Below are 131,194 nucleotides of genomic sequence, written 5' to 3'. Positions count from 1 at the left end.
CCTCACTGTTTTTAATTTGCATTTTCCTAGTGGCTAATACGCTTGCCACTTTTTCAAGTGATTATTTGACATCCACATATCTTGTGAGGCATTTATTTATTGGGCTGTTTGTTCTCATACTGTTGAGTTTTGAAGAGTTCTTTATATATTCTAGATATAAGCTCTTTGTTAGATGTGTGACTTATAAATATATTTTGCTTAATCCAGTTTGTCTTTTTCATTATCTTAACAATCTTTTGTAGAGCAAAGGTATTTAATTTTCATATACTCCCATTTTATCAGTTTACCTTATGGATAGTGCATTTGGTATTTTATCTGAGAACTCTTTGTGTAACCCAAGGTCATGAAGATTTTTTTTCCTGTATTCCCTTCTCGGAGTTTTATACTTCAACATTTTGTGTCTATGATTCATTTTGAAATAATTTTTGTGTAATATGCAAGGTTATAGGTCGAGGTTCATTTTTTTGCATTTGGATGTCCAATTTTTCCAACACCACTTGCTGCAAAGGTTATCCTTTCTTTATTGAATTGCCTTTGAACTTTTGCCAAAAATGAATCTTCCACCTCCTGATAAACATCATTATGCCTATTACTGGTCTAAGGAAGATTAGATGTATCAGAAAAAAATGATGAATAATGATTGAGACCATTCAATAAGTTCTGATTCATTTATAACCAAACTGTATCAATTCCTGTTTCCTTCTTTGATTATATATTTTGGACTTCATGGGCTCCATAGTGTTTATGTTGTACAGGCAGTAGGAGTAAATCCAACATACTCACAGCCCCAGCCTCCACCCAGACCCTCCCCTACCATGATGACCACTCACACCATCATCTGAATTTTTATGTCTCCATTTATCTTTTCCATTTTGCTACTATGTAGTACTCATTTTGATGGATTTCAGTTGTTTCCTTTCTGTGTAAACTATGCAACCTCCAAAAATATGCTTATAGATACTGATATTTGGTATTATCCAAAGAAATGATGGTACAAAACACAACTCTACCATAATTTGAAGCACATACAGTTTTAAGTCAGCTGTTTTAGTGACGTTTTTCCATGTTTTTTTTTAATTGAGGCATAATTGACATAACATTTTCAGGTATACAACATAATGATTCAACATTTGTATATACACTATAAAATGATCACCATAATGTCGGGTTTCCTCCTATCATCATATAAAGTTACACGTATCATAAATATTGTTGACTATAGCCACCATGCTGTACATTATATCCCCATGACTTATTTATTTAATGACTAGAAGTTGTTATATCTTGACTTCCTTCACCCATTTCATCCACCCCCGTTCTGGCAAGCACAAATTTGTTCTCTGCATCTATGAGTTTTGTTTTTTTTCTACATTCCACATATAAGTGAAATCATACGGTATTTGTTTTTTCCTGACTTATTTAACATAATACCCTCAAGATCTATCCATGTTGTTGTAAATGGCAAGATTTTATTATTTTTTATGGCTGAATAGTATTCCATTGTATATAAATTCTTTATCCATTCATCCATTGATTGTTTCCATAATAATACTGCAATGAATGTAGGGGTGCATATATCTTTTTGAATTAGTGATTTCATTGTCTTTGGATAAATACCTAGAAATGGAAATGCTGGATTGTATGGTAGTTATATTTTTCATTTTTCACCAACAGTGCATAAGGATTCCCTTTTCTCCACATTCTCATTGACATTTGTTAATTCTTGTCTTTTTGCTAATAGCCATTCTGACAGGTGTGAGGTGATATCTCATTGTGGTTTTGATTTGCATTTTCCTGATGATTGGTAATAAGCATCTTTTCATATGCCTGTTGACCATCTATATGTCTTTTTTGGAAAAATCTCTGTTCAGATCTTCTGCCCATTTTTTAATTGGATTGTTTTTTGCTACCAAGTTGTATGATTCCTTTATATATTTTGGATATTAACCCCTTATCAAATGTATCATTTGCAAACATCTCCCATTTAGTAGCTTGCCTTTTTATATTGTTGATTTCTTTCATTGTGCAGAAGCATTTTAATTTGATCTAGTCCCATTTGTTTACTTTTGCTGCCATTGCCTCTGGAGTCAGATCCAAAAAATATCTCCAAGAGCAGCATCAAGGAGCTTACTGCCTGTTTTCTTCTAGGAGTTTTATGGTTTCTCATCTTTTATTCAAGTCTTTAATCCATTGTGAGTTAAAGTTTGTAAATGGTGTAAGATAGTGGTATAGTTTCATTCTTTTGCATGTGGCTATCTGGTTTTCCCAGCACCATTTATTGAAGAGACTGTCCTTTCCCAATTGTATATTCTTGGCTCCTTTCTCATAAATTTAACTGACTACATATGCATGGATTTATTTATGGGCTCTCTATTCCATTGTGTAGGTCTGTGAGTCTGCTTTATGCCAATACCATACTGTTTTGATTACTGTAGCCTTATAATATAGTTTGAAATCAAGAAGTATGATGCCTCCAGCTTTGTTCTTCTTTCTCAAAATTGCTTTGGTTATATAGTACAAATTTAGTCGTTCCATACAAATTTTAAGATTGTTCTAGTTCTGTGAAAAATGCCATTGGGATTTTGATAGGGATTGCACTGAACCCATAGATTGCTTGGGGTAATATGGACATTTTAACAATATTATTTCTTCCAATCCATAAGCATGAAATATCTTTAGATTTATTTGTCTTCTTTGATTTCTTTTATCAATGTCTTTAAATTTTCAGTGTAAGGGTCTTTCACCTTGATTAAATTTATTCCTAGTTGTTTTATTCTTTTTGATGTAATTGTAAATGGGATTGTTTTTTTTCTTTTTTTTTTTAAAGATTTTATTTATTTATTTATTTGACAGAGAGAGACCAGCAAGAGAGGGAACACAAGCAGGGGGAGTGGGAGAGGGAGAAGCAGGCTTCCTACTGATCAGGTAGCCCAACATGGGGCCCGATCCCAGGACCCTGGGATCATGACCTGAGTGTAGGCAGATGCTTAACGACTGAGCCACCCAGGCACCTCTGGGATTGTTTTAATTTCTTCTTTCTGATTGTTAGTATATAGAAACACGACTGGTTTTGTATACTGATTTTGTATCCTGCAACTTTACTGAATTTGTTTATCAATTCTAATAGTTTTTTGGTGGAATGTTTAGGGTTTTCTGTATATAAAATCTTACTGTCCACAGATAGTGATAGTTTTATTTCTTCCTTTCCAATTTGGGTGCCTTCTATTTCTGTTCCTTGCCTAATTGCTCTGGCTAAGACTTGCAATACTATATTGAATAAAAGTGGAGAGAGTGGGCATCTTTGTCTTGTTCCTGATCATGGAGGAAAAGCTTTCAGCTTTTCACTGTTGAGTATGTTTGCTGTGGGCTTGTCATAAATGGCCTCTATTGTGTTGAGAAATAGTCACACTATACCCGCTTTGTTGAAAGTTTTTATCATAAATTGATGTTGAATTTTGTCACATGCTTTTCCTATAACGTTGAGATGATCATATGATTTTGATTCGTCACTTTGTTAATGTAGTTTATCACATTGATTGATTTGTGGATGTTGAACCGTACTTTCACGCCTGGAATAAATCCCACTTAATCACAGTGTATGTTCTTTTTAATGGATGATTTTATTTGGATTGCTAATATTTTGTTGAGGATTTTTATATCTATGTCCATCAGGGATATGGGCCTACAATTTTCTTTTTCTGTGGTGCTCTTGTCTGGTTTTGTTATTAGGGTAACACTGGCCTTCTTAAATAAGTCTGGAAGGATTTCCTCCTCTTCAGTTTTTTTTTTTTTTTTTTTGGAAGAGTTTGAGAAATGTTTCTTTGTCTGAATACCTGGTCACACGTTCTACCTCCCCAGAAGTATCAACCAGTGTGAATTTGGTATGTATCCACTTTATAGAAATTTCGCTTATATTTTTATCTTTGCTCAATCCTTTCATGTGAGTTTAAACTCATATAAAGCTTCATACTTAATTTTTCTGCAATGTCATATAGATGTAATGGCATGTAAGACCTTTATGCTTTTTAAAGAAGTCTCCTTATGGGCTCATTTTTATGTGTTCAGTGTATTTTAATCCATAATGGTCTGGATTCTCTTTTATTGCTCAAATTTTAACAGGCCAGAGATGTAGCTCACTTATGTCATCTCTGGACAGGACTATATTAATTTTATAACTTTTTATTATTAAAATTTCCAAATACAGTTTGTTTTTATTAATAGAAACAGACTAGCATACCCAGAATACCTGAAGGTGGGGCTGAGATAAATACCATTTCCTTGCTTGGGCAGGGGCTTACCTGGTTTGAATCTTGCAAAAGAAGAGACCACTAGGGCTTTCTTATCAGCTTGCCCAGATGTGAGACACAAGAGGAAGAAAAGCCTTTTACCTTAAACAAAAATGAACTTAAAATAGATCACAGACTGAAACAAAATGTAAAAGTACAAAATATTTAGAAGGAAATATAAGAGGAAATTGTCAGGATTGAAGGCTAAGTGAACTATAAGGAAACATTAAACAAACAAAAGTATTGAGAAAAGGATCTGTTTCCACATTTAAAAAACAAGAAAAGAAGAAGCATCTGGCTGGTTCAGTCAGTAGAGCATGTGACTCTTGACTCGGTTGTAAGTTCAAGCCCCATGCTGCGTGTTAAGTTTACTTTAAATAAATCTTAAAAATAAAGTAAAATGAAAACTAGGAAAAGAAAAGCAAAAAAACTGCAAAATAATAAAAATCTAAATGGAAATCAGTGAAGTAAACAGACTATAAAGTCAGTAAAACCAAAAGCCTTATGAATAATAAAATAGATAAGCCTCTAGCTAAGATTTATCACATTAAAAAAGAAAACACACCAATTACCAATATCAGGAATTAGAAAGAAGACATCACTACAGATTATACAAATATTGAAAGGGAATAAGGGAAAATTATGAACCTATCTATACCAATAAATGGACAACTTAAATGAAATGGACAAATTCCTTTAAAGGCATAAATGACTGAAGTTTACATAATAAAAAATAGGTAATCTGGGTAGCCCTATATCTATTAAGTTAAATTTGGAATTAGAAACCTTTGCATAAAGTTATTTACATCTTGCATCTCTATGATGGATATAGAATACAATGGTGTACTACTAAACACAGTTTCCCAACTTCCCATTCAGGGACAGCATTCATAGCTTGAAAATGGCTGCATGGTAAACACTATAGCTCAAAGCTTGACTTATTGTTTTATTAGCTGTGAAGATTTAAGAAAGTAGACATCACGTTAATAATTCAAAGTGTATTGTGTCTATAGTTTTCCATTGGGAACAACATAAAATTTTGAGGAAATATTTTCAGTATTCAAATTTATTACCCCATTAAGTAAATAAGTTACAACATCATTGATAAATGACTGAAGTTCCAACAAAGTTCTTTGCTGTTTCATTGTATTCTTGTTAATGAAAATAGAAATATTAACCAACATTTATTTCAAAAGAAGGCAAAAGATATGAAAGGACATTTTACCAAAGATATGTGGGTGGTAAATAACATTTTAAAAATGCTCAAGGTCATGAGTCATTAGATAAATGCAAGGTAAAGCCACGTGAGGATCTACTACTACCTATCTGTTAAAATGACAAACATTAAAAACATTGATCATAGCAATTGTTGGCTAGTATACGGAAGAACTGGAACTCATTCACTGCTGGGGGAAAGTAACATGGTATAAGTACTTTAGAACACAATTTGTCTGTTTCCAAAAATTTAAATATTTCTCTGCCCTGTGACAAAGATACTGTACTCCTAGATATTATCACAAGGGAAATGAAAGCATAGACCCATATGAAGACCTGTATATTCATGGTCATAGCTTAATTTGTAATAGCTAAAAACCCATGCCATTTAACATATTAAAAGGTTAAAAAATTATAGTGCATTTGAATAAGGATTCTGGGAAGGTAGTAGATAGGAAGCACTAGAAAGTAATCTCCCTACCCTGACAACAATTGTACTGGCAGAATGTGTCTACTGTAATTATTTTGGAACTCTGGGGTCCATTCAAAGGCTTACAACTTCCAGTGGAAGGCTTAAACAGTAGTAAATTACAGTTAATTTGGGTTAGTGTCAGTCCTTAGCACTGTAGCCGTTCCCATCCCTTATCCCCTTGCCCTGTGGTAGGCAGCTATGTGTTTGTCCCTGGAGCAGCATGCATGCAATTTTTGGGAGCCTGGGTAGGACCCCACTCCAAATATTGAGGATCTGTGCTCTAACCTGATTGCAGAGGTGAAATCACAGTAGCGGGCAGCCATTTGTGCAACCCTTATCCAATTGTTGCAAGCCCCTCCCTCTCTGGCAGAGTGACTTTCAGGGAATTTAGGTACCAGCACATTTTTTTCCCCTTCATTTTTCTTTCTCTCCTTTTGGGAGCCAAATATTTAGGATTAAGACATTCCAAAGCAATCATATATACAGGAGAATTTTAAAATTCAAGGCACAGGCTCAGAAAAGACCTGAGATACACCATAGGCTGTTCCCCAGCAGAGACAATCTATGACAATTAAATTTTAAAAATTAAAAATGGCAAACCCTGGGGAAAGATGAAGAATCTGATTTTCAGAGTTAACACATTATTAAATTTAAATTGTCCAGTGTTAAAAAAAAAAAGAAAGAAATCACAAGGCATATAAGGAAATGGGAAAGTATGGCCCATTCAGAGGAAAAAAAAAATCAGAAATCTTAAAAAGACCTGATGGCAGCTCTACTAGACAAAGACTTTAAAACTATCTTACAGATGATCAAATAACTAAAGTAAGATGTGGAGAAGGCAAGAAAATAATGTATGAACAAAATGGAAATGTCACACAAGACATAGGAAACATAAAAAGAAAAAAAAAATTCTGTTGCTAAAATTACCATAACTGAAATGAAAAATTTGCTAGAGGGATTTAAAAGCAGATGTGAGAATACAGACGAATCAGTGAACTTCAAGACAGGAAAATCAAAAGAAAAAAGATTGAAGAAGTCAACAGAATATAAAGCACCTCTGGAACACCTTCAAGAGGAACAATACACATGTGTGAATCCCAGGAGATGAGAGAAAGGAGAAGAGAGATAACTTGAAGAATTAACTACCCCAATTTGATGAAATACATGAATATAAGCATCCAAGAAGCTCAATGAACTCCTAGAAGGATAAATTCAAAGAGGCCCAAATCAAGACAAATTACAATCTGTCGAAAGACAAAGAGAAATTTGAAAGGAACAAGAGAGGTGACTTGTTGCATACAAAGGATACTCAATAAGATTATCCACAGATTCTTCATCAGAATCCTTAGAAGCCAGAAGGCAATGGGCTGGTATGTTAAAAGTACTGAAAGAAAAGAAAATGGTAACCAAGCATTGTATACCTGGCAAAACTGTCTTTCAAAAGTAAGGGAGAAATTAATTCCCAGATAAACAAAATCCAAGGAAGTTTGTTACCACTAGACCTGCCCAGCAAGAAATGCTAAAGGGAGTCCTTCCACTTGAAATCAAAGGGCATTGGACTAATTCTAAGCCATATGAAGGAATAAAGATCACTTGTAAAGATAAATACATGGACAATTTTAAAAACTACTATTATTGTAACTTTGGTTTATAACTCCATTTTAAAATTTCTACATGATTTAAAAAGCTCGTGTTTTCTTAAAAAGCTTGTACATCTTTAAGAACAATTATTAGCCTATGTTTTGGACATAAAATGTATAAAAATGTAATTGTGATATCAGTAACTGAAAGAGTTGGGAATGGAATTACATAGGAGCAGAGTTTTTGTATGGTATTGAAGTTAGGTTGATATAAATTCAAATTAGAGTGTTAATAATTTTTGAATGTTCAACATAATCTCTATGGTAACCACAAAGAAAATAGCTATAGAATATACACAAAAGGAAATGAGAAGGGAATTAAAGCATTTTACATTAAAAAAAAGTAATATAGGAAATGGATGACAGAAAAGCCATATAGAAAACAAATAGCAAAATCACAGAAGTAAATCCTTCATCAGTAATTACTTCAAATGTAAATGGATTAAACTCTCCAATCAAAAGAGAGACTGACAGAATGGATGTTTAAAATATTATCCCACTATATGCTGTCCACAGAGACTAACTTTACAGCCAAAGACACAAGAAGGTTGAAAGTGAAGATGGAAAAACATTTCATGCAAATAAGTTTCCATACGAAAAAAGTTACAACACAAATTTGGACATTTTTATATCACAATAAAAGGTTTTATACAGCAAGAAGGTGTAACAATTGTAAACATTTGTGAAACTAATAACAGACCAAGAAAATATATGATTCAAAAATTGACAGGAAGAAAGAATTTTACAATAGTTGGAGACTTCAATACCCTGCTCTCAATAATGGAAAAAAGTCATTAAGGAAATAAAGGTCTTGAACAATACAATAAACCAATCAGAACTAACAGAAATGTACACAATACTCTAACCACCACCAACAGAAAACATTGTTCTCAGGTGCACATAGGACATTTCTATGATAGACCACATTAGGTCACAGATTAAGGCTTAACAGGTTTTAAAAGATATTATGCAAACTATTTTCTCTAATCTCAACAGGATGAAGTTAGAAATTGATGAAAGGCAAATTGGAAAATTCACAAATTTGTGGAAATTAAATAACACATGCTTAAACAATCAATGAAACAAAGGAGAAATCACAAGGAATATTAGAAAATACCCAAGATGAAAGAAAACAAAAACACAGGGCACCTGGGTGTCTCAGTCAATTAAGTGACCGACTCTTGATTTTGGCTCGTCATGATCTCAGAATCATGAGATCAATCCCCAGGTCAAGCTTTATGCTCAAAGCAGAGTCTGCTTAAGATTCTCCCCCTCTCCCTCTGGGCCTCCCCCTCCTGCTCACATGGGCGCATGCATGCTCTCTCTCAAAAAAAAAAAAAAAAAAAAGGAAGAAGAAAGGAAGGAAGGAGGGAGGGAGAGAGGAAAGAAGGAAGGAAGAAAGGAAGTAAAGATAGAAAGAAAAGAAAGGAAGGAAGGAAGAAAACAAAAACAACATACCAAAATTTATGAGATGTAGCAAAAGCTGTATGGAGGAAGCTTATATTAAAAAAGACAGATGTTAAATCAACAACCTTACTTTGCAACTTAAAGAACTAGAAAGAGAACTAAACCAAGAGCTAGAAAAAGTTAAGAAATACTAAAGATGGGGTGCCTGGGTGGCTCAGTTGTTAAGCGTCTGCCTTCGGCTCAGGTCATGATCTCAGGGTCCTGGGATCGAGCCCTGCATCGGGCTCCGTGCTCCACAGGAAGCCTGCTTCTCCCTCTCCTACTCCCTCTGCTTGTGTTCCCTCTCTCACACCGTGTCTCTTTCTGTCAAATAAATAAAATCTTTAAAAAATATATACTAAAGACTAGAGATTTAAAAAATAGAGAATAGAAAAACAGGAGAAAAATCAACAAATCCAGAAGATGGTTCTTCAAAAAGTTGAACAAAATTGACCAACCTTTAGCTAGAGTGACTAAAAGAAGAAAGAAGACTCAAATTACTGGAATCAGAAATATAAGTGGGGGCATTACTACCAATTCTACAGAAATAAAAAGGATTACAAGAGTACTATGAAGAACTGTACACACAAAAAATGGAACCTAGATGAAATAGACTAATCCTTAGAAACACAAATCCTATCAAGACTGAATCATGAAGAGAATATCTGAATAAACTTATAATTAGTAAGTATAATGAATAAACAACCAAAAACCTCCTCACAACAAAGCTCTGGACCCAGTGACTTTATTGGTGAATTCTACACATTAAAGAAATAGCACTAATCTTTGTTAAGATTTTCCAAAAACTTGAAGAGAACAATTCCTAATTCATTTGCCCTGATACCAAAGCCAGAAAATGATAGTATAAGAAAAGGGCAGACCAATATCACATATGAACATGGGTGCAAATATCTTTAACAAAATACTAGCAAACAGAATTTAGCAGCACACTGAAAGGATTATACACCATGTTTAAGTGGGATTTATTCTTGGAATGCAAGGAAGTTTCAACATATGAAAATCAATCAGTATAATACACCACATTAACAGAAGGAAAAAACATAGGACCCTATCAATGTATGGGGAAAAAAAAGCATTCGACAAAATCCAACACCCTTTCATGATAAAAACACTCAACAAGGTAGGATGGAAGGAAACCACTTCATATATATCAGGATAGATACTATTAAAACATCTTTTAGATTTTTTAAAAAGATAAAACAAGTGTTGGTGAGGGATGTGGAAAAATCAGAACCCATGTATACTGTTGGTAGGAATATAAAGTGATAGAGCAACTGTGGAAAACAGTATGGAGGTTCCTCAAAAAATTAAAAATATAATTACCATATGAGCCAGTAATTCCACTTCCAGATATATCTATAAAGAAAGCAAGGGGGCACCTGGGTGTCTCAGTTGGTTAGCTGTCTGCCTTCAGCTCAGGTCATGATCCCAGAGTCCCAGGATTGAGCCCCACATCGGGCTCCCTGCTCAGCAGGGAGTCGGCTTCTCCCTCTGCCCCTCAGCCTACTCATGCTCTCTCTTGCTTGCTCTCTCTCAAATAAAATCTTAAAAAAAAAAAAAGAATAGAAAGCAAGGTCTCAAGGAGATATTTGTATACCCATGTTCATAGCTGCATGGTTCACAATAGCTAAAAGGTGGAAGTAAACCAAATATCCATTGACAGATGAATGAATAAGCAAAATATGGCATAAAAATACAATGGCATATTATTCAGCCATAAAAAGAAATTCTGACACATGGCATAAAACATGGATGAACCTTGAGGATATTATGCTAAGTGAAATAAACGACTCACAAAAAGACAAATACTAGATGACTCAATGCATATGAGGTACCTGAAGTAGTCAAATTCAGAGAGACAGAAAATAGAAGGGCAGTTTCCAGGGGCTTGGTGGGGGGGGTGCTTTGAAATTATTGTTTAATGGGTACAGACTTTTTGTTTTGCAAAATGAAAAGAGCTCGGGATGTGAATGGTGGTGATGGCTGTACAATATGAATGTACTTAATACCCCTGAACTATGCACTTAAAGATGGTTAAGACGGTAAATTTTATGTTATGTGTATTTTACCAGAGACTTTTTAATTTAAAAAATAAAGCATAAAAAATTGTGATGGATTCACTCAAGAGAGCACTAATCAACAGCAAAAGGAATGAACTGTTCATACATACAGCATGGATAATTCTCAAGATAATTACACTGTAAAAGAAAATAGACCAAAAATAGGGTGTAAATACTTTATGATTCCAGTTGTATAAAATTCTAAGAAAGGCAAACAAATCTGTAGTAAAAAGAAAAGAAAAAAGAAAAAAGGTAAATCATGGTTTTCTGGGAAGGCATGAGGGATAGTAAAGGGCACGAGGTAGCTTTGTGGGGGATGGATAGGTCCATTGTTATTGTCATGGTTCTGGTGTTGGTTCCCTGAGTGTATACATAACTGAAAAACTTCTCAAATTGTACACATCAAATATGTACAACTGTTGCATGACAATTATATCTCAACAAAGCATTTAAATAAATTGTTGCACATAAAAATCTGATCTCCGATTCATTTTAGAAAATTAGATTTGGCAACCCTACATTGACTCTCTTCTCTGTCTTGGCAGCAAAAATGGCTGGCTATGTGACAAATGCTACATCCCTGGAGTACAGGATCTACCTTCTCTCAGCCCCCATTCTCCTGCCAATGCAGCAATGGCTGTGGCACGAATAGTGCAGAGAGACTTAGTACCCACAAAACCTTTAGATTTTTGCTTTGTCAGTGACCTGAGTCATAGGACAGAGGTCTGGAGGTCCTGAGAATTTCTGCAAAGCCTGAATTCTGCACAGTCACATTCAAAGGAACATTTGTGGATGCACTTTTAGAACAGGTACATTCCCTTTAGTTTCCTGCAGACTCGTCTACTTCATTATCACCTCCAGTGTTTCCATACAAATTATGGTCTCAATTGGGCCCAGTAAGTCTTACAGTTAGGACACCTGTATACCAGATGCTAAACTTCAAGGCATATGGCTCCTTGGCAGGTACCAGGTAAACAGTGTCTGCTTAACAGTGCTGGATAACATGAGGCATCCCGTGGAAATGGGGCCCTATTCATGCTGCTCCCAGACACAGAGGAGGTTGTCACAATGCCCCGTCCTTAGGGTAATCTGTGGCTCACAAAAATTCATGCCATTCAGATCACGTTAGGCCCACAAAGTCCTACCATCTTCCCCAGGAAGCCTTGAGTAGCAACACAAAGGAGGCCAAATCTGGACTGAGAGCTATTCTCCACTATCCTGCTCTTTCTGAGGCAATACATTTGGAGACCCTTTTAGTTCGGTAGACCTTAACTGTGTTCTCAACCCACTTCACAGTGATCAGAACACATGGGATTAAAGGTGGCTTTATCAAGAAGGCAATGTAAAGTAGGTAGTTGTTGGGATGGGTAATGTAGAGTCTGGATAAATCCATCATGAGCATCATATGAGATCTTCCCTTGAAAGAAGGGAAACCTTCTCCAAAAGCCGCCAGGAGAACCCAGCTCAGCTCTTTACGGTCAAAGATGGGTCGTATCTACAGCTACATTGGTCACAGAAGGAGGGAAGGACATCTTCCTTTGGCCTCAGGCTACTCAGGATTCCCTCTTGGCAAAAGAGAAGAGGTCTGAACACAGGGACTGGCTGACACGTGCTCCTGGAGACCTGCCAGAGCTCAATGGCTTCTACCACAAACACAGTGACAAAGGTCTGGTAGAGTCCACGGTGAGAAAATGTTACTTTGTTCCAGAGACCTTCCAACATAACTAGCATTCATAGGGAATCTGCCCAGTGTGGACACTGGGATGAAGGAGGTTCAACCTCTGGCTGATGGCCCCCTTGTAAAGACTGTTCTCAGAGCTTATTTCCACTGCACATCGTTGTGCTGGAGGAGGGTGCACATTCTCTGCACTCCTTTCCCTAGTGTGAATTTTCTGGTGCCGGACGAGGGTAGGCCTCTGGCTAAAGGCTTTTCCACATTCGCCACACTTATATGGCCTGTCTGGTTTGTGAACCTTCTGGTGTTGCCTCAGATTAGACCTTTGTCTGAAGGTTTTCCCACATTCGAGGCACTCATAAGGCCGCTCACCGGTGTGAAGTCTCCGATGGTTATTGAGGCTGGAGCTTTGGTTAAAGAACTTCCCACATTCGGGGCACTGATAAGGCCGTTCACCAGTGTGAAGTCTCCGATGGCTATTGAGGCTGGAGCTCTGGCTAAACAATTTCCCACATTCGATGCACTCATAAGGCCGTTCCCCAGTGTGGACTCTCTGATGCTTCATGAGGTCGGAGCTCCGGCTGAAGGCTTTCCCACATTCGCTGCACCCGTAAGGCCGTTCACCAGTGTGGACTATCTGATGTTGGATGAGACTGGCGATGTGGCTGAAGAATTTCCCACATTCGTTGCACTTATAAGGTCTTTCTCCAGTGTGAACCCTCCAGTGCTTTATGAGGCTGGAGTTGCAGTTGAAAGACTTCCCACACTCACTGCACTCGTGAGCGCTTTTGCCCGTATGAACCCTCTTATGATGAATGAGGTTGGAGCGCTGGCTGAAGAACTTCCCACATTCGCTGCACTCGTAAGGCTTCTCTCCTGTGTGCACCCTCTTATGCTGAATGAGGTTGGAGCTTCGGCTAAAGAATTTCCCACAGTCACTGCACACGTGAGGGCTTTCCCCAGTGTGAACTCTCTGATGTTTAACGAGACTAGAGTGTTGGCTAAAGAACTTCCCACATTCGCAGCACTCATAAGGCTTTCCTCTATTGTGATCTCTCTGGTGCTGATAGAGGCCGGAAGCGTGGCTAAAGAATATCCCACATTTGTTGCACTCATAAGGCCTTTCTCCAGTGTGGGTTCTCTGGTGCTGAACAGGTGTGGGCTTGTCACTGAAAGCGTTCCCAAATTCACTGCACTTGTTATGGCTCTGCATGCCAGTGCTCCGGGGTGGCTCCTCCACTCTGTGAGCGACCTGATGCCACAGAAAGCAGGATGTGGCCGTCCCACCCACAAAGTCCTTCCCATCCTCCCTGACTGTGAAAGGTTCCTTTGATGTGTCATCTCTGCAGCTCTTCACAGGTGAGGCCCTGTCCTCATCCCTTCTGACAGGCTTGTCTATATTCTGCTGCATCTGATGCTGGTAAAGGTTTGCATTGGACTTGATCCCTCTCCCAGCCACCTCACACACGTCTGGTTTCTGCCTGGCATGTGTTGCCTGGTGTTCAGTCAGGTGCAAAATGTCTTTCAAGTGCAGGCCACACGTGTCACAGGAGTAGTCCTTCTGGTTGGACAGAGCCGCCTTGAGTTTCCTGTCCTGTGACACTCCTTCTGCAGACACTCTACGCTCACCCTCCATTCCACAGCAAAACCCTGAAAGCAGAGAAGTGCTGGTGAAGTTCCTAGGAACTCAGATGGAAGGAAGCAGCCCCGTGACAAATCATGCCTGACCCTGGCATGAGTCCTCAGGACTGCTGGCAAGAAGAGGAGCCTGAGGTCAGGGTAAGGATGTCTGCTCTGCACTACTGTGCCTGGCAAGGTCACAAACCAGGGAGGCCTTGCCAGGACCCAGGACACAAGGATGGGGCAGAGTCTTAGGCCGGAAGGCGGGGTTTCCAACTCATTTCTTTCTAAAGGCTTTCCAGCAGGGCCTTGGCCACTGCTAACACACGGGACCCTGTGCAGAACGGTGTGTCCAGGCCCAGGACAATCTGATTGCAACTGAGTGGCCGCTGTTTAAGGACTATGAAAGGGAATATGCACCTATAGTGCCATAGTAAGTGTAGGTCCACATTGGAGACAGTCACAGAGGGAGCTGTGGAAAGAGTGAGCCAGGGGCCGCAAGTCAGAGCAGAAATGACAAGTCGGCGATGTGTCAAGAATAGGAAAGGAAAGGTAGAAGAGAGATGTGGCCGTTGGCTTCGGCACCAAAACAATGATGAACATGAGAAAAACTGCAGGTGTGATTTGAAGACAGCAGTGATGTCACCTGTCCCTGCATCGCCTACTCACCAGAGATAGGTCCGCTGTACGCCCCTCTTGCCATGGCTGACGTCATATCCACCCTGTCAGGCACCCATGGCTCTGCCCCCATCTGCAGCTGGGCGACTATGTGAGACCTAAAGGAGGTAAGTCCTGAGGGAAAGACAGGGCAGGTAAGTGGCCAGCACCTGGCCAGGTGAACCACCTGATGACAGACCAGAGGAAAGAAAGTGAAATATTACAACAGGAACACACAGGGAGGTATAGCAGGAACATCCCAGTGGTCACAGCAAGTGGTAACCACATCAGGGCCAGGATTCCCAGCAGTCAGGCCCTAGGAAACGTTAGCTAAAGGACATGATCACCCAGGCAGAGAGTGGCCAAGCCAGCCGGGATCCACTGGGCTACCTGCAAGACTCCTCACTGCCGGCCCCTTCCCCACAATGCTTTGGGGCTGCTCAGGAAGAGGATGGGACATGCACTTGGCATGGGCCTGGAATGTGCAGCACATATCCTGGGAGAGTGGGGCAGGAAGCGGTGCCCATAGGTCTGGCCATGGGAAGGAAAAGGGGACAGGCAGAAACGGGCTCAGGAAACCCAGTGGGTGTGAAGGCCTTACCCAGCGAGGCTATAAGTGCAAAGTTCTCCAGCATCACGTCGCAATACAGGAGCCTCTGAGCCTCATCAAGGAGCCCCCACTCCTCCTGGGAGAAGTAAATGGTCACGTCCTCAAAGGTCACACAGCCCTGCCATGATGGGGACAGTTCATTTCAGGATCAGCTTCTCTCCTCAGGCCTCCCCATCTGTCCCCTGCTCCCCCTTCTCCCCAGCTTCCCAACTCAGAGGAGATCCCAGGCCCTGGCTTCACTGGTGTTTGCTCCGTTCTGTGCCTCACCTGACCTCTGTGTCAGTCCACAGCATCAACGGGCAGGTGGGCAGAGGGACACCACGGCCCAACCCCCTCCTCTGTGGGCCCCCTCCCATGTCACCAACATCATGCTTCCCACACACAGACATGGACTCAATCTTCTCCCTTAAGTGCCAGTACCAAGGCCCTGGGGCCAACAGCTCACACTCACTCCTATATGCATATCACTTCTTGGACTGCACCTTCCTCAGACTCTGGACCTCACCACTGCACCCCATTGTCACTGTACTCTCTCTCCATCCCAGCTCACATCATAGCCATTGCCACGGACCCTCACATGTCACTCTGCACACAACCTGCACAAAGTTCTTAGCAAATCCAACCATGATCCCATCCAGATCCTTGGATGGCTCCCACTGTCAAGGGCAACACCCGCCAGTGATCTGAAGGTCTCCCCGCCCAGCTCTTTCCTGGCTTCAATCTAAGCCACACAGAACCACAGAGATATCAGACACCCTTGGGCCTCTTCCTCTTCTATGTTGCACATGGGTTCTCCTATGCCCACCCACTCAGGGTCACCCACTCCCAGCTGACCCCATTTGCCCCGGAGCTAATTCCTCAGCCCAACTGAAAACCCCCGGCCTCATTAAGGGGCACCACAGACGCCTGCCGAGGATGCAGAGGGGTGAATAAGCACCAGTCCAGGGCTCGCTGTAATACTACCTCCATTACTACTGAGCCTCCCCATCCTTCCCATACCTACACCACCTGCTAGACCCCCTTCCCCACACAGCAACACCATCACCACCACAACCACTGCTCCTCCATCTCTGTCTTGATGATGCCAAACAAGCCAACCACGGTGTCCCACCAAGAGACCCCGTTCTCAGTTCCCAGGCCCTGCCTTCCTCTTTCTCTCTAACACCATTGCCGCCTTGACCTGAAGGTTCACCTTCTTGAACTGGACACACAACCACACCCTTGTCCACACACCAGATGCCACATTTTAGATGTTTTAACTGTGGAAAGACTAACCAAGTAAGAAAAACAAAGGCTATTTATACTGAGCTTGCAACAGCAAGGGAGGGAGCCTCTGTCGCTTATGCTTTGGCAGACTCAAAGCTTTATAGCAGAAAAGGGAAGGCTTCAGATGTGCCCTGACTGGGGGCTGCTGGCCCAGAGAAGCTGCAGGCAGGCTAACTAGAAGCGGGGCATCCTATGTGATCGGTTAGGGGTACATATTTGCTTTTCTCTGCCTGGGCCAAAGGTGGAAGTAGGAACAAATATTAGGGAAGCTGTGAGTTATTAATCCACCTCTGGTCATCTGGGGCCGCTTGTTACAGAAGTTACTGTTCCCGGATTGTCACTAGAGATAGCAATCTGGCTTCCTGTGAGTCTAATTTAAGCAGGCTAGCTTCCTGGGTTGTTTATTGTAGATAAAGAGGTTGGTTTCCTGGGCAGGTCCCTGCAGGTTGTGGGTAAGAATTCTATTTTTATATATGGTTTGGCCTTTGTCCCTTTGTGCATTTGGTCTCTCATAACCTTAACTATACCACCCCCAAACACCATAACCAGTGGCTAGCTGCCCACTCAACTCCATTCAGGGGTCTCTGGAACATCAGAGCTTAGCAGGGCCAAAACCTCACTTCTGCTTTTATACTGAAAATTCCTTAATACAACCAACTTCTCCAGCTCTGTCCCGCATCCATCCTTCCAGCTGCTGAAGCCAAAAACCATCCCTTCTCTTTCTCACCTTCCACATCAGAAAATCTGGTCAGCCTGACTTAAAAGCTGAATCCAGAATCCAATCACTTCTACTTCCAGCCACCTGCAGTACTCCCCTGAACTACTGCAATAGCGGACTCCCTGCCCTCCCTGCCTCCACCCTTACCCCAAGTCCGTTTTCCACTCTGTGTCCACGGGGAGCCTGTCAAGACCCGAGTCAGATAATCTTCCTCTTCTACTGGAAACCGTCTATGGCTCCCAACACCCTCAGAATAGAGGCCCAGCTCCTCAGCCCGCCATTCCGGGGCTCTCTGTCTCCCACCTGCTCTCCGAACACTCAGCTCAATCTCACCGCCAAGACTTTGCACACGCCGGTCCCTGTGCCTAGGAAACCCTTCCTCGCCTCCTGCCCCTAGATTTCGGAAATGAGAAGCGCTCTGTTATCATCTCCGGCCTGGATCCAGCACCCCAGGCTGGGCGTAGCTCCGCTCCAGCGCCCCCAGACTCAAAAGCCGAGGAGAGGTGGGAGAGGAGAGAACAGACAAGACCCACCTCCGCGGTCCGGGCGCCACGCACGAGGGCGTGGGGGTCGCGGTGGCTACTTGTGCACTCACCTGTGCCGGGTCCCTGAGTGGTGCCGCCGCCGCCGCCGCCATCGGTGCCCGGGCTCGCAGCGGAGCCGCCGGAGACGGGTCAGCCCCCGGTAACCCCCGGCTTCGCCTGGCCCCGGGCGCGGCGGGCCCTCGGGCCTCGGGCTCCCGGCTGGTGCAAGGGCGCGGGCCGCGGGCCGCGGGGCGGAGCAGGGTCCCAGCCCCCCGGTCTCGGCCCCCTAGCTCCGGAAAGGCCGGGGGACGCGGGCGTGCACACCCGGCCCGGACCGGGACTGGCAGACCTGGAATGCAGGAAGTTCCGGCCCGAAGCGCCGCCGCGCTCCCGGGCTGTCATTGGCCCCGCGACAGGCACGGACTACAGGTTCGGTCTTCCCCGCCGGCGTTTCCCGTCCCGCCCCCGGCCGCGCTGGAGGGCTGTGCTGGGGGCGGTGCTGGGGGGGGATGCCGGGGGGAGGCTGTGCGGGGGGGGGGCGCGGAGGTGGTGCTGGGAGGGTGGTGCTGGGTAGTGGGGTGAAGGGGGCGAGGTGCTGGGTGGGTGGTTCCGGGGGCTGTCGGTGCTGAGTGGGTGGGGGGCCATGCTGGGAGGGCGGTGCTGAGTGGTGGTCGTGGGGACAGTTCTGGGAGGTGGTGCTGGGAGGGCGGTGCCAGGTGGTGGTGCAAGGGGCGGTCATGGGCGGTGGTGCGACTAGGGAGGTGCTGGGAGGGAGTGCTGGGTGGTGGTGCGGGGGGCGGTGCTGGGAGGTGGTCCTGGGAGGGCGGTGCGAGGGCTCGGTGCTGCATTGTTGTGCGGCAGGGGGATGGTGCGAGGGGCGATGCTGGGAGGTGGTGGTGCAGAGGTGGCGGTGCTGGGGAAGTGCTGGTCGTGGTGCGGGGGCGGTCGTGTGGGGACGGCGCTGGTGGGCGGTGCTGGGGGCGGTGCTTGGGAAGTCGCGCAGGGGGCGGGGTGAGGGTGCGAGGGGGCGGTGCGAGGGCGGGGGAGTCGGTGCGAAGGGGCGGTGCAGAGGGGCGGTGCGCGCGCAGGTTTCCTGCTTCTCGCAGGTTCCCGCTGGTTCTCGGTGTTGGGGACACGGGAGCTTTTCCTCTTAACCGGCTGGCCCCAGATTTCTCTGTTTGCCTGGAGCCAAGTCCCAGTCGCCATGAGGGGGCCCTTACGGGAGACCTATTTTTGCGTGCGTGGTTGGAGGCGCGTCCTGCACCTCTCAGACTTTCGGGAGGGCCCAGGTTCACACTGACAAATGAAGGTAAACACCTAATCTGCGGGGCCTGTGTACTAACACTGAATGCAGCTCTAATTCAGTGCATCTCAAACCAGCATCAACATCATCTGGAAATTTGTTAAAAATGCAAGGTCTTGGGCAGCAACCCAAACCTAGGGACTCAGAAATTCTGCGGGTGGGGCCCAGCCTTCTGTGTGTGAACAAGCTCTCCAAGGGATACCAATTTGATAAAAGGGACTTTTGGTAGGTAACAGGGTCCACACGTATTTACTGCTGGATACCTAAGAGCCAGCCGCAGCAGCATCAACCTCATCATCATCACAAGTCCCACTGTGGGAGGGTAAATCAGAGACACCTCTCTACAGGGTAACTTGGAATATTTGTCAAAAGAATGACTCTCTAATTCAGAAAGTAACAGCATAGGTAATGGTGATAATGTTCACGTGAAAGCACACTTTTTTACCATTTGGCTATTTTATTTTATTATTGAAAATACGTAGAAAAAATACGTCATGCCGGAGAGTTTCATAAACAACAGGTAGGCCTATCGTGCAAGGGCCAGATTCTTAGAGGCCGCATGATTCAACATTTGAGAACATCAGGGTTAAATGTCCTCAGGGTTAAATGTCCTTGAGTGGACACAATAGAATGGACATGGTTTCAAGTTCATTACATAAGATGCGATGTCATTACTCATGTCTAATTCTCAGGCATTAAAAAATTATTCAAGTTGCTTGTTGAGGAATGATACCAGGTCCTATTGTGCTAGGTATAGGGACCACTGCAATAGGAGCTTGTAGTGAGACAGAGGGATTGAGATCAACTCTTATAGCCAAGGAACAGGTGGGGGCTAGGGGATGGGTTCTGGCTAAACTGACCTAACAGGATTCTTGTTGAAGGCAGGTTAGGATGATGAGCTGACACCTGGGGGGTGTTGGGGAATGAGGAACCCAATCAGATATCACCAGTGATCAGAGACAGAGGGTAGTTCTGGTCAAACTGACTTTGGGATTCTTGCTGCAATGCAGAGAGGAACATGGAAGTCTGGAAGTCAGGGCCTCGTTTAGAAGAGAATTCAGAAGAGCCTAAGTAGAGATTGATCAAGGAGAACATCTTTGTCACAGGAACCAACACTTGCCCCTCTCCTGACTACCTCGTGGCACTCAGAGCAGCCAAATCCAGGTACAAATATCCCATCACGAGATATCCCAGCTTGATGTCCATCGGCTGGAGGTTACCAGGCCTTGTCCTTGACAAGGCTTAATCAGCCTGCCACCTGAACCTGCAGCCCACCAGGGAGCACTCATTCCAGGAGAGGTGGAAACCGGGGTCCAAGGAGGCAATGGCAGAACGAGGCACAAAATGAAGACATAATGAAGACACAGTTTCACAGTCGCTTCTGTCCGTTTATCATTGCCCTCATCTACGTGGTCCAAATTAAAGGGAAGGGAAGCGGGGTGTACAGAAGGAGATTGGTGAGGGGCGCCTGGGTGGCTCAGTTGGTTAAGTGTCTCACTCTTGATTTCGGCTCAGGTCATGGTCTGAGGGGCCATGAGATCAAGCCCTGTGTCAGGCTGTGCGCTCCAACAGGGAGTCTGCTGGAGATTCTCCCTTTCCCTCCGCCCTTCCTCCACTATCACTCTTACTCTCTCTTGCTCTCTCTCTCTCTCTCTCTCAAATGAATAAATAAATCTTTAAAAAAAAGAGAGAGAGAGATTGATGAGCATATAACCAGTTTCAAGACAATCCATCAATTTGGTAACCAAATCCTTATTTTTGTTTCTGCTGTGTATTCAACACTCATTGCCTCTCTTTTACGTGACAACCTGAAAACCCCCTCCAGTCACTGCCTCAGTCTCAATCTTAGTACTTACGCTCCTAACCTAACCTAATAGCAGGTTGTATAACAAAATAGATTACTTGTCACCTCTCACTCCCACTATAAGTTGTGGTTCAGGGACCTACCAACCTAGATTTCTATACATAGCAAAAGTGTCTCTCAAGAAAAAAAGATATCTGAAATAAGATTATTTCAAGCCCCAAATGAAAATTTTAATGGAAAGTGAACCCACATAAAATGCAATTCTAATGATTATAACTCAACAATGAAAAGTGATTTTCGGGGTGAAATCTTCAGGGTGATAGGGATGAGAATCTGCGAGAGGAGTGTATCAGTGGATTCCTGTAACTGTGCATTCTCTGTATAAGATGTGAACATTATCTGCTGTGGAGTTAGAATGATGGCATTACCATGCATACCATAAAATCATAGTATTCAAAATGGGACGAAGTGATGAATATTCCAAGTTCCCTATATTGTCTAGGAGAAAGGTAAACGTATTTATAACTCTGTGCGCTAATGTGTTAAAATAAGTACTTGTAAATTTTAGCTTAAATAAAAGAAGTAAAATCAAAGAATATACTTTCCAAACTAGAAAAGAAATTGGGGATTATATATGAGTAGAAAGTATTTTTAAAGGATTGGGTAAAGAACCAGTGAGGCAGAGAAAAGCACAAAACCCAAACACATCAAACTTTACATTAAATTACTATCAAATAAACATTCAAGTGAGCATTTAGGGGTTTTTAATGTCTCAAAATGCCCCTGAAGGATTAATTATAATTAATTTTTATATTTATAAGTCTGATTCTGCTTTTTGTTTGTTTATTCATTTGGGTTTTTTTTTTTTTTAGATTCCACATATGAGTGAAATCAAATGGTATTTGTCTTTCTCAATCTGACTTATTTCACTTGGCATAATGCCATCTGGGTCTGTGCATGTTGTCAAAAACAGCATGAGCTCATCCTTTTTTTTTTTTTAAAGATTTTATTTATTTATTAGAGAGAGAATGAGAGAGAGCACGAGATGGGGGAGGGTCAGAGGGAGAAGCAGACTCCCCGCTGAGCAGGGAGTCCGATGCGGGACTCGATCCCGGGACTCCAGGATCATGACCTGAGCCGAAGGCAGACGCTTAACCGACTGAGCCACCCAGGCGCCCTGAGCTCATCCTTTTTATGGCTGCATAATACTCCACCCACATCTTCCTTATCCATTCATCCATCTATAGTTGAACTCCTAGGTTGCTCCCATATGTTACCTATTGTAAATAATGCTGCAACAAACATAGGGGTGCATGTATCTTTTTGAATTAGTGTTTTTGTTTTTTCTTTGGGTAAATACCCAGGAGTGGAATTGTTGGATCATATGGTATTTCTATTATTAATTTTTTGAGGAACCTCCATACTGTTTTCCACAGTGGCTGTACCAATTTACATCCCTACCAGCAGTGTACAGGGTTCCTTTTTCTCCACATCCTTGCCAACACTTGTTATTTCCTGTCTTTTTTTTTTATTTTAGGCAGTCTGGCAGGTGTAAGGCAAAGGATGAAATTTTTCAAATTGATAGACATTATATTTAGAGCAGCTTTAGGTACAGCAAAATTGAGCGGAAAATACAGTGTCCCCATAAGCCTCTTCCCCCACACATGCATTCAGGTCCTCCTTCCTTCAACATCTGTGTAGGGCTGTGCATTTGTTATAATCCATGAACTAATATTGACACATCAGTATTAAACAAAATGAATCCAGGGGCGCCTGGGTGGCTCAGATGGTTAAGCGTCTGCCTTCGGCTCAGTGCATGACCCCAGGGTCCTGGGATCGAGTCCCGCGTCGGGCTCCCTGCTCTTTGGGAGCCTGCCCTCTGCCAATCTCTCTCTCTCTCTGTCTCTCATGAATAAATAAATAAAATCTTTAAAAAAAAAATGAATCCACAGTTTACATTAGAGTTCACTGTATTGTACTTTTGAGAAAGGGAAACTGAAGGAAACCTGTTTTTAAAAAACTGCTTCTGTTCTTGCTAGGACCTGCACCCCCAACCTTACACATGCCTTAATATATGTCGTCCTTGTGAGGGTCCAGGAGTTCGTGATTTCTTTGGAGTCTTCGAGCACAATAGCTAACATCTAAAGGGGTGATCAGGTGAGGTTGTCCTGTACATTTTCCAAGGTCACTGACTCCAGACACCTTGAGGCCAAGACCCCTGGCTCCAGGTTATAAGTGACTTATGGAGGACACCTGAGTACTCATCCTTGTTAGACCAGTTCCTGGATGCCTAAGAGGACACATATACCAGATCAGCATCCTCAAAACTCCAGACCCCAAACAAAGATGAGACTCTCTCTCCTTTCCTTTTGAGTCTTCCAGATGTTCCATCTGTATCTACTCTGTCTACATTTTCAGTAAACTCTGCTCTTACTTCCTGAGGGCTCGTGTTTGATTTCCATCCTGCCCGAAGCCAGGGATGCTCTTGGCTGGTACTGTGGGACCCCCTCTGGGTCCTTGGACCTGGCCTCCTTGCGTCACTTGCTACGGGTTTTGACAAATGTATAATATCCTGTGTGGTGTCTAAACGGGATCTCTCCTGATCAAATGAGGGCCCCCAAATGTGGAGCAACAATTGGGTGGAAGCCGGTGGCATGGGCAGTGAAAGAATTCACCTGAGGCAGAACAAAGGAGATCGATGTTTACTGAATATACCACAAGGAGCCCGGGGCAGGACAGCAGAGGAAAGGCCATCTGCCAGGAGGCAGGGGGTGGGGACCGTTTTTAAAGGGGGAAGATGAAGAGGTATGACAATATATGGAATTCTCCATTTTTGGTAACTGTGCTTGGTTGTAAGTAGCCCATTGGTCAGTTAGGGCCTGTGGATATTTTGAGATGGGTCGCCTGACGTGCCTGTCTGGATTCAGACAGGGGGTCTCTGTGGGCCCTTTCTACATTCCATCACTCAAGCCTGTTTGCCTAAAAGCGACCTCTACATCTTGTAGCCATTATTATACTTTCATACAAAATACTTAACACTGCCCTAAAAAAATCCCCTGTGTTCCATCTATTCATCTATCCGTCCCTCCCGCCGCTGCAAACTCCTCATAACTACCGACCTTTTTACTGCCTCCATAATTTTGCCTTTTCCAGAATGCCATTTGGTTGGAATCATACAACCTTTAGCCTTTTCAGATTGGCTTCTTTCACTTAGTAGTATACATTTAAGTTTCCTCTAAGTCTTTTCATAGTTTGATAGGTCATTTCTTTTTAGCACTGTCTAATATTCCATTGTCTGGATGTACAATGCTTTATATATCTGTTCACCTACTGAAGGGCATCTTGGTTACTTCCAATTTCTGGCAATTATGAATAAAGCTGCTGTAAACATCCATATACAAGTTTTTGTGTGGACATAAGTTTTCGCTTCTTTTAAGTAAATACCACGGAGTGCAGTTGCTGAATTGTGTTAAGAGTCTGCTGAGTTTTGCAAGAAATTGCCAAACTGTCTCCAAAGCAAATGTACCATTTGCATTCCCACCAGCAATGAATGAGAGTTCTTGTTGCTCTGTGTCCTCACCAGCATTTAGTGTTGTCAATGTTGTCAATGTTTTGGATTTTGGCATTCTGATAGTGGTATGATAGTTTGTAGTGGTATGACGTTGTTGTGTTAATTTGCATTTCCCTAATGATATCTGGTGCTGAACATCTTTTCATATGCTTATTTGCCCTCTGTGTGTCTTTGGTGAGCTATCTGTTCAATCTTTTGCCCAGTTTTTGTTGGGTTGTTTACTTTCTCTGTCGAGTTAGAAGCCCTTTGTTTGCTTTAGCTCACAGTCCTTTATTACATACACATTTTGCAAAAAATTTCCTCCCAATCTGAAGATTGGTCTTTTTACTCTATTGACACTGCCTTTCACAGAGCAGAAGTTTTTAATTTGAATGAAGTCCAGTTAATCAATTTTTTTCTTTTATGGATCATCCTTTGGTGCTGCATATAAAAAGTCACAGCCAAACACAAGGTCATTCAGATTTTCTCCTATGTTATCTTCTTCTTCTTCTTCTTTTTTAAAGATTTTATTTATTTATTAGAGTGAGACACAGCGAGAGAGGGAACACAAGCAGGGGGAGTGGGAGAGGGAGAATCAGGCCTCCTGCCGAGCAGAGAGCCCGATGCGGGGCTCGATCCCAGGACTCTGGGATCACGACCTGAATTGAAGGCAGACACTTAACTGACTGAGCCACCCAGGTGCCCCACCTGTGTTATCTTCTAAGAGTTTTGCTGTTTTGTCCTCTAAATTTAGGTCTGTGAACAATTTTGAGTTAATTTTTGTGGGGATGAAAGGTCTGTGTCTAGATGATGATGATGATGATGATGATGATGATGATGATGATGATTTTGGTATGTAGACGTCTCATTGTTCCAGCACCACTTGTTAAAAAGATTACCCTCTCGCCATTGAACTGTTTCTGCTTATTTGTCAAAGATAAGTTGACTAGATTTGGGTCCATTTCTGAACTCTTCAAGACCACCATGCAGTTCTCCTATTCTCAGCAGACACTGACTGGGTGTCCTACAAATCTGACTCAATTCTGACTCTCTCTACCTGAAGTTAGCGTCATATCTTGCAGATTAAAGGCTCAGTCTCACAAGACTGTCCCCTACTTCAGATGCCAGTTCCAAGTCCAGATTGTTACCTATGCTCCTGGCTGACTGACTGACTCTAAATCAGAGGTTCCCACAACCTTCTCTTTGGATTTGATCATTTGTTAGAATGGCTCACAAAGCTCAGGGAAACATTTACCTACACTTACCAGTTTATTATAAAAGATATTATACAGAGTACTGATGATCAGCCAGATGGAGAGGTACATAGGGCCAGGTCTGGAAGAGTGCCAAATGCAGGAGCTTCTGTCCCCATGAAACTGGGGTGCACCACCCTCCAGGCATGTGGATGAATTCACCAAATTGGAAGCTCATCAAATTTTGTTGGTCAAGAGTTTTTATAGAATTTAATCTGTAATGCCCCCCAACTCCCTTACCAGAGGTCAATGGCTGGAGATGAAAGTTTCAACCTCAAATCACTTGATCTCTCTGGTGATCAGCCCCATCCTAAGGCTATCTGGTGGCCACATCCTAAGTCAGCTCATTGGCATAACTCAGGTGTACTCAAAAGGGGTTCCTTATGAATAACAGACACTCCTATCACTCAGGAAATTCCATGGGTTTTAGGAGTTTTGTTCAGGGACCAGAGACAAAGACCAAATATATTTCTTATTACAGCACAGTACCTTTGATATAATGTGGAGGAAATGACACTTTATCTCTGTGATCTTCTTGCCCAAGTTCCATACCCCAGTCTAATTATGAGAAAATCATGAAATAAATTCCCATAGAGGCACATCCTACAGTATACCAGTACTACTCAAAACTCTCAAGGTCATCAAAAACAAGGAAAATCATAGAAACTGTCATGGGCAAGAGAGGCCTACAAAAACATGACAACTGAATGCAATGCAGCATCGTGGATGGGAGTCTGATACATAGAAAGGGCATTAGGTTAAGAACTCAGGAAATTTGAATAAACTATGGGCCTTAATAATAATGTATCAGCAATTGATTCATTCATTGTAGCAAATGTATCACATAATGTAAGATGTTATTCCTTACATTCCTATATACCTCATTGGTATGAGGGTGAGAGAGGTATATAGGAACCCTCTGTACTATCTGTTCATTTTTTTTCCATCAATCTAAAAGTCTTAAAGTATTTTATTAATTTTAAAATTCTGGGCACTCTTAGAGTTCACAAGTGTGATGTGAACAGAGGATATGTCAAGAAAAGTGTGAGGACAAAGGATCAGATCTACAGTGCTGTTGTTTGCAGGTAGGGAAATTGGGACTTGCATATATGAACCCTTCCAATGAAGTTCAAGGTTAATCTTTTGATAGTGTTGTCTCCAGAGAACCAAATCTCCAACTTCTATATGTGGACTAGTTTAGATGGGAAGACAGGAGGGAAAATAGTGTTAACCTGTTGATAAGTAAGGGTATAGTTTAATAAGTCCATTACAATATTGGAAAATGTCGGAATTGACCAAATTGGAATCTTCCTTAGCTCATGTCTGTGTGTGGAATTCTCATAGATGTTCCAGTAATTATGCCACAAAAGAAGAATTGATGCCTCATTGGTAGAGAGCAGAAAATCATCAAAGCCACAGATAAAACCTTCGACCAGGGAAGGCCAAGTTTCTCTGAGAGTTTTGCGATTTTAGATCTAATAATCCATTTGTCCACTCTATCAAGACCGGGCAAAAGGAACAACCCAGATAGAGAAAAGTTGTTCTAACAGAAATTTAGCAACAGCAAGCAGTGGTCCTCTTATATGGGAAAGCTTTGATTCAATGAGGGAACACCTGCATAATGGTAAGGACATGTTCATAACCATAATATATAGGAAATTGAATAAAATGTAATTGCCAGTACGAAAAGGGTCCTGCTGGAGGTGGCTTTCTTCCTTGCGCCACCATTACACTTTTACCAGGATTATGTTTTCAGCAGATAGGGCAAAAGAATACCCATTGTTTCAGGTAAAGAGTAAAATTTTCCCACGAATATGAATGGAGTAGCTGATCTAGTTTTTCTTTCCCATTTTGTGAAAGTCTTAGACTACATTTCAGGCAAGGGATTGAGGAGAGCCCAAACGGCCATCTGGGTGTCTCCAAAATTTATCTGGATGCAAAAGACATCCAGCTTGTTTCCAATTGGCCTTTTAATCTTAGGGACTTTGAACTGAAAGCTTTTCATTTCTTCTATTTGAGGGTCAGATGGAAGGCAGAGTAGATTTAATATTCTGTCTGGTTGTTGTGGAATTGGGACAGATTTATGAGTTGCTGGATTGGCATGTTTGTGAGCTGCTAGCTTTAGCAAGTTCCCCCTTTGCTTTGGGATCTTATTGCCCATATGAGTTTCTATTTTAAATATGCCCACTTCTCTTGGTAATAATAGATCCTCTAAGTGATCAGCCACACATTTCCTATATTTAATTGGTGTTCCAGTGGCAGTCATAAATACCAGTCGTGTACTGTTAACCTTAAAAATAAAAATGTCAATTGTCTTACGAGCAAAATGGGTTTATTCAGAGTAAGAGAGAATTGCAATTCAAGACACGCAAGCTACAGCAAAACCATACGCAAGTCCAAAGAACAAAGGAGAGGAACGCTCTTTTATAGAGAAAAGGGGGAATTTGGGAGGGACTGTTAGCAACAAAAAGTCCGCCGGAGTAAACAGAGTCCAAAGTGTAGTGGCTTTTCATTGGCTAAGTTGTAACAGCCTCTCACTGGCTGGGCTGTTGCTGGGCAAGGAGAAAATCTTCCTTCCCCCTCCTAGGGTAGTAAAGGAGACTTCTTCCTGTTGGAAAATGCCAAGTACGTCTCTTCCTGTTGGCTCCGCAAAGGACTGTGAGGAGTGGTATGGCGTGAGAGTTCCCCCTTCTGGCCTCTGACTCCATTTAATTTTTTTTATTTTTTAAAAGACATTTATTATTATTATTATTATTGTTGTTGTTGTTGTTGTTGTTTTTAATTGGCTCCATGCCTAGTATGGAGCCCAGTGTGGGGCTTGAACTCACGACCCTGAGATCAAGACCTGCACTGAGATCAAGACTTGGACGCTTAACCCACTGAGCCACCCAGGCGCCCCCTGACTCCATTTTAAATGAGATTTTCTTTATTCAGTTTCACATTTACAAGGAATGTAAGGTTTCAAGGGACAAAATACAACTTTGCTGTCCAGGTGCAATATTTAGAACATGATATCTGCCCTGAGAGAAAACCCTTTTCCTTGGGACTATCAAGACCATCTTTAACTACCCTCCACCTGAAACAAAAAGACAACTCTGGGGCTTTCTAGGATTAATTGGATATTGTAGGAAGGGGATTCCTAATTTTTCTAATGTAGCGTCCCCTTTATATGGTATAATTTAGGAAACTACTTGACCTCCTACAATGGGACTCACTTTCCATGATGGCATTCAAATCTTTAAGAACCTTCCTTTCCTCTGCTTCCACCTTGAGACAAGCAAATTATCCTTTGCCTTTTTCCCCAGTCACTCATGAGAGAGAAGGACACACTTTAGGTGCCTTATCTCGGAAGCTTAATGGAAGCTAAAGGCCCACTGAGTATTTCAGCCTCACTCCAGACTGTGTGGCTGAAGCCTTTTCTTGTTTTAGAGCAGTCATGGGAACAGCAAAATTGGTTCAAGTTACAGTGGATCTTGTGTTGGGTCATACCCTGAATTTTATGTATGCCATGATGCCCAGATCCTTCTCCTAACTGAAACACTGTGTGTGTGTGTGTGTGTGTGTGTGTGTGTGTGTGTGTGTGTACCTCTCAGCTTGCCTCTCTTGAGATTTGTTTGCTCTCTCCTTCTCACATTACCATCCCCTGTTGTTCAAAATCTTAACCTTGTGCTCTTCTTCTTTTCCTAACTGGAGGATAACCATGTGATTGCATTGCAGCCACCGAAACTTAACCCTTCCTCATCCTGACCTTTTAGAGGTTCCCCTTACAGACCCAGACCTCACCCTCTTTGTTGATGGATCTTTTCTCCTCACCTCAGAAGGAACGTTCCAGGCAGCATATGCCACTACAGATTTCCAGAACCCCATGAATATGAGTCTCTGCCTGACACAAAATCATCCCAGGTAACAGAATTCATCCCAGATAGCAGACCTTATGATTCTCACAAGGGCCTGCACTTTAGTTAAGACTAGGAGAATTAATATCTGCATAGATAGTAGATAGCTTTTGAGCTAGAACAGTGGAACTGAATAAAAGGGAATGTCATTTAAAATGGAGTCGGGAGGCCAGAAGGGGGAGCTCTCATGCTTTACCACTCCTCACAGCCCTTTGCAGAGACATACTTTGCATTTTCCAACAGGAAGAAGCCTCCTTTACTACCCCCGGAATGGGGAAGGAAGATTTTCTCCTTGCTCAGCAACAGCCCAGCCAATGAAAGAGTCACAACTCAGCCAGTCTTGGACTCCCAGTGGACTTTTTGTTGCTAACAGCCCCTCCCAATTTCCCCCTTTTCTCTATAAAAGAACGTTCCTCTCCTTTGTACTCTGGATTCCCACTTTGTTTTGCTGTAGCTTGCCTGTCCTGAACTGTAATTCTCTACTATTCCCATATAAACCCATTTTGCTGGTAAAATCATTGACAGTTTTATTTTTAAGGTTAACACAAGCCAGAGCTTCTAGTAAGTGTCTAACCATGAGTTACTGAACCCAGTAGAACAAAGAAGGTCCTCCACATATTGACTGAGCACTGAATTATAAGAGAAGCCCAGAGTCTTCAGATATGCACTTAACATTCATGCAAAACAAGTGGGGACTTTGGAAAAACCCTGGAACATGGTGGTCTATGTACACTGTTGAATTTTGCATGCAAGGATGAATAGGGATTGGGGGTTAGATAAAGGGGGTCTGCTGAAGAAAGCAGAGCATAAATCAACCACGATGAAAGAAGTCACGTCAGAGGGTATAGAAGCAGAGATAGTGTTGGGGTTTGGGAAAAACAATATGCATTTTACAATTTTATTTATGGCTCACAATTCTTGGATAAATTGGTAACCCTTTCCATTAGGTTTCTTTACAGGTAGAATAGATGTGCTGCAGGGGCTAGATGTGGAGATAAGAAGCCCTTTGTCAAATAACTATGAGCGATAGGTCTGAGACCACAAATCACCTCATTTTTAGGGTACTGTATTGAGTTAATTTAGGGAGAGACATAGTGAGGTCTATATGCACCTTTAAAGGCTCTGCCTCTCAGAGGTTTCCTACATCTGTCATTCCTTTAGCCTACAGTGAGTCAGGAATGTGAATGAGCATGTCCCAGATGTGGGGCTTATCAAGGACTTGGGGAGCTCTGAGAGGTCAAGAAAACCTGGGGCATCTATCAAAACTGTCAGAGGGCACAATGAATGGGGGAGGAGTCTAGAACTTCACAGGTTATTCTCTTGGGTCATGTTAAATATTAACATTACAATTAGAAATCAAATCTCTGCCTAATAGCTTAAAAGAGGTTGTGGAGCTTAACCAAAAAAGCTGTGTTGGGCACCTTGGGGTCTAAGAGACCAAGAAGGGTTTGTTTGTTTGTTTGTTTAAGATTTTATTTATTCATTTGAGTGGGGGGAGAGCGAGCATGAGCAGGGGAGGGTGCAAGGGAGAGGGAGAAGCAGATTCCTTGATGAACAGGAAGGCTGACATGGGGCTCGATCCCAGGACCCTGGGATCATGACCTGAGCCAAAGGCAGATGCTTAACTGACTGAGCCACCCAGGTGCCCCAAGATTTCATTCTTTTTATGGCTGAATACTCTTCTGTTGTGTATATATAGCACATCTTTATCCATTCATCGATTGATGGGCACTTGGGTTGCTTCCATAACTTGGCTATTGTAAATAGTGTTGCTATAGACAAAGGGGTGCCTGTATACTTTCAAATTAGTGTTTTTGTATTCTATGGGTAAATACCCAGTAGTGGGATTCCTGGATCGTATGGTTAATTCTATTTTTAACTTTTTAAGGAACCTCCATATTTTTTTCCAGAGCGACTGCACCCGTTTGCATTCCCACCAGCAGTGCATGAGGGTTCCTTTTTCTCCACATCCTCACCAACACCTGTTTTTTCTTGTGTTTTTGGCATTCTGACAGGTGTGAGGTGGCATCTCACTGTGGTTTTGATTTTCATTTCCCTGATGATGAGTGATGTTGAGCATCTTTTCATGTCTCTGTTGGCCAGCTCTATGTCTTCTTTGGACAAATGTCTGTTCATGTTTTCTAGTGCCTCTTCATTATTGATTGTTTTCAAAGTATTACTATTTCCTTCTCAGTTATTCTTTCCATTAAAATTCAGAAATCCCCTTTCAAGTAATCAAAAAATAATTCCCTAGCACATTTCATGCAACTTGATGGCCAAGGTGGTTGGGCCTGATGCCTTATTGTCTGTGGTGTGGAAATAGTACCTCTTAGGTTACTTTTAAGATTTCTTTGGGGGTTTATATCTCTTTTAAGGTTTGCTCTTTTTTCAGCCTGTCTTTGTAAATTATAGTTCCAAGATTCATGTTTGTCATTTAAATTTTTAATTAATTAGTGTATTTTTGTACGTCTTTAAGTAAATTTGTTTTAATGCCATCTCAGGAGATGAAGGGCAGTGATATTAACATCTGTGTGTCTAGGCTTAGGCACAAGTTTGATTCCTGGCTCAGCTGCTGTGAACTTTGAGAAGAAAATGTTTATAAAGCCATCAAGTTACAAGTAATCAAGTTGTCCGTTTTATGCTAGGAGTGTTTCTGTTGTTGTTGCTTTCAAAATACACAAGTTCTTGCCAACAACTGCCTCAGATGATGGTGGTATCAGTTCTTGCTCCACACATATGACAGGTACCTGAGACTTGAACCCCAAACTACATGCCAGCATTGCGTGGCTTCTCGCTGTCCTCTCCAAAAGCTTGGCCAAGCCACCCCCTGCTCATCAGGACCACTCTTCAGGGTTCTAGGCACTGAGGATTAAATAGAATCACCACGCTGTTCACCAACATTCTGTATCTTACTCTTCGCTCTCATATAACTCAACTACAGCCCGTACATATCCCCGAGTCAACCAGCTGTTTTCTTATAACCCCTGGATTTTCAAATCTCTGAGATGCCTTTGCCTTAACATGAGACCATGCAAAGTTGGGGATTTGATCTGTATTATAATCCAGCCATCCACAGGATTAGACTTTGGGTTTAGTTTTCAGAAACCTCAACTCAGTGGTGGAGGGAGATAAGGGATTCTTTTAGGACAGTTGTAAAAGCTTTCTATCCCTTACCTTGACTTTGAGCTGAGAATTTGAAGCCCTGAGCTCTTCTTTCTGTACTTCAAAGCAAGCAACCAACCAACCTTTTAAATTTTCACTAAAATGATCTATGGCAGTAACTATATGGTTGGTCATCTAGAACCTTACCTCAGAGACGCTTCAGTACAGGTATCTTGATTACAGGTGTTGTGTTGGTCCCAGCCTGTCGAAGGTAATGTTCTCAGCTAGGAACACCCGAGGCTCTCGCCAGGCCCATATTACTTGTAGGGAGCCCCAGACATTTCCCCCAGGAGGGCCAATGTTGTGGCTGGACTGGATGTTGTTACTTTGATTTCAGGATGCACTTTGGGGAAAACCATCGAGGCATTTTGAAAAACAAGACTAATTACAAGTCTCAGCATGCCAAGGCCACAGAGCAAGGTCACAGACAGAGAGAACACAGACCTGGGGCTCTGCCTTTATTAGGGTCTGAGGATGGGGTCTCTGGGGTTTCATAAGGTCACTCTATAATTTGAAGCGTAACAGTGCAAATCAGGTCACGGGAGACTGGAGGCAGGGTCACTCAAGAAGCATCAGTCATTCTTTTTTTTTTTTAAGATGTATTTATTTTAGAGGGAGAGAGAGAGAGAGCGTGTGCATGGAGTGGGATAGACAGAGGGAGAGAATCTTTAAGCAGACTCTGCACTGGGCAGGGAGCCCAACACAGGGCTCGATCTCACAACCCTGAGATCATGACTTGAGCCAGAACCAAGAGTCAGATGCCCAACCGACTGAGCCACCCAGGCACCCCAAGGAATGCCAGTTTTCATGGCTACCCAGTGTCTGCGGAAAGGAGAACTTCATGGGTGTGGGGGTGCCTAGTTCCTTACCTGCTTATTTTACTAGTAACTGAGTCATACAGCTTTTAATATGTTTATCTGGAGTGGATGTCTTTTGAAATGGAGGCCTTGGCAATCGATGCTTAACATCAGACATTACAACAGGCAATAATAACTTTAGTCACCGGTGTGCCACGGCCCACCACAGACAGCCGTTGTCTCCTCCACCATCAGAAACAGGGGCGTGAATGCAGTTGAACCTGGTCACATCAGAGAACCCGGTCCAGATTCCTATCCTTCAGATTCTGTTCCCTGGAACCACTCACCGTACCAGCACTGTCTATCTGTCTGAATTCAGCCAGGGAAGCAGAACCACTCTGAGGATGCTGGGGTAAGGGACTGCTCATAAGAATCGGAACTTGGGGCACCTGGGTGGGGGGCTCATTCGGTTAAGGGTCAGGCTGTTGATTTCGGCTCAGGTCATGATCTCAGGGTCCTGGGATCGAGCCCCACGTGAGGCTCCGCGCTCAGCGAGGACTCTGCTTGAGGATTCTCTCTCTCCCTCTGCCTTCCCCCTGCTCGCATGCTCTCTTTCCCAAATAAATAAATAAATCTTAAAAAAAAAAAGAAAAAAAAAGAACCGGACCTTCTACAACTGCTTCACTTCCGCCAACCAAATCTCATGCCAAGTGCTTCCCTGGCCAAGTCTAACCCCAAAGCATGCAGGGCGAGGGCTTCTGAGGAAGCTAGCTCTAGTGTAGTGGAATAAACCACCGCAAGATCCATGCAGCGGATTTTTTTTTTAAAGATTTTATTTATTTATTCATAAGAGACAGAGAGAGAGAGAGGCTCCCCACTGAGCAGGGAGCCTGATGCAGGACTTGATCCCAGGACCCTGGGGTCATGACCTGAGCCGAAGGCAGACGCTTAACCATCTGAGCCACCCAGGTGCCCCATGCAGTGGATTTTAAATGAGATGTTTACATGAATGAGTTGGAAAGGAATTAGGAAGATTTTTCAGGGAAATTATGATTAGAATCCTGACACTTACACATGTTCGATTGCTCACAAAGTATTTTAATGGACGTTCTAGAACTTGATCTTCGGCGCTGACCTTCGGAATGATGTCCATTTCCTAGTCGAAGAAACTAAGTGATAGATTAAGAGAGTGGCCTGATGGCACGTGGTTAATAAGGCAGAATTGGTCTGAGGTCTAGCTTACCCGCTTCCAAACGTTTATGCTCTGTTCTGGACACGGCAATAGAGTGCTCCTGGCCCCCCTTCTTGATCGGTGTAGATGAGTCTCTGAGAACCGTGCCCTCATTCTCTCTGATAATCTCATCTCTCCCTCCCATCATTTTACACATGTGTCTTGATATTTCCTCCCTCCGTACTTAGTTTTTCATTCATTCTCCCGCAAAATGTCTACTAACTTATAAAATTCCCCCTTTTCTACAGAACCCCTCACCCCCTCTTGTCACACACCTTGCTGATCTCCTGACATCGTTCCCAAAACTCTCTCTCACAGATCTTCTTCCATGGAAACATGTAACTTTTTGTTACAGAAAAGTCTAAAGATTTGGGTTCTAATTCTGGACTTAACTTTCCCCTAGGCCACAATTTTCCCTCTAGGCTTTAGGCTCCTCATGTCTCAGATGTGGGTTGACTAGGATCCTGTATGTGAGACCACTTTGTAAACTCTAAAGCACTAGAGAAATGCCATTAGTTGTTATCCTTTCTTGTGGGATTCTCAAATGAAAAAGTTGATGCTGAAGGATCCACCGAATACAAAATATTGCTTGAATTTGTTAACAGGAGCAGCAGAGTCCTTGAATGGAATCAGCCTGGAGTGGACCCCGAGGAAGTTGTGCATACCAGAGGGGCAGGTACTGACAGCCGGCTGGGCGGAAAGTGGGTAAAAGGAAAACACTAGGGAATAATTCTCCCTGCCTGCCCTGGTTTGGGTTCCCTGTGTGGGATGGCTTCTATCCAGGCCTGGGTCTCTAGCCCTGGGGCGTATGGATCGTCCAGAGTGAGTCAAGGCCAAGGTTTAATCCGGTATTGGCAAATGCTGAAGAATAAGGGGTTTTGAGTCTCCTAGGTCTGATTTGAATCCATATAAACTGTGAAATGGCCAGGTCACCCAATTTCTCCGTCCCTCAGACTGCTAGCTACAACATAGGGGGGACAGGAAGGTGGAAGGTAATTTACAGCATTTGTGAAAACCTATACTTAGATATAAAAGGTTTTGCTCAAGGGTGCTCAATGAATTCTGCTTGCAGGAAGAAATATTTCATAATATTAGTTCCCTCAGCACAAGGAACATAGCTTACTCATTGACGCAACCCCAGACCTTGCTCAATGCCAAGACACACTATGGCCACAAGAAAAATCTTCCGAATGAATAAATGGACGATACAGTAAATAAAGAGGTCACGAGGCTAAAAGTGATAGCAGGGGGAGCCAAAAGCAAAAATGTCATCTGGCCTTAGGTGTGCAGTTGGTGAGGTTGTGGTGTCCTGCCTTCTCTGAACCATAACTTGTCATGGAAAACAGTGCATGTATGTAGAAGACCATTGGCATTTTCTCTCAAGATGAGGGCACTTGAGTGGGTTTTTTATGTCTAAGAGACCTTAGATTTACCTTTCCTATGAACTATCTCATCATAGTCTTTGCCCATTTTTAAACTAGATTGTTGTTTTTTCTTATTGATTTTGAGGAGTTCTTTATATATGTGGAAAATTAACCCTTTGTTATATGAAGAGCTATTATTTTTAGCATTCTATTTGTGTTTTATTTATGGCTTTATGTTCGTGACATCATACATAGAAAGACCACCCCAAAGCTGAGATTAATCTTTAAAAATACTTTTCCATGCTAACTTATGTATTGCATGGATTCCCATGCCTTATGTTTAGGCCTCTGCATCATTTGGAATGGATCCTGATTTGAGAGGATGGCTCTCTATGTCCTACCCTCCTCTGGAGTGCTGCTTTCTACATACTCCAACATGGCAGCTTGCGTCATCCAAGCGTGCAAGCCAGCAATTGAAAGAGGCTGCTATTAAGACAGAAGTCACAGTCTTTTGTAACCTAATCATGGAAGTGACATCCCTTCACATTTGCCATATTCCATTGGTTAGAAGCAAGACACGAAGTCAGGCCCACACTCAAAAGTAGGAACTTACACAAGGGCGTGCCTCCCATTTTTCTTATTTCTCACAGGAAAACTCACTCAGAGCATGTCCCCATAGAGCAAGGTGCATGGACGTTTCTCCAAGAAGGAGACTGTCTGTAGTCTCTCCCCAGGGTGAGAGGCCACTCGGCTCTGATCGCACTGTCTGCCATCTCCAGGGTGGTTACCTAACTAGCCTTGCTAAATCTTTATTCATAATGTGGGGTGGTAACTCAAGTATGCCTGGCTCCAGAATCTAGAAAACATATTCTTTGGCTCTGGAAACCATGGAAGATGTGAACCCAAAATCCTGGGAAACAGGTCTGTTTTTCTGGGTGTGTGGTGTTTGGTTCTGGTTTACAGAATGCAAATTTAAAACATGTGTGAAGACAAAAGGAAAGGTCAGGGGTTTGAAGGCAACCTTTGTGGGGAAAACAACTTCTATACGATATATACGTGGGTGGATGTGGGTGTGGAGAGGCCAGGCAGAGATACCCAAGTGGCCCCAGCTGCCATTCATCTGCCTTAAAATGTTCTTCTTCTGACGAAACTCAGCCCAGAAATCCGCTGCTGCTCCTGCTGCCCTCTGGATGCTCTAATCAATCAACTGTACCGGCAAGACTTCTCAGATGCAAACGCTGAGGAGCGTTAAGTGGCTTCTGATCTGAGGTCCAGCACTGCCAGAGAAGGAGAGGCCGGAGCTCAAATGAAAGTAAGCCCTTGACTCGGAGGAAATGATTCTTCCTGCCACAGGAAGAGCCAGTACATCCTGAGGAAGCCACGTGTGTTTTGTGGAGTCTGAGCTTCGCCTGGCCCAGCGGGGGAGAGAGTGAATTTGCAATATTCAGGGATGGAGCGTGTGTCTGAGGCTTTTACCTGAATCCAATCCAGGCTCCAGGGGAGAAGATTTATAGGGGTGATGAAGAGAGTTGGTGTTCCTGTCCACAGATAGAGACACACAGGAAAGAAGCCACGTGGCCGGTGTGGAACTGAATACTCCCTTCACTTAGATGCAGGCCCGCATGCTTGGCATGGTCTGTTCTGTGGTCAGTGTGGGCACATGTTTAGGCTGAGAGTGACTGGGGATTCTGCTAAAGAGATGACAGGCAGGCAGTGAGAGGAAGGGTGGTGTTAGTTGTCTACTGCTGTGTAACAAATTACCCCAAGACTTAATGGCTAGAACAACACATGTGTATTATTCCCCCAGGTTCTGTGGGTCAGGAGTCCCGGCATGGCTTAGCTGGGTGCCCTGCTCTGGGTCTCTCCTGCAGCTGCAATGGAGTTGCCAGCCAGGGCTGATGTCTCCTCTCTTGGCTCAACCAGGAAGGAGCCACTTTCTGGTTCATTCTTTTCTCCTGGGCTGTCGGACTAAGAGCTTCAGTTCTTCATTGGCTGTCAGCCGGAGGCTGCCTTTGGGTCCTTCTCTCCAGTGTGGTAGCTGTATCATCAAAGTGTTTAAGCCAAGAAGGCACTTGAGAGAGTCTGCTAGCAAGACAGAAGTTGCAATATCTGTAATCTAATCACGGGAGCGACATCACATCACCTTTGCCATGTTCTGTTCATTAGAAGCCAGTCACAAGGTCACGTCCACCCTCAAGGAAGGTAATTACACCAATGACAGGTGGGGGTGGGCATTGCACGCCCTCTTAGAAGTTGGCCTTCCACAGGAGAGGAAGAATCTGCAGGAAAATACCTATTCTTTTTCTTTTTAAGATTTTATTTATTTGTCAGAGAGAGAGAGAGAGAGAACAGCAGGGGAAGCAACAAGGGAGAGGAAGAAGCAGGCTCCCCGCTGAGCGGCGAGCCCGATGCGGGGCTCCATCCCAGGACCCTGGATCATGACCTGAGCCGAAGGCAGATGCCCAACCGACCGAGCCACCTAGGCACCTGGGAAATACCTATTCTTGAGAACTATTTAAGGAGATAAACTTTTCAATGAATTAAATGGCAAAGAAGAAAAGTTATAAAAATGCCAATCATTCTAAAACACATTAGGGCCGATTTCCTGATAGTTTATAAGCACTGAACTTAATTTCTAATGAGGTGGCCCTGTAAAAATAGTAAATAATGAAAAATAGGTAACTGGCCTGTAATTAATTGAAACCAGATGTTCCTCACCACCACCCCACACCTGGTCAAATTCAGAGTATTGTCCCCAGGGGAGAGCCTGAGAGTGTTCCAGTTACCTATGACCCCATAACAATAAGACAAAGTTTAGTGGCGTAAAACAACCTTTGTATTGCTTACAGATCTGCAGTTTGGACAGGGAGGTTGACTCATGTCGGCTGGAGTTACTCAGTAGGGTTGGCTTATGGCTTATGTCGGCTGCACTCAGCATCAGCTGGGGCAGCCTAAAGACTGGGAGCTGGAACCCTCTCCAGGTTCTCTCATTCACATGTCTGCAATTGATGCTTCCTCCCAGCGGGGGCGCTGTGGCCAGGACACCTACCAGCAGCCCTTTTATGTGGCTGCTAGAGCTTCCTCACAGCATGGTGCCTGGGCTCCAGGGATGAGCATCCTGAGAGGAACTGAGGCAGGGTGTACTGCCTTTTATGACTTAGCCTCAAAAGACTCCTAGTGTCATCCTTACCATAGTCTTGGGCCCTCTGGACTCGGGGAGGGGATGTAGATCCCGCATCTTGATGGAGGAGTGTCTCCATCGTAAGAAGATCATTTTGTAAGAAGGCCACGTAGGATGGGATTCATCTTTGGAAAATACGGTCTGCCACAGAGAGCAAACTAGCCCCCACGCCATCCTTGAGCTTTCATGTCAGTGACACAGAGCTCATAAGGTGAACAGAAGTGTGTAGTCGTGAGAAATAAGAGCAGGTGTAATGCTGATAAATAAATACAATCAGGCACCTGGGTGGTGCAGTTGAGTGTCCGGCTCTTGGTTTTGGCTCTGGTCTGACCTTAGGGTCATGGGATGGAGCACCCCCATGCCGGGCCCCTTGTTGGGCTCCATGCTGAGTGTGGAGTCTGCTTGGGTTTCTCTCTCCCTCTCCCTTTCCCTCTGCCCGTCCTCTCCTCTCTCTCTCTCAAATAAGTAAATAAAATCTTAAAAAAAAAACAACAACAATCCTTTCTCCCTCTTCTCCCATTGAGTGGGAGACTGGGAATAGATCCATGAAAGACATTGTACAGGGCCAATGTGCCAAGCCTGTGGGCTTGAGAGTCTCACTTGGCCTATTACCGTAAAGCCTATAAAACTTCCTGTATTACTTTTCTATTGCTGCATAACAAATTACCACAAATTTACAAGCTTAAACAACACCCATTTATTACTTCGCAGTTTTGTAGGTCAGGAGTCCAGACAGGTTTGCACGCAGGTTATTGCAACGCTGAAATGAAGACGTCAGTGGCCAGGCTCTGGGGAAGAATCTAGAAATACTCTAGACGTTCAATTTATTGGAGGAGGCTTCCAACATCCGTTCTTCTCCGCTGGGTGCGGCTAGGGAGGTTTTGACCACCAGAGGGCGCAAGAACCACGAGCCCTGTCGCCCGAGTTCCAGCTCCCCTCGGCCACCGCGGTCCAGGTACCAGCAGCATCAGCGTCGCTTGGGAGCTTGTTGGGACAGTGGAATCTCAGGCCCCCAAACCAAACCTGCTGAATCAAAATCTGCGTTTTGTCAAGACCCCCAGGCAATGCGTGTGCACATGAAAGTTCGATGGGCTCTACCTCTCGGTGGTTCTCACTCTTGGCTGCATGTTAGAATCACGGGGGGGGGGGGGGGGGGGGGGGGGGGGGGGTGAAACCTCCTGATGCAAGAGCTCCCTTCCTCCCAGAGAGTCTGATTTTAACACCCTGAGGCCAGAGTGTTAAAGGCTCCCCTGAGGATTTTCACGTGCATCCAAGGATGAGATTCTCTACAAGTCTAGCTCATTCCCGACTGTAGAGAACCTTGCGTAGGACCAGAGCTGTGCCGGAAGTGGGGCACATCGCCCGGGTGTAGCCATAGGCCAAGGACGCAAAGCCCCAGCCTCAGGGCTCTCCTGGGATGCAAGACCAGCCCTCTGGGACCCCCCGGGTTATAGTGAAGTCGGGGCCAATGTGACACACTGAGGAAGTGTGCTCTCATATTCGAAGTGCTTCTAAGACCCGATTCAAACAGACAGAAATTCTAGTTCCCCTGCCTCCTTCTTGGTCGGTGCTCCCTGATCATGATGCTGCCTCCTGGTTGCCACCTTGAAAGCAGGAAACGTGTTGATTCTCCCCTGCAGAGTGTCTGCTCAAGGAAGCACCATCCACAAGGCTAGTGACCCGGGCAGCCCCCCTGCTGGTGGTGGACCCGCCACCCCCCTCCCAGCTGATGGTGGAACCTGTGAGGGGGAGTTCAAGAAAGAAGGTACCTGGAGGACAGAGGAACTCAGCCGTGTTAGGAGGGACTTTTTTAAAAAAAATCTTTTTCTTTTTTTTAAAAGATTTTATTTATTTATTTGAGAGAGAGAATGCGATAGAGAGAGAGAGCATGAGAAGGGGGAAGGGCCGAGGGAGAAGCAGACTCCCCACGGAGCAGGGAGCCCGATGCGGGACTAGAACCCGGGACTCCAGCATCATGACCTGAGCCGAAGGCAGTCGCTTAACCAACTGAGCCACCCAGGCGCCCCAAAAATATCTTTTTCTTTGGGAGGCAGAGGAGGGAAGAGAGAGGAGAATCTTCAGCAGGCTCCACGCCCAGCATAGAGCAGGAGGTGGGGCTTGGTCTCAGGACCCTGAGATCATGACCTGAGCTGAAATCAAGGATCGGTTGCCCAACCAACTGAGCCACCCAGGCACCCCTAGGAGGGACTTTTAAAAACCTTCTTCCCCATTTAAGAGGTGTTTTGCAATCCCAATGCCCTTTTAGGTACACTACTTTATTTTCACTGTACCTAGACCCACGCCGCCTGAGCTGAGACTAGGTTAAGGACACAAATGTGGGAAACAGAGTGACAGAGAGGTGAGTGGATAAGCTAAAGTTTGCCAGGATGAGTCAGGCAGAATTAGGACAAGAAATCACTTTATGAAATGTCCTCATTTGCTAAGTGCTATTTCCAGGATGTGGCAATATCTGACTTCTGACTGTTCTTTCTTCACTGTTCCGGAGCATTTCTGGGGACTTCAGTGTTGTCCTTCCTTCTCCATTCTCCTTCCCCAAAATGAGGGTTTATTTTTTCATTCTAGAATTCTCAGTTAATCTCCTATTAAATGTCCACTGACTTCTATGATTTCTCATGTTCAGTAGAAGGTTCACCAAGTGTTCGGTAAATTCTCAATATATGCTAACAATAACGATAACGATTTCATTATAGCTTTCTTGAATGCAAGGAACTGATTTCCTGTTGTATCTCCAGGATTTTAACAAAATATTTGAGGAATGAATGAATCACGAATCAAGTGGAGGGATTTGCCAAGTTAAATGGAGGTGGGGGGAGCAGAGAGAGAAAAACAATCCAGCCTTGGGCGTGCAAGTGCCGTGGTGGGCGCGGGCCAAGCTCTACCCCAGAACCCTGAGGGATGGCATGTGTAGACACACTGTTAACACCATGGAAGAGAGCTGGGTTCGTCTTCTCAAATAATGGCCAATGCTCTGCATCCTACACCCTTTTCCTGTTCCTCTCTATGGTGCAGAAAAAGGAAGTTAAAGTCTGGATGTATTTCCTGCTCACATGAAATGCTGTAAAGTTTTTTTTTTTTTTTAAGATTTTATTTATTTATTTGAGAGAGAGAGAGAGAGGGTGAGCCCAAGCAGAGGGGAAGGGAGAGGGAAAGCGAGAATCTCAAGCAGACTCCTCGCTGAGCATGGAGCCCCATTTGGGGCTCGATCTTGTGACCCTGGGATCGTGACCTGAGCTGAAACCAAGAATCTGATGACGCTCAACCCACTGAGCCACCCAGGCGTCAGTGCTGTGAAGTTCTTTGAAGAGTTCAGGGAACATCCAGATGTTGACTCTATCAGTAGGGCCTTCTAGCTCTTTCTTCTGTCAAGTGCCTTACTCCTTTTGGGTAGAAATCCTTCTCCTTCCTGGGTCCCCAAACAACCCCCCGCCACCCAGATGTTTGAGGAGGGACATGGAACAATGTGCTCTGCCTTCATCCCATGTTTCTGCTCTGAGGCTCCACCTCAGGTCCCTCTCCCTCGACCCACTACACTTGCCCTTCCCCCATTGCTTCCCTCCCACCATCTCCCACATCCCAGTGAAAGGAAAGAGAAGCTTTGTTTCTCTATTCACAGATCGCGGGAGGAAGCTTCCATGAGTGCATGGGTGAAAAGACAGAGTATTATGACCAGAGAAGTTTAAAAATGCATAATAATATTTATGTACATTATTAATAGTTCCATCACATGGATTCTTAGAATTAAAATTATTGGGCTGAACAAATGCAGACCTTTTAAATTTTTATGTTGATCAAAGTTATACATACACATAGTAGAAAAGATAAAATAATTCGGCATGTAGTTGTCTTCTCCACCTCATGCCTTCTCATCCTTGATTCTACTCTCCAGAATCAACCACTCTCTTTTAGTGGACACTTCTGTTTTAATCTTCATGTTTACCAATAGAAAGTTTATGCAGTCTTGATTTTTTTAGCTGTATATATTACCCATTGACTTTTTACTGGATGATGAATTAGCTCTTACACATATAATTACATACTACACACATCCTTTCCCACACACCAATATCCTTCCCTTCCATCCAACCTCCCAGGGTTGTTATTTCATAATCTTTATGAAAACAACATTCAATGATTCTATGATTATGATTGGAAAAATGTTAGTCAGAGCTGAGCTATGTAGTGTGCTGTGATTTACATCTTGTCCCCATGCAAGCTTTTTGTTTTTCTTTATAACTGGAGTTAACATTTGCCTTTTTTCCCCCTTTGAATCATTTAACCTCCAACATCTCTGTTCTTCTGCTCCAATCTGGATTGGCTTCTCTTTCACAGGCTGCAGAATTCTCTCACTGGGACTTCCCCCTTCACCATCTTGCTAGGTTGATTCCTCCATTTTTTCCCTCCGGGTTTATTCCCTTGTTTTTTGGTGGAACTATCTTCTAGAAGCTTCTTGAGAAAGAGTGCTTGGGAGGCAATTTTTTGAGACATCATATGTCTGAAAATGTCTAATCCCATTTCCTACTGATTGATAGTTTGGTGTTCTTCCAACTATAATCCTTCAACTGTATTTTTTTTTTCTTTCTGGAAACTTTTAGAACTCATGTTCTGAAGTATCATTATTGTATTTTAACAGTTGTGCTCCACACTCTGTAGGTCCCTTCCAATTTTCAGTTGTGGGATTTTTCTTGTAATATTTCTTTAATAATTTCTTCACTACTGTGTTTTCTGTTTTCTCTTTTTTTGGAATTTCTGGAATTATCCTTTAATTTTCTTATCTTTTACTATCCATTATGTCTTGTATTCTACTTTCTAGGAGTTTTCCTTTTGGTTTAACACTGACAGTGTATATATCATTCATCAGTTAAAGGAGGTGCTTTTCTATTCCCATATTACTATGAGTTTTTAATCGTGAATCAAGGTAGAATTTTTTGGAATGCTTTTTTTTGCATCTTTTGATCTCTTAATATATTGAATTACATTTATCAATTTTCTTTGTTAAACCATCCTTGCATTCATAGCATAAACCCAACTGCAGGATTCAGTCTGCTCATATTTTGTTTGGGATTTTTTGCATCTATGCTTATGAGTGTAATTTTCCTTTCTCATATGAGATTGCATATTTTAGTATCAAGGTAATGCTAGCCCTATAAAATGAGTTGGGAGAGGGGTGCCTGGGTGGCTCTGTCCTTAAGCGTCTGCCTTCAGCTCAGGTCATGATCCCAGGGTCCTGGGATTGAGCCCCGCATCGGGCTGTCTGCTCAGCAGGAGGCCTGCTTCTCCCTCTCCCACTCCCCCTGCTTGTGTTCCCTCTCTCACTGTCTCTCTCTCTGTCAAATAAATAAATAAATAAATAAATAAAATCTTGAAAAAAATAAATAAAGTGAGTTGGGAGAGCCTCTTCGCTTTTCTTTCTGGAAAATAGTTTGTATAAAATTGGAATTACTTTTTCCTAGTATGTTTGGCAGAACTCACTGTTAAAAACCATTTGGCCTGTGTTTTTGGGTGTGTGGTCTGATGGGAGAGTTCAGGGAGCAGCGCCAGTAATTAAACTTTTTTTTTTAAAGTAAGTTCTTTTTTTTTAAAAGATTTTATTTATTTATTTGAGAGAGTGAGAGAGACAGAGCACAAGCAGGGGGGAGGGGTAGAGGAGAGGGAGAAGCAGACTCCATGCTGAGCAGGAGCCAGATGCGGGACTGGATCCCAGGATCCCGGGATCGTGACCTGAGCCGAAGGCAGACACAACCAACTGAGCCATCCAGATGCCCCTAAACTTATTTTTTTTCAAAGATTTTATTTATTTATTTGACAGAGAGAGAGAGAGAGAGCACAAGTAGGCAGAGAGGCAGGCAGAGAGAGAGGAAGAAGCAGGCTCCACTGAGCAGGGAGCCCAATGCGGGGCTTGATCCCAGGACCCTGGGATCATGACCTGAGCTGAAGGCAGATGTTTAACCGACTGAGCCACCCAGGCGCCCCCCTAAACTTTTTTTTAATTTAAAAATTTTCACCAGTAATTAAATTTATTTCATTTACTTGTTATATGACCATTTATATTTTGTATTTCTTTTTTTTCAAGATTTATTCATTTATCTGGAGGGGGGGATGGGGCAGAGGGAGAGAGAGAGAGAATCTGAAGCAGATTCCGTGCTAAGCATGGAGCCTGACCTGGGGCCCGATCACACAACCCTGAGATCACAACCTGAGCTGAAACCAAGAGTTGGCTGCCTAACTGACCGAGCCACCCAGGCACCGCTATATTTTGTATTTGTTATTGAATTATAGTTTTTTCCTGGAAATTAGTCCATTGCATCTAAGTTATCAAATATGTTGACAAAAAGTTGGCCATAATATACCCTGTCATTTTAATAACTGTAGCATCTGTATCTTTGTTCCTTGTACTAATTTTTAATTTGGAATGTTTGTGCCTTCTCTCTTTGTTTTTTCCCTAATCAATCTTTCCAAAGTTTTGTCATTTTATTTTTTCAAGAACGAACTTGTGACTTTTAATCTTCTCTATTGTATCCTGGTTTTCTATTTTAATTTTCTTCTCTTACCTTTATTATTTCCTTTCTCATATAGTCTCAGGATTTATTTTCCTATCTCTTTTCCATCTTTTAATTTGGTTGCTGACTTCATTAAATAGCATTTAAGGCTATAATTTTCTTTCAGGTTTTTATATGTGGCATTTTCATTATTGTTAGTTCTGTATATTTTCTAATTTCTCTTATGGTTTCTTCTTTGACTAGTGAATTATTTTTTTTAAAGATTTCATTTATTTATTTGACAGAGAGAGAGACAGCGAGAGAGGGAACACAAGCAGGGGGAGTGGGAGAGGGAGAAGCAGGCTTCCTGCGGAGCAGGGAGCCCGACGCGGGGCTCGATCCCAGGACCCTGGGATCCTGACCAGAGCTGAAGGCAGACGGAATTCTGGTGCCCCAGAATAGGTAGTGTTTTGCTCAGCGAACAAAAGAGCTGAGAGTTGCCCCAGGCGGCTTGTCGTGTGGATCTGCGAACCTCATCAGTGGCAGTGGGCCCCTCGGAGAGCCGTGTCCCACCCAGAGCTCTCTGTTCCTCTAGCGGCCTGAGCGTCTGCTTGTGCAGCCGGCTTCCCCCCTTCTGTCCCTCCTCTCCTCAGGTTTGCAGGGGTGAGGACAGTTGTTTCCTATTAAATTAACCATACTTAACTTTAAAAAATATATATTTTTAAATAAAACCCCCCCAAAAGGGTGCGTAATCCCAATACATAAAACAGAAACAAACAAGCAAACGAAAAAACAACCCTACCAAAGCTGCCTTGTTTGGAGGGCCCTCCAAAATGGAGGCGGAGCAAAATGAAATCCTTCCAGTTTCTCCCTTGGCCTCTGCAAGCTTGCATCACCTTCTCATTTTAAGAATTTGCCTAATAAGTGATGTGGAAAAACACTCCGAGCTAAACCCAACCTCCATGGGGACGTGACCAGCATTCTAGAATTCTTACATTGCTCCTTGCCCTATTTCCCTAGCACCTGTTCTCCAGCATCTTGGGAGTGTGGTTGTTGAAATCATGATCCCCAGATGCTCATTCAAATACCACCACCACCACCACCCCGCCCCGGAACATATAATAAAAACTAAAACATCGATTGGGCATTCACTGTGTGCTCGAGCCCAGGCTAAGCATTTCACTTATCAGATATCTTATCATCATCTCTCAAAACCCCTTGAGGTGGGCAATCACGTTTGCCAAACTTCACAGGGGGAGGCTGTAAACTCACGGACTACAGGGATTGTGTCTCTGTCGGCAGCTTGATCCCCATTTTCCAGAAGAGCAGCCGACAATGTGTGTGTCAGTGGGTAGGGGGGACAGCCTAGAACATCACTGCAGTTTATCAGAAGACTCCCCATCATCGCTGCTGAAAGGAAGCCTCCAATCTGGAAGTTTCCTTGAAGAGTTCCCAGTCCCGGGGAAAAACACAGATGGACCTTCCACGGGGTGTTGCTGGTCACTCCCAAAGCAGCTATGAGTCCTACAGAAAATGTTGTACTTGGTCCCGGGAACTCCTTGCAGCAATGAACCCAAATGGTCAGAAAAAATGCGATTTTTCAGGTTTTGAGAAGCAGCACAGGCCACTTTTTCTTAGACTGGGTTTTGGGCCCCTCATTTTGGTTTCTAGAGTGGGAATAAAATATATAAAATTAGAAGGCAAAACAGAAAACTAGGTGCTGGGGAGAAGGAAGAAATCTTTGGGAGTTTCTGATTGACAACATGCAAAATGAAACCAAACCAAACCAGACCAAAACAAAACAAAACAACCCTCTTCCTCCCTCCTGCCCTGTTTTTGTCAAGGTGCCGATCCGCGGGCAACTCAAGGTACGCCAGGCTTCCTCCCCAGAGAGCCCAAGTTTAGGGGCAGGTCATAGTCTTGGGCTGGGTGTCTTTGCTGTGACAGGAACAGCAATGACACTTTCATCCAAGACGCTGAACAAAGCAGAGAAGTTCATGAGAAACGGAGGACCCCCACAGCTCTGACTGGGAGGTAAAGGTGGAGGGTGGCCGGCAGGGAACTGTCCAGCTTGCCTCACGGCAGCTGGTTTTAACCTGGCGCACATCTGTTTTGTAGAAATGGAACTCGGTCTTGCCCAAAGGGAGGACTCTCAGGATGTAGGCAAGGAATGGAAAGTGGGGACATCAGAGAATTCGGGACTTTCCAGGGTGGAGAGTGTGGGAAGGAATTTGCTAAAATCAGACACGCTGGGGAAGAAACCTTACGCACACTGAGGGTGTGGGAGAGATTTGGTAAGAAGTCAAGATTTCCCAGCCCCACGTGGGCACGCTCCGAGAAGAAATCAGAAGTCACAGTTCATTGGAAACAGATAGATACCGTCAGGAAATCTTGAAGTATCTGGGGAATGCAAATATCACACTATTGCTTATTATTTGTCAGAAATACATAAGCCCACACTCTCTTGAGCACCCACGTAGGAGTAGAAAATGGAACAGTCAGCATAGATTCTATCTGTATGCCAAATCTTCAAGTGGAAAAATACTACAGAAAGTACACAAAATCTGGACTCCTCAACCCACCATCACATCCCGGCTGGAAGGAGATGCCAGTGGGCAGTCTCAGGACCCTGCTGCTCCCCTGAATGAAGGGAAGGCAGAAATAATGGACAAGAGGCAGGTGGTTTTCAACCATAGAGCTTTTAGGATGGAGAAACATGGGGTGCTCTTAGGTGGCCTTGCCCCGAGATTTCATTTTCACACACCAGCCCCTCGCATGTTTCCAAGGACATTAGGTTCTGATGAGTTTCCTTCTCTCCACAGCCCCGACACGAACCATGAACCTTAGTCAGAAATCTGTCTGCAAAGGCAGAGATCGGGAAAGGTATAAACAACGCTGACCGCAAGCCCAATTCCCCACGTAGCTCAACCCCCAAGAAAGAATCTTAAGCCAACTGGGGCACCTGGGTGGCTCATTCGGTTAAACGTCTGCCTTCGGCTCAGGTCATGATCGCAGGGTCCTGGGATCGAGCCCTGCATCAGGCTCCCTGCTCCGTGGGAAGCCTGCTTCTCCCTCTCCCACTCCCCCTGCTTGTGTTCCCTCTCTCGCTGTGTCTCTCTCTGTCAAATAAATAAATAATATCTTAAAAAAAAAAAGAATCTTAAGCCAACCTTGATGTTTCTTGAAGACAACAATCCTGTGCAGTGACAAGAATCCTGTGGGTTCTGGGAACAGATGTTCCAGGTGAGGTGAGGGACATCTTGACAGCTAGATGACTTGGGGTGGGTGACCTCCACCAACATGCCTGGGGATGCCCAGGCCAGCCCTGACCTCTGTTTGTCCAGCTGCCTACTGGACCTGTCCATCTGGAGGTTCTGTAGGCTCATCTCCAACCCGTTTTCCTAAGTAGAAACTCTTGATGTATTTCAGCAAAACATTTTATTTAAATCTTCCACTCCCCCTTCAGTATCAAATCATAGGCTGAGCCTCACGCTGGGCCCCACTCCTAAATATGAACTGATAAGCAAGGATCATGCACAGTTGAGGAAAGCATCTAACACAAAAGCCAAGAGACTCTTTTTTAAGATTTTGTTTATTTCTTTGACAGAGAGAGACACAGCGAGAGAAGGAACACAAGTAGGGGGAGTGGGAGAGGGAGAAGCAGGCTTCCCGCCGAGCAGGGAGCCCGATGCAGGGCTCGATCCCAGGACCCTGGGATCATGACCTGAGCCGAAGGCAGAGACTCAACCAACTGAGCCACCCAGGCGCCCCAAAAGCCAAGAGACTCTTAAAGAAGAGCAAGATGGGAGGACTTTCCATCCCAGATACATCAAGACTAATTATAAAGCCATAAATATAATTAGGATAATTAAGTATATATAATTAAGGTAGTGTGGATTTTGCAGAGGGATAGACCAGTAGACCAAGGAAGCTCCGAAACACCCAGGGTTGGATGGATGGATGCTTGATGTCCAACAGAGAGCAATGCAAGGAGACACGTGAACCAATGTTCATTGCAGCACTATTTTTAATAGCCCAAACTGAGAAGCCCTCAAATATCCATCAACATAATTGATAAGTGGTGGTATTTAACCACAATTTATTTTATCAGCACCATATCAATACTATATGATATTAAAAATGAACCAATTTCAGCTGTACACGATAAGGTGAATGACTCACAAACATAATGTTAAATGAAAAAAAGCCAAACATAAAAGACTTCAAAGTGTGTTATTCTACTTGTATAAAGCTCAGAAATAGTCAAAACTAAACTAGGGCTTCAGGGAATATGTGCCTAAGTGGTAAAACTAAAGAAAAGCCAAGGAAGGGATTTTCAGAGAGGTCAGATTTTATTTGTGGGGAGAAGGGGTTTGAGTGAGAAGGCGTTTGTGGCTTCTGGGGGTGCTGGCAACATGCTTTTTCTTGGCCTGGATGGTAGGTCTGTGGGTTTTTCCTTTATAATTATATATTAAGCCATGCATTTATATTTTATTTTTAATTTTATGTTTTAGAGAGACAGCACGTGCACGTGTGCACGAAAGCTGGGGGGGGAGGTGGAGGAAGGGGGTAGAGAGAGAATCTCCAGCAGACTCCCTGCTCAGTGCAGAGCCCGATGCAGGGCTCCATCCCACGACCCTGAGATCATGACCTGAGTCGAAATCAACAGTCGGACGCTTACCCGACGGAGCCACCAGGTGCCCCTTAAGCCATACATTTATATTTTATGCCCTTTCCTGTGTGTATTCTCTGTCACAAAAAGATCTTTTGTAAACATGAAGTACCAAGGGAAAAAATCTAGCAGAAGATATGAAAGTGGGGGAAGGGAGAATTGAAGGAAGGGGTCCAAAGTTATAAAATTCCAGTTATCAGATAACTATGCGCTAGAGATGCAAGGAACAACGTGACAACCATAGTAAATACGCTGTGTGATAGACAGGGAAGTTGTTAAGAGAGTAGATCCTAAGAGTTCTCACCACAAGGAGAAAATTATTTTCCTTTCTTTTCTTCTTCTTTTTTTTTTTAAAGGTTTAATTTATTTATTTGAGAGACAGCAAGAGAGAGAGTGTGAGCAAGGGGACGGAGCGGGGGCGAAGGAGACTCCCCTCTGAGCGCAAAGCATGGAGCCTGATGCAGGGCTGCATGAGGGGCTCGATGTGGGACTCGATCCTGGGATCCTGAGATCATGACCTGAGCCAAAGCCAGACGCTCAACCAACTGAGCCACCCAGGCACCCCTCTTTTCTTTTTACTGTCTCTCCATGAGAAGAAGAACATTAGCCGAACCTAGTGTGGTGATCATTTCACAACAGATATGTCAGACCATCATGTTGTACATCTTAAATTACACAGTGATGTACGTCAGTTACTTCTCAGTAAAACTGGTAAAAAAGATAAGAAAGAACTTTCCAAGAAGCATTATTTCTCGAAAGTATGTAACTCATGGTGGTGATGCCTACACACAACTCTGAGTTTACTTGACACCACTGAGCTTCACACCCAGAAATGGTTCTGATGGTAACTTTTATGTGTATTTTGCCCCAATTAAGAAAAATTCCTCAACACCCAGAGTGACATTAAAACCTCCCTAAATATTGGAGAGTGACCCCATGTGGACATGTCAGAAAACTCAGTGTTGCAAAGATACCCCCCAATTGGTTGGTTATAGTGTAACAATCAAGTTCCCATTGTTGATTTTTTTCCCCCCTTTGGAACTTGACAAGCTGACTCTGGTCCAAGAGGAATGAGACGGGAAGCCTTGCTCACCACACATCAAGACTTCCTTTAACGCTCAAGTCATGAAGGCAACATCTCAGACCCAGGGCTGGATGGAAGATCCGCAGAACCGACCCGAGCGCCCAGAGACACACATGCCCAGGGGAGGCATAGGGGGGCCGGGCCAACAGTGGGACGCTGGCTAACTGGGGAGTTCCCCCCAAAAAACGCACCCGGCAGCTTTAGTCATCGGAGCCGAAAGCCAGAAACAGCCTGCTGTCCATACTGTGGCTGAATCTGAGAAATCGTGTTGAGCGAGGAGAGCAAGTCGCAGATGACACACGGCGTGGTTCCGCTGCATAAAGCTCGAGAGCAAGTAAAACTAAAAAATGTATTGTTTAGGGATGCATACCAGTGGGATTTGAAAAAACGGTTAAAAATGTGAGGGAATGAGGACTGTCAAGTGAGGGGTGATGGGGAATTCTGGAAGGGAAGTGGGGTGGGGCAGGGGAGGGGCCCAAGGTAGTCACAGGGGTACTCACGAGGGATGTGCTGGTTCTCAAACTGGGTGGGGGGGCTATGGGCTCACTTTATTGTTAGGCTTTATAACTCAAGTCTATGACGCAGACACTTTTTAGTATGTATCGATTATCATGTAATAAAAATGGGAAAGGGAAAGAATGGTGCCCAGTCCTAAGCCATGAAGAATACCAGTTTCTACAGACCAGGGAACAGAGAGGGTTGTGCATAAAAAGGTGAGCTGGTGCTGCCAGTGAGGTAGGAGGGGAGCCAGAAACTGGGGCATCCTGGAGGCGGAGAGAACCTCCCAGAAGGACGACGGGTCTCCTGGGTTGTAGCTTCTAAGAGCAGGGTGGGAAGAAGAGGGCTGGAAAACAGCCCAGATTTGGTCCCTTGGGGGTGACCCCTGGGCTTGGGGGAGCGGTTCTGGGGGATTCGTGAGGACGGACAGAAGCTACATCGTGGCCGGCTGCTGACCAACCGGAGAGATGCACCAGCGGAGGCCTAGGGTGGTCGAGAGGGAAAGGCAGGACGGCTGACTTCAGCCTCCGCTGGGTGTGGGTGCCCCACCCCCACTCCAGCTCTTCTCCCAGGAACAGCTGGTCGGAGGGGAACACGACTCCGGCCGGACATACAATTCTGGCCACAAGGTTGTGACTCTTTGGTCCGGCCGGAACTCCTGGGGGGAGGGGAGGGCCTGGTCCCTGGTCCTTGCCCTGGAAGTCCGGCCCTGTAGGGACAGAAGGAGGAGAAAACTGGAAGGTATGGATGTGGGGGTGCCTGGGAAGGGCCCTGGGGCCTGGGCCTGGCCTGTAAGGGTCCGGGTCTCTTCCGCAAGCCACGGGAAACCCTCTCTGGGTCCCCTAGGTCCTCCTTCCCTATGCCCTGGGCAGGCGGGCATCAAGCAGCCCTTTCTGTGTTCTGCTGTGTGGACAGACAGACACCAGTTTGATGTCCCCAGACCCAGGTGGCCTGTCATAACACAGCCACAGTGCAAGAACTGGCCTGGCTTCCTCCCGGCCGGCCACCCTCCGTTTGTTTGCTCTGGGAGGGGTAAGTGCCGAGCAAACAGGGAAGGGAAATCCCGGATTCTGTCTCCTCACCATTTCCTGGGCCCTGAGGCCTCTGGTGGGGGTCTCTGGCTCCCTCCTGGCCTCGCGTGTGTGTGGAAGGGAGCTTAGGGTCGCCGGTGTATAGAAAACCCAGGCCTTGGCCTTGGCGAATGCTCAGACAAAATAAACCCCAAGCCAGGGGCATGGACCCCACATATCAGAGCTCTCTGACGCCACCCAGCCACCAGAGGATGTGGGCATCAGGATTTCCAGTTTCCAGAAGAGGAAACTGAGGCTCAGGGTCACGAAGAGAGGACCCTGACGGAGGTGGGAATCCCACCCAGACCTCTCTGACCCTCAGCTCGGCTGTCCACTTAGGCGAACGGTGGGGGAGTGGTGAGAGGCAGGCTTGAACGGGGGCTTCCCCCTTCACCTCTCTTTTTTCTCCCCCAGAGACTGCGCCATTATCCAAGGCCCCCAACCGGGCAGTCGGAGCCCCCCCTCCCATGGCCGAGCTCCTGCCCCCGCTGCCTTGGCCCCCACTGGCCGAGGGTGGTGCCCAGGATGCATCAGTGCCCCGAGCTGAGTGGCGGAGCCAGCAGCCACAGGGTGGCGGGGCAGAGGGCCCAGCCCCTGAGCCCTGGAGGCTCCTGGAGGTGCCCTCCATTTACATCACACCATCCAGTGATGGAGAATCACCCCCTTGCACCCCGACCCCCCTGCGCCTGCAGCTGCCGAGGACCCCAGACCTGGAGAGTCTATCCCAGGACAGGTCAGCCGGGTGTTGGGACACCAAAGAGGTGCTCTCTCTCTCTCTCTCTCTAGGGATTCATGCTCGAGGGGGGCTGACACTGTCCCTGTGCGGGAGCTGAAGGTCAGCTGGAGTGTGACCTCAGCCCCACATGGGACCTGACTGGAGGTTGTGAAAGAGGCACATAAACAGAAAGAGGCAACTGGGAGCATGTGCTGGGACAAGTGCCTCCGAGCTCTCCACTCTCCGCTGAGCACTGCCTGCTAAGAGGGGAGGAGGATACCCCCTTTGGCACACCCAGTGTTTTTAAAACTGTGGCTCATGACCATTTAAGGGCCATGAAACCAAGGTAGTGTGTTGCGATCAGCGCTTTTTCCAAACAGAAATAGGATAGAATCGAAAATACAGTGTATGAGGTAGTAAGTGTGGTTTCTTGCAAATTTTGTGACCTTACATATATTTCTATATATTATGTATATTTCTTGCATTGAAAACCAGTGTAAAAGGTATGTCTTGCTACAACTCGTGGTGGGGGGCGGTGGAGAAAGAGAGAGAGAAAAGAAATGTAAACAAAACTGCGAAGAAACACCACCTCTGGCACAAGGAGATGGGAACAGAAGGTTCAAGGCTGCCTGGGGAAAGAAGAAAGAACTATACCAGCACTGAACAGAAGTAGCCACTGTGGTTTCTTCTAATAATGGATGCTAGATAAGAGTTAAGGTTTATGAAATAGAGCTCTGTGTATCAGCAGGGAGAAGTCTCAGAAACAGCGATGATGGAGAAAGCAAGTTGCAAAATGATACAGTAGGAGCCTAGTTGTGTATCTTTTAAGAGGCATTGAACAATAGGGTATATTGTTGGTGGATCCATCCTGATATTAAAAAAAGGATGGGAAGGTACACAGAAGGAGCACACACCAGCTTCAGGGCGGTGGGTCCCTTGGGTGCAGGAGCAGAGAAAGGAGGGATGGGGAGTTGGGCCTTTGGCTGTGCCTGTAAAAGTTTATTTCTTTTTAAAAAAGAAAAAAAGATCTGAAACGAAAATGGCAAAATGTCCACATCTATTGGATATGGACCGTGGGGATGGCCATTTTATTTTATTTTTTCCTCTTTGAAATAAATATTCCCTAAATAAAATTTTAGAAGTATTTCAAAAGAAGAAACAGGCAAAGAGAAATACAGTTGACCCTTGAGCGGCGTGGGGGTCAGGAGGCACTGACCCACCATGCAGTCAAAAATCCAAGTGGAACTTTTGACTCCCCCAAAACTTAGCTACTAATAGCCTACTGTTGGCCAGAAAGCTTACCTAGAATAGAAACAATCAATAACACATATTTTGTATGTTATCTGTATTATATACTGTGTTCTTACAATAAAATAAGCTAAAGAAAAGAAAATGTTTCTAAGAAAATCATAAGGAAGGCAAAATACACATACAGTACTGTACTGTAAAAAACCCATCTATAAATGGACCCACACAGTTCAAGCCCATGTTGTTCAAGGGTCATCTGTACAGAGAAAGAGAACAGTGAGACAGAGGGAGATGGTGGAAGGAGGGCCTCTTTAAGACCTGGGAGAACTTCTATGCAGAGGGAACCAGCAAGTGCAAAGGCCCTGGGGCAGGAATGTATCTGGTGAGTTAGAGGAACAGCAGGGAAGCTGGGTGGTCCGAGGGAATGAAAAAAGGGGAAGAAGGAGGAGGCAAAGTCAGAATGGTGACAAGGGCCACACTCGGGCCTTGGGCACCAAGTAGGTGAGGACTTTGCTTTTATCTGGAATGAGGTGGAGCCAAAGGAGGGCTCTGAGCCAGGAGGGCCCTGACCTAACTCAGGGGTTCGTAGGTTCTCTCTGGCTGTAGGTGGGGAGCAGACTATAGGAGGCCAGATAGGAGCAGCCAAGTGGTTGCTGTGGGGTCCAGGACAGGGGCAGCGGAAGCCAAGAGTTTAAATTCTGGAGAGATTTTATGGGGTGGAGTGGACAGGGATGGCTGAGAAATTGGATGTGGCTGTGAGGGAAAGAGAGGGGCCAGGAAAGATGAAGTTTTGGGCCTGCCCGCCACCAAAATGGAGAAGTAGAGTGGGGCTTATGGGGGAGGGGGTGCTGCAAAGGTGAGGAGACGGATGGGAATGGAACTTTTTCAAGACGTAGGAACAGCATGTCATAGGGAGGGGTGGGGAGCAAGTCCCTGTGCTGGGGTGCCTCCGGCCAATAGCTGTGAGGCGGGACTCCCATTTCCGTGTTTTCATGCAGGCAGCCCCTGTCAGAGCAGGGCTGTGTCCAGCTCTGCAGCCTACCCCCGGCGTGACCTGGGCCAAGTGACTGCCCGTCTTTGAGGCCGGGCTTCCCCACCTGTAAAAGGGCTGCTGTCCCCCCGCTCTCTGCAGCCCCCCCCCCCGCCCCATGCTGTCCCGTGGGAAAGCCCCTTACCACCGAGTTGGTGACATCTCCAGGACTGGGCTGACTTGCCCAAGGTCACAGCACAGCTAAGAGCTAGGGAAGCTGGATTCTAACTTGGTCTGGCTAACCGGGACTGGGGCGGAGAGGGGTCCCCAGACCCCGAGGACCTCCTGGGCCAACACTGGGAGGTGTGGAAACGCACGGGAAGACGGAGGCGGCCTCCGGGCTGCACCCCTTCCCGCCAGCCGCGGTTCCCCTGTGCTCGCAGCCCCCACCCCTCCGCTGCCCAGAAATCTCCATCCCACCGCCCACCCCAACCCCTCCAGCTCCGTCCCACCTCTCAGGTTCCCTCCCGGCCAAGGGCAGGAGGGGAGCTGAAGACCCCTTCCGGGTACCAGGGGAGAGGGTCCTGGCCGGTGCCAAAGGCAGCTGCCATGGCGGTGTTTCGTTTGAATCGAGTCTGTTTGTCTTTCTGTCCTTCCTTCTGTGTTCACTTCTCTGCCTCCTTCGATTCTCAGTGTCTGTCTCTCTCTTCCTCTCTCCTGTTTCCGTAGCTTCGGCGTCCCAGCCACCCCTCTCGGTCGCCCGGCTCGCTCGCCCTCCCCCTGCGCCCCCCGTGCCTGCGTCTCTAACTCTCGCTCGCGGCGGCTCCGGGCCGCCCCCCACCCGCCCGCCGCGGGGCCGGTCGGCGCCCCTCCCCCTCCCCCCCGCCCGGGTCCGCGGGCCCTCCCGCTGCGCCGCGCCGCCCCCCTTCCCGCGCGGGCGGGGGCGGCGCTCTGACGCGACGGGGCGGGGGCGGGAAGGGTGAGCTGACGCTGCGGCGGCTCCGGCGGCTCCCGGGCTCCGGCCTTTGTGCGGGCGGCGGGCGGCGCGGTCGGGTAGGGGCGGCGGCCCTGGAAGGCGAGGCAGGTGCCCCGCAGGGACGCCCAGCTCAGCCCAGCCCCGCTCGGCCGGCCCTGCCCTGCGGCCGGGCGTGCCCGCCGCGCCGCATCCATGTTCGAGTAAGGACCGGGGCGGGGGCGCGGCGGGCGGGCGGGCGGGAGGACGGGGCCGGCCGACCCGGTGCTCCGCGCGCGCTCGGCTCGGGGGGTGGCGCGACCGGAGCCGAGGCGGAGGGGCGGGGGGCGGCACCGGGTGGGGGCGGGGAGGGGGGCCGGCGCTGCACTGGGGCCTGGGCGCCGACGGTGGGGGGTGGGGGGCGGAGAACCCAGCTCGTCACCGCCAGGACGAGACGCGCCGGGGTGGCGGAGCTTCGGTGGGAGTCCCGGGCTCGTCCGCGGGGAGCCGGGCCTGCAGGGAGGGCTCCGGCCTAGCTGGCCGCGGTCCGGGAGGCGAGGGGTGGGCACGGGGCTGACCCCGGGCTTTGGGCCTGGGGTGGATGCGGGGCGGACACAAGCCCCGGCTGGCCCGCGCACAGGCCACGGAGCTCGGGGGGCAGGCCCAGGAGCAGCCCCTCTTGGCCTGGGCCCCCTCCCACCGCCTCTGTCTGTGGCGAGCCCCGGCGCTGGGGCTGCTGGTGGGGGCTTCGTGGCTGGGAGGGAGGACGAGGCCGGCCGGCCTCGTCCCTGAAATTCCGGGTCCTGGGCCCGGAATTGACCTTCTCCTTATCTGGGCCCGCTGTGTTTTCGAGTATGAATTGTAGGTGTCTTGGAAGTGTGTGTATGCGTGTCTGTATTCCTACTGTGCATCCTCTCTGGCTGTGTGTGTAATTTATGTCAGACTCCATCTGTGGCTCCATGTGTTACTGTAAATTCCCCGAGTATGTCTGACTGTGACTCTAGTTGTGTGTGTGTGGGGGGGGCTCTGCGTGTGGCTGTGACCTTCTGTGGTGGTATTTGTGTGTAATATATTATCGCATCCCGTCAGACCCGTGTGTGTCTGGTTGTGACTTTGGAGTGTGTGTACATGTGTCTAGGTCTCCTAGTGTGCAGACAGCTGAGAACCTCTCTGGCTGTGTGTGTGGCTGTAGAATTTGCCTCCGATTCCATCTGTAGCTCCAGGTGTCACTGTGAGTTGCCTCTGTGTCCAGTTGTGACTTGGTGGTGTGTGTACGAAGCATTTGCAGCCATCACCCTGGGTCTCTGTCTGTGCCTACATTTACCTCTGAGCACATTAGCTCTTGGTGCAAATGTAAGTGACCTGTGTGTGTCCCTATGTGACATGGTGTGTCCGGGGCCGGGGGTATATGGCTGCAACCCCCTGGGGTTGTGCCTGTAACTTACTTCTGATTACATCTTTGCGTGAAAGTTCCTGTGTGTAGCCGTAATCTGTATGTGACAGTTCTGTACGTGCCTGGGCTTCCGTGTGTGTGCAGTGGAGAGCCTGGGGGCTTTGTGTGTGAGAGAGCACAAACAGAGGTCCCTTGTGGCTCTTAGTGGGCCCGGGACCCTCTTTCCTGAGACCTTGGGTGTACCCTGTTTGGAGCAGTAATGACAGACACTGCACTCCTGTTAGAGTTTATAAACCATGTCCCACGCCTCATTTCCATAGCTGGCCACTGTGTGGTTCAGCTGTGTCCGTGACCCCCTGGGTCCTTCATGGCTGTGTGAGTGGCCGGGTTCTCTGGCAGCAACCACCGCTGATGCCTCCGTCCCCTGCCATGTTAGAGCAGCCCTTCGTTGGGTCTTCCCCACGGGGCGGTGAACACCAGGAGAGCCGAGCTGACCCTCTGGCTTAAATTCACCTACACGGTGCCTGCGTTGGCTGAGTTCTCTGTGACGGCTCCTTTACTTGTCTGGCTCTCCCTGTAGAATGTGATTTGCTTTCACCTCTTCTCGGAGACTTTCTCGTGGCTGTCTGTGTGAGTGTCATTTATCTGGAACTTTCTGTGGTTTCTGTGACCCTCTGCAGCTGCCCGCGTGCATCATAGACAGGCGTGTGCGCGCGCGCGTGTGTGTGTGTGTGTGTAACTTCTGGGACTTTGTGGCTGTAGCTAGAACCCTGAGGCGCTGGGTGCGAGGGTGTCACCCCTGTGAGAGTTGTGCTGTGGGGCGGTGCGGTGGGGCGGCTTCTTGCAACGGTGGGAAAGTACCGTTAGCCTATACGGGCTGCATGTGACCCACCCCGCGTTTCCCTTTTATGCGCACCTGTGTGTGCATCTGCCCCACTTTGACCAGAGGGAGCTCCAGGCCTGTGTAGGCCCAGGAAGTCCGAAGAGAGGTGTCTGCAGTGGCAAAGCCCTGTTTTCTCCCGAGTCCCTGCCCCCCCATAACGGTCCTCCGGCCCCAGTGGGCTCCTCCCTTCCCTCTGCCGCAGCCTGCCTGGTTGGGCAGCCTGAGGGCTGTGCCTGCTCTCGAGCACGAGCACTTCCTCTTCGTCCTAGAAAGAACAAGATCTGGGGGCATAGGCCCTGCCCACTCTGTTTGTTGTCAGGCCTGTCCTTGGGCGCTCTTCTGTAGGCCTGCGGCCTTCGGTTGGTAGGACAGGTAGAGAAGGGGCCTGCATTTCAGGCTAGAGGTGAGATGAGGCAGGGGAGGGAAGCGGTCACCCCCTCCTTCAGAACCCTTCCGTAGCTCACCAGTGCCCTCAGGGGGAAGCCCAAACTCCTGACCTGGGCCAGAGGGGCCTGGGGGGGGGGGGCTGTGCCTGTCTGTCCTCCCCCTCCTGCCCCTGACCCACTGCCCACCTCACTCCTCAGACCCGCCAGGCTCAGTCCTGTCCCTAAAAACGGTGTTCCCCTGCTCTTTGGCCAAGCTGCTCTTCGTCCTCGGGCTCCGCTCAAGTGTGCCCTGCACCCCACCCACCCACCCACTTAGCCCTCCTTTGTGTCCGTGGTCCTCAGACTTGAACATGCTTCCGCGTCACGGGCCCCACCCCCCCGTTCCAGATTCAGGAGGTCTGCCGTGGGTGGCACAAGCCCCAGGCCGCCTGGTGTGGCTCGGCGCCTGAGCTCAGCGTCTCCGTCTGCCACGTGTTCTTGTTGCTCATCCAAACAAATCCCCAACTGGAATGTCAGGTCCCCGCAGGCTGGGATGGTATCTGTTTTGCTCACTTCCACGTCTCCAGCGCCTGGCACAGGGCACGTGCTTGATGCATACTTAGCGAGTGAAGGATGGAGCTTGGGGGTCAGTTTCGGCTCTGCGCCCCAGGCCGAGGTGTTGGTTGGTACCCGTCGGCGTCAGCGTTTGTCTCTTGAGCACAGGTGCGCTGGGGCAGTGGCAGGGCCTTGCCCTCCGTTTTAGTCCGACAGAACCTATTGATCAAACCAAAGTGCCTACCACGTGCTGGGCTTTATGTGCACTTGACATTGAACGACACGGGGTGAGGGGTGCTGACCTGCCGTGCAGTTGAAAATTGGTGTGTACTTCTTGACTCCCTCCAAACTTAGCTCCTAATCGTTTGCTGTTGACCAGAAGCTTTATCGATAACATAAGCAGTCGATGAACACATTTTTTGGTATACTATCTGTATTATATACCGTATTGTTACGATAGAGTAATCTAGAAAAGATGGTATTAAGAAAATCATAAAGCAAATACCTTTACAAGACTGTACTGTATTTATTGAATAAAGTTCCCATATAAGTGGACCCGCACAGTTCAAATCCGTGCTATTCAAGGGTCAACTGTCTATTACCTCACTTTCTCCGCCCCCCCGCCCCGACAACCCTGTGAGGCGGACGCTGTTATTCCCGTCATGGTCAAGAAGAAAATGAGGCACAGGTGCAGACACTTGCCCCAAGGCACTGGGGGAGTGCGTGGCCGGGGGTCGCTGAGGGTGGGGCAAGTCTCACACCTCCTTGGATCCCGGTTCTGGGAGGGGTGGGAGAGGGGCGCTCGTTCATTCCGTGCCCAAGAGCAAATGCTCCGTGCGCCAGCCTCGTTCTAGACCGTGGGGATGCAGCTGGAAACAAAGCCCCTTCGCCTGCGGAGCGCAGAGAGAGACAAGACAGCAGGTCAAGTGCAGGACGTGCTATGGAAAAAGATGAAGAGGGAGCGGGATGGAGAGGTGGGGAGTGTGGTTTAGATAGAGGTGTGAGGAAGCCGACTTGGAGAAGCATCCCCTGAGCAGAGACAGGAAGGAGGTGAGGGAGCCCTCCCGAAATCTGGGAGGAAGGGCATCTGGGCAGAGGGGACAGGCAAGGTAGGAGCTGGGGAAGGGTGAGCAAGGGGTTGATGAGAGGGTCCAGAGGCTCATTTAGCTGGAGTCAGGTGCAGCGGGCCCCGGGGGGGGTCCCCAACCCGACTCAGGCATTCATAGCCCCCCCCCCCCGGCGCTGGCCACAGGTGGGGAGCAGAGTGGGGGATGGGTATCAGGGAGACCTGGGAGAAGGCAGCTGCAGCTGTCCGGGGGGGCTTGGTAGTGGCCCAGATCACCACCTATTTCATTTACTTATTTATTTTATCCCATAAACTCATTGCATGAGTGTGACACCAATGCCCACCCTGGGTCCTGTCCTGAGCTGTACTGGGGACAGAGCAGTGACCAGGACCTTGCCGTCGGGGAGCTCACAGACTTGCAGGGGAGAAATGGGGCTGTCGTCGGGCAAGTGGCTGCCGGGAAGTAGTCAGGGCTGGGATGGGGGATGCAGAGGCAGAGTGGCGGCAGAGTGGTTAGCGACAGGATGGGAGCCCAGGGCAGTCCGCAGTGAGGGAATGGCATGTGCTGAAGCTTGGAGGCAAGAGAGGGAAGTCTGAGCAACCCCGGGTGGTCCAGGGACCCCCCCCCCCCAGGAGATGGAGGCCCCCGAGGTAGAATCAGTCCCTGGCTTCAAGCAGCTGTGCGTCCTGGGACAAGTGGTTGGCTGCTTTGAGTCCCGGCTTCCTGCTCTGGAAAGCAGGGATGGTGCTACCGTCCCATGTCCAGGGTTGCCCGAGGAATAGGTACTCCTACGGAGAGCTTGCCAGAGTCTTGGTACAGCACCAGCAAGCGTCCCTCTGTGGCTCCCGCTCCAGCCAGCGCGCAGAGCACTCCTGCAGTCGCCTATGTTTCTTGAGAGTTCACTCCGTGCTGGGTACAGTTTTGGGTGCCAGGGACACAGTGGTGACTAAGACCTTATTAATTCACAGCCAGAGGCAACAGCAGGCAAAATGACTAGGCCATCCGGCTGAGTTGAGGTGGTGTGAGGTAGGCCTCGGGGGCTGGGTCCCCAGGGGAAGAGGAGCATTCGAGCCCAATAAGACAGAGCCTGTAGGGCTGGGCTGTGGAAGGCCGTTCCAGGCAGAGGGAACAGAAGTGCAGAGGCCCTGATGTGGGAATGCAACGGGCAAGATGGCTGAAGTGGAGGGTGTGAGCCACACCGGGGCCTGGGGTGACAAGGTGAGGACTTGGCCTTTACCTGGAGTGCAATGCAGCCAGGAGAGGCTCTAAGCCAGAAGGGCCCTGACGCGAGTCGGGTTCACAGGCTCCCTCTGGTGTTGGGGAGCTGACAGCAGGGGGCGGGGATGGGGACAGGGAACCCAGGGAACCCTGCTGTGATGTCCAGGCGGGCAAGGATGGAGGCTGGGCCAGGGCGCCGGAGCAGGGGAGATGAGTATAATAGAAGTAATGGAAATAGATTTTGGAGGTAGAGCAGGTAGGATGTGCTAACAGATTAGACATGGAGAGTGAACAAGAAAATATTAAGCACAGGCTTAGGTTTTTAGCTCAAGCAGTTGAGTGGGGAGGGATAAATTCATAATTTATTTAGGAATAAATTAGTTTTAAAAATAGCAGGTATTCTTGAGAGCTCACTCTATGCCAGGCGCTGCTAATATATTGATCCATTGAAGTGGACCAAACAAGCAGACGAGGACATGTATTTATCACTCATGGGCCATAGACGAAGTCACTGAGGTGCAGAGAGTTAGGGAATGAATGGCCCACTCCGTCACGCTGCTGGAAGCGGTCGAATGGGTGGGTGGGGATCAATGGGCTGATGTGTGGGCCTCCTAAAATAGGCCTGCCCCCACACCTCGCCTGTTCCCCGCCCCCAATACCCCTCTTTTTCTTCTCCCCCAGCACCACCCCCCACTCCGGCCGGAGCACACCAAGCAGCTCCCCATCTCTCCGGAAGCGGCTGCAACTCTTGCCCTCTAGCCGACCCCACCCTGAGCCTGAACCAGGCACCATGGTGGAGAAAGGGTCAGACAGCTCCTCAGAGAAGGGGGGGGTGCCTGGGACACCCAGCACCCAGAGCCTGGGCGGCCGGAACTTCATCCGCAATAGCAAGGTCGGGGCAAGCCCAGTGGGGTGGGGAGATGGGGGGAAGGGCAGGGACTTTTGGGGCTCATTCTGACTCTGCTCCTTTCTCTTGCAGAAGATGCAGAGCTGGTACAGTGTAAGTGTTGGGGGGGGCCACCTGGAGGGGAGAGAGGGAGGGGGACAGGTGCCGGGCCAGGAGCCCCAGGCTGCAGCAGTCAAGGAATGGGGTGCTGGGGTTGGTGGACCTAGGGTCACATCCTGTGCTGCGGCTTACTTCCTGCGTGTCCTCGGGTGAGTTGCTTGACTTCTCTGGGCCTGTGTCTGGAGACAGTCCCAACCTTACAAGGCTGAAGGGAGCACTCGCTAAGAGTCAGTGATGCTGGTGGGTACCTGGCACAGTGGAAATCAGTAAATGACTGCTCTCATGATGGTTAGTCTTGTGTGAAGGGTCGGGGAAGACCGGGGTGGGGCGGGGACTTCTGGGCACTTTGTGGGGCAGAAGTATAGGGGTGTGAACCCCAGCTGGGTTCTTACCTCCCCAACTCACCCAGATGCTGAGCCCCACGTACAAACAGCGAAACGAGGACTTCCGGAAACTGTTCAGCAAACTCCCTGAGGCCGAACGCCTCATCGTGGGTGAGTCCTGCCGCGCAGACTCCGTCCCCGGGCCGGGCCCTGCGCCCCCCCCCCCCCGCTCTGCCCACCCGCCTGTCCCGCCTGCGCTGGCCGGCACAGCGTGTGTGACTCGGGTGTCTGCCGTCTCTCCCCTCGGCCACCTCAGATTACTCCTGTGCCTTGCAGCGCGAGATCCTCCTCCAGGGCCGCCTCTACCTCTCCGAGAACTGGATCTGCTTCTACAGCAACATCTTCCGCTGGGAAACCACAGTGAGCCGACTCGGGGACAAAACGAGGAGGGGCTGGGGCGGGCCAGGCCTGGGCCTCTTCTGACCGGCCTCTCGTCTTCAGATTTCCATCCAGTTGAAGGAAGTGACATGTCTGAAGAAGGAAAAAACAGCCAAGCTGATCCCCAATGCCATCCAGATCTGTACTGAGAGCGAGAAGGTGAGCTGGAGGACCTGCTGGGGGCTGGGGGGGGGGGGGGGGGCCGCTTTCTTTCCCCCCCCCCCCCCCCTGGCCTGCCCGGGGCCCCCCCCGTGTCTCCCCGGCCCCCCCCCCCCCCCCCAGCCCCTCGTCTTAGTCCCTGTGGTCTGCCCCCTCACACAGCTGCTCGGGGTAATAGTAGTAGTAGAATTCTTCCCTCCCACATATCTGTCAACTCAGATGTCCCCTCTCCTTGGAAGCCTTCCCTGACGCTCCATTCTAGCCTGATGATTGTTGCCTCGTGGTCTCAAGATGGCTGCCTGACACCAGTGACTCAGGAAGGGAGAAGGGAATGGTGGGGAGACCTCCCAGCAGACTTCCCTTTGTGTTTTATTGGCCAAATGTGGATTAGGTGACCATCCCTCCTGGCCGAAGGAGACTGGGAGAGCGCCCTGGGCTTCCTCCCTCACAGCCCACCCACTCTGGGCTGTGCCTGTCTCCTGCTCAGCACTGTGAGCTCTGGGGGCAGGGCAAGGGGCCGTCTCCTCGTCACGGGGACTCCAGCGTCATCCGGTGCCAGGCTGGGCACAGGATAAACATTCTGTGGAGTGAATGACGGGACGAATGGATGGATACATCAGGATGGAGATCCCGGCACAAAGTGTGGGTGGCGACAGGGCTTCCCCTCCCTCTGGCCATGTCTGTCCCCCACGCCCTCACACCCTTCTCTCTCCTGCAGCATTTCTTCACCTCCTTTGGGGCCCGGGACCGCTGCTTCCTTCTCATCTTCCGCCTCTGGCAGAATGCGCTGCTTGAAAAGGTGGGTCTGGGTGAGAATGGTTGGGGGACTGGGGGGGAATCATAGAGCCAGAACTTGGGAAACTGGAGGGCCCCTTAGCTCTTCTCCACGGGTACAGGCCTGCCCTGCCTGCAGCTTCCTGTGTAGACCCCAGCAGGGGCTACCGCGGGCTCCGGTGCCTGGCCCTGCCCCCACGGACATGTATCCATGTAGCCATGGCCCTTTCTTCACCGCCACAAATCCAAAATGCTCCGAAAATGAGAAGGTACCTTTGTGTGTGCAGTAGCAAAATCTGACCCTGAGCTGACATGGTTATTTCTAGTCTATGTCAGCACTCTCTAATAGAACTTGCCATTACGATGAAAGGATTCTCCATCCGTGCTGTCAAAATATGGCAGCCACTGGCCACATGGGTCTGTTGAACTCTTGAAAAGTGGATAGCGTCGCTGAAGATCTGCATTTTTCATTTCATTTCATTTTGATTCATCTAAACTTCAATGGCGGCACGTGCTTCTTGGATGGCACAGGCCTACGTTTATCTCCGTGTGACCGTTCTTATGTTTCAGGACAAAAAATATTAATGTGTTTGGGGTACATCTTAGATATGCTTGTGATTCAACATTAAGTTATAGTATCTTTCCAATAGTGAATATGCCAGTGATTCTCAAACTCTATAGCTTCCAGAACCCTTTCTACAGTTTAAAATAATTATAAACTCCAGAGAGCTTTTGTTTAAGTGGGTTATATCTACCAATATCTGCTGTATAAGAAGCTGAAACTGGGGAATTCTTTACCACAACAATACCCGAGCACACACTGCATGAGCCCCCAGAAAAAGACAGCATCACGTGTCACATAGCCTCTGGAAAATTCCACCGTATACCAGTGTGAGAATAAAAGCGAAAAAGGAAAGTAGCATCTTATACTACTAGTAACACTTAACCACACTTACAGAAATGATTTTGATGTTATGGACCTCCTGAAAGGGGGGGGACCCCCAGAAATCCTTGGACCACACTTGGAGAACCTTTGGTATATAGTGCACTGGATACTAAATACAATACCATCATCACTATTGGTACCATATTACTACATACAGGATAGGCACTGCATTATCTTTCTCAGGTCCCCAAACTTCTTAATCTTGACTTAGGTCTTGCCCCAGAGGTGTTGAGTAAGGGTTTTTAGACTTGGCCTATTCCGATGGGCTGTCCTCCAGGCTCCCTGGCCATGTTCGCTGTGGTTGCATGAGTTTATGTAGGATACAGCGGCTGCAAGTCACGGAAAACTCAACCACACGTGCTTTAAGCAAACAGATACTGAATTACTTCCTGAGTAATAATAGTAGCTAATATTTGGGGTGCTCCTGGGTACCAGGCACTGCTCTGTGCATTGCATGCATTAATTCACTTTATCTTCACAACCACCCTGGGAGGCAGCTGTTTCACCAGTGAAGCGTGGAGGGATAGCCTTACCCATGGTCACGAGGGATTTTATGTGGCAGAGCTGGGGTTCTGACCCGTGGCAGTTAGGTTCTGTATCATGCTGATGCTCCTCTAACTAGAGGTCTGGAGGCAGGCAGCCCAGGGTGGGTTTGAGGGCTCCCGTCCCCCACCGATGTCATAAGGACCCCAGCTCTTGTTTATTCTTCCACACTGTCTGCCTTCTGCACGTTGATGTTTTGTCCACATGCTTGTTACCTCGTGGTTGCAAGATGGCTGCTTCAGCCGTAGGCATCATGCCCTCGGTCACATAGTGTCCCAAATGTGAAGAAGAAAATGGGTGGGTAGAAAGGGTACTTTCCTTTATCAGGGAGGGAAAGCCCCCTTTAAACCAATTCCTCTTTGCATGTCTTTAGCTAGAACCAGCTAACAGGAGCCCCCCCCCCCCCCCCCCCCACCCCAGTTGCAAAAGATGGATGGAAAACTTGGTGTAAACCAGTTATAATTTATCCCTAGGGCTGGGGAAGATTTTCGCCCCGAACAAATTGGGTTTCTGCTGCCAGTGGGGGAGGGTGGCTAGCTGTCGGGGGGGGGGGGGGGGGGCGAGGCGGTGAGGGGGGGGGGGGGGGGGGGGGGCCTGCGGCACCTCAGCAGCCCAAACCCGCTTGTCCAGTTGTGCTGCACTGCTGTGCCCTCGGGGGCAGCTCCAGCCGTGCCCCTCCTCAGGGGTGATGGGGGTGACGGTGCCGGCGCAGGAGCCTGAGAGAGGGACGGCGAGGCGTCAGAGACTCCAGGGAGGGTGAGGACCTCCCAGGGTGGTTGAGCACCTCTGTGCCTCAGTGTCATTGCCCTAAAAAGACGATGTTAGCGCTTTACAGAAGTGTTCTGGAAGATTCAGTGAGTTTGCCCACCAGGCCTGGCACCCCGTAACAACCCGGTGGTTGGCTGCCCAGCTCCTGTGGTTATCACTGCTCTTCCGCCATGGGCCTCCAGCCGCTGTGGCCAGGAGCGCTCAGGAAAATGGGGGCAGGACGGCGTGGCGGGTGGGAGCCTCGGCTCTGGAGTCCGGCTGGGTTTGAATCCCTGAGGTGCCCCGGGTCACTTGTGGGACCTCAGGCGCGTGACTTCCGCTCCCCGGGCTTCATCTTCTCCTCTGTAAATCTGGTAACGCTAACCTGTGGATGTGGGAGTCTTATGAGGACCTGAGGGGCAAGTGTGAAGCACCCTGACCCCTGCCGGGTGGGGCGGGCGTGGAGCTGGACCGGGGGAGGCCGGGCACCAGAGACGCTGCTGCCCCCTTGTGGACACCTCGGGAATGCTGAGCCCTCAGGCTAGCGGGGACAGGGACCGGAAGGGCTCTGGGCCCCGTGAAGTGGAGGCCAACCCCATGCCCTCCCTGCCCAGACGCTGAGCCCCCGGGAGCTCTGGCACTTGGTACATCAGTGCTACGGCTCAGAGCTGGGTCTCACCAGTGAGGATGAGGACTATGTCTGCCCCTTGCAGCTCAACGGTCTGGGGTGAGTCAGAGGTTGGCGGCTGGTTCCCGGGGTGGGGGGAGACGGTAGGGGCTTTGTGCAGAGCTCCTGGAGTCCCGGGTGGACTGAGGTGGGCATACAGTCTGGGAGACCAGGAGGGTGTGTGGGGTTCAAAGATACAGCCATTCCACACCCTCCTTTTCCCCATAGGAGCCCCAAGGAAGTGGGAGACGTGATTGCCCTGAGTGACATCACCCCCTCGGGGGCAGCCGACAACAGCCAGGAGCCGAGCCCGGTGGGCTCGCGCCGTGGCCGCATCACCCCCAACCTTTCCCGTGCCAGCAGCGATGCAGATCATGGGGTGAGCAGAGGCTGTGGGAAGAAGGAGGGTGCTGATGGAAAGAGACAGAGGACGGTGGGGAGTGGTGTCAGGGGGAGGGACAGACTGAGAGGTTGGGGGGGGAGGGGAAGGGGCGGACAGGGCCAGAGAAGAGGGGGATGGAGGGGTAAGGGAGGGGATGGAGCTGAGAGGATGGGCCAAGAGAACAGGGAATGAGAGAGAGGCAAAAGGGCAGGAGACAGGGAGAGACTGAGAGACAGAAGAAGCAAGACTTGGCTGGATGGATGGAAGGAAGGAAGGAATGATGGGCTGACAAAGATGGACAGACCAGGCATGGAAGCATAGACAGATGGGCAGGAGAGGCATGAAAAGCCTTGTGGCCCAGGCACCCAGGACAGGCCGGTAGGGGCTGAGAGAGGCCCTCATCTGGGCAGCCCCAGGGCCCCTTGTGACGTGGCCGGAAGCTTTAGGTGCACACACAGCCCCCCAGCATCTTTTTTCCTACAGTCTCAAATCCTTATGGCCAGTGTGGGCGCACGGGGGCCCCTCAGGCTGGAATGGAGGTGAGACCGAGCTGGATTAAGCCTTTCTGTGCAGGCAGAGGAGGACAAGGAGGAGCAGACGGACAGCCAGCCAGACGCCTCCTCCAGCCAGACAGTGACCCCGGTGGCTGAACCCCCGAGCACTGAGCCGAGCCCCCCTGAGGGGCCCACCTCCCTGGGCCCCTTGGATCTGCTGCGCAGTGAGGAGCTGTTGACAGACACGAGTAACTCCTCTTCGTCCACGGGGGAGGAAGGTGAGGCAGGTGGCCCGAGGCGTCCGCTTCGGTTACATGTGACAGCCCTTACTCAGACTGGCATCAGCGAGGGATTGGCTGGCTCACGGGACTAAGAAATTGGGGGGTGCACGCATTCAGATGGTGTTGTTAGAAATCTGTCTTTAGCTCTGCCTTGAAGGCAGCGGAGCAGATGGTAAGAGCAAAAACTCTGCAGCCAGATTGCCAGGGTCCAAATGCTGGCCGCACTGGCTCCGAGCTGTGTAACTTGGGGCAAATTATTTAACTCCTCGAGCCTCATTTTCCTCATCTGAAAAATGGGGTGAGCAATAATCATACCCACTTCATAGGGTCGATGTTAAGAGAATTAAAGTGAGTTAATATTTGTAAAGTACTCGGGCCAGTTCGTGCTGGCTCTTGTTATCGCTCTTTCCATTTTCTCTGTGCCAGCTTCCTTCTCAGGTAGCCTCCATTCTGGGGGGCAGGTACAGAGCGCCCCAGCCCCGCCCCAGACAAGCCTAGCCGAGAGAAAGCATGATTTTCCCATGGGAGGCACCAGAAGCTCTAGGGTTGGCTCTGATGGGTGCACCTTGGAGCCCAGGCCCACCCCCGAACCAATCACTGCAGCTAAGACTCAGGCGGATGAGCCCGGGAGCACAGGCCCACCCCTGCCCTCGTGGTGAGGGCAGCCGGCTGGGCCTCCGGGTGCTGCTCCGTGATCAGTTCACGGTGGCTCTGGCTGGCTGAGCCCCGGCAGACATGCCCACCCTAAAGCCACCTCTGCGGCAGAAAGGGGCCAAGCAGTGCTCTGGTCAGGTTCCCCCCGGGCCCGGGAGGATGGGGCTGCCCCTCCACTGTGCAAGGCCTGGGAGTGGAGAGGAGCGGTCACCGGAGGGCAAACGAGGGGCTGCTCCGAGGAGGGAGCAAGGCAGCCTCCACTGTCCTTCTCTGTCACCCAGCTGACCTGGCCGCCCTGCTCCCCGACCTCTCCGGCCGGCTCCTCATCAACTCTGTCTTCCACGTGGGTGCCGAGCGGCTGCAGCAGATGCTCTTCTCAGACTCGCCCTTCCTGCAGGGCTTCCTGCAGCAGTGCAAGTTCACAGGTCAGGGGGGCCGAGCTCCCGTGGATGCAGGGGAGGGGAAAGGGAGGCTGAAGCAGGAGGCAGGCGGGCCCTGCGGAGCAGATGTGGCAGGTTGGGCGGTGGGCGAGCAAGAAGCCCGTCCTCCTCGAGACCAGACCGGACCGGCTCTGCCTCTTAACTAACTGAGTGGCCTCGGGCAGGGTTGCGAGCCTCTCTGCCTCAGTTTCTTCCTCTGTATGTTGGGGGTGTGATAATAGTCCCTGCCATATCCAGGTCTGCTGAGAACTGTCTGAGTTGTTACTGGACACGTGCCAAGAGCAGTGGTATATAGTAAGCATTTAATAAACACAAGTTCACGATCGCACGTTTGGTGGCCGCTCTGTCAGATCTGTGCGGAGGCCAGGACAGATGAGGTCGAGAATCTAGTGAGAACGACAGTAAATAGACACACAAATAAGTCACAGATGTGCCGGGACTGTGAGTGTCAGAGGGCTATCTGTGACCTGAGGGGTCTCAGGAGAAGCTGCTGGAAGGATGTGACATTGGAACCAAGACCTGAAGGAGGAATTCTTCCGGAGAAAGGGGAGGAGATGGAGGAGAAACCCAGGAGGCCAGCGGGGTACCTGCAAAGGCCCTGAGGCCGGGGGCAGACACCAGGAGAATCCCGTGAGGCCGGGCCTCTGTGGCCAGGTGTGGAGTTGAAGCCGCAACGCCAGGTGACATGGAAGGGTTCACCGTGGGACCAGCTGAATGGCTCAGGAGGTTGTGGAAGGGATTCAAGCAGGGGAGGGGCTAGTCAGATGGTTGTCTTCCTCTGTTTCTTTTTCCTGTGTTGATGAAAATGAGCCACATAGAATCCCCTGCAGAATGAGTGAGACTGTGCCTTGAGTTGGGGGCCCACAGTCCTCTGATACTGTGCTAATGTCCTAGAGGGATGGGCACATCGGACTGAGGGACTCAGATTCTGTCCGGAGGCTCTGGAGAGCCAAGGAGTGTTCTAGGCAGGTTAGGGGCAGGGACAGGCTTGGCTTTAAGAAGCTACCCCCTGGACCTCAGAGGTGGAGACTGAGGCCAGAAACTCAGGGGGGCCGGAGTGGGACCCTGGGCAGGCAGGGATGAGCTGAACCAGGAGGGATGCTTAGGAGGTCAAGTGAACACAACGGGGAGGGAGTATCCAGGGCAGGGCCCACGGCTCCGGGGGAGTCTGGAGGATGGTGGGGCTACCCCTGCGCTGGGATCCCGAGAGGAGGCGGGGAGGTTTAGGGGGATGCCGAGGCCAGTGTGGGACCTGGTGGGAACTTCCAAGGGAAGGTGCTCAGGAGGTCACAGGACCCTAGGTCTGAGGCTCAGGGGAGAAGCCAGGACTGGTACAGAGAGGGAAACTGAGGCTGCAGGAGCGGACGAGATGGTCCCAGGATGGGTGACAAGTATAGGGAAGAGAGAGGTCCCAGCTCAGAGTATTGCCAACATCTCAAATTTTAGGGGTCCAGCAGGAAGGTGGGGCTGACACCAGGATGGGGCATGGGGCCAGGGTGGGTTTGGGGGTGAGTCTGCAGAGAACTGGAACTATCCCAGAAGGCTAGTTCCCACAGCCTGTGGGCAGAAGACTGGAGAATGGCCTCATTCTGCCCTCCCTCCCTCCCCCAGATGTGACCTTGAGTCCCTGGAGTGGCGACAAGTGCCACCAGCGCCGAGTGCTGACGTACACCATCCCCATCAGCAACCCGCTGGGCCCCAAGAGCGCCTCCGTGGTGGAGACACAGGTGGGCCAGGCAGAGGGGCCGGCTGGGCAGGTGGCCTGGCCGGGTGGGCTGGCCCTGACTCCTCCCTCCTCCCTGGTCTCTGCAGACGCTGTTCCGGCGCGGGCCCCAGGCGGGCGGCTGTGTGGTGGACTCGGAGGTGCTGACCCAGGGCATCCCCTACCAGGACTACTTCTACACGGCCCACCGCTACTGCATCCTGGGTCTTGCCCGCAACAAGGCCCGTCTCCGGTGAGCAGCGACCCGGCCCCTCACCTGACAGAGTCCCCTCCCTTGGGGAGAGGTGCCAGAACATCCCGAGGAGTTTGGCCTGTGCCAACAGGCCGGAGCTGCCATTGACTGGGATGGGGAAGGTGGCGAGGGATAGGTTTGGGGGAAGATCAGGAGCTCAGTTTGGGGTGGGTTGAGCTGTCTCTGGGACCCTGTGTGGAGCTGGGGCACAGCAGCAAGGTGGAAGAGTCCGGGCCAGTTTGTGGGCTCAGCTGCTGCTGGTGGTGGTGGGGTGTTGCTAAGTCTGGGAGACTTGCCAAGGTGTGTCTGTTTGGTCTGTGGGTGACAAGGGGCCCTCTCTGAATTGGGGGAAGCACCCCCTTGGAATGGTTGGAGTGAGACCCTGCCCCCCCACCCCTCCTCCCCGCAACCCCAGGGTGTCTTCTGAGATCCGCTACCGGAAACAGCCCTGGAGCCTTGTGAAGTCACTCATCGAGAAGAACTCCTGGAGCGGCATTGAAGATTACTTCCACCACCTCGGTAGGGGAGAGGTCGGCCAGGCCGGGGACAGGGTCGTGGCCTGGCCAGGTGCAGCCACGCAGAGGCCTCTCCTGTGTCCACAGAGCGGGAGCTTGCCAAAGCGGAGAAGCTGTCCCTGGAGGAAGGCGGGAAGGATGCCCGCGGACTGCTGTCAGGCCTGCGGAGGCGCAAGCGGCCCCTGAGCTGGAGGGGTCACGGCGACGGGCCGCAGCACCCGGACCCGGACCCCTGCACACGGGCTGGCATGCACACCTCAGGTGTGTCCCCTCGGGCCAGGCGGGGCAGACGGAAGCACAGGGGTGCGGGGCCCAGTGGGTGTGCTGGGATAGCCCTGTCTGACTGCATGGCACTCTCCTTCAGGTTCCCTCAGCTCGCGCTTCTCGGAACCGTCTGCCGACCAGGGCCCCGGGGCAGGCATCCCCGGCGCCCTGGTTCTCATCAGCGTGGTGTGAGTAAGGGGCCCGGGCTGTGGGGTCAGACAGGCCTGGCTCTGCATTCTGGCTGTGTGACCTCGGGCAGGTGCCTAGCCTCTCTGGGCGTCTGCTGGAGTGGGGGCGTGGGCTCACCTCCTAGCATAGCAGAGATGAGGGGAGAGAATGTTTGGAACGTGCCCAGCACAGCTCCTTATACGGCGTCCTGCTCCGTGTGTTGTGGAGAAGTCTGTCCTGCTGGGAGAGGGAGGCCCTGGGGGCTCTGGGAGGTCAGAGGGGCCTGACCTCGCCCCGGGGGGCAGGGAGGGTTTCTGGGGAAGCAGGCACCCAGAGGAGGTGAAATGAGAGGAACCGGGAGAGATCTGGAAAAGAAGCACCGTCATACATCTCAGTCCTGTTTTCTGTGCCCAGCCCTAAGCTGGGGGACGCTGGGGACACAGAAGTGACTAGAGACCTGAGGACAGGTCTGAGACAGCAGGCCAGGGTGCTGGGGGACAGGGCTGGGACGGGGAAGCTGCGGGAGCCTGGGGAAGGCTTCCCAGAAAAGCAGAGGATTCCTGAGCTGAGACCCCCGGAGGGTGAGGCAGGGAGACCCATGTACCCAGAGGCCTGGGCGGGGGTGGGGGTGGGGGTGAAGGGGGGGGGCAGGACAGCCCGAGGATGTGGAAGTGAGGTCCGAGCTCCCAGCAGGCCCTGGAGGTGAGAGTCAGCTCGGTCACACCCTCAGCCTCTCTGGGCCTCGGTTTCCCAGCACCGGCAGTCCAGAGAGGGGCTGCGTGGCGTGCTCCAGGAGGGGTGGGGGCGGCTCTCACCTCTTTGTCTTCCTGTTGCTGCCTCCCCAGGATCTGTGTGAGGTAGGGCCCTGCATCCTGCACCCCGTCCCCTCTCACCTCAGCCCCCATCTGCAGCCCCTTCTCCGGGCCCTGAGCCCCCAGCTCTCCTAGCGAGGCAGCCTGCTGTGGCAGTTAGGGGCGTGGCCAGGACGCCACCCTGACTTCGCTCACGGACTGTGTGACCCTAGGCGTGTCTGTCACCCTCTCTGGGTCAGCTTTCTCCTCTGGAAAGGGGGGTAATTGTGGTGCCCCTTCAAGGTGTGGTTGCGTGGGTGCTGCTGACCTAGGAGAGCCTCTGTGTCCGGACGCTGACCTCTGATCCCTGCCCTCAGCCTCATGGTCCTCATCGCCCTCAATGTCCTCCTCTTTTACCGCCTCTGGTCTTTGGAGAGGGCAGCCCACACCTTCGAGGCCTGGCACAGTCTGGCCCTGGCCAAGGGGTGAGTGGGCGGCCCGAGGGGGTTGGGAACTGGGGCAGGTCGGGCGAGGCCGCCGCCGCACTCAGGCCCTGCGCCCCCTGCAGCAAGTTCCCGCAGACGGCCGCGGAGTGGGCGGAGATCCTTGCCCTGCAGAAGCAGTTCCACAGCGTGGAGGTGCACAAGTGGAGGCAGATCCTGCGGGCGTCCGTGGAGCTCCTAGACGAGGTGCGCCTTTGGGGTTGCGGGGCCCTGTGTTTAGATCCCAACGTGTGGCAGATACACCTGGGCCTCACGGGGAAGCCATTCATAGTCCCCAGCTCCCAGGGTTGTCAGAAAGATAGAAGAAAGAATTGGCTCTCAGCCGAGGATGAATGTCCACAGTGTCGGACTTTCAGGCATGGCTGAATCCAGCCACACGCGTGCCATCTCCCGACTCTGCCCACCGCCAGGGTTGGCTTTGTTTGGGGGCATCCTCCCCTCCCACCCTGGACCAAGGTGGCAGCTGCAGCTCCAGGCTGACGTGCAAAGGAAAGAGCTCATTCTCTCTGGCCGCTGGGCTCACCTGTCCATCCGAGCCAGTCACTGTGGCTGGGGGCGGGGAGGCTTGGTCCCTGACCCCCACCCCCACTAAGGGGTCATGTGAGGGTGGGAAAGACTTCCTCCCGAGGATACGAGGGTCTCGTCTCCAGAAGGGGTTGCCCCAGCACTCTCTGTAGTACAATCGCAGTGTCTCTTCAGATGGCCACGTTCAAATTTTGCTGTGTGACCTTGTGCAAGTCACTGCACCGCGGCTAGCCTGGGCTTCCTCCTCTGTGCATGCTGCTACCTCAAAGACTGTTGCGAACATCAAATGAGTTCACGTTGGAATGGTGCCGCACTCATAGTAAACACCTGATGTGTGTTTGCGGTTATCAGCGTGAGCCCAGTGCCGGCACGCAGTAGGTGCTCAGTTACTGTGGTGGTGGGTCTGCACGAAGGCCAGGTGTGGGGGTGGTGCCGAGGTGGGGGGAGGAGGGGTGGGAAGTGCAGGAGTGGCTGACATTGGCTGGGTGCCCAAGGGTACCAGAGCCCGAGTTGCTGGGTGACGGTGAAATTGTGTGTGGTCGCTAGAGACCAGGATGTGGAGTCCACCTCCAGGGGCTTTGTTGCACCCTGAGACCACGCTGGCAGGGAGATGCTCATGCTGCGAAGGGCCACGCAGGGCGGGGTGCAGGGGAGGGAGCCTCAGTCCCATCACTCAGGGAGAGGGCTGGCACGGCCGCCCCGTCCTCAGTTAAATCCTGATTCTTTTCCTCCTTTAAATTGCCAAGGGCACAGAGTTGACTCCACAGATTCGTTTACCGCAGACACAGATGGAGCTGGGCTGCTCTGTGTGCTGAAATGACCAGCTGATTTGCCTCTCAAGGCCAAGCCTGCGCGAGGGATGCTCTTGTGCCCCATCTAACAGATAGGGGTGCTAAGGTCTGAGAAGCTCAGACTTGCCCAAGGTCACACAGCAGGGAGTAAGACTAGCTACTGTGCCAAGTGCTAGGTGTTTGGCCATCAGAACCCTGAACTCGTCCTGTGATCTTTCAGCTGGGGAGGGGGGGCCTGGGACAGTTAGGGGGCTTGCCCAGGAGCACCCAGTACGTAGCGGGGCTGTGACCGGAACCCAGGCCATAGGGGCCCCTTCCATCTGCAGCATCTTCGAAGTTAAACTGGGTGCAGTCCGGCTCCACTGTTGTCCCGGGGTGACCTTGGCAGGGGACGTGGCCTCTCTGGACCCTCCCCAGTTCCTCAATAGCAGGAACCCCTACCAGCACTCACCTCCCACCCTGCCCACTTCTCCTCCCAGATGAAGTTCTCGCTGGAGAAGCTGCATCAAGGCATCACGGTCTCAGACCCTCCCTTCGACTCCCAGCCACGGCCCGATGACAGCTTCTCCTGAGGACCCCCAGCCACGTGGCTGACCCCCCCTAACGGACAGATGGACACAGAGCCTTGGCGGCCACTGCTGGCACGGTGTGAGCGCCGGGAGCCCCTCCACCCACCCCTCCCAGTGGCCCAGCCAGGGGCCACGCAGAAATGGGGACCACAGAACCGAGATGCACTTTAGACCAGCGTGTGCAAGTCCAGCTGCCATCGCCTGCCCAGCCAGGGAGCTGGCCTGGCCTTTGGCAGGCCCCCCGCTAACTTATTTTGCCCCCCTGGGCTTGTGGGGGGGCGCCTCTGGGGTGCACGATTCCCTCAGCTCTGGGTTTAATGTATTATATTTATTTGGGGCCAACAGAGAGCCCCAATAAAGGGTTGGAAATGGCTGTGGCTGTGCCTGTGGGGTATCTGGGAGTGGTGGGGGGGGCTCCCGTTGTGCTGGAAGGGGGAATCTGTCCATTTGCAGGGGCCCGAGTCAATCACGATCTGGGATTCTCCAGCATCTTCCACAAGCTTTGCGTCATCAGGGTCCAGTGCCGGGGCTGTGAGGGCAGACTCAGGTGCCTGGAGGCCTGCGTTCAGATCCTACCCCTGGTCCTTAGTGGTCACGTAACCCGGGTCAAGCCCTCTGGGCTTCGGTTTCCTGTACAACGGGCCTAAGAGTGGCACCTTTCTCCTGGGGTTCTTAGGAGTGAATAGTTCTCCACCTCCCGGGTTTCTGAATCAGCAGCTCTGGGGTGGGGGGAAGGCTGAGAATCTGCTCTTCCAACAAGCTCCCAGGACCCCACTTTGCAGGCCACTATTATAAGAGATGCATTAATAAATGTGGCTACTCATAAAAGGGCCTGGCGCAGAGTACGTATTCAACTGTTGCTCTTATCGTGGAAAAATTGCGGGGAGAGAAAAGTAACTCCTGTAGTAAGCACCAAGTGTGGGCCAGGCTCTGTGCCAAGGTCTGGTGATCGTTTAAGTCTTACGGCGACTCCATGAGATGGCAGGGGGGGGGGCAGGTACGTGTCTGAGGCCACTCTGCACGATGACAAGGACTGCAGGCCTGTCCCTGGTGTCTTCACACTTAGATGCAAGGTCCCGTCCCCTTGTGTCCCTGCAGGACCCTACCATGGCCTGTCCAGGTTGAGGCCATCTGGACCCCTGTCTTGCCAGTGAGGAAATGGGCTTAGAGGCCAAGTCTCTGGTCTTCTAAATTGATGGTTTGGGACAGAGGACTGGAGGGAGGGGTCGGATGGAGGTGGGAGGGACCACAAGTGGCAAAGAACAGAGCCATCCTCTCCTCTAGCAATGTGATCATGGCAGGTTACCCACTCTGGGCCTCCGTTTGCCATACCTGTTAATTGGGAATAGTGGTAATGCCCACCCTGTAGGAAGAATTACCACAGTTAATGTTAGTAAAGTGCTTAGAACAGCATCAAGCCCACAGTAGGTGCTCAGTGAACACCAGCTTGTCGGGCTGTGAGTAGGTGCCCTTGCCCAGTGCCTAAGGCCTGTCCTCACTACCTCCGCCTGTCACCCGCTGCTAGGGGGAGGGCTTGGTACAGCAAGAGAGTTATTTTCTGCAGGGCAATTTCACAGCCCAGGAGGTGTTGGCACAGAGGCTCAGGCCACAAAGTGTCCAGTGTCCCTGGCTTCCTGTTCCTCTGCCCCGAGCCTGCCCCACACCCTGGTTCCTCTTGCTCCACAGGACTGGGTCAGGGGGATTCTGGAACTTCACCGCACCCAGAACTGGAGGCCAGGACCTGAGCAGCCAGCCTGAAGTCTCCCTCCCACCCTGGTCCTGACAGCCCAGAGCCCACATCCCCAACTTCTCCACCCGGCATTGCTGGGGCAGGATTCCGGATCTACCTGAGGCCAGCTACATGACCCTAGGCAAGGGAGTGAGGAGCTCTCAGCCTCAGTTTCCTCTTCTGTAAAATGGGGATAATAATAGAACTTGCTGCCAATATTGGGGGAGGGGAGAAATGGATCCAGCGTATCAGAAGGGCTCTAGCATTGGCATTTATTCACTTTATCGAGCACCTATAATGTGTCAGGCACAGTTCCAGGTGCTGGGAACACAGTGGTGCGCAGGACACTGTCCTCACCTGGGGGCATCTTCTAGTCCAGGGTTGGAGGGCCAGGCGGTGGAAGATCTATATAAAGGAAGAGTATAATGTCAGGTAGTGACAACTGCGGTAGAAAAAAAACGAAACGAGTAAAGTCGGTCAAGTAAGGGACAGGGGAGGCAGTTTCCTGGGAATGGACAGACGACCTGATGAAGGTGACTTTGGAGCCAAGAGCTGCGGGAGAAGAAGTGAGCCTTTTGGTCACCAGGGGGAAGAGTGGTCCAGGCAGAGGGAAGAGCAAAGAAGGCAAAGACCCTGAGGCAGGAATAAGTTTGGTGCCCTGGGAACGGAAGCAGGGGCCTGAACAGTGGTGGTGGTTGGGGGTGGTGGTAGCATCAGAGACCAAGGACCCTCCTCCTGAAACATGGTACCCCCCACCCCCAGAGCAGCGTCTCTGGTTTAGATCCAGCACCCCCCACCTGCTTGGGTGGAGTCTGAAGTATTCTAGGTGGCCCTAGCCTGACCCCCCCCCACCTCATGCCCACTTGGGTTCCAGCACAGTGACCTCCAGGCCCCGATATCAGGGATCTGAAGGAGAGGTCACTTGGACGTCCCAGCCGAGTCCCCCTCCATCCCATGAGGATGACCTCCATGAATTGAAGTCGGAAGCCCTGCCCCCAACTCCCTCTAAGCCCTTCCGTGACTCTGGGGGTGACCTTTCCCAGACTCCGATGCCGGGGGTCCCCAGAGTCGGGAGGGGTCGGGGACACCCAGGCCATCCGCCCATGCCCAGAAGCCGCGGTCCCTGCACCACCCGGAGAGGCCGGTGCAGCGGGCGCCTCCCGGGCCGCTGCGGCAAAGGCTGGGCGGCCGCGCCCTCCCCCCGCGGTGATTCATCCCGCCCCCTCCCGCTCCCTCCTCCCTCCCCGGGCCGCCGCCGCCGCCGCCGCCGCCGCCGCCACCGCCGCCGCCGCCGCCGCTGCAGTGCGCAGGAGACCGCGGCCCGCGCCCCAGCGCGCCCGAGCCGGAGCGGGGCCGGGGTCGGTGCACCTGGCGAATGTGCCCGGCTGCGCGCGCCAGCGCAACAGCCCGAGCAGCGGCCGCCGCCCGCGCGGCGGGGATGCCCGGACGCCGGGCCCCGGGGCTGGGCCCCCGGCGGTAACCGGAGCGGGGGGGCCGCGCCCCCCCTCCGCCCCCCCTCTTCGCTGGTCCCAGAGCCGCAGCTGCTGCGCCCGCGCGCTCCCGGGGACATTCTAACCACCGCCCGGGCCCTCTGCCTCTTGCCCCGCTATTAATACCGGCTGCCCGGGAGGGGGGCGCAGCGCGCGCAGCGCAGCCATGGGGACACTGCTGGCCTTGGTGGTCGGCGCGGCACTGGGTGAGTGCGCGGGGGCGGGGGGGGGTGGCGCGGCGGGGAGGGGGGGCACGGCCCGGGCAGCGGCCCGGCGGCGGGGTGCACGCGCGGGACCCGGGACGGCGGGGCGAGGGCCGCCCCCGGCCCACTCCCCGGCCCGGCTAAGTCCGCTTCCGAAGTTGTGAGCGCGGGGAGCCGGGCGGGGGAGGGCGGTGGGCGGTGCGGGTGGGCGAGCGCGGGCGGGGGCCGGGCTGGCACAGCTCGGCGGCTGCGGGCGCCCAGCCGGGGGCGAGGAAACGCGGAGTCAGCTGCTCCCGGAGCCCCGCAGGCTGCAATGTGACACCCACAGCCGCGGGAGGGGGTGGGGGAAGGCGGCGCCCGGAGACTGGGACAGGGGAGACCGAGAGACAGGGAGCGATGGGGACGCAAGGGAAGGCGCGAGAGGCGCGGCGATTCGGAGTACTCCGGAGTGCTCCGCCGAGACTGGGGATCGGGAGTAACCGGGAGGAAGGAGACGGAGAGGGTTGTAGAGGGTGCCAGAGAGAGGCCGAGAAGCGAGTTAGAAAACGGAGCGCTGGAGAGACAAACTTGAGAGAGGCAGGAGAGATGGTAGACACTGGGAGAGGTGGAGTTTAAAAGGGACAGGGAAAGGTGGAGAGAGGCCGTCGGAGCCTGAAAAGAGGACACAAAGTGGTGGACCCTTCCGAGAGACTCCCTAAGATATAAAGTAGGGGAGACAGACACAGGGGTGCTCAAGGAGTTAGAAAGAGCAACGGAGGAGGGCACGGAGTTCCCAGGATTCAGAGAGGGAGAGACTCGGGGACAAGGAAACAGCCCCGGAGCTGGAGCCGGAGAGGCGCAGCGTTAGCTGGTGAGCGCTGGGCCTTGGGAAGGGGGTGGCAGGTAAGAATATGGAGGAGGCGTGCAAGGGGACTGGAATCCAGCGGGGGTGCAAAGTCCCTGAGGCTGCAAAGAGCTCAGTGAATTTCAGGAAGCTGCTAAGAGGTGGGAGAGGGGTCTGGAGCCGAGGAGCCTGGGGCCAGAGGGGCCAGGGGCCAGAGAAGCTGGGTAGAGGGTGGGTGGCCAGAGAGCTGGGCTGGAGTGTGCGGCTGCCCCGGTTCCAGCGCCCACCCGCCCCTCTGAGGTTTTGCCTTCTCCCAACCCATTCCCTGGGGCTGGCTGGTTTTGCAGAGCCGTCATGGGGGGAAGTGACTCCGCCACATTGAACTTCTAACACATCTGGAATTCTAGTCCCAGCACCTAAATGCTGCAGTACCGTGGGCAAGGGGACTTCTTAAGAAGGGGTACATGTGTATCTACTTGGGTACAGAGCAAAGACTCTGAGTGACTGCCCACAGTGACAGCCCTATGTTGTTTGGGGGGGAGGGGCTTCCTGCGTGGCAGGCCCCCGGCTGGGGCCTTACTTCACTTGTGGAATCTGCCCAGCAACCCCTGGAAGCAGAGATGGCCATTTCCCTCACCTCACAGAGGGAAACTGAGGCCAGAGGTGAGGAGGGACTTGCCAAGGGCACACAGCAAGTGGCAGGGGCAGGCTGAACGTCTGGTTCTGTCCGTTTGTAAACATTGTTGAGGGGAAACAGATGGTTTCTGAGAGGGCCGAGAGCCAATGGCCAGGAAGCCTGGCATTGCCCGGGGTGCTGGGCGCCCCTGCTCCACCTGAGCCTGCTGTCCCTGCAGTGTCCTCAGCCTGGGGGGGCTGCGTGGAGGTGGACTCAGAGACCGAGGCCGTGTACGGGATGACCTTCAAAATTCTGTGCATCTCCTGCAAGCGCCGCAGCGAGACCACCGCCGAGACCTTCACAGAGTGGACCTTCCGCCAGAAGGGCACGGAGGAGTTTGTCAAGGGGGGGGGGGGCGCCCGGCACAGGTGCGGGGCGGCGGGCTCCTGTGTGGGACGCCGTGGCAGGCAGCAGGCGGGAGGGGTTGTCCCTTCATTTCTGATAATGTGCTATTCGTGATGACCTGGATTCAGATTCCATTTCCACCCCTGACCAGCTGGTGACCTTGGGCAAGGCACTGGCCCTCTCTGAGCCTCAGCTTGCTCCTCTCTAAAGATGGGGTGGCGGCAGTCTCCAGCTCGTAGGCTTGGGGGAGGGTTGATCCAGTTGTTGCCCCTGGCACGCGGTTGGCACAAAGATTTAGTAGCGGCAAGTCATCATGGAAGAAAAAAAGCAGCGCTTTTCTGCCCTTCTGTACGCTGTATGTATTTTGAACTACACACATGCGAGGGCACCATAAACTCGTAGGGCCTCCCGGAGCATTGGGGTCTGCCGTGGCTGAGATTGGACTCCTGTGTCCCGGGCTGAGGAGTGTGCCCAGTGAGAATGAAAACCAGGAAGGCTGAATGGGGGCCCGGGGGTGCAGGGTGGAGGGGCGCCTGAGGAATATGTGTGTGAGTCTGCGTGTGTGCGTGGCCCAGGGACGCAGTCAGGGTTGGGGGCAGGCCAGGGCACGATCCTGGCCCCTCTGTGCCCTCCCTGCCTGAGGTCGTGGTGCCCACGTGTGTGTCTGCTGTCTCTCTGAGTGTCAGGGCAAGGGACAGAAGAGTCTGGACGAGGGTGGGGGGCTGGGGGGGAACGGGCGCAGGCGGTGACCCGCCCAACTGCCCCCCAGATCCTGCGCTATGAGAACGAGGTGCTGCAGCTGGAGGAGGATGAGCGTTTCGAGGGCCGTGTGGTATGGAACGGCAGCCGGGGCACCAAGGACCTGCAGGACCTGTCCATCTTCATCACCAACGTCACCTACAACCACTCCGGCGACTACGAGTGCCACGTCTACCGCCTGCTCTTCTTTGAGAACTATGAGCACAACACCAGCGTCGTCAAAAAGATCCACCTTGAGGTGGTGGACAAAGGTGAGTCCGGCCCTGCCTGCCTTCTCACCCCTGTTGCCCACCGGAGCCAGATGGTGGGACAGATGGCAGGTCGGGGACAGGCTGGCTCCTCGCCTGGGCCAGGCAAACACCCACGGCAGCAGGGGGAGCTGCACCTCCTTCCCCAGCCCCAGCTCTGGGTTTCCTTTCCTTTCAACCCGCGGCGAGGCCCCAGCAGACCTCTCCCCTGAAAGTTCTGGGTGCGGAACTCTGCCACCTGTGCTGTGGGACGTCCTGCGGGGGCCTTCCTGTCTCTGAGGAAGGGCTGTCCCGTGGGAAACAGGATGATAATGGTATCCACCTCTCACGGCGGTGTGAGGACCCAGCAGCGGGCTGGGTGTCGGCTGCCCACGTAGTGGGGATGACAGGGGAGGTGCCGACTGTCCGGTGGCCTCAGCCCCTCCTCCCTTGGTCACCGTGGCGGAAGAGATAAGAGTGCGTCCCCTAGAGCAGAGCTCCTCAAATTCCACTGTGCTCCTGAGCGTCCTGGGAGTCTTGCTAATGCTCAGACCCTGACTCAGCAGAGCCGGGGTGGGGCCCCGGCCGCATTTTCTAACAGGCTCTCAGCGAAGCCAATGCTGCCGGTGTGGGGTCGCACCGAACAGCAAGGATCTAAGGCGTTTGGGGACATTTCATCATTTTGGCTCCAGCTGCCTTGGATCCCTTCTCTGAACCATCTTCCGATGGGTGTAAATTGGAATTTTCCAGGGCCCGAGGGCCCATTGGCTTAGAGTCAGGATACTCTCCCCGAGCTTGAGCCACCAAAGAGCCATGGCAAATACGGCCCGTGGGGCCCACAGCGAACGCGCATTATCAGGGCACCGTGCATTGTCCTTCCTTTCCCCAAGGGGGGTGCAGACCCTCATTGAACCTCCCCACCCACCCTCCTGGCTAGGGGCCGCTACTCGCCCCTCTTTACAGATGGGGAAACCCAGGCTCAGGGAGGTAAGATCACGTGGCCGGGATCGCAGAGCTGGGACCTGGATTTGAACCCAGCCAAGCACGTGTGACTGCCGTTCTGTTCTTGGCGTGATTCACTACACCCTGCCGTCAGCCAGAACCTGTGGGTTTCTTTTGGATAATTAGCATTTTTACGTTTGTTATCAAACTGAACCAGCAGGATTCAGTGCAGGAGACATGTGTGAGCTCCTCTTTGGCGTAGGTCACGATGCTGGGTGGGCGGCCACCCACGGATGTAGAAGACGGAGCCCCACCCCCTGGGGGGTGGCTGTAATAAGAAACGCCCCCAAATACCACAAAATCTGTGTCAATCCTGTCTCCCAAATCAGTGCGGAGGCGAGGGGGTCAGGAGAGCTGGGAGGTTCCCAGGTTCCCTCCGTCCCGTGGCTCTTGTGGTTTGGCCCTTGCTCGGAATGCTGTCCTCACCTGCAGGACGGAGGCTGGGGCGCGAGCATGATCTACCATATCCTACTACCTCCCAGAGCCTGTGTTCTTCACATTTACCAATGGCAGAGCTCTTCATTTTGTCTTCCCAGAGTCTACGGGAGTATCCAACATACTCTAGTGGTTTTTTTTTTTTTTAAATCACCATAGTACGGTATTTTATATTACTATATACTATACTATTTAACATTACCAAACATACAACAGTATTTTTATCATAGTCCATTATACTAGAGTGTTTGTAACATTACCCACCATGCTATAGTATTTTAGATTAATCATATTGTAGTATTTTAAGTTTTACTTGTTCAACTGTATTCATATATCAGCCAGCATACTGTAGTATTTTTAACATAACTCATCACACCACAGTATCTCTCTGATTACCCGTGGTTATTACTGTACTGTTAGCATTACCGGCCATACCGTATTCTTTTTTTTTTTTTTTTTTTTAATCCCACTATTTTATTCATTACCCTCAACCCTAGAATGCCTCCTGGTAATACCCCAGGGAATGAATGGAGTCATTTCCAAGGGAGTGCCAGTGGGTGTTGGTGGTGAGAACTTTCCTCAGCTAGCAGAGCTGTGGAAGATGGTAGAAGCACCTGGGGGGGGGGGTCCCCCAGCAGGAGTGAGACCAGCAAATGAGAACAAGAGGGCTACTTCTATCTCGGCTATAGCCAGTATGGGTGGAGAACGTCTTAAGCGGAAGCAGCATCTGAGGCTAGTGAGAAATCCAGTCTGCAGGGGGGCAGGCTGGAGCTTCAGATCTGGGGGGCTGCCAGCTTTTAGAAGATCTGGGGGCTTTTGAAGAAATCAAAGTTCTCCCCGGAGAAGGGGCCTGTTACCCTCTGTGTGACCCCTCTGCCTCAGTTCCTCATCTGTGAAGTAGGGGAATGACAGTCCTACCTCCTGAGATGTCTGTGTGGCTTCGTGGAGACTGCACTTGACATACAGCGCCCTTTACCAAGTGTTTCTTCGGCTGCGGTAGTTTCCAGAGCAGGGAAGAGCTCAGAGCCTGCCGTCAGTTACATTTGGGGTTGAATCCTGGCTCCGAGTCCAATCCTGGCTGTGTGTGCATCCTTGCCCAGTGCCGTCCCCTTTCTGAGGCTCAGTGTCCTTGTCTGGAAAATGGGCTACAGAACCGTGCCGGTCGATCACCGTCCCCATCTGACTGGGAGAGCAGGAGATACCAGATTACCTAAATCCATCTGAGCACTGAGTTCCAGGAGCAGGGAGGAGAATTCTGAAGATGTGCACTTTTTCCAACATATATCCAACTCAGTGTGCTTCCTGAGGTCAGCTGACATGGGAAGCCAGCACTCTCTCTATCCTTGGGGTGTTTCAGGGACTCAGGGAGACGCTCACATAAAGAACTTGGCACAGAGCCTGGCTGAAAGCAGGCATGCACCGTATGAGACGCCTTCCTATCTTTCGAATGAATGAATGACGCATGGAGCCCTCTCCCCAGCTCCTCCCGACCCAGAAGCAGGGGAGAAACATCCAGCCCTGCCGCCCTCCCTCACTGTGGCCCAGAAAGCATCGGTGCCATCTGCATGGGGCGGAGCAGCAGAGAGTACCCACTGACGGGAGGAAAGACCATGTGAGGACAGTGGGGGAAGACGAGATCCTGGCCACCAGGAAGGAGAGGCCCGGGAGTATGGGGCGGACACCTGTGAAATCCGGCCGAGGACGTCACAGCGGCCTTCGCCTCTGGTTCCCTGGCTGAGCACATCCCCCTCACAGTTTAAATTTAGGCTCAGTGAAAGGAAGCTGGCAGTGGCAAGGGCCAGTGCCGTGGAAAGGACAGAAGGTTTCCGGAAAATGTCAGTGAATAGCCAATACACTGAGGCGGTGCCGACTGCGAGCCTGTCCATGCCTGTTACGGGTATTAACTTGCTTTCTCTTCCCAGCAACCCTGTGAGAAGGCATGAGGATTATCGCCACTGGTTTACAGAGGGCGAATTGAGGCTCAGAGAGGTGGAGTCGTTTGCCTAAAGTCGCACAGCTGATAAGAGGCAGAGTCAGGATTTGAATCCGGTCCCCAGAGCCCCTGCTCTTAACTACTATGCTCTACTGCTCCAATAATAACAGTAATAGTAGAATTAATAATAGCAAACAGGTGTTGAGGGCTACCTATATGTCAAGCCCTATCCTAAGGATTTTTGAAGCACATTTAATTTGTACAGCACTCCCAAGAAGGAGATATTGTGATTATCAGCTTTTCACAGATGGAGAAGCTCAAACCGAGAGAGGTTGAGTCACTTGCCCAAGGTTACACAGGTGGCAAGTGGCAGAGTCAGGATCTGAACCCGAGCCTTCTGGTTGCAGAGCTGCAACTCTCGGGCACCTGCAGCCTCCTGAATGACACAGATGCCCCCTCCAGCCACCCAGGGAGGCAGGTTGAGGGGGATCCCAAAGCCCACTGGACGCTGGTTATTAAGAATCATGGTGACAGAGCGCCTGGCTGGCTCAGTCGGTCAAGCGTCCCGCTCTTGATCTCATCGTGGTGAGTTCAAGCCCCACACTGGGCTCCATGCTGCGTGGAGAGTCTACTTTAAAACAAACCAACAAAAATCACAGTAACAATGACAACTCTAGGGAAACAGCATAGTCCCCTTTGCAGACCAGGCCCAGGGAGCCCAGGGAACCCAGGGAACCCAGGTCACTTGGCCAAGCTCACAGCGCCAGCTTGGAGCGCCTCATGCCTCCCCAGCCTGGCCTTGACTGCCACCTGACCCTGCCTGGCCCTTGCAGCCAACAGAGACATGGCGTCCATCGTGTCGGAGATCATGATGTATGTGCTCATCGTGGTGTTGACCATATGGCTCGTGGCAGAGATGGTTTACTGCTACAAGAAGGTCGCCGCAGCCACGGAGGCCGCCGCACAAGAGAATGCGTGAGTGGCCCTGGTGGGGAGGGGGTCAGGCGACCCAGACACGCAGGCTTCCCAGAGGGGTATGTGTGTTGTCACGGATGGGTGGGGTCAGGACCCAGAGTCTGACCCCCCGAGGTCCCCTCCTCCCTCAGACTCAGGATTCCAGGCCCCAGCCTGAACTTCCCGCAGATCCCTAGGTGTCCAGCCTGCGGTGCCCGCCTCTCTCTAACTCTGGAACCCTGTGCACCTAGGGCAGAGACCCCAACCCTCCTAGGTTTCCCGGGGGTGGGCCAAACTGACAATGGGGTCACTCTACACCTGGCCTTTGCCCCCACAGCTCGGAATACCTGGCCATCACCTCAGAAAGCAAAGAGAACTGTACGGGTGTCCAGGTGGCTGAATAGCCCCGGTAAGGTAGGTGGGTGGGCAGGGGCTGAAGGGCCTGGGTGGGTGTCAGCCCACTAGGTCACTGACACCTGTCTCTCCCTCACCTTTAGGCCCTGGGCTCCACCTCAAGGAAGAGCCAGCCCTAATGGGGAACATCTGGGCACAGCCTGCCCCCAGGGGGGGTTGGCCATTCCTGGGCCTCCACGAGCCTCAGAGTCCTGCCAACGGAGCTGCCAGGGTGGGAGGGGGCAGGGGGCTTGGCTCACACCCCCGATCCAGCCCACTTCCTCCTGCCCCATCGCCCACCCACGCCATGCATGATGGGTAAAGCAATACTGCCGCTGCCCCCACCCCTGCTTCTTGCTGCCTGTTTAGGAGGGGGGGCGGTGAGGTGGGGGCAGCGGCTCCGCACCCCTCCTTCTTGCTGATTTGCACACACTGGCCGCTTCAGATGCACACTACTGGGGCCCAGCCCCTCCCTCCCCCCTCCTCCACCCAGCAGAGGGGGGGGTTCGTGATGGGCGGGCACAGTTTGGGGCAGGGGGTTCTGGACCCACTCCGACCCAACCCCCAGAGACATTTCCCCTCCTTCCTCTGGCTGGACCTGGGGTCCCCTCTCCCTGTGATGCACTCTTGCCCCAGCCCACCCCTGCCCTCTCTCACCAGCCTTGGACTGTGGCCACTTAGAAAGGCCCATTCAGCCTCTTCTCTCTTCACACGAGTAGTTTTGTTCATGAAATAAAGATTCTTGGACTTGATTCATAGTCTCTCTCGTGAGCCCCGTCACCCTCTACACCCCCACCCAAATCCAGAAGCCTCCGTTTTCCTGGGGACCCGCCCTCTGTGCACATTCAGGAAAAGGAGGGGGAAGAAGCAGCCACTTAATTAGTGGGGACCGGGAGGGTCACTAGCTCAGCGGGCACCATGAGTTGGATGGGAGGCTGGGAGGGGGCCAGAGAGGAGTCATGGGGGCAGCAGGGAAGGGAAGGTGCTATGGAGGGAAGAGAGACATCAGGCGTTTTGGTGGTTCTCTGTGTTCCTAGCAGAGTGGCTCTCTGCCGTGGTGGGAGCTGGGGAGGGGTGAGGGAGGGAGAGAAAGATGCAAATGGGGGGAGGGGCAGAGAGAGATTAGGGGCTGGCAGCACCAGCGGCCCCCCCCCCCCCCCCCCCCCAGCCCTCGCCCGAGGGTGGGAGTCTGCATAGGGCCGAGCATGTGGGATGAGCCGCCGCGGTCTGGGTTTGGGTGCATGGCTGTCCACTAGCAGGTGGCTGCTGGTGACCCTTGTGTGTCTGGGTGTTTATCTGGCCCTGGGGTCTGACGTGGATCACTCTTGGCTGCTGGTGGGACAGTGTGTATCTGCCTGTGGACACTTCCGGCCACTTGGCCTGGACCTCAGCACTCGGTGCTGCCTTTTCCGGGCCAAGACCCCCATCCCCCCACCCGGTGCAGGTCTTCCAGGCTCCAGAGGTCACGGCTGCAGGCAGCAGAGAGGCTGCCAAAGCAAACCAGCCCCCGTGACTTGTAGGAAGGCAGCTGGGGGGAGGGGGCTGGGGCAGGAGTTGGCGGGGGTGTTGGGGGGGGGTGGGCTGGGGCCAGGGCTGGGGCAGGGACCAGGACTGCCTTGTTCAGGAGCTGGACTTGGGGACGGGAAATAGCAGGGGGCAGTGGTAGGCCTGGGTTCAGGCAGGGGGCTGGGGTGGGGTGGGGGGTGAGCTAGAAGGGACAGGGGTGGATAGGGAGGGAGTTAGGCCTGAGCTGGGGCCAGGTGGGGCTAAGGCAAGGAGGGCTGGGCCAGAGGCAGGAGAAGTGGCAGGGTGGGCTTGGGGCAGCTGCGGCCCTCTATCCGGTTCCCTCCAATTCAAAGGCCCACTCTTCAGTCCTTGTAAGCACCCCCCTACCCCAGCCTGCTCTGTCTGCTCAAAGCCCCCCGTCTTCGGGCCAAACCGGTCCCTGCTCCCGCCTCCCCTCAGACTGGCACACCTGGGCCCCCTCCAGGCCGGAGGCAGGCTCCACAGGTTGCTTGGGCCGGCCAGGTCCAGCCCCTGCAAACCCTGCCCCACCAGCCAGGTGGCCTCCCGCGCTGCCAATCCGTTTGCCCTGCCCCTCCCCGCCCCTTCCCCCGCCTCCGGCCCGGCCCCCTCCTCCTCAGGTGAGGCAGCCAGGCCTAGCAGGCCCCACGCCGCTGCCTCTGCCTCCGGGCCACCGCTGCTGCGGGGCCACCATGCCCCTGCCCAGGCCTGGAGACTGACCCGAAGAGGGCACTATCTCTCAGCTCCGCCCCCACCTGCCGGACCCCAGGGTAAGGACCGGGGCCCTCACTTCCGGGCCCAGGGCATGGGTGCCCTCGTGCCCACATCAACCTAATGCCCACGTCCCAATAGCGGGGTTCCCGGGGGCCCCAAGAGTGGGCTCTCAGACGTCTCTCCAAGGACCTCAGAGCTCTAGCCGCCTCTTGCTCAGATTCAGAGATTGGTCCCTGGGTCTCCTCTTCCCTCAGACCCAAGACTCTGGGCCCCTGTGCCCCTCCTCCCACACACCCAGGAGTTCTGAGCCCCCAAATCCCTCTTTCCCCAGGACCCAGGAGTTCAGGCTCCCAGGTCTCTCTACTCCCTCAGAGCCAGGCGTTCAGACCCTCGGTCCCCTCCTCCCCCAGGCCCAGGAAAGGGGCCCCCAACCCTGCAAATCCAGGCGTCCCCTGGTTGCTGGTCAGACACTGACCCCATCCTTGAACCCAGCCTGATCTGCGTCCGTGATCACGGTGTGCCCTGGCCGGGGCCCAGTCCGTCCAGCCTCCCTGGATGGGCGCCTGGGACTGGGGGCACCAGGGCTGGGTTTGGCTCCCCCAGGCCCTGCCTCTCTGTTCGTCTCCCCACAGGTCCCACCCCGGCCCAGGAGGTCAGCCGGGGAATCATTAACAAGAGGCTGTGACATGGCGGAGAAGGAGGGTGAGTCCCCTTTTCTTTGAGTCCCGACTTTGGCTTTGCCTGGCGCCCCTCCCTCTGTGCTCTGCTCCCAACCCTCCACCCCCTCAGAGCCCCCTCTCTCGGGCACCCCTCCTGGGCCCATCCCCACCCCCTTCTGAAGTCTCCTCCACCTGATTAACTATTAACCGAATTTTCTGTGGGGCAGGGCTACCATCTGCCTTCCTGCTACCCCATATGACCCTTCCTGGGTCCTTGCCTCAGTTTCCCCTCACACCCCAGTGATTTCTCAGCTAACCATGGGCCTGTCCCCCACTTGGGGCTAAGGTGGGAAGACCAGCTCTCACGGTTACGGGCTCAGACTCTGGAGCTGAATGCACAGGCCTGTATTCAAATCTGCTTCCGCCACTTTTTAGCCATGTGCTCTTGTACGAGTGACGTCATTTCTCTGGGCTCCATTCCCCCCCCCACCGCCGCCCCCAGGTCAAGCACAGATCCTCGGGCTACCTGCCTAGCCACACACAGGGGTTGCCGGGAGTATGGAACCCACACAAGGCATCAGTGTGGGGCTTAGCATGTGAGACACAGGCCGTGAACCAGACATGACCGAGGCCGGCCAGCCTGGTGTCCCAGGGACCCAAGAACCCCACCAATTCCAGACATTCCTCCCACCTCTTTGCACTGTGGGCAAAAGAACAGAGGGAGGACTTTGGACTCGGCCGGGATGGATGGAGAGGGGAGAGATCGCAGAGGAACCGTTCCAGGAATGATGGGAGCGAGCGCCCGCCTGAGTGGCTGGCCCCGAGGGGCCCTTGGCAGGCCCTGGCTGGGGCTCCAGACAGCCTGCCTCCCTCTCAACCTCCGCCACACGTGGGAGCCAGCTGGAGGGGCCCGAGCAGGGGGCAGCCTTTCCTCCCTGCCCTCTCCCGCGGGGGCTGGCTCCCTCTCTTCTTCCTGGAAGCAGGCTAGCAGGGCTTCCTTCAGTTCCAGGTGATAGCCCTTTCGAGCTGGGAGGCCCTGGGCAAGCGGCTTACCCTCTGGGCTTCAGTGTCCATCTGGAAAATGGAGCTGGGGTGAATGTGCCCCTCACAGGGTGGCATGAGGATTTAAAGGGCATGAGAATTAGGGGGTGCTGGTTGCGTTGGCTGAAATGAGCTGTGTGGATTACTGGCCTCTGGGGCTCTCAGCAGTCAGCAAATCACATCCCAAACCGTGCAGCTAGGGCCCAGAGCAAACCCAGGCTCCCAGTGGCTCAGGACGGGGGGCACTGTGCCCTTGCCGAGCAGGTGGCTGGCAGAGCCCGGACCCTGAGGGACGATGTTCCTCCTGGAGCTGACCGACAGGAGTCTCCAGGGCCCGGGCCCATGCCTGAATGACCCAGGGAGAAAGGCAGATCGTGCCCGGAAGGATGGCCAGAGATGGTCTGGGGACAGAGAGAACTGAGGCAGAGTGGGCTCCAGTGCATCCCCAGGCAGCTCGACCTGGTCCTGTGGCCAGTGGTCAGACCTGGACCCAGACGCCGAACGGTTCTGGTGCCATGCTTACTTGCTGGGTGACCCAGGGGACGTGGCTGCGCCTCTCTGGGCCCTCTTTCCCCGTCTGCAAACCGGGGATGATGATAATGATACCTTCCTTATTAACACTGGGTGCAAGGCTGTAAGGAAAGTGCAGGCCAGGGCCAGGCGTGCGAGTTTGAGCCGGTTGTGTTAACTTCGAAGTGTGCCCAAGGCAAGGTTCTTGGTGCTCCCTGAGGACTTAGAATTGGAGGAGGTGATACCTGCTGGGCTGACGTGCAGGGTGAGTCGGAATAGGCAGGGGGTGCCTGGCAGAGGGGAGAGCATGGACAGAGGCAGGGGCTGATGAGCTGCCAGGTGTGCAGTGGCACATGGAGAGTTCGGGTATTTCTGGAGGCCAAGTTGGAAGTGGAGCTGGGAGAGTGATGAGCTGAGCGAGCCAGAGCCTGGTTTCTCAGGACTGTTTTTGGTGATGGGCCGGCGGATGCCCCGGCAGTGCTGGGTCTCTCCACAAGATGGCGCTGGTGGTCATTCTTTGTTTCTCTTATTCTGACTTGGGTTTTTACAAGTTCTGTGGGTTTGGTTGCTTGCTTGCTGGAAGCTCTGTCGGGGGTCTGGTAATGACCCCATACGGCTGTTTGGGAATTTGGGGAAACATAGGTTCGACTCCCAAATCTCTAATGGCCATGCTTATATCCTAGAAAGCCTGGCACCACAGGGCTGAGGGTCCTAGACTCTGTCTTGGGGACACTGGGGAGTCATGAAGGATTCTAGGTAAAGGAGGGACAGGGTGGACTTGGTGCTTAGGATGATCCTCAAGCTTCCGTGTGGAAGCTGGGCCAGAGAGGAGGCTGAGCCCAGGCTTGGGTGGTGCTGGGTGCAGGGAAGGAGAGGGTGGACAGCACGTGCTCAGGAGGCCTGCAAGCTGTGTGGGGAGGGAGGTGTCCTGCAGATGAGGAACAGTCCTGAGGATGAGGGCCTCTGAGACGGGACCTGGGGATTGGGGGGGAAGTTGAGGCCAGTATGGGACCTGGGGGGGGTGTGAAGGACCCAGAGGTCCCAGGGGGAGGCATCTACAAGGCTGCAGGACAGAAAAGGGAAACTGAGGCTGTGGAGGTGTGTGAGACAGACTTGGGAGCAGGGGCCATGAGGGGGAGGAGGCCACGTCCCACCCTGTGAGCTCCAGGTTTCAGGGAGCGGGAAGAGGGTCAGCAGATAGAGAAAGCCCCTGTTGGAGAAGTGGAAGGAAAATCGGACGCACGCGGTGTCCCAGAGGCCAGAGGAGAGACTTTCATTCGGGAAGTTGGAGTTGGGGACGCCAAAGGCTGGGGCACAGGCTGCTGACTGAGCCAGGTTTCAGAGACAAGGAGCCAAAGATGTCCCCTGTGAGAGTTTAGCTGCCAGAGGGTGGGGGCCGAAGACCTAAGGTGAGGGTGGCCCTTAGCGCCCTTGAGGAGCAGAAAGCAGCGCCTCAAGGAGAAGCCAGGAATCCCGGCAAGGCTGCTGCCTCACACCCAGAGTGAGGACGCTTCCTGCCTCAGGAAAGACGTGCAGTGAGGGTGCCCCTCACACTGGGAGGACCCAGAGTAAGGACACTTCCTGTCCTACCAAGGGCATCCGCTTTAGGCGTGGAAGGAGGGCATGGAAGGAGGTCCTTCAATGCTTGCTACCCCAGCAGACGCACCAGAGGCCCTGGGCTGGGCTCGGAGTGGCCCCAAGCCCTGATAGGCACCCCTGAGAACAAAGGGACCGGGACCGGCCTCATGGCTGCAGGAGCCAAGACCTCCCACCGGCACGGGGAAGATGGCTGGGAACAGAGCTGGCTGGCTGGGAACAGAGCTGGCGGGGCGGGTGGGAGGCCAGGGCTGGCCTGGCCCCCTGCAGCCTCTTTGGAGGGAGGGTGTATTTGTTTTCTCTTGCCTTGACGGGAACTGCTGGGCTCTCAAATTCTTAAGACACCCAGACAATGGCCGTCCCAGGAAGATCCTGGACGATGCTCCGCCCCACTCTGGGTGCTGGTCTGGCCCTGTGCCCACCAGCTGTAGACTGAGATACAGGTGGGGGAGCTGGGACTCCTGCCACCCTGGAGGTGTCCTGCAGAGGCCATCCCACAATCCCTAGCGAAGGGGTTGGCTTTTAATCCCCAGGGCCCCTGTTGCCCTGGGAATAAAAACCCCTTTCCCCTCAGGCCACCCGGCCTCCCTAGCTGCTCTCAGCCTAGGTCCCTGCCTTCCCCAAACTCATGCCATCCTGGCCATATCTGTGGTCTCTCTCTCGAACAGATCATGCTTATTCTTGCCTCAGGGCCTTTGCCTGTGCTGTCCCTTCTGCCCAGAGGGCTCTTCCTTAAGATCTTTGCGTGGATGGTTTCAGCCTTCAGGTCTCAGCTCAAAGGTCACTTCTTGGGGAGGCCTTCCCTCAGCACCCCACTCCAGAAGCCACCTGCTGCCCCCGACCTGCACTGTTTTCTTCATAGACTTTGTGGCTATCCGGGAATAATCAAGTTTGTTTACTTGTTTATCTTTTCCCCTCAACCTTACACATATGGGAATGTGAGCCCCATGAGAGCCAGCATCTCATCTGTCTTGGGTTGTGTCCCCTGAGCCTAGAATGGTGCCAGGTACAGTGGATGCTCAGCAAGACAATGAATGAACAAAGCTCTTTTTACCAAGGGGAAACCTGAGGCCCAGAGAGGTGAAGGGTATTGCCCAGGAACACACAGCTCTAATGATGTAAAAGCATTTATTGAGAACTTGCTCTCTGCCAGGCATTATGGCGCGGGGAGAGGGAGCACGGCTTCTTACTTATACGCTGGGGCCCCAGCACCCCATGTGCCCCAGGGTCCAGGACTCGGCACTGCCTCCTGCTGGCTGAGTCCCCACGCACATGTCACTCCACTTCTCTGAGCCTTAGCGTTCCCTGTCCGAAAAATGGGAATCCTCCCCCAAACGAGGACAGTGCTTGGGAGAATAAGCCTGTGGTAAGAGTTCGGCTACTATGATATGAGGGAACTTTAAAATATTGTTTTTAGAGGTGAGTGCTGGGTTGGGTGACCGTTAAACAGACAAGAAAGCTGAGGTTTAAAGAGGTGAGGCCACCTACCCAAGGTCCCAGGGTCGGGAGGGGTAAGGCCAATATTATTAAGAGGCTGGCAACTTTTCAAACTTAGGTTCTGAACCTCCAGAGGGTCCTGCGGGAGAGGGCTGGTTTGGGGAGATGCCCAGGGACAGAGGGGCTGGGAGGGCAGAGAGGGATGGAGTGGTGAGGACATGGCCAACAGCAGGGAAGTGAGCTGCCAAGAGGGCGGAAGTCAGGGGTCACAGCGCCCAAGAGGCTCCAAGAAGCTCTGAGAGAGGGAGCAGAAGTGAGAGGTTCAAGAGAAGGAGATAGCAAAGTGCAGCGTCACTGGGGAGGAGAGAGCCTGCAGTGCCAGGAGGGCTGGGACGGTGGCAGCGGTCCCGGCCACACCCCTTCCCAGCTGGAAGCCTCAGGGGAGCGGGACACCTGTAGGGGAGGGCGCGGGCCCAGGGCATGGCAGCCCCGGGGGGCAGGGCAGAGCTGGCCGCGTGCCCAGACCCTGCGGCGAGGCGGACAGGCCTGGCAGTGGCCCCAGCATGGTGTCTGTTGCAGGTGGCCGGACTGTGCCATGCTGTTCCGGACCCAAGGTGGCAGCTCTCACCGCGGGGACCCTGCTGCTCCTGACAGGCATCGGGGCAGCGTCCTGGGCCATTGGTGAGAGTGGTCCCTGCGCCTCTCCCCTGCCCTGCCCTGCCCCGCAGCCCCTTGCCTGCCTGCCCTCACCTCTGCCTTCTCTGCAGTGACCTTTCTACTCAAGAGTGATCAGGAGCCGCTGTATCCGGGTGAGTAAAGCAGGCTGGGACCCTCTGGGGAGCCCTGGAGGAAACCTGTCCCTGGTGGGAGCTCAAGAAAAAATTTCCGAGTGACTGCGTGAGCATGCGCAGAGATGCTAATAGCACTCAGATTGAGCACCTGCTGGGGACAGGGTGCCGTTCTAAGCACTCCACCTTGTCTTGTGTTTTCCAGACTCTAAATGTGTTACCCATTAGTGCCTCATGAAATCAAATTAGGGAGTCGGAAACCACATTTTAAAAAGCACGGAAGAGAGGGGCCCCTGGGTGGCTCAGTCGGTTAAGTGTCTGCCTTGGGCTCAGGTCACGATCTCAGGGTCCTGGGATCGAATCCCGCATTGGGCTCCTTGCTCAGTGGGGCGCCTGCTTCTCTCTTTCCCTCTGCTACTCCCCCTGCTCATGCTTTCTTTCATTCTCTCTCTCTCAAATAAATAAATAAAATCTTTTAAAAAATTAAAAGCATAAAAGAGATTAGATTAGAAAAGACCACAGCGCATCTCTCTCAGCACGGGAAAGTTTTGTTAATCTTTCGTTTTGGTTCCATGACAGCCGTGCTGTTATTCACTCCATCTTTACAGATGGGGAAACTGAGGCTCAGAGCAATACAGGGATTTGCTCCAGAAAGCACAAGTTCAGGGCTGCGTCATAAAATGTAAAAATGTGTTTCTTCACTACGAGGCATGGTCAGAGCCCATTTGTGAGGCGCTATATGAATTTGGCGACCGCTTCTCATTCTCTAGGGTGGGTGGGTGGAGGGGGGTACTGCTGCTGTGATCCCCATTTACAGATGTGGGAAGTGAGACCAGAGAGGACACACAGCCGGAAGGTGATGAGGCCAGGAATAGCTCTCAGACTGGCCCGGCAGAGCTGGGTCTGCAGGCAGCTGAGAATGAATGGCTACGCTAATAATAGATGTGGAAACTAAACGTGGAATGAATGGGTGAATTTTCCCGGGTGCCCGCCCCCAGCTGCCGTTCTGTGGCCCAGCACAGCAGGAAGAAAGGGGAAGTTGGGTGATGGGATGTATTTTTCACTCCCAGGAGCCTCATCTAATTCCATAAAGGACTCAGCTCGTGCTAAGAGAAGAAATGAAAATCCGGACAAGGAAAGCCTACATCAGCGTTGGTCACCATCCCAGCACTTAGTGAGCATTTATAGGTGCCAGGTGTAGGCCTCGGGGCTTTATGGTTTCAATTCATTAAACCCTCACAAAAGCCCATTTTCATATGGGGAGACTGAGGCGCAGAAAGGTCCAGCGACTTGCCGCAGGTCTCAGAGCTAGGAAGCAGCAGCTCTGGGATTCGAACCCAGGCAGCCTAGATCTGCTCAATGCAGAATTACTGTCCTTTGCTGTTTCTCGAGAAACAGCCAAGCAACTTGCAGTAGTGACAGCTACCATCTGCTGCTGCCCCCGTGCTGTAACCTTGGACCTATTACCATTGCCCCCCTTTTGCAGATGGGGGACACTGAGGCCCAGTGAAGTGAACTGACTTGCCCAAGACCACACACCGAAGAAGCGGCAGGCCAGAGGGATCATGTCCCAGCAGCCGCTCCGTAGCTCCGTAGCTCCGTAGCTCCCCACTGCCACTGGGCTAAAGTCTCAACCCCCTGCAGGCTCCAGGGCTCCTAGGGGGCAGACCCCTCTTCCGCCGTCACATCACGCTTGCTTCTGATGCTCTCCAGCATCCAGCCTATGGGCCACTCTCATGCCCTTGAAGGGCCCTCCTGGCCCCACGTTCTTGTCTTACCACCTCTTGCCTGCTCACACTTAGAAGCAGTTTTGAGGTTCTGCTGAGTTCTGGGGCCTCAGACCCATCCTGCCCTGGGTCCCAACCTCCTTAGTCATAAGCTAGGGGGCCATGGGGAAGAAGGAGAGACAATGCAGTCCACTAGCTAAATGTGGCTTTGGGGTCTCACCTTCAGGCTTTAACTTTGCTGAGCAAGGCCTTCCTTCCTGCACCCCCAGGCCCCATGCTCCCCCCACCCCACGGTCATGCCTATTGCCCAGGGTAAAATTCTCCTTACACTTGACTTCTGGGGAATTTCAGGAGGGCAGGGGCACTGGGTTTGCTGCCCCAGACGGTGTCCTGCACATGGTGAGTGCTCAGGAGGTCTTTGCTTAATGCACAAGACAAGTCACGGAGATGAACTGACTTGCCCTTGACCTCCAGCTGGAAAGTACCTAGGCCGTGATTCAGACCTCGCTCTGGCCAACGCCTGCCCTTCACTTATACTTGGGTTTTCCAAAAATGATGGGAAATTACAAAACAAATGAAAACAACCCCCAAACTACATCCCCGCCTCATTTTTCTGGGATTTTCACACCCCTAAATATATCAGACAATTCAGGAGGCAAAACCAGGTGACCCAGAACACATTTTCTTTTCTTTTTTTCTTTTTTCTTTTTTTTGCAAATAATACCAACAAGAATGAAGAGTCGAAAAGTGAGAAACAGTGGCACAGAACGTGGCTTTAAAAATAATCGGAGGGGGCATTTGATATTCCCTCCCTCTCCCTCCCCCAACACATATCCATAAAGTGATCCTTTTTTCCCCCTAAAACCTTACCGTATCTGGAACACTTGGAAGCTTTTTACCCCCCAGCTGGTGTTTCAAATCCCAAGTCTTGGTCTTGGAACTCGGGGTGTTGGGCGCCATCGCAGGGGTGCCAGGCATCGCCTGCCCCCACCCCAGAGCAGGGGGCAAGGCAGTCAGGAAGCCTTCGCTGTGGGTAAGGAGGTCACTGGACAGGCTGTCCGGGCCAACGTGCAGAGCTTGGGGTCTGGAGTCATGCAGACCTGGATGCAAGTCGTCTCTGCTTCTCACTCACTTGGTGATGTTGGGCAAGGCACCTCGCCTCTCCAAGCTTCAGCCTCCTCCTCTGATCAGAATGGGGATGATCTTTGTGGCCTTGGGGTGGTGTGGCGAGGCCATGCTGTTGGTGGGCAGGGAGAACGTGAGGCATAGTGCTGGGCACACGGCAGGTTCTCAGAAGACAGGGTCCTCTAGAACTGGGTCTAGAACTGCCTCCCTTGTCCGGATCAGGTGGCTAGGGGAAGACCCCTCAGCTCGGGGGGAGGCCAAATTGAGTTTGCCCCAGGTCTGGTTTCCTAGAATGTGCTCTGGGGCGCCAGCAATGCAGGAGGCTCAGGAGAATAGGACCGAGGGGGTCACAGCTGGCCTTTCCCCAAACCTGCTCCCCCTGCGCCCTGCCCCATCCTGGTCAACAGCAGCTGCATCCTTCTACGGCTCAGGCCAGACACCTCAGAGTTGTCCTTGACCCCTCCCTTTCCTTCACAGCCACATGCAATCTGTCAGCTCGACCCACAAAATCTCTCCAGAATCTAAACTCTTCTCCGCCACTGCCCCCTCCCCGGCCGCGGCCGGGTCTCCATCCTCCGCAGCCTGGACTCCACAGCAGCCCCTCCCTGGGCTCCCTGCTCCTGTGGCGCCCCCTACAGTCTGTCCCTGGCCCGCAGCCAGAGGGAGCCTGTGAACCCCCCAGTCGGGTCAGGGCGCTGCTGGCTCAGGGCCTCCCCTGGCTGCATCTCTCTCCCTGGAGAAGCGAAGTCCTCGCATGGACCTGGCCTTCCTCCCAGCTCATCCGCCCCTCGCTCACTCTGCTCCAGCCTCCTTGCGGTTCCTCCCCCAGCCCCGCCCCCACCTCCCCCAGCCTTGGGATCTCTGCCCTTGCAGTTCCTGTGGCCTCGTTCTCTGTTCCCTCACCTACCTTCATGACTCGACTCCCTCCCCTCCTTCAGATCTATGTTCACACCCCACCTTCCCAGAAAAGCTTTCCCTGCCCGCCCGCCTGTGGGAAATGGCAAGTTCTCCCCACACGCCAGTGTGCCCCTGCCTCAGTCAAGCTGGATTTGTCTCCTTGGCTCCTTATTTTGTGACACACCGTCTATTTTGCTTACTTGTCCCTTTCGTTACCTATTTCACCTACTGGTCCTGGAGTTCCACAGAGCAGGGGTTTTGTCTGATTTGTTTATTGCCATGACAATTTGCTCATTGCCCAAAATAGAGCCTAGCACGTCCTGAGCGGTAAATGTAAATAAATAGGCCTGAGGGCTGTGACCTGCTTAGGTGTGGAAGACGGTCCTCTGGCCCTGCGTGGGGAGCAGCCTGGGAGGAGTTAAGAGGACGGGCAGGTCCCAACACAACCAGCCCCAGACGCGAGGAATCCCTCCGGCACTCTCCGAACATCCCCTCTCTTCTCACAGTTTGTGATGATGTGTTTGGTTGAGTGACTTTTTCATTGCTGTCTGGCTCCCCCAGTCCTAGACCTTGGCTTGGTGAGGGCACAGCCCAGGGCTGTCTTGGTCATCTTTATGCCTCCAGCGTCACCCCCCACCGGGCTGCGTATGGAGTGTACATCCAGTTAACGCTTATGATAGGGTGAATGAATGAATGAGTGAGCCAATGAATGAATGAATACTACATTGTCAGCTTGGAGAATTGCACTTGAATATATATTCAAGTCTCGGACAAGTCCTGCAGAAAAGATAGCTTTTCTTTCTTTTTTTCCTCTTTCTTTTTTTCTTTTTTGAAGACTATAGGGTATCTAAATATTTTGGCCCTCTGAGGTGTTAGTCAAGGGTCTTCGGGCTGCATAAGACAAAAGGAGAAACACTGGTTAAACAACAAGGGAACAATTCACTTACTTATCCAACCATTCTGGGGGTCTTTAGGGGTCTGAGTCCATCAAGGGGCAGACATCCCTTGGCTTTCTTCCACGTTGGCTTATTTTTCCCCCACATCGGGGCAAAGACGGCCCCCAGCAGCTCCAGCCTCACAGGCCATTCTCCTGTGAGCGAGGTTGAAACGGCTTCCCCCTTCCCCGAAGGCCCGATGTCTGAGCAAAGGGCCGGACGTGCGGCGCATGCGCGGCCAGCTTAGGTAGCAGGGAGGCGACAGGAAGGTCCTGGGGTCCCTGGCCCGCAGGCGCGCCCCGAGCTCCTATCGGCCCCCCGCGGGGACTCAGGCCTGGAGCTCTGCGGGCCGGGCTGGGGGGCGGGGCGCGGCGGGGAGGTGACCCAGGCGGCCGTCCTGTCGCCCTGCAGTGCAGGTCAGCCCGGCCGATGCCCGGCTCATGGTGTTCGACGACACGGAGGGCACGTGGCGGCTGCTGTGTTCCTCGCGCTCCAACGCCAGGGTGGCGGGCCTGGGCTGCGAGGAGATGGGCTTCCTCAGGTACCGGGTGGCCCGGGAGTGGGGGGGGAGACAGGGAGGGGCGGGGCGGGAGGAGCAGGCCTGACCCCTGCCTGCCCAGGGCCCTGGGCCACTCGGAGCTGGACGTGCGGACGGCGGGCGCCAACGGCACGTCGGGCTTCTTCTGCGTGGACGAGGGGAGGCTGCCGCTGGCCCGGAGGCTGCTCGAGGTCATCTCTGTGTGGTGAGGAGGACCGCGGGGCCCGGGCGCCCATCCCGCCTGCCCTCGGGGGCCCTTTCTCCCGCCTGAACTGGCCTCCCCTTTTGTTTCCGCCTCTGCCCCTTTCTGTCACAGTGACTGTCCCAGGGGCCGTTTCCTGGCTACCGTCTGCCAAGGTGAGTCCCTGCTACTCGGTACCCTCTCCCTGAGACCCCCCCCAGGGCAGGGCCATGGCCCATCGGACACCGCCCCCCCCCCAAGCCTGCCCAACACACACTGGCCATAGCCTCTTACCCTACAAGGATGGAGCTGGGTCCTCTCCGACTCCCCTGGGGAGGGAGGCATGGCCATCTCCCCATAGGGTTCCAGGGATGGGACTATGTCTCCTCACTCCCCTAAGGTGGGCCCATGTTCGGCAGAACCCTAAGGTCAGGGTCTCGTCCCATCAGACACCCCCTCTCCCCCCACTGGCCATATTTTCTTAGATCCTATGAGGGTGGAGCTGTGTCCTCTGACTCCTCCAGGGTGGCAGGTCCATGTCCCCTCAGGCCCCCAGAGCAGGGCCATGTTCCTATAGGTCCCCAGGGATGGGGCTGTGTCCTGAGGGTTCCAGGCCCTCCCGCTGCCCCTGACTCTGCCTCTCCCGCAGACTGTGGCCGTAGGAAGCTGCCTGTGGATCGCATCGTGGGAGGCCAAGACACCAGCCTGGGCAGGTGGCCGTGGCAAGTCAGTCTCCGTTACGATGGAGCACACCTCTGTGGAGGGTCCCTGCTCTCCGGAGACTGGGTGCTGACAGCCGCCCACTGCTTCCCTGAGTGAGTGTCCCCCACAGCCCTGAGCGGGGGAGGCAGGGGAGAGGCGAGCTGGGAGAGGCTGCGCCCGGGGAAGCTGCCGCCCTTCTCTCCTATTCCCTGGTAGGCGGAACCGGGTCCTGTCTCGATGGCGAGTGTTTGCCGGCGCTGTGGCCCAGGCCTCACCGCATGGCCTGCAGCTGGGGGTGCAGGCAGTAGTCTACCACGGGGGCTATCTCCCCTTTCGAGACCCCAACAGTGAGGAAAACAGCAATGATATCGCCCTGGTCCACCTGTCCAGCCCCCTGCCCCTCACGGGTAAGTCTGGGGACTGGGCCTTGGCCTGGGGACTCAGAGGCTGGAGGACAGAGGACCGAGCCATAGGACTCCATGGTGATAAGGAAAACGACCTCTAGGGGAGTTAAACGCGGAGTTCACGTTTGCCTCAGCAGATCCACCCGGGGCTACGTGCCCAGAGGAAATGAAAATACAGGTGCACACCAGATCTTAGACACAGGTGTTCACGGCAGCTCTATTCACTTTGACAGTCAAAAGATGGAAGCAGCTCAGATGTTTGACGAATGGATAGACAAAATGCGGTAGATCCATACAGTAGGGTAATATTTGGCCGTAAGATGGAATCGTGGCGCACTGACACATGATATGTGACCGATAAACCTTGAGAACATTGTGCTAAACCAAAGAAGTCAGACACAAGAGGCCACTATGTGATTCCATTTATATGAAATGTCCAGAATAGGCAGAGCTGGAGAGAGAGAAAGTGGATTAGTGGCTGCCAGGGGGTTGGGCTGGTGTGAGTTACGGGGTTGGGGGGGGCGGATGGGGACAGGGAGATTGGGAGGTGACAAGTAGAGAATACAGGATTTCTTTTTTGGGGTGATCAAAACGTTCTCAAATCGATGGTGGCCATAGTGGCAACTTCCTATTGCCAGGCATGCAGCTAAACTCTCTCTGTGAACCCCCTAAAGATCACCGACTCGCCCGCTGAAGGGGCTGAACTGTGTGGTGTGTGACTTGTGTCTCGGAAAAACTGCTACCAAAAAACACAAGTGAAATGAAGAAAACTTTTACTTTTTTTTATTTTTATTTTTTAAAGATTTTATTTATTTATTTGACAGAGAGAGAGAGACACAGCGAGAGAGGGAACACAAGCGGGGGGAGTGGGAGGGGGAGAAGCAGGCTTCCCGCGGAGCAGGGAGCCCGATGCGGGGCTCGATCCCAGGACCCTGGGATCACGACCCGAGCTGAAGGCAGACGCCTAACGACTGAGCCACCCAGGCACCCCCTGCTGTGGTTATTTTAAAAGAACAGAGGAGAGGGTGCACTGGGGCCCTTGAGGCTGCTGGACAGAAGCTTTGTTCCAGGCGGGGCAGGCCGGCAGGGGTTGGACCGCCTGGTCTCTCTCCCAGAATACATCCAGCCCGTGTGCCTCCCGGCTGCCGGCCAGGCCCTGGTGGACGGCAAGATCTGTACCGTAACTGGCTGGGGCAACACGCAGTACTACGGTGAGTCCTGTCCTCTGCCTGCAGAGCCACCGTGAGGGAGACGGAACTGGGCTGGGGAAAGGCAGTCTGGCTGGAAAGGCAAATGCTTCTTGGCCCTGGGGCCCAGGGACGCTGAAGAGCCTGGGGGCGGGGGGCAGCAGGAGGGAAGGGGGCTGCGCCTGTTCCCCAGCCTCGGCCAGCCTTGCCCGCACACCCCCAGGCCAACAGGCTGGGGTACTCCAGGAGGCCCGAGTCCCCATAATCAGCAATGAGGTCTGCAACGGCCCCGACTTCTACGCGAACCAGATCAAGCCCAAGATGTTCTGTGCCGGCTACCCTGAGGGTGGCATTGACGCCTGCCAGGTGAGGGACTGTGGGGGGCGGCCCCTAGCCCCTGCCACTCCAGGGATGGAGACACAGGTCAGTGGGTGGCCGGGCTCCCTCTCTCAGGGCCAGAGGGCTCTGTGACCACAGCCCCTGGCCATCCAAGAGGGCCTCCCGGATGCCCTCTTGGCCTCCAGCCCGGCCTCCTCTCCCCACACCAGGGTGACAGCGGTGGCCCCTTCGTGTGTGAGGACAGCATCTCTCGGACGCCACGTTGGCGGCTGTGTGGCATCGTGAGCTGGGGCACCGGCTGTGCCCTGGCCCAGAAGCCGGGTGTCTACACCAAAGTCAGTGACTTCCGGGAGTGGATCTTCCAGGCCATAAAGGTGAACGTCGGGCTCAGATGGGAGCCCAGAGGGCGGGAGTGTTTGGGACTCTAATGGGGAAAGGGGAGGAGGCAGCGGTTTTCTGGTAACCTGTGCTCAGGCCAGAAGATGGTGCCCTAGGGAACAGATGGATTTCCAAGGGCTTGTGGGGAGGGGAGGTTAGCTGTGGGACTGGGGAAGCCTCTCAGACCTCAGAAGCCCCCAGTTGTCTTTCTCCAGACTCACTCCGAAGCCAGCGGCATGGTGACCCAGCTCTGACCTGTGGCTTCTCCTTGATGCGCACGCCTCTGGGGCCCAAGTTCACCTAGGTGGCTCCAGCCCCACCAGGGTGAACCCCACCCTGGGCCCGGAATGGGACGTTTTTCTTCTTGGGCTGAGCCCACAGGTCCAAGGATACCCTCCCTCCAGGCTCCTCTCTTCCACAGTGGCGGGCCCACTCAGCCCTGGGACCACCTGAGCCTCACCCTCCTGACCCCCATGTAAATATTGTTCTGCCATCTGGGGACCCCCATCTAGGTGCCCATGATGACAGGATGCTCTTTAAATAATAAAGATGGTTTTGATTAACATGGCCTCTGAGTTTGCAAATGTAAACAGCAATGATGACATTTGTCTGGGAGGGAAGAGAGAAATTAGGGACTGGCACAAATCAGGCAGGGAGCATTATCCTCCAATTCTCATTGGCTTAAGAGAAAAAAAAAATTAATTGGTTCACTTAACTGAAAATGCCCTGGAGCATGTGGCTTCAGGTACTGCTGGATCCAGCTGCTCAAATATTTTTCATCAGGACTGCCTCATTTCCTCTCTAAAATCTGCTTTTGTACGGAGAAAAGCTTTATTTGCAAGAAGCCTCCCCTACAACCAGAGACAGAGATGTCCCCCACCCACCCGAAGGCCAGGCTGATAGGCCATGGACCACTTAGCAGCCCCAGTGGAAAGGAAATGCTTTTCTTCCAATAGCTACAGCAAGAAAGGCCCAGGCCTGGCTCTCACTGGGCAGATTTGGGTCATAGGCTCATCCCTCATCAAATCACTGTGCATGTGATGCATGGAGTCAGGGGGTTGACCCTCAAGAACTGTATGACTTCAGCGTAGGGGGTTCCGCAAAGGAAAAAAAGGGATGTAGATGCCCAGTGTGTGTTGGCAGGGGGAGACATTCACCATAGGCCAACACAAGAAACCGGGCCCTGTAGGGTGGAGACAGGAGTGCCAGGCCCCATGAGCAGAGCCTGAGACCCCCTGCCCCTTCCTTCATCAGGGCTGGAGGTTGGGTCCCAGCTTCCCCTGGGACCCACTCTGTTCCCTAGAGCATCTGCAGATCTCATGGAGGCTTGACGGCCACCGGGGGTGTTTCCTGTGTTTGCCACCAGGGGGTGCTGCTGCCCCCCAACTGGGAGAAATTGAGCGTTTTCTGCCCTAATAGTCCACGTGTTGCTGAAAACCAGCTGGTCTGCAGGAAAATGCTCACCAGAACCTGTTTCCCATGACTTCCAGTGATAAAAATTATAGTGTGTTGCCCCTCAACTGCATGCACCCAAGCAATTTCCTAAAACATAGACACAGGAAAGTGCCTTTGAATTACAGACTGTTTGGGAAATGCTCCAAGCATCACTCCCTGGATACCAAACTCTTAGCGTGGCTGATCCCCAGCATTGCTTTGTCCTTCCGGATCCACCATCCACCCCCACCACCGTCCAGTCTCATTTGCAAGCTCCAGGCAGGTTTTCCAAACGTCTGCACGAGGCTGCACGGTCCTACCCATCCTGAGATGTTCATTTGAGACTTGGCTCATACATTGTTTTGTTAGAATTTTGTAATTCGCTGGAAAATGAACGGTGCCTGTGTTTTATGAAGCTCAGGGATTCTGAGAGAACACGGCCCCACGGTGGGGATCCTGAACAGATACAACCATGTCTTAGAGGGCCTAAGGGGACACAGCTTACCCTGGCAGGAGGGGGTTGGTCTGAGCAGACTTGTCCCAGCTCTGCAGGGGACAAAAGAGGGCATGGCCTGCCTTGGGGGACCTGAGAGGAGGCAGCCTTATTCTAGGGGATCTAGTGGATGTTTGGGCACTAAAAGCCAGTAACATGTCTACCGGAAACAGGTCGACCAGGGGGCCACTCTGGCATCCACCACCATTATTGCTCTCTTGGAGGCAGGGAGGCAGTTAGGGGAGACCACGATTCACTCAACAGCCATCTACCACCTTCTTGTGTTTGCCAAGGGTCTGTGAGCCTCAGTTTCTCCTCCTGCCCCCACCAATCTTGCCCCCCTCCCCAAGGAGCCACACAGGTATTAGAACCATGACGACAATCCGGAGTTGTCTTGATGTTCTGCCGGGGTCTTGGTCTTCAGGAAAGTTGACTATCCAAACTCTAAACTTCCGAGTCACTGGTGTGCATCTCCGAGCCAGAAGGATTTGGCCCACCGAATATAACCATATCAGGAGCACAAGCAAGGAAGGCTTTGCATTCACAGTCAGTGCTTCTAGCTGAATATTCATTTGCAAATATAGAAGAGTCTTCTGGATGTCAGTTGCAATGGAAAGCTCTGCACGAAGTTCCTAAGTTGGCGTCCTCCCAGTCAAGTGGAAGGAGAAACGTTCAGTCTTTCACAATAGTTCTCTTACAAGGAAATTGCCACCGTGATTAACAATGATTGTGATGATCAGAAATAATTACCATGAACGCTCAAGTAGTGGTGCGAATAGGGAGTGGATTTTCGTTTCTGCAGGAAAAGTAACACTATTTAAATCCTGTGGTATCACGTGGGCAGCGGTTCCAGTTCCGTCGCTGCATAACAAACCACCGCAAACTTAGTGGTGTGCAATAGCAATCATCTTATGATGTTCGTGGATTCCGTGGCTCAGAAAGTCCAATGGGAGCAGCAGGGACTGCTTGGCTCTGCTCCGTGATATTGGGGTCCTAAGCTGGAAGATCTAAAAGATGGAGGGACTCACTGGACAGAGACGGGGTAGGGAAGCTGCTTTACTCACACGTCTGGCGCCTGGGCTGGAGCGGCTCAGAGGCTGGGCTCAGCTACCAGCTCACCGGCCTCTGAGCATGGCTGCCTCAGGACAGTGGGACTTCTCAGGGTCTCAGGCTCCCCAGTGAGCATTTCAGCAAACACTGCCTCTTGTACCCCAGCCTCCCTTCTGCTCTACTCAGTCGGTGGAAGGTGTCACAAACCTGCCCAGACTCAGAAGAGCGGAGAGAGACAGACCCTGCCTCTCAGTCCGTTGAAAAAACTCGGGGCCGTATTTTAGAACCGCCACAGAAACTCAATGACTATAGGAGCATGTTGGCCGCTGATGTAGTGGAGACACTGTCCCTCACTAAAGTGTTCAACCCGAAAGATTGGCCTGCTGTGATTGTGGTTGAGAAGATTGTGACAGTAATAAATGTTTAATACATCTTCAGATTTGTTTTTCTGTTTCAGAAGTTCATCCTAGGATAGTGATATTCAGCTTTGGGCGTATCCTCATTTTAATGCTCAGCTGGTCAGCATTTGGTCAGAATGCCTATTTGTTGTCCTTGTAAATAATAATAATCTTCATAAGAGTAAGTGTATGAATGAATATTTTTTAACAATTTTTATGTGCTGGGCCCTGCTGAGAGTTTTCTGTATGTTATTCCATTATTTGCTCAAAGGCAGACATTTGAGTGTGGTTTTCTTAATTTTTACTATTCATTCAACTAGTATTTATTGAGCACCTATTATGTGCCAAGCAAGCACCGTTCTGGGCAATGGGGACACAACTGGAGAAAATTCAGATAAAATTCCTGTTCTTACGGGTTGTCTTGTGGGGGGCGGGACAGGCCAGGTATAAATACCACTGGTCCCACTTGTATTACTATTTTATTTAGATCATGTCTTTCTGCTTCTCTTTTTGTCTCTTTTTTCAACTTAGCCTTGACTTTCACAGTAATCTTTTAAAAAACTGAAGGTTTCAGGCGGCAGTGGCGTACTTTTTTCAATAGAAATAAAAAATATTAGGGGCGCCTGGGTGGCTCAGTTGGTTAAGGATCGCCCTCAGCTTGGGCTGTGATCCCGGGGTCCTGGGATCGAGCCCCATGTCCGGCTCCCTGCTCGGCGGGGAGCCTGCTTCTCCCTCTGCCTCTGCCCCTGCCCCTTCTCCTGCTCATGCTCTCTCTTTCTCAAACAAATAAATAAAATCTTAAAAAAAAAAGAAATAACAAATATTAGATAAACAAATCAGAGTAAAATGAAGATCAGTGCTTCCTCATTCCCTCCTAGACACTCCCAGAATTCCTGCATGGGCAGCCCACGAGCCAGCCACACTTTGGGAAATGCTGCTTTAATCCTCACATAAGCCAGGAGCAGAGGTCTGTGGGGTATGCCTGTGGGACACCTTACCAGGGGGCATGTAATCTCCTCGAGGTGGCACCTGTGAGGGGGCAAAGCCGGGGCTGTGACTGGAACATCTCAAGAGAGGGGTCCGGGTCTCCCACCGCCACCCCCTCCCTGCTGACCAGGCTTGGACACTGCTCCCTGGGGTGGGAGGGTGTTCCCAGGGCCCCATGCCAGGGTGTTCTGGGAATGCAGCTAGGAAGCCTCAACCAGAGATTCTTCAGAGTCGGGGGAAGGTGAGGGGTCCACTCAGATCAGGGCCTAGGATAAGCACTCCTCCTCTCTCCCACCTGGTTTGACCAGGTGCCCCGGGGACCCCTACGTTGACCATGGAGTGCCCCCTGCCTAACTCAGAACGTCTTCTGCCAGGGAAGCCCCCACTGATCTCCACAGGTGACGGCATGAGCCTCCTTTGCTGGTTCCTTATTCCCAGCTCCATGTCAATCTTTCCTTCCGTCGGTATGTCCCCCACTCATGCTCCCATATGCTCCGCTATGAGTTTCTAGCACACAGTCCGCCATCATTCTCTGCAGCCGCCCCCTGTGGGCCCCTGGGCTGGCCTGCAAGCCCCTTAAACTCCCCAGGGGCACATCTTGACCACCCCTCCTCACCTGCCGGCCCAGGGCCCAGGAGGCTGCGAGTGCATCTCTAGCGCCCTGCGGAGAGCTGGGAGTGTCCAGGGGAGGAGACGTACCTGCGTTGTCAGCTCAGGGCAGCAGAGTCCCAATTCCCTGTCTGCAGATTGCTTGACTCACGCTCAGGCCTGCTGATGAAGTGGGGAGCCCCTCCTGGACTCTGAGTGCCTGTGGCAACCCTGCCCATGGGGAAGGCCCTGGAAGCCACCTGTCCGCTCTCCCCACTTTACCCCACCCCCACCCACAGGCCTGGCCCAGCCCTGGCCAGTCCAGCCAGACCAGATCGGATCCTTGGGAGCTTTCTGGGCCTGCTGGATCCTCGATCCTGAGGTACAGGCTCCCCAGCCCCACCTTGGCCCCCTCCCGGGCCCCTGCCTCAGCCCTGGGTATCAGCCATTGCAGCCACCCCAGTACACGAGGTCACCGTGGCGATGCTCTGGCTGCTACTGGTGGGCGAGCAGGCATGACGCTCTGGAAGAGGACCAGCTGTGGTGGGGGACCCCGCCCTTGGCTGACCCCCCTCCCCTCAGTCCCGCAGAATCAAGTGACCTGGAGCGAGGAGATCAGAGGTGAGGCTGGACATGCTCCCAATCTGGTGACCCCTGTCCTTGGGGACTGAGGGGACATGACCCTTCCCTGGGGGCTCTGAGAGGTCTCGATGTCCCCAGCCTCTCCCCTGTACCCCTATGGGCTGAAGCATGGGGATGAGGCCCTCCCTGCAGAGGAAGGACGATGGCTTCTCTGTGTCACGCCCAGGTCAGCCAAGGCGAGTGCCCTGACGCCCGACCATAGGTCCTGGGCCCACCCTGACCGCTCCTGTCTGTATCTGCTCCTTTCCTCCTCTGTCCTTCTGGGCCCTGGGCCCTGGCCCTCTCAGCCCTGACCCGATGACAACCCCCAGCCCATCTCTTCCTTTCCCACCTCCCCCAAGTCTGCACACTCCCGCTCACACCTGAGGCGTTTCCCCGGGCGGATGGCTCCACATCAAGTGGGGGCCACGTGTGTTGCCGGCAGAATCACAGGACCTGCAGCGGACACCCAAGATCTGCCTTCTCTGCCTCTGCCTTCCCCAGAGTGTCTCCCACCCCAGGCACCCCACTCAGGCTACCTGGGACCGAATTCCCTTTTCTGGAGATGGATGGGAGTGAGGATAGGGGTGGGGGAGAAGGGCACAGTCTGGGGCTCTCCGGCCCGGCCCCCGGGGGAAAGGGTCTAATTTCTGGGCAAGTGGGAGACAGAGACAGAGGGCGAGAGCAAGACCTAAAAACAGGAGGGACATGGGGACAGATGGAGAGACAGAGGGGAAACAGACACAGCGAGAGAGAGCAAATGGGTGACAGAGTGTGAGGGTAAGACACAGACGGGAAAGGGACAGAGAAGGAAAGAGCAAGGGCAGGGAGCCAGAGAAATGGAGACTGAGCGAAAGTGCACGAACAGGTTGGATGGTGAAGGGGAGGGATTGAGGCAAGAAGAGAAATAGAGAAGTGGGGGGGGGGCGCCTGGGGGGCTCAGGCGTGAAGCGTCTGCCTTCGGCTCCGGTCAGGATCCCAGGGTCCTGGGATCGAGCCCCGCATCGGGCTCCCTGCTCCGCGGGCAGCCTGCTTCTCCCTCTGCCGCTCCCCCTGCTTGTGTTCCTGCTCTCGCTGTGTCTCTGTCAAATAAATAAAATCTTTAACCAAAAAAAAAAAAAAGAACTTCATTAAAAAAGAAAGAAAGAAAGAAACGTAGAGAGGGAGGGCAAGCGAGAGGGAGGCCCACACAGGCTGCGGGGGACGTGGACGTGGATAGGGCGCCGGGGAGGCAGGGGAGCGGGGAGGAAGCCAGCTGGATGGGGCAGACAGAGCCCAGCTGAGGAGCAGGGCTGTGGGCTGCACTCTCTCCCGGCAGATGAACCCCTTGCAGGCGCTGCTGGCCACGGCCCGTGGTGCCTCCTGGATGCTGTTTCCCTACAGGGACACCCAGAGGACCATGGGCGTGGCCAGCAGCGGGGATTCCCTCACAATGGCCTGGGGGGCACGGCTGCCCAGGTGGGTGGGGAACCAGCAGAGGCAGCCCAGGGTCCTCAGGGTGAGGAGATGGCTGGCTGACCCTGTCCTGAATCATACCCCAGGTGGGCCTCGACAGTGGCCAGCAGAGGGACTACTCCGTCCCAGGATCCAGGACCCCCCCCCCCCCGACATCCTGCATGGGGCAGACAACAGCAGTGTGGGCATCCCTGGGTCCTGGGCCTACCACACCGACACTTTTGTGGTCCCCAGTTGCTGTGCCTACAATGGTGAGGTGGTGGGGGCCCTCCCCCAGACCTGCCTGCTCCCAGGGCCAAGTCCACAGGCACCGGGAGCCCAGGGCCCCAGCTCTCCCCTCCTCCAGGACCAAGGGGTCTCGCCGCGCCCCCATTCCACCCTCAAACCCAGGAGTCAGGACCCCCAGTACCCTCCTCTCTCAGGACGTGGAGTCCAGGCCCCAGCCCCACTCCCTCCGCAGCCCAGGTCCCGCCTCTCTGCCTCTTTGCAGAACAGCAATCCCTGTAGCCAGCAGGGCCACTGTGGGTATCTGCACACCCTTTCCCGTGCTGCCGGGTCCCTCACAGCCCCGCCGGCCACCTGGACCCCCAGGGCCATCTGCATACACTGTTGAGAGTCACCTGAGATCCAGCCCTGCCACTCTGTCTGGGCCCTGCTTCCTGGCATCCGCGTGGTGCGCAGCCGGGACGTGGTGGTGAGGTCCCGAGACCCCGCAGGACCTGTGCAGGTGAATGGGGCAGGGGGCTGGGCTAGATAGTGGAGCAGGGAGGGGGCCCCCGGGGAGTGACAGACACGGTGGGAGACTGGGCAGTCACAGAGCCCGGCAAAGAGCCTGGCAGGCGGAGAGCAAACGGCAGATGGACAGGCGGACAGAAAGAGAGAGGGACAACAAGACAGACCGTCAGGCAGATGGACAGGCAGATGGACAGAGAGACCGTCAGGTGGATGGAAAACCAGAAAGCCAGAATGATATTGGGATGAACAGGAGCGGTGGCGAGACAGAAGTCAGCGAGACAGACAGACGGGTGTGTAAGTGGTGGGCAGCGGTGAACCGCACGGTGGGCTCTCCTGAGGCAGACGGGGGGTCACAGGACAGATGGGGCCTCCCCGGGTCTGGCCCTCACCACAGGCCTCTCAGTGCTCCTCCTGAGGGGCAGCCCTCCAAGGCCCTGGCTTCACCCCCCCCTGCCCACCCCCCCGCCACTTCCCTGGCTGCACAACCCAGTCTCTGGCTGCCCCCTGACCCCAGCCACTGGCTGAGCCCACTGGCCATCTGACCCCCTGACCCCCTGACCCTACCACCGCTGCCCCGTGCCCTTTCCTCTCGGATTCCAGGCCCGATCTGTAATTCCTCCCGGCCTGCACCCTCCCTCCCTCCCACTCATCAGGCAAACCCCACTGCAGCCTCCCCTGTCCTCCTGCACTCGCCCCTGGGCCAGCTCCACACCTGCGATGGATGGATCATGACGTTGAAGGGCCACTTTCCACCCCCCTCCCTCCGACGCTCGCTTGCCCCCTCCCCCCGATGCCCACTCACACCTCCTTTCTCGAACCTCTGGAGCTCCCTCTGGGTCCTGGCAGCTGTGCTGATGGTGGCCTCCGCTCCTGGGTCTCACCCGGGGACTCTTCCTGTCTCTCGCCTCGGCATCTACTGGTTCTCAAAGCGGGGTCCCAGGGCGCAGCATCAGCAGCACCCGGGAACTGGCCTGAAATGCAAGCTCTTGGGTCCCACCCCCCCGGCTACCACGCTGCGGGGCCCACAGTCTGTTTCAGCCAGCCTTTGGGGTCCCTGATGCACACTACAGTTTGAGCCCCACTGGTCTGAGTCCACCCTCGGTCTGCCCCTTCCTGCGGGATCCTTCTCACCTTGTTCCGACAGGCTGTGACTTGTCCCATCTTTCAAAACCTGCCCCGATCCCTCAGCCCCTCCACCTGGTGCCCGCTTTCTTGGAAACCCTTGACAGCAAAACCACCACGGAGCTGTCTGTGCTCACTGCCCCCGGGCCCTCCCTTTTCATTCTGTGAACCCCCTTTGGTCAGGCTTTTGTGCCCCTTTAAGCTCGTGCCACCCAGACCAGTCTGGATGAAGTTCCCCGGGTCCAGGGGCCCAATCCGGGCTTTAGACACCCAACCTTCCCTCCTCCGTGAAGCACTTTCTTTCTGCTTCTAGGACTCCACGCTCCTGGTTTTCCTCCTGCCTGCCCAGCTGCCACCGCCGCCCCCCGGCCCAGCCCAAATGCTGGGTGCCCCGGCCCACCCTCCTTCACTCCAGTCTTCACCTTTGACCTTGGGCAGTGCTTTTACATTTTCTGCTGTCGATGTCCCGAATCATTCCCCCTGCCCCCTCCAGATTCTCACCCAACACCAGAGCCTCACCCCCTTCTTCCTGCCACGTGGGTTTCTATCTGAAATGCCTCCCACTGAGAGTCTCCACGCCCCCAGAACTGAACCTGCGGGGGCCCCCGGGCCCCAGTGCTGCATTCTGTCCCCACAAATGAATGGGCACCTGCCTCCCCGGCCGCCCCCCTCCCCAAGGCTGGGCTGGCTGTCCACACACGATGCTCAGTTGCCCACCTGGCCATGGACACCGGCCTTGAACTATGGATCCAGGATGCGCACCTGGAAGCTGGGGTCTCTGTCACCGGGGTCTGTGTGGGCCTGGGCTGCTCCAAGGCCACTGGCAAGAGGCGGGGCCCTGCAGCTCCAAATGGTCCAGCCGCCCGGCCCGTAGGAGGGCCAGGTATGCAGGCCCCAAGGCCTGTAGGGCAGCTTTCAGAGCTGACGGGCCTCTGTGCAGCCTGGGCCTGTGGGCCCATTCGTGGACAGCTGTGTGGAGGAGCTGTGTGCAGCCAGTGAGGGCCTGTCAAACCATTGACAGCCCTGTGGGCACCTGGTGTCCCGGCTTCAGTGGTGAGCTGCAGGGAGAGAGCAAAGAGGAGTGTGGGATCTGTGCCGAGACCGCTGTGTACAGTGGCACAGGCTGTGAACTGCACAGTAACATCTGTCCCCGCATTGGGGTCCGAGAGGGCACAACCCTACTGTGTGTGTGAGTGTGTGTGTGTGTGTGTGTGTGTGTGTGTGTGTGTGTTGGGGGTGGTTGTTTCTGAGGAAAACACAGGACTGGGGCTCCGAGGAGTCATGACCCTGACCTGGCTCAGGGTGAGGGGTGAGGGGATTGCTCCTGAACAATCCTGCCCTGAAAACGGCCACGGGGAGACACGTGCTGATTTCTGTGAGGCAAGGTGCCCACGTGAGGGGTGCCTCTGACCCACCTCAGCCTGTGTCATGAGGGTGGCATGTGGGATACCAGCGGTCCGGTCTGTGGTGGGGCTTGGGGGACCGGGCCTTCTGTGGTTGCCCCCAGTAGAGCCACGACCTGCCCCTAGGGGCTCGAGAGCTGAGCGCCCTCTGCCGTGAGCTGTGTGAGTGTAAGGAAGCGGGACGGCCACATCACTGTCCCCCAAGTCTGCAGTGAGGGAGCGCCAGGCCTCTGCATACTGGAGCCTGGTGTGGGGTACCAAGAGGCAGGTGACAGGTGACCCCCCCATCACCGCCCAGTGGGCTTGCTGCTATGTGCCGGGTCCTGCACCTGTTGAGGGGACACGGAGGGGCGGTCTTTAAGGTGTGAGTGGACAGTGTGACTGGGGCTCAGTCGATCAAGGTGGATGCCCATAGGGTAAAGGTGATGTTGGAGGCTCAGCTTCCAGGAGGGAACAGGTAAGCTTGGGCAGGGGCTGGGACCTGGGTATAGTAGATGCTCAGTCCGAGTTGAACAAATGCTACGGAGAGAGGCTTCGATACGTTCATGAACTCTTCCAACAACTATTCATCAAGCTTTGCCCTGTGCTGGGTACTGGGGAGGTAGCAGGCAAGAGAATTTGATCTTGGGGCTGTGAATCCACGTCCTTGGGACAAATGACACGTGTTCCTCCAGAGCTGGCCTGCCCTGCCCGACAGCTGCGGGACTGTGTGCCGGGAGAGATGCCAGTGTGACACAGACTTGGACTCAATGTCACCAGCCGTGTGCCCCCATTGAGTGTGGCTGCCCCATGGGAGGCAAGGGCAGGCTCCCCTCCTGGGCTGGGGAGCACGGGGAGCAATTCTGCCACTGCCCCCTTACACTGTGCACTGCTCCCCCACCTCCTGGGGGCCCGGGCAGAAGTGTGGGACCCCAAGGGACATCTTTGGGTGCCCCCCCTGCTCCCCTTGGGCATCTGGGGACTTGTCAGTCACCACCTTCGATGGCAGGACTGTTGAGTTCTCAGGCACCTGTTGTATCCATCTTTGCCGAGTCTTGTGGCTCCGGTGGCTCGCTGCCCTGTTTCAGGGTAGAAGTGGGGAAAAGGAACAGGCCCAGCAGCCCCATCACGCTCATCCTTCAGATGGATACTATCCAGGTTAATGAGAACCGGGTCCACCTCCAGGGGGACAGCCCAGGCATGGCTCAGGTAAGCAGGCCACTTTGGGGGACATGTGAGTTCAAGGAATCCCAGCCCCTCGGGGAAACATTATTTTCCTTCCAATGTTTCTTCATGTTACCTCTGTCCTGATTATACTCACTTTTCTGTCTATATCCATCAGAACACATTCAGTTTAAAATAACAGAAACACCTCTCCAACCAGCTTAACAAAGGCATTTATTGGTTTACGTAGCTGGAAAAAAAAACAAAAAACAAAACCTACAGGTCTCTGGCTTCAGGCACAGCTGGATCCAGGCGCTCAAACAGTATGTCCAGAATCTGTACCCATTTCTGGGCTGTACTTTGCTCTGGCTTCCTTTTCAGGCAAGTGCTGCCCCACAAAGACAGTGGTCAGTTTAGTACACACCACTGGACAGAGGGCCTCGTTCTGAAAGGTCCCAGGGCTGCCCCTCACTGGCCCAGCCTGAGTCATGCGACCATCTCTGATGCAGTCACGTGGACGAGCCAATTTCCAGGCCTGGGTCAGGTGTGGGAAGCAAGGGTGGGGTTAACTTCCTGTGAAGTGCCTGGAGGAAGATTGGAGGGATGGCTCCCCGAGGAAATCCAGAGAAAGGAGAAAGTGCTGAGCAGGACAAAATGAGAAATGTTCTCAATGACAGTTTTGTCTTTGCCCCTGCACTTACAAATATGTCACATGTAGGGCACCTGGGTGGCTCAGTCGGTGAGGCGTCTGCCTTCAGCTCAGGTCACGATCCCAGGGTCCTGGGATGGAGCCCCGCATCCGGTTCCTTGCTCAGTGGGGAGCCTGCTTCTCCCTCTCTCACTCCCCCTGCTGTGCTCTCTCTCTCTCTCTCTCTCTCTCTCTGAAAAATGAATAAATCTTAAAAAAAAAAACTATGTCACATGTATCTGAACATTTGGACACCTACTCTGCGCCAGGCAGTGCTGGACCAAACAAACATGGTCTTGTTCCCTTGAACCTTCCCTTCCTCTGCTCCTTAGGTGAATGGCGAGACAGTAACTCCCACCCCTTGCAAGCTTGGACAAGGGTTGGAGGGCAGGCTTGTATGAGGAACAGCCTCTGCTCTGGCTGCAGTCCGTGGCTCAGCCCCACCCTCACCCCCACAGGCCTATGAGGGTCACATCCGGGGGCTCTGCGGGAACTTCAGCGGTGACCCCAGTGACGACACCGAGGCCTATGTTACCTTGGAGAAGAAGAGCCAGGCTGGGGGGGGGGGGCGGGTGGCCATGGGCTGTCTGTCCCACCTGAGGTGACCAGGGACAGACTGTGTCAGTGGGAAGGTGCTGGCTCCCGCAGGGGCCACAGCAAAGTTAACCCGGGTCCATGAGTACCGGGCTGTGTCAGTGATCTGTGTCTCCCCGAGACTGCATCCACCGCTTGGCCTCACAGAAGGATGTCCACCAGGGTGCAAACGTCATCCCGGGGCTCTGGAGGGGTTCTTCCATCTGTGGTGAGTCACTGCGGAGCAGGGCGGGAGCTCATCCGTGTCCCCACTGTTAGCAGACAGGAACACTTCTGTACCCCCCGAGTGCCCTCAACCCCTTCCCACGTTCCAAAGCGTGGTGTGGCAGACACTTCCAGATTCTCTGCCCAGGCCCCAGCTGGATACATGCTGCTCTGTTTGCCATCTGTTTTTTTTTTTTTTTAAAGATTTTATTTATTTATTTGAGAGAGAGAGAATGAGAGATAGAGAGCACGAGAGGGAAGAGGGAAGAGGGTCAGAGGGAGAAGCAGACTCCTTGCCGAGCAGGGAGCCCGATGCGGGACTCGATCCCGGGACTCCAGGATCATGACCTGAGCCGAAGGCAGTCGCTTAACCAACTGAGCCACCCAGGCGCCCTTGCCGTCTGTTTTAACACCACCTCTGGGCGGACTCTGTGATTCTTCGTGTTGTTCCTGCCACCCTGTCCAGTGGACTGATTGTCCTTTTCCATCCTTGGAAAGCCTGACCTGGGAGGCCCAGAGACGCCATGCTGAGTCCCCATGCCACCCCCCCGCCGGCTGCCGGCGGGACAGTGGGGGCACCGAGCCCCTCCAAGACAGGCCCCATGTGGAGCAGCTCTGGGGACTTCTGGCCAGCTGGTCCAGGCCCTTCGACAAGCGTGACTGGCTCAAGAACCCAAACGCAGGCTGCATCTTGTACCTGCGCCAGCAGGACCTGGGCCCGTGTCCAGCTCTGCACCCTGCATGGCATCCCCTGCCCGAGTGGTGAGCCAGCCTGGGATACCGTGGGTGCCCCTTCACCTTCTGACCAGGACCTCACCCCCTGGGCGGCTAGGATGCCGCCTTCCGCAGCTGACTGGAACCCCTTGTCCCCAGGGAGACCCCGAGCTCTGCTCCCTGGGATGGTGACCCAAACCTCAAGCCAGAATCAGGGCTCCTCTCAGCCTCTCTCTGACTCCATCTCCCTGCACTTGATCCTGAGTTGTCCTAGTTGCTCATCATGGGCCGCCGTTTTAAGTTGCCAGTGGGCACAGTGTTAATAAACCACGTGGAGGGAAGGTGTTTACCGGGAACCATGGTGGTTGGGGAAGCACCCATCCCTGCCTTCCTCCCTGACCTGCAACCATCCCAGGTTTTTCTGCCTCTGGTTGAGGAATCGAGGGTTTTCGGGGGTGTGGCATGTCCAGCCAATAGCTACTATGGCTTCTGTGGGCCCCCCTGCCCCGCCCCCTGTGCCAAGCTGAGCTCCTCACACCCTGCACCTGCCAGCGCACAGGGGGGCTGCTTCTGCTACAAGGGTTTTGCCTTGGAGGTGGGCCCCTGTGTGCCGCCCACTGGCCATGCCTCTTGTGACCAGAAGGGCTTGTGCCGCAGGCCTGGAGACCCGTTTGAGGGCCACTCTCATGCCTGCGGGCTCCGAGATGCTGGCCGTGCAGGGGTGTCTGGGGGTGTCTGGGTGGCTCTCCGGAGACCCCCATGTGCACAACTTCCGGGGGACCCATCGCCAGTTCCCAGAGGCCTGGCCAGGGGGGACTCCAGGATGCCACTCCCCCTTAGCTGCCTGGGTTGAGGTCAGGTAGCGGGAGCCCTGGGGGGCCCACATGGGCCCACAGGTGGACATGGGCATGGCAGGATGGCATCTGTCACTGCTGGCGGGACCGTTTGGGGTGATCCAGGTGGGCATGACCCCACTCTAGTCCAGAGTCTTAGAGACCCCTGATGACTAATGAACATAAAGGACAATAGGCTGATGGAGCCCAGGGGCCTTCACTTAGGCTAGGGAGGTACTTAGAACTGGGCAGGGGGTCCCCACGCCAGTCTTGCACTATGGAGTCTGGCCACCTCAGTGCCGCCCGCCATAGGCGTGCCCATGGAGCCTGCTCTGGGAGCCCAAAATCCCTGGATAAAAGGCTTTGAGCTCAATCCAGGGCCCTCAGTGACCTCGTCCCAGGCCCGTCCTCAGGGGAATGGACCATGCAGCCAATGTGCACACACCGAGCCCCATCGCCGGTGATGGGGGGACCGAGGTGGGCTGAGGAGTGCAGGGGGGTTGTATGAGTATGCGAGGCCTCCTGCGGGGCTAAGAAGACAGGAGGTGGGCCTGGGCAGCCTCTCCTGGGCACCAGGTCCTGTCCAGAGACTCTGAGGCATCAACAATTCTAAATTCACACCTGGCCTCCAGAGCATTAGAAAGGTCTATGTGTCAAGGCAGGATAGAACCCAGTTCATTGAACACTTTGGCAGCTGGAAGACATGGTGTGTGGGCCTCCATTTATACTCTTGTTCTGGGTCCCACAAGTGGTGAGGGGGGATGGACGTTGGGCCCACACAACACAGGGTGTCAGTGAATGCTCTAACAAGCAGTGTGGGGAAGGAATGAAGCGGGTGGTGCCGGGCCTGGAGGCCTGGGTTCGAATCCCACTATGCCATTTGCTAGCTATTGACCTTGGCCAAGTGGCTTTGGTGTCCCCATTCCATTGGGACCTGGGGGATGATGGTACTGTGAGTTCCACGGGGCATGATTCTCTGCTCACACAGAACACACCAAGCAATTCTCCAATTCCCTGTGGACACTGCCGGGCATCCTATCATTCGATTTAATGACACTACCTACCTGAAGAGAGCATTAGAGCCCACAGGTGACGGGCTGTCCCACAAGGCTCCCCCAACCCCACAACTTCAGCTGCAAGTAGTAGGTTGCCCACAACTTTGGTCTGACTTGGCTCCGAATTGGCGGTTTCCACGACCCCCTCCCCGGGTTTGATAATTTGCTCTGATGGCTCACAGAACTCAGGGAAACACATTTACTAGTTTATTATAAAGTCTATCACAAAGGGTACAGGTGAACGGCCAGATGGAGAAGTACACAGGGCCAGGGCCAGAGGGGTCCTGAACACAGGAGCTTCCATCCCCGGGGAACTGGGGTGGGTCACCCTCCTGGCATGTGGACATGTTCACCAACCTGGTGACTCTGTGAACCCCATACTTTAGAGATTTTTATGGAGACTTCCGCATGTAGGCATGATCGATCATTAACTTGTGCTCTGGCCCCTCTCCCTTCCCCAGCAATGGGGGTGGGACTGAAAGTTCCAAGCTTCTGGTTATAATTTGGTCTTTCTGGTGACCAGAGCCATCCCGGCGCCCACCAAGCATTGACTCATTAGAACAAAAGACACTCCTACCCCCTAGGAAATCTCAAGAGATTTAGGAGCTCTGTGCCGGGGAGCTGGGGTCAAGGACCAAACCTCAGACCAAAAGATACCCCTAGCACCCCCATTACTCAGGGAATGACAAGGGTTTTAGGAGCTGTGTGCCAGGAATGGGGCAGAGACAAAATATATATTTCTTAATATGTCACAGGTGCTTATTTGTATGTGAGGACTAAGAGATGCAAATTACCTAGGACAAGGCATTTAGTTAGGGCATAAAAGGATTTGACAAATAAATAAAACATAGAACTGCAAAGTCAAACCAGCTTTCTAGCAGCACCCTGCCACCCCAGGGCAGGCAAAGGTGCAATCTTTAAAAACCCAAAGTCAGGTCACATAGGTCCCATTTTAAAGCCCTCCCACAGCTCCATCTTACTCAGACTAAAACTGTGGCCTGTGTGACCCCACAAAACTGGCCCCTCTGCCCTCACATCCTCTTCCTCACTCTGTTCCAGCCACAGTGACCTCTCCATTGTTCCCCCAACACCCCAGGCAGGCTCCCACCCCAGGGCCTTTGCACTGGCTGCTCCTCTGCTTGAAACCGTCTTCCCTAAGATGCTCACATAGCTGACCCTGACTCATCATCCTTCACATGTCAGCTCAAATGTCACTTCCTCTGGGAAGCTCTCCCTGACCACCCCCATGAAAGGAGTCCCCCCTCCTCAGTCTCTCTCTATTATAATCTCCCATTTTCTTTCCTTCAAAGTATTTGTCAGTATCTTAAATCATCTTTTCTATTAATCACTTGTTTCCTGGCTGTCTTCCTATTGACAGCATAGGGGTTCTCCAAGGGCGGGGACTTTGTTTATTTCAGTGAAAAAAAAAAAGACAAAAATCCCAGGGAGAAAGACCATAAACCAATACTCAAGCCAGCCTCGAGTATGTCAGAGGTTCGTTCTGGAGAGGAATAAGGCAGGGAAGGAGGCTAGAGAGGACAGTGGAGGCAGGGAGGCAGGGAAGATTTGGGGCAGAGGCTTGAAGGAGGTGAGAGAGGGAGTGATGTAGACACGTGAGGGAAGAATGTCCAGGCAGAGGGCAGAGCCACTGTAGAAGTCCAGAGGTTGGAACGGGGCCTGGTGTGTGGGTGGAGCAGAGTGAGCGAGGGGCTGGGTGGGTGAACATGAGGACAGAGAGATGGCAGAGGCCAATCTCTGAGGGCTGCTCAGGCCGCGGTGAGGACTTTGGATCGTATCTGAGTGTACCAGGGGAGCCATGGAAGGGTTTGAGCAAGGGTTGGATCATGGGGGCAGAAGCCAGGGGCCCCCAGGCGCTGGTGTCTGGGCAGGGCTACCTGACGCACCTGGGCGTCTGTTCTGCTCTGTGCCGGGGCAGCAGGTCCCAGGTCGGCCTGCCCCTGCCTCTGGCTGGGGTCATGCGCTGGGCCTTCCCCACATCCGCAGCCAACCCAGTCCAGGTGACCTCTGGCCTCTCCGTGGCCTTTCACAAATCCCGTGCCCTCTGGGGCCTCAGTGGGGATTTTCACATGGATGTCTTGGATGATGTCACCGGGTCCAATGGTATATGCTTCTCTGATGCCCATGGCTCAGTCACGGGCTTAGCACCCTCTCCGGTGCCCACCAGACAAGGCAGCCCTATATCGGACCTTCTGGAGACTGCCGGGCACTCACGACAGGCCCCACAGGGCCTGCAATGAGCACATGGAGCCTCTGGTCCACATGGAGAACTGTGTCCATGACCTCTGTGCCGTGGGGAGCTTGCAAGAAGTTTTGTACGCCACGCTGAGGAGCTGCACCCAGGAATGCCAGGGACATGGCCTCCCCGCACAGCCCTGGTGGCCTGCAGTGAGTGGTGTCACCACGGGGGTCCTTTCTCAGCCCAATCTCACTGGCCGGCCCAGTAGCACCTCCAGGATGTCCTCCTAGGTCAATGCCACCCAAGTTGAGTCACTGCATGCCCTGCTGGATAACTGTCCCCCTTAGGACCCTCCCAGCTGAAAATGCTTCAGTAATAATGACAGTTGGAACCGAGGACTATCAGATCAGCCAGCATAGTCCAGGTCTTGCTGCAATAACAAACCAACCTGACATGTCCGGTGGCCCAGCATGGCCAAAGATGATTCCCTCTCCTACAAATTCCACAGTATTCAGGGCATTGTTCAAGTCCACATTCCATCCTGTGATGCCACCCCTGGTAACATGTGCACCCCACTCTTCAGTCCTTCACCTCAGAAGTCACACTTGTGGCTCCTAGGACTTCGGCCAGAACTAGTCACGGTCCTGCCTATTTACGAGGGGGGCTGGGACAGGGAAGCACGTGGGCATTTAGTGGTTGTCAGTCACTCTCCCCAGTGCATTAGCTCATTCAATCCCCATAACAATCTACCAAGGGAAGTGTTATTGTGACTTTTGTTTTATGGGTTTGGAGACTGAGGCACGGGGACATTAGGGAAGTAGTGCAAGGTCACCCGGAGAGTCAGCAGGATGTGTGTGGCTTTGATTCCTGCTGCCCTTAGGACAAAGCACAAGCCCTTGGCTGAGTCCTTGACATGCATGTAGACCGGCGCCCACTCCTGACCCTTGTCTGTTGCCCTGGGCCTCTTTCTACACTTTGGATCCTGAAGGGTATGCATTTCTCACACTCTCCAGCCAGTTTCCTGCTGCTAGCCACTCCTTCTAGTCTCAGGAACCCACATGCCAGTGGGGTCAGGAATGCAAATGGCTGATGTGGGCTGGGGGAGACCAGTGTGTGTCCTGCCTGTAGGGATTGGCACTGCTCTCCCGATAATTCTTGCCAAGTGGGAATGTGGGCTCATTGGGGTCAAATAGCTTTATTCCAAATCCCAACTCTGTCACTCAGTAGTGTGTGAATCTAAGCAAGTCACTGAACATCTCTGGACCTCAGTCTCCTTATCTGTAAATGGGACGATGGAAGTCTCTCTCTCATGAGATTGTTGCGAGGTATAAACAAGATGGCGCGGGGAAAGCAAGCTCCTGGGAACTGCTCAATTGTCGGTCATTCTTTCCATTGATGAGTGATGATGACCTCGCACAGTTTCCAGCTAACTCAGGTTTTTTCAGTGAATTCAAGAAGAAAATATTGAGTATTGTAAGAGATAACACCTAGAAGGAGCAGGGCCTAGCATATAGTGGGTGCTCAGGAAATGTTATCTAAGACAATCCTTATCACCGTCATCACCACCACCATCTTCACCATCATCAACACCATCATCATCATCATCATCACCATCACCATCATCATCACCATCATCACCACCATTACCAACACCATCCTCACCCTCACCACCGTCACCACCACCATCACCATCATCACCACCCTCACCACCACCATCATCACCACCATCATCACCATCACCATCATCACCATCATCACTACCATTATCACCATCACCATCAACATCAACATCATCCTCACCATCATCATCACCACCATCATCACCATCACCATCATCACCATCATCACCATCACCATCATCACCATCATCACCATCACCACCACCATCCTCACACTCACCACCGTCACCACCACCATCACCATCATCACCACCCTCACCATCACCATCACCACCCTCATCACCACCCTCATCAACACCATCACCACCATCACCACCATCACCACCATCACCACCTTCATTGTCATTATCACCATCACCACCACCACCATCATCACCACCATCACAATACCTCCTGATGATACCTCCACATTCCCTACCTTGCCCTTATGACCCGTCCTTGGCCTCCAACCTGCCCTCTACTCCCTCAGTCCTCTTCTGGTTGGAAATATTCCAGAACGGTAATGCTCGGCTAATTGTTAACTCCCATCTGTGTTCCTCCAGAGCTGGCCTGCCCTCCCTACAGCCATTATAAGCTCTGAGGCTCCCTGCCCGACAGCTGCCTGACACCATGCCAGGAGGGCTGCCACTGTGACATGGGCCTCGTGCTCAGGGGCCCTGACTGCATGCCCCTCATCTAGTGTGGCTGTTCCTTGGGTGGCAGGTACCACCTGGTCAGGGAGGTTTTTTGGGCTGGGGAGCACGGAGAGCAATTCTGCCACTCTCCAACCATGCCGTGCACGCACTGTTCCCCCTGCTCCCACAGGCCTGGGCAGAAGTGTGGGAGCCTGAGAGGCATCTTCGGGTGTCACCCACTCTCCCCTGGCACCTGCCAGGCATCTGGGCACTCGCACATCTCCACCTTCGATGGGAGGACTATTGAGCTCCCAGGCACCTCTGCTTCTGTCAGTGCCAAGTCCTGTGGCTTCTCTGGCTCACTGCCCCTTTTTCCAGGTGAAACTTGTGAAGGAGAGCTGGTCTTTCTCAAAGATGTCTATCCAGGCAAACGGTCTGAGATTTGTCCACAGAGAGAAAGACATGACCTGGCCAGGGTAAGCACTTATTGGCTTCTAGAGATACTTGGACTGATTAAAGCCAAGAGAAATGCTTTGGCTCAAATGAAATAAAAATCATGTGACATATCCCAGTGAAAGTGCAGTGATTCTGGGTCTACAGAATTTCTCTGTGTACTAGTTTGATTGTTATTGTTTACAAATAACAGGACACCTCATTAAAATTAACTCGAGCAAGTCAAATTTTTAGATTCATAACTGAAAATTCCAGAGGGAGATCAGGCATGATTTGATCAGGGTGCTGATTCTATTTCTCAGCATTTCTCTTGGCTTGTCCTCTCTGGTGTTAGCTTTGTCCTCCAGTTGGCTATTCCTATGGTGGCAAAATGACTGCAATTTCCAGGTCCCAAATGTGCATTTCCCACTATTTAAAGCAAAACCCCAATCTTTTCTTCCCTCAATTACTAAGCAAAATTCTGTGCCTCACTTTGATTAGACCTCACTGGACCAATCGTTGTGGCCCAAAGATTATCTTAGCCTATCTGGTTCTACCTTCAGGAGTTGTAGGTGGGAGAAACCGCCCCCCCTAACCCTCACAGCTGCTCATTGCAGGGAGAAGGGTAAAATGGGAGCCCACCCCATTGGGGTGGGTTCACGTTCCCAAACCAGTATTTCTTGTTGCAACAAAGGATGTAAATGCCCTAGAAAACCTCCCTTCTGAGACCTGAAAATTTTATCTGGAACCCAGAGGGGTGGATGTGTTTTCCACGCCTGAGGGCCCCTGCCTACAAGAGTTCCATTGTTGGCTGTTGGAAAACACACAGCCCTGCCCCTTTCACCCCACCCCCTTCCAGGAAGGGAACCAGCTTTCAGAATTAGTCACAGGCCGCCAGCCTCCCACACAACAACCTCATTGAAGCCAAAGGGCAATGCAGCAGGGTGAGTGCTATTCTTAGCCTAATTTACAGATGGGAAAACAGAGGCCCAGAGAGGGAGACTGGCTTGCCTGAAGTCACATAGTGAGAAAGGGGTGGAGCTAGGATGTGAACTTGGGCTCTCCGGCTCCAAGTTCCTTCCCTCTCCACCTGTGGGTTTACTTTGTACCTCCAAAGTGTGATCTACTTAGGGAGAGTAAGGTACTTGATTCGTCTGTTATGAAGCCTGGGATATAGTCACTCTCAAGAATGGTTTTCATTCAGTCACTCAACAAATATTTCTTGGGCACCTACTATATGCCAGACTCTTGTGCTTGGCACTGGGGACACAGAAGGGATGAAAGAGCTAAGGTCCCTCCCTCCTAGAGCTGACATTCCAGAGGTGAAAGAGATAATAAATATAATCAGTAAGTGTGTAATCATACACTATGTCAGGAGGTGGTAGGTGCTAATGCTACAGGGAAAAAAAGAGAGAGAGAGAGAGAGAATCGGGTGGGGGGAGGTTTCCAGGTGGAAGACGTAGTTTTGAATCCAATGGCCAAGGAAAGCCTCATCAAGAAGGTGATGTTTGAGCAAAGCCCTGAAGAAAGGAGGTGAGGGAGGGACCCATGTGCGCACCTGTGAGGAGAGTGTCTCCGCTAGAGGAAACGCCAAATGGCAATGTCTGGGGGCTGGAAAGGCGCCTGCTGTGCTGGAGGACCAGCAGGGAGGCCGGTGTGGCTCGAGCGAGTGAGCAAGTGGGTGAGCGGTTGAGGGGGAGGAGATGATGACGTCAGAGAGGTGACAGGGGACCAGCCAGAGGAGTGACTTACAGGTCGTGGGTCATGGTGAGGACTTCGCTTCTGCCAGGAGAGAGGTGCAGCCAGGGGAGGGCTCTGAGCCAACAGGGCCCTGCCCTGACTCAGGGGTTCACGGTCTCCCTCCAGCTGCAGGTGGGCAGGGAACAGACCCAGGGCAGACAAGGGAGCAGGGAGCCTGGGAAGCAGATGCTGTGGGGTCCAGGACGGGGAAGATGCAGAACAAGCCAGGAGGCAGGCAGTGGGGGAGAAGTGGTTGGTTCTGGAAATATTTGTTGTGGTCTAATTCTCTTTTCTAACCTGCTGTCTGTTCACGGGACCCTCAAATTTATGTGGGGTCCTGTTGTCCTTTTGTCACTACCCCCCCCACACACACATAAACGGGTATGGAGCCAGACGACCTGGCTTGGCATCCCAACCTTGACCCTTCATTAACTGTGCTCCTGACACTAAGTGACAGCCCCTCTGTGCCATGCTTGCCCCCACCGGGTGAGTCATGCCTGCCCAGTTGCAGCCCAGTAGAGGATCATTCGTTGAAAACAGAGTGAGACAGTCAGCGATAGTTGGTAAATGACTCAGGGATGCGCAGGGGTGTGGAGTTGGTTCTGCCGGGCGTGGCACCGCCTTCTTAGACACTGAGGTGCAGGGGGGAAGAGAATGGGAATGCTGGGACGTCAGGGGCCCCTCTGCCAGCAAGCTGCTGGGTCAGTGCCTCCCCACAGCCACCGGCGCCAGCCAAGCTCTTAGAACTGCAGACTCATCTCCCTGCCTTTATAGCCAGGCGGGAGCCTGCCAGCCCCCGTTCCAGCCCCAGAGCCCCAGGGCCCCCCCGGTGGACGGGGCTGGGCAGCCAGGAGAGGGTGAGGCACCCCCAGCGGGGGAGGGCCGGAGCTGGGCACCCAGGGGTCAGGGGCGACGCAACCCATCCAAGCGAAGGAAGAGGAAGACACCGTGGGAGGGCGATAAAACAACACAAGCTTTTATCCATGAAGAAGGAAATATATACAATATTTCATATGTACCACATGCCATATACATAAATACATAATTTTTTTAAGTCCAATTAAATTCTGTTTACTTAACAATTTATCCAATTCTGAATTTACCTTTTCCTCCATTCTTTTGCCATTGTTTTTTTTTTATCTTGCAGGGAATTATTTTGTGTTAAGTTTAATTTGAAATGTTTGATTCCTTTTCCGCAACTTTTAGTTTGAATTTTTGTCATGACCGGAAAGTTACGTAAAGAATACAACGAACCCAAATACCCTTCACGGAGATCCTCCGATTCTTACTATTTTGTCTCATCTGCTTTCGCTCCATCTATCTGTACCCTAGGTATTGTTTTTTTCTGCGTGTCTTGCCTCGCAGGCATCTCCTGCCCATCTTTGAGCAGGCAGGCACCGTGAAAGACTCGGTCTTCTCCACTGGTAGTTGCCCATCAAAGCCGTTTTGGGAGGGAGTCACAAAACATGACCAAGTCTTTCCTTAATTGTGCCTTTCCCCTCACCGTGGGCAGACTCAGTATGACGGTCCTGGGGTCTTTCCTGCGTAAACCCTGCCCGATCCATCCTGGGCTGCATCCGTCCAAGGTCTGCGCTGTGATGGAGGGCCCAAAGGAGGAAGCAAGTGTGACACGGGAGGTGTCCCTGTCCCATATTCCCTCCCGTGAAGCCTCAAACCAGGGGGAGATGGCCCTGCCCCTCCAGCCACTGCTGCCAAGTGGGAACATGGGCCCAGTTAGGCTGTGTCTTCCTCATAAACTAGAAATGCTGCTTAGTATGTTGGAAACATCCCAATGCTTAAACGCTGGCGACTATTAATTTTTGCAACACTTTGTGAACCAAAGGACACATGTACAATAGTTGGGTTTTGGCCCTCCTGAACATCAGAAGCAAATGGCAAAACCAAAATTAATAAATCTGAGTCAGTGACGACCTAACACCCCATGGCTTTGATTTCGTACTTCAATTTGGCATTCCTGAAAACATTGTGATGTTCAGAAGCTATCTGTGGTTTTGGTTTTTCTCATCTTGCGAGAATTCCTAGGATCCTGAGAAATCACAGCTGATCACAGCGTCAGCCGATTCTTTAGGGCCAAATGATGTCAAAAGCAAAATGAAGGGGAAATATTTCAAATGACTTTATTATCTATATAATATAATAACATGTATAACATATATTCACATACAAAAGATTATATATACATACATTTATATACAGGGAGAAAGAGAGAAGGAGAGAGACTTTAGATATGATTGAAGTCAAATAGGCCTAGAAGACACCCCAAAAGAATAGAATGCAAACAGCTGCCCCCACGACTCCTAAAAACCTTCCCCAAGTGTCAGTATGCACAACTTGGCACATCCACGTGGGGGTCTCAAATCCTGCCTCTCCGGGCCAGAAGCCCCATCCCCAGGCCAACACACACATGGATGACACAGTCTGGTCCAGCCTCAGGGGGAGGTTATGGTTGGCCTGGGTTAGTCAAAGCCCCATTAATGTCTGTATATCTAAATGCAAGGCTACCGTAATTAAAGATTCAGGAAATGAAGTTGGCAGAAGTTGGTCCCCCAGACTGAAACCAGCCCTTAGATGTAGTTTGTTGGACTTGCGTAATTTTTTAAAACTGCATATTTAAAAAAAAAAAATCTAGCCAACTTTTTTTAAAGTAATCTCTGCACCCAATGTGGGGCTCAAACCCACGACCCCGAGATCAAGAGTCGCATGCCCCACCGACTGAGCCAGCCAGGAGCCCCCGAACCAACTTTTAATATTGGGAATTCTATACAAAGATTCAGGTTTCTGGCATCGGCTGAAAATGTGGCAGCAATTGGCTGGGATTGTGTAGGGACTATCCTTTAATTACGTTTTTTTTCAAAGTTGGACATTTTCAGAATATAAAATTCAAAAGGTACAAGAGGGAGTCTCCCTCCCCCCCCATCCCCCAGCCTCTCATTCCTCCTCCCCACAAGCAGAGTGTCCAGAGATACTTCATTCATGAACAAGTGTATGCATATACATTCTTTCCCGCCTCACAGGTGTACTTTTATACATCTTGCTTTGTCCCCGTAGCAAGATGTCTGGGAGATACTTATATGTCTCTGTCCACATGAGCTCACTTCAGTCGTTTTGGTAGTTGCCTTTTTTTTTTTTTTAAGATTTTATTTATTTATTTGAGAGAGAGAATGAGAGAGAGAGAGCACGAGAGGGGGGAGGGTCAGAGGGAGAAGCAGACTCCCCGCTGAGCAGGGAGCCCGACGCGGGACTCGATCCCGGGACTCCAGGCTCATGACCTGAGCTGAAGGCAGTCGCTTAACCAACGGAGCCACCCAGGCGCCCCTGGTGCTTGCCTTTTAAACAGAACAATAGTTCTCCCGTTTGCCCAGTTGCCAGCACGCCTTAGGGTCTCATGCTTGTCCTGCTTCACGCGTTCACAATTCTTGCCTGGCCCCTTTGGCATCTGAGTTTGCAACCTCTGGCACAGGCAAAGGACAGCCTAGCCACGGAGCGGTCGCCCCTTCTCGCTCTCTGAAGCCTGCAGTTCCCGAACTTCCCAGCAGAGGGAGAAAACACTCAACCGCCAAGAACACCAAAGGGGTCTTCCCAGGGGCATTGTAATCTTGAAATGTCTGGGCAAGGGAGGCATGCTATCTTTCCAGAGACAAAGACCCCCCCTTAGCTGGACTGGGATCCTCCCTTCCAGGCCTCCCTTAACTCTGTTTGTCTCCCCCTAAACCTCCCACTTTGAGCCCCACCCTGAGTGCCCGCTCCGCTGCTTGTAGGGACTGGCCCCTTCCTAATGGGAGCAGCGTGGGGTGGGGAGGCTTTGTCCTAGTCTAGGGCCCGGGATTGAAAAACTGCCTGAGGGAGCTACATAAAGAAAGCATGTATTTGGGCGTGCCTTCCTTGCTTCCCCATCCTTTCCTGCTAGGAAGTGGGGAGTCCTTTCTCCCTGTCCCCAGCAGACAACCCCCAGCAGTCTTGACCTCGGAAACCCCCTTTACCCATCCTGCACTCCACACTCTCCCTGGCCTGCAGCCCTCCGCCCCACCCCCGAGATGGTGTTGGGGGTCGCCTGGAGTCCAGCTGGTGGCCAGAGCAGAGCCACCCCTTTCCTGGCCCTGCCCCTCCCCATGACCCCAATCCTTCGCCAGCCACTCAAAGGCGCCTTGTTCTCCATCCAGCCCCCAGACAAAAGTCCCTCTGTCTAAAAAAGCAGAATTGGGGGGAGGGGGCACCCCAACGAGGACCATGTGGGGGCCTACACAGACCCCAGCCAGAAGGAATGCCATGAGGAGGAGGGTCGGGGGGGGGGAGGGAGGGGAAGGGAGCCTCGCACAGTGCAATGATCTTATCCGGAGTGGGAGGCAGCCTCCACCCCAACGCCCACTGCATAGACCCGGGCATCTGGCTCCCAGCACCCTTGGGAAGAGCCTGAGCTAAGAAGGTTCCGCTTGATGCTCAGAAACCAGTTCCCAATCTCTCCAGGGCATG

General features: G+C 52.1%; 4 protein-coding genes and 3 long non-coding RNA genes across 14 annotated transcripts; 4 read left to right on the top strand and 3 right to left on the bottom strand.

Annotated features, from left to right (window-relative positions):
• Positions 1-11,302: 11,302 nt before the first annotated feature.
• On the bottom strand, positions 11,303-18,616 carry ZNF792 (zinc finger protein 792). Its single transcript, XM_025854467.2, has 4 exons — positions 18,282-18,616; positions 15,694-15,820; positions 15,105-15,227; positions 11,303-14,465 (listed from the first exon to the last, which is right to left on the bottom strand). The coding sequence occupies exons 1-4, from the start codon at positions 18,321-18,323 to the stop codon at positions 12,865-12,867; spliced, it is 1,893 nt and encodes a 630-aa protein (XP_025710252.1). The 5' UTR covers positions 18,324-18,616; the 3' UTR covers positions 11,303-12,864.
• An 18,542-nt stretch (positions 18,617-37,158) lies between these two features.
• On the top strand, positions 37,159-52,457 carry LOC112810772 (uncharacterized). 3 transcript variants are annotated; one of them, XR_012376008.1, is made up of 4 exons: positions 37,159-37,305; positions 37,726-37,882; positions 38,378-38,772; positions 51,277-52,457. It is a non-coding gene; the product is annotated as an uncharacterized lncRNA (long non-coding RNA). The 3 variants fall into 3 exon arrangements; XR_012376009.1 differs by lacking the exon at positions 51,277-52,457 and adding an exon at positions 41,392-42,397 and having other exon boundaries at positions 38,378-40,706; XR_012376007.1 differs by lacking the exon at positions 51,277-52,457 and having other exon boundaries at positions 38,378-40,902.
• On the bottom strand, positions 50,303-56,975 carry LOC141371228 (uncharacterized). Its single transcript, XR_012376013.1, has 2 exons — positions 56,711-56,975; positions 50,303-53,211 (listed from the first exon to the last, which is right to left on the bottom strand). It is a non-coding gene; the product is annotated as an uncharacterized lncRNA (long non-coding RNA).
• On the top strand, positions 54,025-77,246 carry GRAMD1A (GRAM domain containing 1A). Of its 5 annotated transcripts, none has more exons than XM_025854446.1 (19): positions 54,025-54,305; positions 63,620-63,830; positions 63,918-63,938; positions 64,354-64,438; positions 64,584-64,687; positions 64,769-64,864; positions 65,583-65,663; positions 68,489-68,601; positions 68,770-68,920; positions 69,497-69,695; positions 70,634-70,777; positions 72,404-72,519; positions 72,605-72,747; positions 73,163-73,266; positions 73,350-73,523; positions 73,627-73,714; positions 74,863-74,970; positions 75,054-75,174; positions 76,784-77,246. In XM_025854446.1, the coding sequence occupies exons 1-19, from the start codon at positions 54,040-54,042 to the stop codon at positions 76,874-76,876; spliced, it is 2,418 nt and encodes an 805-aa protein (XP_025710231.1). In that variant the 5' UTR covers positions 54,025-54,039; the 3' UTR covers positions 76,877-77,246. The 5 variants fall into 5 exon arrangements, 4 of the variants coding, with proteins under 4 accessions (XP_025710231.1, XP_025710232.1, XP_025710233.1 ...); XM_025854448.2 differs by lacking the exon at positions 54,025-54,305 and adding an exon at positions 57,482-57,681; XM_073885215.1 differs by lacking the exon at positions 54,025-54,305 and adding an exon at positions 62,689-62,938.
• A 1,623-nt stretch (positions 77,247-78,869) lies between these two features.
• LOC141371227 (uncharacterized) lies at positions 78,870-90,642 on the bottom strand. The gene is made up of 3 exons (XR_012376012.1): positions 90,556-90,642; positions 85,481-85,745; positions 78,870-79,007 (listed from the first exon to the last, which is right to left on the bottom strand). It is a non-coding gene; the product is annotated as an uncharacterized lncRNA (long non-coding RNA).
• SCN1B (sodium voltage-gated channel beta subunit 1) lies at positions 79,905-88,594 on the top strand. The gene is made up of 6 exons (XM_025854576.2): positions 79,905-80,298; positions 81,973-82,139; positions 82,909-83,149; positions 87,329-87,470; positions 87,787-87,863; positions 87,947-88,594. Exons 1-5 carry the CDS (start codon positions 80,259-80,261, stop codon positions 87,851-87,853), a joined length of 657 nt encoding a protein of 218 aa, XP_025710361.2. The 5' UTR covers positions 79,905-80,258; the 3' UTR covers positions 87,854-87,863; positions 87,947-88,594.
• On the top strand, positions 89,982-105,087 carry HPN (hepsin). 2 transcript variants are annotated; one of them, XM_025854507.2, is made up of 13 exons: positions 89,982-90,136; positions 90,713-90,782; positions 95,903-96,004; positions 96,091-96,132; positions 101,207-101,336; positions 101,416-101,538; positions 101,650-101,690; positions 102,164-102,329; positions 102,433-102,623; positions 103,736-103,831; positions 104,031-104,173; positions 104,356-104,520; positions 104,740-105,087. In XM_025854507.2, the coding sequence occupies exons 2-13, from the start codon at positions 90,767-90,769 to the stop codon at positions 104,776-104,778; spliced, it is 1,254 nt and encodes a 417-aa protein (XP_025710292.1). In that variant the 5' UTR covers positions 89,982-90,136; positions 90,713-90,766; the 3' UTR covers positions 104,779-105,087. The 2 variants fall into 2 exon arrangements, with proteins under 2 accessions (XP_025710292.1, XP_073741443.1); XM_073885342.1 differs by having other exon boundaries at positions 103,691-103,831.
• Positions 105,088-131,194: the final 26,107 nt, after the last annotated feature.

The sequence above is a fragment of the Callorhinus ursinus genome, unplaced genomic scaffold (genome assembly GCF_003265705.2).
Source record: "Callorhinus ursinus isolate GAN/ISIS: 27379988/994484 unplaced genomic scaffold, GSC_fseal_2.0 scaffold61, whole genome shotgun sequence".
Classification (NCBI taxonomy): domain Eukaryota; kingdom Metazoa; phylum Chordata; class Mammalia; order Carnivora; family Otariidae; genus Callorhinus; species Callorhinus ursinus.
The sequence above is the reverse complement of the archived record's forward strand: the minus strand, read 5'-3'. Positions and strand labels throughout refer to the sequence as shown.

What these genes read in the sequence shown, in the direction of transcription:
- ZNF792 (XM_025854467.2), bottom strand. Translation starts at nt 18,323, where the DNA reads ATGGCGGCGGCGGCGGCGGCACCACTCAGGGACCCGGCACAG. An exon ending in TGCACTTATAGCCTCGCTGG is followed by an intron (nt 15,228 to 15,693) that starts GTAAGGCCTTCA and finishes TCTTTCCCTCAG; the next exon opens with GACTTACCTCCTTTAGGTCT. An exon ending in GTACAGCGGACCTATCTCTG is followed by an intron (nt 14,466 to 15,104) that starts GTGAGTAGGCGA and finishes CTCTGCTTTCAG; the next exon opens with GGTTTTGCTGTGGAATGGAG.
- GRAMD1A (XM_025854446.1), top strand. Translation starts at nt 54,040, where the DNA reads ATGGCCGAGCTCCTGCCCCCGCTGCCTTGGCCCCCACTGGCCGAGGGT. An exon ending in GGCTGGCATGCACACCTCAG is followed by an intron (nt 73,524 to 73,626) that starts GTGTGTCCCCTC and finishes ACTCTCCTTCAG; the next exon opens with GTTCCCTCAGCTCGCGCTTC. An exon ending in AGTCTGGCCCTGGCCAAGGG is followed by an intron (nt 74,971 to 75,053) that starts GTGAGTGGGCGG and finishes CGCCCCCTGCAG; the next exon opens with CAAGTTCCCGCAGACGGCCG.
- SCN1B (XM_025854576.2), top strand. Translation starts at nt 80,259, where the DNA reads ATGGGGACACTGCTGGCCTTGGTGGTCGGCGCGGCACTGG. An exon ending in GGTGGTCGGCGCGGCACTGG is followed by an intron (nt 80,299 to 81,972) that starts GTGAGTGCGCGG and finishes CTGTCCCTGCAG; the next exon opens with TGTCCTCAGCCTGGGGGGGC. An exon ending in CCTTGAGGTGGTGGACAAAG is followed by an intron (nt 83,150 to 87,328) that starts GTGAGTCCGGCC and finishes TGGCCCTTGCAG; the next exon opens with CCAACAGAGACATGGCGTCC.
- HPN (XM_073885342.1), top strand. An exon ending in GCCGCCCACTGCTTCCCTGA is followed by an intron (nt 102,330 to 102,432) that starts GTGAGTGTCCCC and finishes ATTCCCTGGTAG; the next exon opens with GCGGAACCGGGTCCTGTCTC. An exon ending in GTGGCATTGACGCCTGCCAG is followed by an intron (nt 104,174 to 104,355) that starts GTGAGGGACTGT and finishes TCCCCACACCAG; the next exon opens with GGTGACAGCGGTGGCCCCTT.